Raw genomic sequence first — 109,570 nt, forward strand, 5'->3', positions numbered from 1 at the left:
AAAAGTGATCAGAGGAACACAAAAACAGAAAATCATGTAAGGCCATGTAAAATTGATTACATGTTGATCGTCCGGATTTTTTGAAAAAGAGGAGGAGGGTGTACCATGTTATTTGATATTTGATATTTCAAAATGGCCGCTCAAAATGGCCGCTCGGTACATTTTCCCCGACAGTCGAGACTATTTTTTTTCAAGATGGCCGCCGACAATTTTTTTTTTTTTTAAATCAGAAATAGAGCCATTTTAGCAGTGTTTTTCATGTTTTTTTTCTTTCAAAAAAAAAAAAATCAAAAAAAAAAAAAAAAAAAAAAAAAAAAAAAAAAAAAAATAACAAATAACAAATAACAAAAAATAGGAGGCGGCCCCCAAAAAGGAAGCGGGCGGGGACGATCAACATGAAATCAATTTTACATGGCCTAATACAGCAACATTAATTTTTTTGTAAATCATTGGTATCGAATTAGAAATAAGCCACGTTTGAACTTTATTTGGGGGTCAATTGCAACCCCCCCCCCCCCCCTCCCTCCCAAGGCCCCAATCAGTACGCAAGTGCCTCTAATAAATGGCAAGCCACAATGAATGAAATACGTGCGTTGGGCCTGGGGCGTTACTACCACCATAGACCTACCACTAATCGCCAATAACTCAAAACACAACAACAGACCTCTACCAGTAGTAGAGGTCAGTGGTTACTACTCATACGCTGCGTGCTAAGTGCAACTGACAAGCCCTCCCTACATTTATCGCCCTTTCAGTGTGTGTGTGATGATGATATGTTGCAATTTTGATTTATGAGCGCCAGCTGTGAGGAGATATTGCATTGAAGAATTTGAGAATCCTAGTTGAGAGATTTTCCTCCCTGACGTGACTGACAAGAGGAGAAGAGTATTGATTTTATTAGGTGAGTGCATAGCCTTTTTGGTAATTTAATTGTGTGAATACCTGCCACGAGTTGAAGTGAAAACTTACAAAAGAAGAAAGAAGAGTAGATGAATTTGCCTTGGAAGTTGGATGTTGATGATAATGAATGGCACTAGACTGATACGGTAACTCCTGCGCGGCCACTTGCGCGGCGTGCATGTGCACACCGAGGCCGAGTGAATGATAAATGTCGTGAAAGAGCTAGAGAGGTGCGCGGCGCGGTGCCAGGCCTGGTGTATTTCGAAAGACTACAAGTACAAGTACAATATACAATCTTTCTTGAACTGTTATTAATTCCTAAAATTTTGATTTTTTTTGTAAATGAGAAAAGTTTGCCAGCCCAGTGCTGCAGTGCACATGTGTATTATCCAGATGCGAACGTTGCATGTCCAGAAGGCCGAAGGGTCATGAGACTAGGTTGCTATAATCTGGACAGGACAGCGATTTGAAATTGAAGAAGTTTTCATAAATATTTTATGACTTATGTTAGGCAATATTATGAAGGATGAATATGCTTGATGCCTTGATGGTATAGTGCTATCAATTAACTTACTATCAATGCATATAGTTTTAGGTAAATCCAAAGGCAAAAGTGATGGCTTTATTTTTGTTGAGTGTCAAGACCACAACCTTCTTCATTACAAGTTTCTGTTCATTGTATAGGCCGCATATGCATATTTCACAGCCAAAAGTTACCACATTTAAAAACAATCCTGATTCAGTATAAATTTATTGAATTTGTGTGTATGAATAAGAATTTTAATCGGTTGATTTCCTTTTCCTTACCTGGGCCCTGTCATCTTAGTTCTTACAAGGAGTTGCGATTGATCCAAATCAATTGCAAGTTTGTAATCTCCCATCTCTTATTTCAATCACAAATAAGTTAAGATTAACATCATCTCTTTGTAAGACAGGCCCCAGAACCCCAGATGATATATTTGTGTCTGCAAATGCACACTAAGATGATATGAACATGCAGTTAGTTTTGTTACACCAAGGCACAAACTATGTCTATGCTCTATTAGTTATAAATCAATTTATTTGATTGATATGTAGGTCTACACTGTTTATTTTTTTCAGAGTTGACTCTGTTTGTCTTCTTTTGAGACTGAAATCGCTGAACCAGCCACCATGAGTAACCTGAGAGGAGTAAACTATCAATATGCCAATCAGCAGGCTAGCAAGAGCCACAGCAAGATCAACGTTTTTAATGAAAAGGTAAGAGACAGATCCGGGGTGACCAGCAAAAATAGAAAATTGAAATAAATAACAATAAGGATATGACCTAACTATAACAAAACAATAAAAAAAGGGATGGCACAATAATATTGGACTTGCATACTTAAAGAAAATCTCACCCCCAAAAGTAATTTACTTATTCCGAGAGATTTAGTATTCATGTTCAACTTCAACTGGTATGTTAATGTCACATTTTCAAGAAAATTGCTGCGCCCATGTCATGCTAAAAGGCATCAAATCATGCCAAGAATATCTGCATTTATACTTCTCTTCATTTATATATATCTCTTGTACATTTTCTTAAGGAATATTGTACATCGAAGGGCAGGAATACTTCTCATTTTTCAGAGTACCTACACTTATTCTTTGGGGTAAGGCTTCCTTTCATGTAGATGCTACTTGGGCTTCAAAAGGGGTGTGGGCATGGCCCATATGGGCTGGATGTGCCCCTTTCCCTACCCCGCGGCTTGCAGTCATTTGTGAAGCAAAATTCCCTTGTTTCCTGTACATCTTACCCAGGGGGTTAATAGTCCAATATCCAGAGGATTCGCCTATTGAGATGTTGTATTAAAAGCTAATCCCTGATTTCAGAGATTTGGTATTTACTTGATACCATACGTTTCCTCAGCTTGCAGTCATTTGTAAAGCGGTATCTCCCGTTTCCCCCCTTTCTCTTGCTCAGGATCTATTAGCCAAACAGCCAGAGGCCACTCCAGACGACGGGGATGTGCGCCCCGTCATAGCCAAGGCCGAGACCCTGGATGTGCCTAAGGAACTCATTCGTGGATTCATCTCTGGCAAGAAGAACCCTGTCATGGCATTCAACGAGTTCTGCCAGTTGCAACGCCTGACCCTGGCGTTCGAGGAGGTGGTACCAGAGGGAACTAGGGGAATGATCACTTGCAACTTTGCCATGGTGGCCAAAGTGGATGGCAAAAGGTTTCCACAAGGTAAGAAGGATTTGCAAATAGTATTCAGTATTTCTTAGTTTTTCGGCTTAGACATTAATATTTGGTAATATTCCTCGACTAAATATTTTACCCAGCCTGGCAGAGGGTCCCATATATACGGTGAATTTAGCTGTACGCAAGCAATACAATGGTTTTAATAAACAACCTAAGTTGTCAAGGAAGTTTGTAGCTGTGCTGAGGCTAAGGAAACAATGAAACTAAGGTACAGGCCTTTGACATCGTGATAAGATCTTAGTTTGGCTTGCTGGAGTACAAAACTTAAATTCATGGTGAAGCCAACTTCGTTGCTGAAATGCTATGGAATATGTTGATTTAATCTCAGTATTACGTTGAATACCTGCTCTGTGAGGTAGCCAACCAAATTAAATTTTCAAATGACAAACCTAAGCTGATTTATGTCCTTGTCATTGGTAATAGGACAGGGCAGAACAAAGAAAGAGTGCTTAAAGGGATAGTTTAACAATGTAAAATCTGAGATACACGGCCCTACGTGTTATCAGTGTCTGTGATATGGTGTAATATTGAAGCCCTAAAAAAAATTGCGCTTCAAAATGATCAAGAAGTGCCTCAAAAAAGTAAAAATCTTTGAGTGACCGGTTTTACCATACTCGTATTCCCCAATAGACTGTAGTGTTATGAAAACCGTCAGGCGAACGGTTTTCAAAATTAGTTGATTCCAATCATAAATATCTTGATAATCAGACAGGCAATCGGCTTGTAAAAGTCATGGGGTTCCTGACTGACCTAAAGGTTTATAATTATCACTGCATCATGAACTAAATCCAGAATTTTCTTTCAGAATCTGAGACAAAGTTACCGGATCCCTTTAAAGGGATCCGGTAACTTTGTCTCAAATTCTGAAATAAAATTCTGGATTAAGCTCATGATGCAATGATAATTATAAACCTTTAGGTCAGTCAGGAACCCCATGACTTTTACAAGCCGATCGCCTGTCTAATTATGAAGATATTTATGATTGGAATTACAAATTTTGAAAACCGTTCGCCTGACGGTTTTCATAACACTACAGTCAATTGGGGAAAACGAGTATGGTAAAACCGGTCACTCAAAGATTTTTTACTTTTTTGAGGCACTTCTTGATCATTTTGAAGCACAATTTTTTAAGGCTTCCATATTACACCATATCACAGACACTGATAACATGTAGGGCCGTGTATCTCCGATTTAACATTGTTAAACGATCCCTTTAAGCAGTGGATTCTCGAATAGCCATATGAAGCCGAATGTGAAGCCGTTTCTGTTTTCTATTAAAGCCAAATTCTGTATAAGATGTTGACTTAATCCCAGTATTTCATTGAGAAACCTGCTGTAGAATCCAACTTGTGCGGTACTGTCCAATTTACATTCTTGAATTACATACCTAAAATGTTTTACCTAAAACATATTCAGAACACAGCAGCGCGCCTCATCACACGTACAAGAAAACATGAACACATCACACCGATCATTCGTTCTCTACACTGGCTCCCCCTCCAACAACGTATCAAATTCAAGATTCTCATGCTGACATACAAGGCCTTTCACAAACTTGCTCCCTCATATCTCTCGGCACTCATCACTCCTAAAACTCGTACTTCATCTATGCGTCTCAGATCATCATCCACAGCACATCTTCATCTTGCCCCAGGCCCTCGCACCCACACCCGCTATGGAAATCGTGCCTTTTCTGTCTGTGCCCCCCAACTTTGGAACAATCTTCCCCATGAAATACGCGAGTCCCCAACCTTAGAGACATTCAAAAGTAAACTTAAGACTTATCTGTTTAATATGTAATGTAATGTAATCATATTTTGTTTGTTTAACTATAAAGTGTTATGTAAATATTAACTATATTATTGTATGATTGTTATTAGGAATTTGTTATTATAATTATGTATCATGTATTATATTCTTGTAATTTGTAGGTTAACATTACTTTAATTTAATTTTTTGTTAAGCACTTAGAAACTTTGTATTAAGCGCTATATAAATGTAATTTATTATATTATTATTATTTTATGTCCCTTGTCATTTGTGAAAAGGAAAGGGGAGAACAAAGAAAGATGCTAAATCAGCGGCATCTCGCATTGCGATGAGAGCCTTCCTAGGAATGGACGATGAAGATGCTGATAGACGTGATGCTAAGGGAGCAAGGGAATCGAATGCTGTTATGGTAAGAATTTGGTTTTAGTGCGTTTTCGCACCAGGTGCCTACAATGTGATTCTGTTAAAGAAAAATGCAAAGGAAATAATTATTTTAATGTGTCTCTGCTACGTCTGATTTAGAGGTTCTCCAAAATCGAGATTAATAGGTCTTTCCTTTGCAGTTTATTTAATGGAATCGACAGAATCTGATTTTAGGCGCCCGATGAAAAAGTGCATTAGCGCCAAGATTTGTCCAGATTATGTTCAGGTATGCTCTTAGCCTCATTTAGATATGGTGTGTATACTGGGTCATAAATTGCTGCGGCAAAATAATAACTATAAATTATGTATGAATGAATGACAAGTGGGGATGGAAAAAGAAGCTAAGGGCAACAAATGGCCTTATATGTTCTCACTAATCAAAGTAGTATAGGATACAGAAATAAGTAGCAAACAGTGCATCTCATTTTAGCATGTTTTTTTTTGTAAATTTGTACTTTATACTTATGTGAAATTTGAACATTTTCATTCCCTTTTTAAATTCAGATAAAGTAAAATATGAATTTAGATTATGAAATTCATGATTAAATTATGAAAATGGGAGTAATTTTCTATGCACCTTCCTGCAAGTGCAAGTCATGTAATCAGATAAATGACACATTTTTAACCAGAATGCTATATTTCTTACCTTTCCTTACCTTATGACGTCTTGTGAGAAGTATTTTTGTTACTCTTGTGCACCATGGGGCACTCTGCTTGTATCTAAAATTATTTTATGAGAAAGAAATCAATTGCAATTGTTGAAATTGTGCCACCATGGGACACTCATCTTGTTAACAAAATTATTTATGAGAGAAACAAAAATCACAATTGATGAAACTATGCCTTCGATACAGTTTGAAGATGAACCGATCGCTCCAGCCCCAAGGGTAACGTTTGGTGCCTCTGCAACGAGCAATGAGCCTCTGGTTCATGGAGGCTCCGGGGGACACTACCAGATGAACTATGAGTCGGCCAGGCTTCCATCAAAAGACATGTGGAAGATCCCAGAGAAGCAGGAAACATTCATGGAGTATCAGCTCAGGAAACAGGCACAGCCAAATCAACAAATGGGTAAATTAATTTATGTTTCTTATGTGTATGATTCAGAATGAGGAGCAACAGGATATGAAACGCTGAAATGGATGGCTCAAGACCGAGAAACTTGGAGAGACACTTGATATAAAATTTTGATTGGGTCACTGAACCTGTCATAAACTGACAGATCACTATTGATGATGATGAATTCAAATCCAACAGAACATAGGGGAGAAGTTATTTGTTTGGGAAGAGGTTATTATAGAGACAGATTCTCCGGAAATTAGTTGTCTGTTGCAGGAAAAAAAATATTTAAACACTTTTGGGGGCTACTTTTCAAGCTTGCTTGCATAAAAATAACACTCTTTAATTTGTTTTGCATTGAACTTTATGCAAGTTTTTTATGACTTTTGGGAGCTCTTTTTTGGCATTTAGGGGGCTAATTTGCCCCGAGCCCCCATGTATTTTTTCCTCTGGTTTGTTGGATTATTGTTTTGGCTGGTAATTGGAGAGGTGATGGTCCAGAGGATAGTCATCTTGATACAGGTACTTGTATGAGGTGAATGATTGTATATAATGCAAGTGTAATGATTGGATGCAACGTTGCAAGGTGATGGTTATACAGTGTAAATGCATGTTGTAGGTAGCACAGTATGGCATGACATCACCTGAGAGCCAGAAGAGTTAATGACTTCTGGCTCTCGACAATCAATAATAATGTTGGGGGAAATAGTCTTAAATTGTTTCCATGTTTATTTTTTTAATCTCTTAAATTTTGTATTCATTGCAGCTGCAAGTGGTTCAGGTGACAGTGTAAGACCAGCTTCGAGGCCTGCACCCCAGCCGCAAACCCCTTCCTCTCAACGGAACGGCTCTGCTCCTGAAACCATGAGGTTTCCACAGAGTGTCCCTATGGCAGCCAGGGCTTGGTCCACACAGCCTGGTCAGGGTCCACAGCCCCGCATGCCCAGCCAACCAGGACCTCGTCTACCACAGACCAGCGGTGTCCCTATCACACAGCAGCAGCAGATGCGGCCTTCTGCACCCACTCAACAGCAGATACGACCTTCTGCACCTACACAACAACGGGTACCACAGAGCCAAGTGCAGCAACAGCAACAGCAGCAGCAGAGTGGAGGATTTGGAAGCACTCAGTTTAGTGCAGATGGAACAAGCACAGATGCTGATGCTCTTGCTTCGATCGCAAGGAACATTCCGAGAGTGGGACCTCCGTTTCCAGGATCTGGAACTACTGCCGCTTCTCCCTCATATGCTGCATTCATCATGAAGTTAGGTATGTATCTCCTGCTTGCTCTTCCTCTTTGTCACTGTGTGGAAAAGATGTTTTACTGTTAAATCCTTCCATTTTTGTAATTTCTTACAAATACATTTGGCTTGTTATATGTCAGGGACCTATACCACTTCGGAAATAGACACCCTTAAAGGGATCCGGTAACTTTGTCTCAGATTCTGAAAGAATATTCTGGATTTAGTTCATGATGCAATGATAATTATAAACCTTTAGGTCAGTCAAGAACCCCATGACTTTTACAAGCCGATCGCCTGTCTGATTATCAAGATATTTATGATTGGAATGACTAATTTTGAAAACCGTTCGCCTGACGGTTTTCATAACACTACAGTCTATTGGGGAATACGAGTATGGTAAAACCGGTCACTCAAAGATTTTTACTTTTTTGAGGCACTTCTTGATCATTTTGAAGCGCAATTTTTTTAGGGCTTCAATATTACACCATATCACAGACACTGATAACACATAGAGCCGTGTATCTCAGATTTAACATTGTTAAACAATCCCTTTAAGGATATACCTTAATGGCATGTGCAAATTGAGCAGATATGAAGTACTGATGCTGTGTTGTCTTCATAGGAAAAATACAGCCTTCTAAAATCAAATCAAATAAAAATATAAAAACATTAAAAATCTTTTTCAAATAAAAAGCTATTGTCTAATACCAAATAACAATTCCTTTTAGTTCACTGTCGGCATTTCCAAAGTTTCATGTTTTTAAGGGCCCTCTGATAGAGAGCAACTAAGCAACTTAAAGCAAGCCACTCAATGTTTGTCTTATCCCCCATTTATCCATCCATAAGAGTCTTTGTCTTATATCTTATGTTGCTATTGCAGGGCCTTCGGATAAAGGAAAACTTGTAGCCTTGGGAACGGGGAATGGCGTGGCCTCTGGAGCAACCGTCACTCAAGATGGTAGAACAGTTCTCGACTGTCATGGAGTCGCTATCGCAAGACGAGGCCTTCAAAGGCAAGTCTCAAACACTTTTCAAGGAGGGAAAATGGAATAGATAGGAGTGGCTAGTTATGTTGCTAAGTAGAAACTATAACATTTCTCTGTTTCAATACTGTGTAGATTTACTTTCCCATCAAGCATGCTAAGAATGGATCAAATCTTTGTTGAGGTCAAAGGATGAATAATAATCTCACACACATTGTCCTTAAGTTTGTAAATATGCTAACATTTTTAATTCTATTGGGTAAAGTAAAATCATAGAGAGTTTGATATGTTGATAAGGCATTTGTTGAACAAAATGATTGATTTGATAGAACAACAATGAAGACAACATTGTCGAAATAATTATAATGAAGTATGATGTTAAAATGTTGTTTCCCTTTGCATTATATTTATTGAGAATGAGCATCCTGCTTAGCCTGAAGGCTGAAGGTACTAGCTTCGTTGAGAAACCAAAATTAAATCTTGTGAAAATAGATTAATTTATGCTTGTCATCTCTGCTTATAATTCAGATAATTTCACGTTTTTAATTGAATAGGTTTTGATTGGATTGCAGATATTTGTACCAGCAACTGAAGCCCTTTTTTGAAGGTGATTACCAGAAGACGATATTCACCAACCAACAGGGAGGCCCTCTAGTGTCCTTGAGAGAAGGTGTCACGTTCCATCTCTACCTAAACCAAGCACCTCCTGGAGATGCAGCAAACTATTTAAATGAGTGAGTAAGCCTTGCCATATTCATTCATCCATTCATTCATTCATTTGAGACACGTTTTAAAGGCCCACTGCACTACTTGTAGCTACTTGCGCCCTCTATATAACAAACAATGCCTAATCGGTGACCATTGGTCTCCCATGATGCCTTTTTCATTGTTTATTGAGAGCTGATATGATGAGATAACCACTTTTCAGTGATCTTGCAGGGAGGTCTAATCCCTCCTGGCCAAACTAGTGCAGCTGGTCTGTAAAGCCCATGTATTATTTTGGTTGCCCCTCAAAAACACGTTCCTTCGCATTATTGTGATTTAGTTGATAAGCACTTTACTAGCTTTTCTAATCTGCTGTGATTTGTTTGCTTCTCAAGTTGAATATTACACGAAAGATAATTTTAAAAGTGAGTCATTTCCCTGCCCGAGATGCAATGTCAAATATGACTGACACTCTGTATAAACCTATGGACCGTCGTTTGCATGCAATTTTAACTAGTTTCTGTGAGTTGCTTTGTGGAGAGCCATCAGCAAGTTCAGATTTTGGTGATAACCTCAATTTGCGTTCCTTTCAGTTACATCGCTTCAGAAATAGTGATGATTATATGTATCTTGTGCAAGAAGTTACCCCCCAAACCAACCCTTAGGTTAGTTTAATATGCTAACTTCAATTCTTTGAAAATGATATTTTGTGTTTCAGACCGAGCGATGATCCACCTCTGAGCGACGTTGATATGTATCTTAAGCAAGGAGGTGCTCATTATCCAACTTTCAAAGTAGATGCCGGGCATGGCACTCTATCTTCTGTCAGTAAGTAATTCACCTGTAATAATAATAATAATAGCTAGTTCTTATATAGCGCTTTTCAGGACCAAAGGCCCTCTCAAACACTTTACGGATATATATATTATTATCCCGGTCACCGGATTCAGGCTTACCTGCACACAATGAATGCACATTCTCCACTCCCTGGGGAGCATTCCAGCCAGGTGTCATTTTGACAAGCGCACACTTGCTAATCTAAGCACATTAGCTTTCGCATCCTACTTTTATACACCTGTCTTCTCGGGCTCCTTAGTACGACAATGTCTTGTAATGCCCTCCCATAGCTCATCAATACACCACTGCAAAGAGTTCATCCCTTAGAAATGAAATTACAACCAAAACAATATCAAATCAAATCAATCAAGCGTATATAACGAACATCACTATAATCTTGAATATTGCAATTAAGCCCCAGTCAGATAAGCAGTGATAAACTGTGGCTGTTATTTTAATGATGACATAAATGGTACCACAATTCTGTATCATAAGCTAAAGTGTAGGAACTTTGTTGCATGTATTTTCTTGTTCTTATTCTTGTGGCAGTTGTTATATTTTGTATGTGGTATTGAATGTTCAGTCTTCGTTTGGCTTTGAATATATGTTAATTTCATGTTCTATCGTTAACCAAAACTCCAGATAACTTCTAAAGAGAAGTTTGGGCAAAGAAGATTTTCTTCATTGTTATCTCCTTCCAATTGATAATAATTATTAAAAAACTCTTTCATTGTATATTAAGATAGCATGATGCATGTGCCTCTCTGAGATTTTCTGTTCTAAATAGTCTTGTTATAAGGATTTGCTTTCTTGTGGTGTAAGCTTTTCACTCTTGCTATGCTCTATGACAGTTTTGCCATTTTGAAAATGCACAAATTTTCTACTCTTATTCACAGATTCTCACATTGGGTTAGATGGTATAAAGACAGAGGTGAGTTATGTGTTGAAGTTGTGTTTTTTTTCTCAATTTTCTTTTGTGTATGTGCTTTTGGGGTTGTAATTGCATAATTTTAACTTTCAGCCATGCTGATATTTGTATTTACAGTTTAGAACCTTTCCACACAATAACAAATTCAGGGGAAAAAAACTTTCGGGGGGAAGGCCAACATAATGGATTGATCATAACTCTCAATTAAAGGCCAAGATCAGTTTATTGGAAGGAAACTTTATGAATACATTTTTTCTTCCATATCAATGAAAACACTGATGTGATATTGTCGGGTTTGGGATCGGTGTGTTTGTAGTTATTGCAATATTGAGAGGTACATAAATAAAGAGGTGCTGAGACTTTTTTTGAAGTGTAATTTACAACAGTATATTTTATTAACTCTAAAAAAAACATGAGTCACATAGTCCAGATTCAATATATATTCACAAGATGTAAAGCAGCCAAAGTATAGGTGCTAGCTTGGTGATGGTCTGAACTCTTCTCCTCCTCTCATGAGGGGTGTACACTCATTATATTCCCACAGTCATCTAGCTATTAAACATGTGTAATCTGTTCTGGGAAAGTTGGGAGGGAGACAGGAAGTCTTTTGTTTGGAGGTTTGGGGGTTCTTATCAGATGTATACAATTTGAGGTTTATTTGGTTTGGATTAAGTTATTAAACAAGTGTTCTGAAAGGGGGAGTCTGGTATATCACTGGGTGGGTCTTATCTGTATTTGGGCATACTAGGCGTGTCTGCACTATCTCGAGATTGCCAAATATCCAGCTATTTGAACTATCCCGATCGCAAACTATCCAGCTAATTTGCGTCTTCATTAGAACGAAGTAGCAAATTAGCTGGATAGTTGGTCGGGATAATATCCCAAGATATCTCAGTCTAGTTTGCGGTTTTCCGTGCTTACTCGAGGTCAGTGGTTGTACTAGCGCGCTGAGCGGTATAGATCGCATGTGCGAACCGGAAATCGTTGTGCATGATGGGATCGGGATATTTGACTCCGGACTTCGGTCTAATGAAGACGGTCGCAAACTATCCCGCTAGTTCGGAAATAGTGAGATATTTTGCAAACTAGACCGAGATATCTTGGGATATTATCCCGACCAACTATCCAGCTAATTTGCTACTTCGTTCTAATGAAGACGCAAATAGCTGGATAGTTTGCGATCGGGATAGTTCAAATAGCTGGATATTTGGCAATCTCGAGATAGTGAAGACGGGCCTACTGAGTGATATTGAGGGGGGTGTAGACTTGTACAACCATTACATAACAATAGATAGGTTTACATAATTTCCAGATAGTGTCTGGCTTTTGAGCAATTGAATGTTAGTTTGAGTCTTGCAACCATTTGTCTATGTTAGCTGAGCCAAGACATGCGATTAACACCCCACAACGCTCACCAGCACACTGGTATGTTTGCAGTGATTTGAATCTTTCCATGCAAACACGAATTCAAGTAGCACAACATTAGACCAAAGTTTCTGAAACCTTAGATTGTATTTTATTTGTTACGGAAGATCTAGATTTGTTTAAGGCCTACCGAACACATAACATGATAACAAATGATGTGGAATGATGAATTTCTTTTTGATCGCTTTATTCATATTCTAATAGTACTTAGATATGTAATGTCTCCTTAGAATGTGACATATTACTCCCAAAATGAATCTGGATTTAACCCGTTCAACTCGGGAACCGAGATTTCTCGGGTCCCGAGGTACGTACTCACAAACGGGAACCGAGATTTCTCGGGTCCGAGCAAGGGCTTCGTTTATTGCAGAAAAGTACATCTATTCACCTTCTAAATACAATATAAACTACCTGTATACAAACCTTGAACCTTTGGCTACATGCATCTCATTTTTTACCGACTGTAGATGCGTAATTTTTGTTTTATTACAAGTTTAGCATGAGAATGCACGAGTCCTCTTTCAGGATATTCGTATAGAACACATGCAAGTCAGTTTACGTTATTTTCATAGATTTTCGGATTCGCTGCTGCTAGCTAGCTGGGTCTACTATGCCTAGGCTAGGACTGTGTAAGCCGGACGTAATGATTTTGCAAGCAGCGAATTCCACACTCGCTCTGGATACCTTTGTACTCGGCACGCGCGGATACACCGTTCAATGCATGAGCCTTGGCCTTATATGGTCATTGACGCCTATTCATGGTAACGGGCCGATTATTGAAAAGCTAATATAGTATATTACAGTCTCGTTCGACCTAGCGCTCTCAGTTCAGTTTACTCATGCGTACGTATACAGGGTACCGGGCCGACCTATTATTGGGGAGATTAGCTAGTCTCGATATACTAGTAGTCCATCCCACTGTTTCGTTTCAAGGTTGTCGACTATTATTTACTTATCGTGCTATAAAGTGTCGGAGTTTTACTATTTAGTTCAGCTTTTTGATTTTCATGATAGTTGGTTGCACAAATTAGTTCTCAATTATTTGCTTATAACTGCTCTTTATCTATGTAAGATAGTTTCTCAAAATGTCTCGTCATCGGAGAAAGCCTATTTTTAGCGTTGAAGATGCTCGAGAAGCGATCCTTGACTCGGACTCAGAAAATGAATATGATACAAATGGACTTATCAAGCGAAGAAGAGTATTCATCGGACGTAGAAAATGAAGAATATGAAACAACGACATTCGATGATATTTCCATAAGTTATCTATAAAGCCTGTCGTCTCAAAAGTTTTGACTCCACAGCTATCTTTTACGTCATTGTATTTACATGACAATACGCTTTTCATGTTATCAACTTGACCAATTTAGCGAATCATTCATGTATGGACCTCCTCTTTTATGAAAGGCTTATCCAGGCTCCCTCAGCTGCCCCACGCTAAGGGGGAACAAAAGAATGTAAAGAAGTAACTACTCTGGAAGATTGCCGTTTTGAAAGAAGAGGATGTATAGGCGTAAATAGGTCAATTTACATTACAATACAAACAACCACTCTAACTTATACACCTTTACGAGGGCATGTAACAGTTTTAGAGCAGGTTGAAGTAAAATATCTTGATCAACCTAAAGCCGGTCTTGGCTTGAGCGGGCATATGAAATGTTCAAAAGTTATGTTCTGAAAAACGACCCCTTACTCTTCCTCTCTCTCCCTACGGAATATTACTCTTGTCTTGAGCAACTCCGGCGGTAAAGCCACGAATATGAAACTTTTCCCGGGCAAAGATGCTACCATTGTTGAAAAAAATGCAAGGCAACATAAAACAAGTTTTCTGGCAATGAAGAAAAGCGAGTGCAAGATGAAGAAAATAATTGTTATTATTATTATTACTATATTATTACAATATTGTAAGCATCATCTTCATCATCTTCATCATCATCATCATTATCATTATCATGTATGCATGTACATGCCATCTACAGAACTGATCATGAAACGAGGATTATCTAAGTTTTATTGACACGATAGGTTGAACAAGGACACAGATGGAGACGAAGACAAATAAAGTGAACTATCACGTTGTTTGCACTTCTTTCTTTATTGTTCCGTAATATAATGAATTACTATATTTTCAATATCATTTATTTTCGAATAAATAAAAGACTACCAATACTACTGCGATTAACTCCTTATTAGCCGCACCCTTTCAAAAAACAAAAAACAAACACAACAACGCGATACGGAAATAAAATACACTGAAGCACAATTCCAATTTCACGAAATTCCTGACGTATTCAGAGAGGGAAGGGGGAGGATAGAGACAGACAGACAGAGACAGACAGAGAAAGATAGATAAATAGATAGAAAGAGAGAGAGAGAGAGAGATGATTGTGATGAATTATGATTTTGTTCTAATCTCTGTCATTTATTTATCTCTTTCCATTACATACAAAACAAATAAAATATGCGTACAATGATATTTAATGATATTTGTCTCTCCGGTCACCCCCCCCCCCTAACTCTGATTTGTTTTTCTTCTTTATTTTGTCTCCTTTTTGTTTGATTATATCTTTTTGCTAAAGTATAATGTCCGACGTATAACATCAAGGATATGTTATAATAATTAATCTCAAGCAGTGGCGTAGACAGGTTCGTACACCTGGGGGGGATGACTCAGGGGCGGATCTAGCTTTTTGCTAAGGGGGGGGGTTGACCAAAATAATGACGATGCGGAGCATCGTCCACGAGCCGCGAAGCGGCGAGCCGATTTTTTTGGGGGTGTTTATTTGAACCCCGTAAGTGATGTTTTCCTGGCATCTATTAACACAATGGAGACCATAAAAAGCAGTGCATGATAACGTCTTTTTAAATCAAGTAACAGTTAAATACACAGTTATATCCAGAGTTATCATGTGTTTGGTTAAGTTACCAGATGAGTTGAATATCTTCTCACAATATTTGCACTTGAAAGGGTTTCTCTCCAGCGTGCGTTCTTTTTTCTTTCTTTTTTTTCTTTTTTCCCCTTTTTTTTTCCCTTTTTTTTTGTTTGTTTGTTTTTTGGGCCGCCCAAGGGAGGGTTTAAACCCCCTAACCCCCCCCCCCCCCGTAGATCCGCGCCTGTTTAATCTTGTGTTTATCTTGTGGTTTCCAAACCACAAGATAACCACAAAATAGATTTTCTTTTTTTTTACCGTCTGAATTGGCTTTCACCGTGTGAATGCGGCAAATAACAATAAACACAATTACAATAATGATGAGGATTATTATTATCATCATCATAATTATTATTATTATTATTATTAATATTATAATTGTTATCATTATTATTATTACTATTATTATCATCATTATGACTTATTAAGTAAGCAAATATCATTCCCCAAAACCTGGGGGGGATGATTGTACATGCCATCCCCCCACCTTGTGAGGTGGGGGGGATGCATCCCCCTCATCCCCCCCGTTGTCTACGCCCCTGATCTCAAGGAAGGGATGATGTCGGCATACATGCAAATGGCGGAATAGACAACATTATAAAGATGAAGATGGAAAACGACATAGACAGAGAGACAGACGGACAGGAGAGAGAGAGAGAGGGGGGGGGGGGGGGGGGGGAGATAGAAAGCTGGACGTAGTCTGTACTGTATTTATTACTATGATATTTTTCTCACCCACCCCCCCCCCCCCCCCCCCCCCCCCTCAAGCTCACATTTTTTCTTTCCATTTTTTTTGTTTTGTTTTGTTTATATCTTTGGGCTAAAGTGTAATATCCGACGTATAATAGTACCGTCAATATAGCATAATAAACAATTTTTGTATCAATCAGTTTGATGCAACAGGGATTTACAATCAAAAGTTTTACTTGGTATAATTGTTGTTCGGTAATGTTCTTCTCATTTCGACATTATCAGCCGCTCGTTCTCTATTTCGTTTCCTATAATAAATATAAGGTATAATGTGTACATCATCAGGGATAATTACGTTATAATAATTAATCTCAAGGAAGAGATGCTGCCGGCGTACAGGCAAATGGAGGAATAGAAAACATTATAAAAAAGATGAAGATGGAAAACGACATTGCCAGATAGACAGAAAGACAGAGAGAGAGAGAGTGAGAGAGAGGGGAAAGAGAGAGAGAGAGAGAGAACGAGGGAGAGAGAGAGAGAGAGAGAGAAAGGGGAGGGGAAAGCTAGGGGGCGGGAGAGATAGAAAGTTGGACGTAGTCCGTACTGTATTTATTTATATAATATTTGTCTCTCTGATCACCCCCCCCCCCCAGCTCCGATTTTTTTTTTACCCTTTAGTTTGCCCTTTTTTTTCTTCATCATAATATCTTTTCACTGAAGTATAATGTCCGACGTATAATAGTATTGTAAATATAGCATTTTAAACATTTTTTATATCAATAAATTTGATGCAACAGAAATTTTCATTCAAAAGTTTTACTTTGGAAATATAATTATTGTTCAGTAATATTCTTCGCATTTCGACATTATCAGCCGCTCGTTCTCTATTTCGTTTCCTATAATAAATATAAGGTATAATGTGTACATCATCAGGGATAATTACGTTATAATAATTAATCTCAAGGAAGAGATGATGTCGGCATACAAGCAAACGGAGGAATAGAAAACATTTAATAAAAAAAGATGAAGATGGAAAACGACATTGCCAGATAAACAGAGAGACATATAGAGGGAGAGAGAGAGAGAGGGGAGGAAATAGAAAGAGAAAGAGAGAACGAGCGAGAGAGAGAGAGAGAGAGAGAGAGAAAGGGGAGGGGGAAGGGGGCGAGAGAGATAGAAAGTTGGACGTAGTCCGTACTGTATTTATTTATATGATATTTGTCTCTCCGATCATCCTGTACTGTATTTATTACTATGATATTTTTCTCACCGACCCCCCCCCCCCCCCCCCTCAAGCTCACATTTTTTCTTTCCATTTTTTTGTTTTGTTTTGTTTATATCTTTGGGCTAAAGTGTAATATCCGACGTATAATAGTACCGACAACATTGCCAGATAAACAGAGAGACATATAGAGGGAGAGAGAGAGAGAGGGGAGGAAATAGAAAGCTCCGATTTTTGTCGCCTTTAGTCTGTCCTTTTTGTTATCATATAGATATCTTTTCGCTGAAGTATAATGTCCGACGTATAATAGTATAGTCAATATAGCATAATAAACAGTGTTTATATCAATTTGTTGCAACAGAGATTTTCATTCAAAAGTTTTACTTTGGAAATATAATTATTCGCATTTAGACATTATCAGCCGCTCGTTTTTCACTTCGCTCGCTATAATAAATATAAGGTATAATAAAGTGTGTACATCATCATTATTTTATAATAATCTATCTCAAAAAAGGAATGTTGCCGGCATACAAGCAAACGGCGGAACAAAATTGGCAGATAGACAGAGAAAGCGACCGAGTGAGAGATAGAGGGAGAGAGAGAGACACACATAAGCAGAGAGAAAGAGAGAGAGAAACAATCATTTCTTATAATTATCTATTTGTCTGTGACATTTTATCTTTATCACATATTCTTGTCCATTCCTTTATCGTGCATGATTGTTGTCTTTGAATGAGTGTTTCAGATAGGGTAAAGTCTGGCTTTACGTTATATGATTTTTATTTATGAGAATGTCGGAACGTGATCCCATTTAAAAATTTAAAAAACAGCAACGACAACTGCAATAACAGCAAGACCCTTCCCTCCCCCAAAACAACATAAAGCAGGGTTATACATGACTACAAAGTCAGTTCATTGTTGTTGTTGTTGTTGTTTGGTATTATCGGCGTTTCATTCTTTTTTAGAATGTTTACGCCTTTCACTTTATTTATTTTTTCTTCTATTTTTTGGTACTATTTGTAAATTCATACTCTTCTCTTTTTTTTTGGATAATATAATCTCAGATCTGTCATCCAATTATTCAATTATACCCTTACCTTACTTCCGCTCTTTAGAGTTTATAGCCATGACAACGACCCGTACCCTCAGCAACGTTCATTGTTCCTCTTACGTAACTCAGCTGTGGGAACATGCATGGGCCAAAGACAAAGACAAAGCTCTTTTCGCACATTCTATATAGGTCCCAAATACTTGCAGACATTTCTGTGTCGGTTTTATTTGTATTTATACTTTGTCAATACATATACTTACAAACTACAATTGTCAAAAATTTGGCAATATATTTATACATATTGATATTTATATGGCATAAACATGCTCAAAGCGCTTTACATTAGTAAATAAAACAAACTAATTATTTTGCTCTCCAAATGGCACATCGGTATAGTCTGTACTGTATTTATTTATTATTATTCTATTTTGTCTCTCCTTTCACTCCAATCCTCCCCCATTCTGGGTTCTTCTTTAGTTTCATTTTATCATGTCTATATCTTTTCGCTATAGTATAATGTCCGACAAAATAATATTATAACCGTCAATTTAGGCTGGTAAATTATTTCATATGAATATGATGCAACAGAGATTTACATTCAAATCCTTAATTTCTTATAAATTGTGTATTTTTCTCATAAAATTGAGTATCTAAATAAAAAGAGAAAGAAGAAGAACAAAATAAGAATGAGGCGAAGAAGAAGAAGAAAAGATAACGAAGAAGAAAACCCTACGAAAGAGCTGAAAGAACTGAGAGGCTTGGAGCACAGCAGAGAACGGCCGTGCAACGTGTTCTCGACATGACAAGACCAGATTGGCAAATGATCTGCGCATGCGCTAGGTTCCCGTTAGTCGAAGCCTCTGGCCGCTTGAACGCACACGCATTGTGGCGCGCGCTGAGCGGTCTCACGGTACGGCGTGTTCGATTTTTAATCTCGTTTGTGGGGTGGCTATCAGGCTGAATAATGCCGAGCTGAACGGGTTAAACAAGTATATATCTTGGGGTCAATTTTTTGAATGAGCATTTAATTACAATTACATAGAGATATAATCTTGTTTTCTTTCTTATTTTTATTTGAAGGGTGCAATACATTTCATGTCATCCAGTGACAAGCTACTAAGATGGAATGTGCTTGGTCTACAGGGTGCCTTACTTAGCCATTTTATACATCCAGTCTACTTGGAGTCCATTACCCTAGGTACGTTTGCACTCAAACTACAACCCCTTAAAAAAAAAAAAAAAAAATAATGATAATTATCTCCCCAATCCTAATTTACAGCTCTTCTTGACCCTTTTATCTAAAATGTGTTTTTTTCCAGCCATAAAAGCATTCCCTCTCTATAAAACCCTTGATCCTGTCGTTATTATTTTAAGAGGCATAAAATGTTAATTCAAATCATTCATATTTTCTATTATCAAGGAGATTTCATGTTCTTGATGTGGAATTTATGAAAAGTCTAAAATACTTGAATTTTTGCTTTTGAACATATTTCATTACAAGACTACAAATGGCTCTCCATAATATTTAAGTCCAACTTAAAGTTAAGTTCAACTTATGATCTTTGTGAAACACCCCCAGGACTTTCTTTCACTATATCTCACTATCTTAATATTCAATCTCTATACAGGAAGCATGTATGACCATGGTCACCTAACGAGGGCGCTGTGCTGCCGAGTGGACAACAGCATCACAGGAACGCTTCCTTCAGGCTTCTCTCTTCACCATCCTCTCATCGCTCGGGTTTCTCAACCTCTTAGAATCCAAAATGGCCTCCAGCCGGGCATCAGCGTGAACTTCTCCAACGACGACAGCATGTATGAAGTCTTGGACTGCGGGAAAGGACGTGCACATCAAGTGTAAGAATGAAAACCCACTGCATGATATACAATCCGACTGCTTTCTGATTTTTAAAGAAATTGCATTAATTGCATTATTGGAATGGATTGGGGTTCAAATCCAACCCATGCCGTTGACTGAAACCTGCTTTGTGTGTTAAGATGGCCCTCCCCTGTTTCGTAGATGCAGGCTACAATACAGTGGTAAACTCCTTGTTCCTCGGATAGGATGTTAATTGGAGCCCTGCGTAGAGGAGAGTCACCACCTTTGCCAATTAAGAACCCACTCCACTATAAGAGTAGGGGGAACCCCAGTGTATTGGTCCACCTGCACACCCCAATCAGTTTTACCGCAAGGAGAGATCTGAGGGTTACAGTGATATAGTTTGCTTTTTGCCTCCAGGCACAGGTGACACCAAATATTCAATAATAATAGTAATGAAATACGATGATGACATTAGGTCAATGTTGCTTGCAAGAGATCGTTGGCTAAGATTTTTTTCTCATTTAATCTCATACTTGTTCGTCCTTTTTGGTAAACATGATTTTCAGTAAGTGAATATTCCTTTCCATTTTGCTTGACCGATGTAACATTTCCTGTATGGTTATTAAACAATGCAGAGGAACTTTTAAATAGTGTGTTTAAATGCTGTTCCATTTCTACTATGAGTATTGGAGGTCATCTGTTATAGTACAACTACCTTGAGTTACCAGTCTCTTTTTCTCTCTTACTACATAGATCTCCATTCAAGAGTGGCACTCTAGCAGCCAGTCGGCTCTGTAAGGCAGCGTTCTTCTTCCGATTCCGCAGCACCGCTACCCTTGCCAAGAGAGATGATTTGATGTTTGCCTCCAACTTCCAAGAGGCTAAAGTAAGTTGAGCTTTTTCTCTCTCTCTCTTGTAATGTCATTAGTATTATTTAGTAGTATGCATATAAAAGGGAAATGCATTTAAGATGAGGTTTAAGCCATGGAGAATGGAAAGAGGTACCAGTAGTCAACTAATATAGAGCATCAAAGTGTCTTCCTCTTAATTACACTTTGACTTAATTTATTAAATTTATTTAATTTTATTACATATCATCAATAATTTTTAGAAGTTGATACTTCGCACTCTAGTAGTCAGTGGACAAAGTAAAGCAAAGTTTTGTCTTCTGCTTAAAAGAAATGCAAACATGAAGATATTGTAGATAAATTAAATATATACAATTTTGTGCAAGATAATCTCAAATTCAGGGAAATGTTCGATAATTATACAAAAAAATTTAACCAAATCTTAAAATTTCATATAATTCCTATCTGAAAACCACCAAAATAATTTCAGTATTTTAAGCTTTGTTTTTGGTATACCAGAAAAAGTTTCTTTTGCCCAATTTTATCACGCAAAAAAATATATTGTGAGATGCAAGTATAATTATTTGTGGATATATTTATGTTGCAACTTTCCTCTTCCTTTTTCCTCAGGATTTGTGTGCTTGTTACCAGCAAGCCAAGCGGCTTTTCAAAATGCATGTGGAGGGCAAAGGTTATGGACACTGGTTCACTGCACCCAAGGACGTCAATCACTTTGTCAAGTAGATTATTGTGAGATGCTTCACACCAACATGCTAGAGTCTGAAGAGAAAGAGAGAGAGAGAAACAGACAGTGTCTAGCATCATGCAACTTCAACTCATAATAGCTGACTTTCATTTAAGGACTGACTTGCTGGAAAGTACCAGGAGATATCATGTTCATGACAAAACTAAACGTCTTTAAAAGAAAATGTTGGGAAACTCAAGTTTAATTGATTACGCCTTTCTCTTTATGGCATAATCATCGTTATGTTTAGTATCATTAGAGTTGTGTTTATTCCTCTTTAAAATGATACCCCATTTGTTCTGATTTTCAGTCATGGAATGGGCATTACATCAAAATTGGGGCAAAGTGAAAAGTGAAAGTTACAAAATGTACTGCTCTTGTTGGGCTGTGCATTCTTCTTTCCTTGATTAATGTAGTGCACTGCATAACAATACCATTGCTTACCACTGCATTTTACAACTTTTAATTTTTGATCTGGCCCATTATTCTGATTTACTGTTCATTCCGTGACTGCAAAGTCATACAAAATATGATATCATTTTAAAGAGAAATGAACGTTCTTTCTAATGATACTAAACAAATATTATTTAATAATTATCCCATATCAAAGAGAGATGTACTGGATCGAACTTGAGTTTTCAAACTTTTTTGAGGGGTTTATATAGTTGGATGAGTTTTTGTAGTATTCTGTTGATGGGTTACGGGTTGATGGGTTGAACACAGTTTTTCAGGTGTTTTCATTTTGTAAGTGTGTAGAGTTGGAGATCATGAAGTTGATATGAGGGGAACTAGAAGCAAGAGGCTGAGTTAGTTTTTACGTGCCTTATCTAGCACTAACGTTGTCTTAAAAGTGATCAAATGCAGAAGAAAAAAATCTCAAAAGTTTAAACATTCTTTAAGAGATGCAAAGATGAAAGAGCCTGTAATTTTGTTGCTACACTACATATAGTATAAGCCTTGTTTATTGTGCAAAAGGGTTGCATGCTTACAAGGCTAAGAAAATGTACATTCCAGGGATTATAAGGAAGACTTGACTTAAAATAATAAAAAGTCTTGAATGTGAATATTTTCTGTTCAGGGCCCGCTGCACAAAACTTACCATTGATGGTAACTAGTACCATGGAAACCTTGATTTTGGTTGGCTGTTGAGCCCCGTTACCATGGTAGTTGCCATTGATGGCAAAGTTACAATCAGTGGAAAGTTTTATGCAACAGGGCCCAAAGCTAAAAGGGCATTAACGATGTGTTAGGGTATACCAGTTAACACCCTTCTGGCTCCAAACAGGAAATATATCTCAAGGTCGTTGTAGGGACAGTATTACTGTTTGACACATATGCTTTGGTACAATCAGGTACAGGAGAAAATACTAAATGTTGTTCTTTTGTGTTTGTGTTCATTGTGCATGACAAGATCCCAAGCTTGCTTTCCTTGGGGAAGGCAATTCATTGTATTTTAATTTGTTACCATTATATGAAACTTCAGGTGTGTGATCAACTATTTTTTCTATAATTATAAATCTTTGTTCATTAATTTGTACCATTAGAACACTTTGGAGAAAGAGGTATACATTTCCTTGCATTGCATTACAATGTGTTTAGAATATATTTCAATGCAACAAGAGAATATATCCCTGTTATAAACCAAAACTGAGAGACACATTACAAAGCAATTATATCAAGCTCTATATTTAACACACCTCAGTATCCTAGCAGTTTATAGCCTCATACAGTTCATGTACAATATATATTACTGCTTTCATCTATTTTTGCACCAAAGCAAAAGCAATCTTTATTTATCTTGTGATGTAGAAATACTGTGTGCTTGAGCATGTGCTCTTACATCTTGCCTTAGACAGGGGTAGCTATACACCTTTACTCCTGTCACTATTTTTGAGTGTAAGTTTTTGTGAATAAGTGCAGATGAAGATGTAGAGAGAGCAGTTAACGTTCGGGAATACTCCAACAGAGAATAAGAAAGCAATATAATATCGGAAGCTTGGCTGATCAGTCACTTCACAAAATGGCTGCACACTGCTTTCCATTTTCTGCTTCTTTCAGATCAGATAAACATGTTCCTCTTCAATGATTGTTTGTGAGGGCATGGATTGATTTGGAGAGAGAACACCTTTCAAATGACATGTCTATTCAGAAATCTTCCATAGACAATAATAGGTATGTAGGAAGTTTTGTGTCCAAAGCAAAGTAGAGAGTAATTTTTTATTTTTTATTTTATTTTTTAAAACAGTTTTTCTTGTTTTATCACTTTGAAGAAAAAAAATATATACACTCTAATTCTCTGAATTATTTAATTTTCTGCTTTTACTGAAATGAATTACTGTTGGATATACTTTCACTTCAACCATAGTTCTTTATCTTGTTCTTGGTCTTTATAAGTCAACTGAGTCTAGATATATACATTATATGGTTATGTATGCATTACCCTGAAACCAAATACTTAAATTACATGCAAATGGTAATCTATGCAAATGGTTGTTACTGTAACTATTGCTGAATCAAAAACAGTATTGGCCAAATTTATTGTATATCAGTAAATGCATGAGTAGAAAGACATACATCTATATACTAGTAATACAAACAAATATATTTATATATATTATACAGTGTATCTTCAACTAGATTTTCCTCAAGACCGTTTCTCCAAATTTATTTAAATTTTTGCTTTTATTGAAATGAATTTTTGTTGGATAGACTTTCACTTCAAACACATTTCTTTATCTTGTTCTTAGTCTCATAATGTATGTATACATCACCCTGAAACCATATACTTTAATTACATGATGATTAAAGGGATAGTTGAGTTTTGGTATGGAGGGCGTTACACAAAAAGACCTTTTTTTGTGAGATAATGAAAAACTTGAGTGTCAAATTTGAAAGATCATGCAATTTAAATGGCAAAACAATCTTTCTTGGACCAAAATTAGATCAGAACCGGCTGACATATCCTGTAATATAACCATTTCTAATATTTGTGGGGCCCCACAAATATTCTATCATTTTGAACCAGCCGTTGAAAGACAAAATAATGCTTACACTTTTCAAACAGATGTTTTTGAATAGTTGTTGATGATCTCTCTATTTAATCATTATTTAAAAGAAACACAACATGCACAATTTTATTAATAAAAATGGTTGGAACCAATGACTTCTTAGAGAATGTCCTCATGTGGTCTAATGGCTCTTTTTAATTGTTAACAGGCTTATTACTAAGTCATTTGTAATTTTTGTATACCTTCCGAGCATGGTGCAGGTTTAGGTTACTAACAATTCAATTTGACCAAAACTGTTCTCTCTATACCAATAGAGTAGAAAGTCGCACATTTTTAAAGAAAGAGATTTTATTATTGTTTATTTTGCAAAGACAGAAAAATCAGTGAATACAAAACAAGAGCCACATGGATGCAGGTAAAAGAAAAAGATTAACCTTAGAGATAAAAATAAAATAATTATGTAAAAACCTACTGTAACCATTCTTTTCCCCTTTATTTTGTTGTCGCTGATGGCCTAGATGAGGCCACTTTGCTGCATGTTAATTGTACATGTCATGTTTTTACTCTTGTTCTTTTATTAATAAAAGATTTCAAAAATATATGTATGTATCGTGCTTCTTCCTTTAGATCGTTAAAGATAAACTTTAGTACTGGTAATGCGATTGCATTGTGAAAGAAAAGGTGTGGAAAGGATCAGAAACAGTTGATCATGTAGCATGTAAGTATTGGTGTGCACTGCAAGGTTCGGGAGTCATCAAAATCATAATAAATTTGCCCGAGTCTTGGTAAAGTAACAAGCACTCACATAGAAAGCTATATATGGGACAACACACATGGTGTCGGGGCTAGTACTACCTTGATTTCCTTGTCTTTCTATGCTCATTACTCAGACAGTATACATTTTCTTCCAAAATTGTTTGGCACATGTCATTTATTTGTAATCTTGAACATTCAGTGTAAGTTTCGTTTGATTCTGTGAGAATTATTATTATTTTTTTTTACCAGTACTGGAGTTTATCTTTAAGTCTTTATGAGTACGTTTGGTGATAGTCTGCTATAATTATAATTATAATAATTAATGATATGAAAGGAATAACACATTCTTCGATCAAGTCAGCTTTTTTTTTCTTTTTTTTTAAGGGGCAAGGCTTATTATCATGAGCAGCTAGTATGGGGCAGACTCTTTCATGGAGTTTTGTTGATTGTACTGTATTTAATTTATTAATTTACTGATGGCTAGTCAGTTACAAAAAAACCCCAAACCCTGCAGTTTATAATGCATGTATGAATTAGTGTCTGAAAGTACATTCAGGCTGAAGACTTTGACCAGTGGCACTATTTTTCTAAATAAATAAAATTTTCTTCTTTGCTCCTCCTTCTTCTCCTTCCTCCTATATTCCTCTTCTACTTCTAAGCTTCTAGTCTCCTCCATCTTCTTCGTCTCCTTCTACCTCTTCATCTTTCTTTTTTCCGTCCTACATTCCTCTTCTTCTTCTTCTTCTTTTTCAATTACTTGCATCTTGAACGATAATTTTTCAAATCCGTTTTTTTTCTTAGAAATCTACAGAGGGCTTGTTTTTCAGGAGGTGTTTAAAACTCAGTTGTATGGGACGCACGAGGTCGCCATTGCATTTGGCAAGCGCGGAAAACACAAGGCGTGCGTGCATGGGGATTCCCCCGTACTATTGGCCACGAATTCACACTCACGGAGCACGGGCCTAGCCTAGCTGATCTCCAATCAAGCGGGCAATCAAGTTGAAGAAGTCCTCATCCGAAGTCGAGTCATGGAATTAGAAAGTCCTGAACCAGTTACGGCTAAACGCGCCGAATACGATGATGCTGATGACTTTGAAACAGTAAGTATCAAAAATAATCATGAAAAAGAGTTTGTTTTCAAGTTATGAAACCACTTGCACTGATTTGTGAGCATGCACACGTAGGTCTGCGGGTAACTCCGATCCAGGGAGCTCCGCCGCCCACACATTCGCGAATGTGTGGGCGGCGGAGCTCCCTGGAGTTAACGTACGGGTATCTCGGAGCCTTCGCTCGCTCCAATATGATCCAGCGATTTTGGCTGCTTAATTGGAGCGCCATTTTTTGCAATCGGAGGTGAGGAGCACATTGGTTTTGTTATTGGATCATAACAAAAACTCTCACAAAAACAAAAGTCAAAAGGAGTAATGTTGCATGAGAAATCTGCTTAGAATTAGAGTGTAATAGTATAGTATTAATGACTGCTTTGAGAGAAATAGTTGTTTTATTACGCTCAAGGGAAGGTTAGAATTGTGCTATTCCCCGAGGCTTGCCGAGGGGAATAGCCCAATTGTAACCTTCCCGAGAGCGTATGAAAACAACTATTTCTCGAATATTAAAGCAGTCATTAATACTTTTATATGCCGAAAAAAAATAGACTAAAAAATAAAAAATAAAAAATCCTTTTTTTTTTGTCGAAGGTGAGAGTCGAACTCTTGCGTATAATGAGTGATGAATCTTACACCAACGCCTTACACCACTCGGCCATCGCGCGCTGTTCACATGCTTGGCAGTTTTGTACAATATATACATTAAAATGGATTGAAACCGGCTTCGGCGTGATGAATGCTTCGCAAAAGCACCCTTCTTTTACTTTTGCAATGCATATTGGCACGAACTTAGATCAAGATCTATCGGCAGATGTTGTTTTTTTGTTTTTGGAAGTTTATTTTCGTCTTCATGTCAACAATGCAAGATAAAATTGTCGGTAAGATCGATCGAGATTCAATTGTATTGAAATTACCGACCAATCCTTCGCACACATACGGTATCCTCGATCGCTCAAACCATTTTTTAACATGTAAACCTATGGGGTAACCATGGAGGCTGACCTATTTTTTTAATAACCATGGTTATTAAAAATATTAAATGTTTTATGCATGCATACCGGGAATTTTACAGGAACAGTTGAAGTTTATGAATGCAATTCGACCAATCAGATGGCTGGATTTCTTAAGTGAGGTATATAATATAGTATTAATGACTGCTTTGAGAGAAATAGTTGTTTTACGCTCAAGGGAAGGTTAGAATTGTGCTATTCCCCGAGGCTTGCCGAGGGGAATAGCCCAATTGTAACCTTCCCGAGAGCGTATGAAAACAACTATTTCTCGAATATTAAAGCAGTCATTAATACTTTTATATGCCGAAAAAAAAATAGACTAAAAAATAAAAAATAAAAAATAATTTACATTTTTGTCGAAGACGGGATTCGAACTCTTGCGTACAACAAGAGGTGTATCGAAAACCAACGCTTAGACCACTCGGCTATCGCGCGCCGTTAACATGCTTGGCAGTTTTCTCCAATATATACATTAAAATGGATTGAAAACGGCTCCGCGTGAGGGATGCTTCGCAAAAGCTCCATGAAACGGACCCTTCTTTTACTTTTGCAATGCATATTGGCACGAACTTAGATCAAGATCTATCGGCAGATGTTGTTTTTTTGTTTTTGAGAGTTTATTTTCGTCTTCATGTCAACAATGCAAGATAAAATTGTCGGTAAGATCGATCGAGATTCAATTGTATTGAAATTGCCGACCAATTTTTCGCACACGTATGGTATCCTCCATCGCTCAAACCATTTTTTAACATGTAAACCTATGGGGTAACCATGGAGACTGACCTATTTTTTTAATAACCATGGTTATTAAAAATATTGAAATGTTTTAAGCATGGTTACCGGGAATTTTACAGGAACAGTTGAAGTTTATGAATGCAATTCGACCAATCAGATGGCTGGATTTCTTAAGTGAGGTATATAATCTAGTCTATGTTTATAATTATATTTTGATGTGAGCTAATCCCTTTGCAGAAAATGTAACTCAAGGAAATGGGTGTACAAATGGCCATGGGAGACTCTCCTAACTAGACTAGACCTACCAAGGTTAAAACATTTTGACTCTGCGTATGCACACCCATGATTGAATGACCAGTGGCTTATATCACAAAAATTCCACGTGATCTACATCGACAAGTTCAATGATTATGACCACTGACATTTCATTTATTTTCCAAATTCTGGTTCAAAAATACAAAACTTGCAAATACAAAATAATGTACATTATAAAATACAAAGGAATACATTAAGCAGGGAAAAAAATACACGAGGGCTCGGGGCGATTAGCCCCCGAAATGCCAAAAAGAGCCCCGAAAGTCATTAAAAGAGCCAAAAAAAAAGTTCAATGCAAAACAAAATAAAGAGTGTTATTTTCATGCAAGCAAGCTTGAAAGTAGACCAAAAGCTTCAGTCTCTATATCGTCGGTTGTTCCACTGAGACTACGTCTGGCTCCACTAGACCTCCGGATATAGAGACTAAACGATCGCCTATGCCATCGTACGTTGAAGATACACTCTACGGTATACGATAAGACGATACTGCCCTGATGCTAAGTTAAATTCTTTTTTTGTAAGAATCGCATGCACTAACATATACAATTGGCATTTAGAATTAAACCACACATGATAAACATTAAGAAAATATGTACTTTGGACCTCTGCATATGAAATCTTCTTCAAAACGGTGTTATTATCTCTTCCACTTGACTGTCTTCAGACGTCAGCCATCTTGAATCAAAGAAATGAATATTCATGACAAAGTTTTTTAGTCTCCACCCCATTGACCTCATTCATAGATGTGCGCGTACGTGCACGTACATGTATGTTTGAGTTCTCGTGTTGTCTGCTTCACGTGCGCGTGCTATCCTCGACGTGACGCGCGGAGGAGCTAGCCGAGGCGAGGTCAACCATCCCCATTATCTTATTTGAATATTCATTAGCCGCCATTTTGATTTCTGTCGGTCAGAATGCTTGACGTGGGTCATCGAGAAGCAGCCAAAAGCTCGGTAAGTCCTTTTATTTCTTTTATATTTCTATTTCGTGGGGAAGGGGGGTAAAAAGGGAACTTTTAGGGACTGACAATTGCCTAGAAAATTACTGCAATTGAAGATAAATTATGTATTTCTCCTCAAGTTTGTCATGTTTGTGGGAGGGGCCTAACAGCTAAAATCTAGCCGTGATATCTTCAACATACGATGGCATAGGCGATCGTTCAGTCTCTATATCCGGAGGTCTAGTGGAGCCAGACGTAGTCTCAGTGGAACAACCGACGATATAGAGACTGAAGCTTTCGGTCTAGCTTGAAAGTAGCCCCCAAAATTTTTAAAGTATTTTTTTCCTGATAACAAGAAAAACAAGAAAAGCAAGTAAGTGACAAAGGGGGAATAAGATGATAAACCAGTATGGCAGTAGTATGCAGAGGGGAAAACAAAGTTGCTTGTCAGCTAGGGTTAATCCATGATCAAATCCCCATGACATGACCCAAAAGATAAGGAACAAAAGCTATACAGATCTGACATCCTCTTTTTTTTCTTCATTTCTTCCATAAATTTCTCAGTATGACCAGGTGACAGTGGAGCTGAATAAAGGACTTGTGTTGAATGATTTACAGAGTGAAAGCGGCGCTCAATTTGAAGTCAAGACTCCAAAAGAATTAACAGGTATGAACTGATTTGATTATGTTTAATGCACACTTTCTATGAAAATTTGCACTGAATTAGTAAATAGAATACTGATTTTGGTAATGAACTAAATCGTCATTGTTTTCACGAAGTGACGGTAGTGAGGAAAATTGTCACGCAAAGTGAATGCAATGTTTTTTCACTACCGTCACTTCGTGAAAACAGCGACGAAATATTTCAAAGTGTTTCTGGTTTTTCTGAAAAAATCTTGGCGTAAATGTCTAAACTGTCCCCTAAAATACTATGCCCCAAACTCAGTGCATTTTCTTTCAATTACATACCGGTATGTAGGACTGATTTATAAGTATTGGGAGGAATTATGATGATGGTGATGGTGATCAAGTGATGAATATGATTCTGATTAAGATAATAGTGATGATGATGAAGATGATTCTGATTAAGATGATTGGAGGATGAGTATAATGATTGTACTTTTCTAAGCAACTTTTTTTTCTTTGACAGATCCAGACACAGATGCCTACTTTGAAACGGAAGAAGTTTTCAAGCAGCTAAACAGAGAATGTCTGGGAGAAGATGACGACGGTGAAGATGAGGGTCTGGTAAGCCACTAATTTTATCAAAAATATCATGAGACATGTTTCCTATCATAGTGCGGCTTAGTGGTTCCTTTTTGTTATTAATAATACAAATATTACTCCATGACCCCTTTTTGTTATTAATGATACAAATATTAATCCATGACATTGACCTTTAAGCAACATAAATTTAGATTTTAGATTTTAAAAAGACAGCTTTGATTATCAATTTTCAAATTCATATTCATTGTATTTATTAAGATCCCTCATGTAGGATCATTGTAAATTGTCAGTTCACAGAGGATAACAAAAATTGAAGTTATAATGTAAAAAAATGCAGTGCACACAAATATCTAAGTGAAAGTGGGTGGGTTGGCAGTTTCCATGTGCAGAAGGTCAAGCTGACACCAGACTTGGTGGAAATACCATTAATGGGTGTACAAGTCTTTGATGCACTACTAATGTTTTCGCATTTCAAACTGCCTACAATACAGAAAGCGTCAAGCCAGTAGCATAATTATTTTATCAATATCCCAGATCAATATTCAGGTTTTCAGGATTTGGAGGCTTGAAGCAGAAATTTTCTAATCACTTTTTATATCCTTTCATGTGAGATAAAACTCTAATACAGATGCATCATAAGCCCCAACATTTTAATTCTTTGTTTCTTTGTCTAATTCTTGAAAGTTTACTTGTACTTTTCTCATGTTTGTTTGTCTTTTTGATTGTTACGAAGGCCCCTTTTGAGAAGATCGCCAAGAAAATGGAGGATATCACTCCAGAGAAGGATAGGAAAGTTCTCAAGAGCCTCCTCAAGCAAGGCACAGGAGCCTTGCCCATCGTAGGGATGACTCTCACAGGTAAATACTATGATAATAATAATATATTCTTTTATAACGCTACATATCCGGCACTTACGATCAAGACGAGACAATATTGAATATACGGTATGCAAGTTACTTTAAAAAACAGCTCAACAGATCATCTACAGGTAGTAAAAGTAACATTTTCGATAAACAGATGCATTTTCAGCTCTGTTTAGAATTGTCCTGTGGAATCTGACTTTCTCATTTAAGAAGGAAGAGAGCAGATGCAGCTTTGGCAAATCTGAATACACCATTTTAATATGCGCGTAAATATTGCATCATCAACCATGTTTTCAGATGCGCATGTATTGTTGCGTCACTGCCTGCTCTGTGCGCTCACATGATACATGGGTACCATCTTAAATTACGAGTAAATAACTTTGTTTACTCGTAAATTAAAATGGCGCCCATGTCTGCGCATGCGCACTGTAACTGTAAAAGGGTGTATTGAGTAAAGCCTACATCACCCATATTTAACAGACTGTGGAGACTGTATTTTGTATTTTCCTTGAGAACTGTTTCTCTTAGGCAGAATTATTTTGAATTTAAATAATTGTATATGAGCGCCATTTGTAAAGTCATAACTATTGGATGTTTTGTTTGTTTCCAGTACATTATAATTGCTATGTAGAGTACAGTGATGAGCCGTACGACTCAACGCGTCTGAGGAACAGACCAGAGAGATGCAAACTAGGGGCAGGTAGGTTTACCTTCTCACTATCATCAATCCAATATTTATACTGACTCTATGCATTGTATATGCACCTTTTGTTGCATGACTATAAAAATGATTTTTAAAATGCTTAAGGTTTCCGAAAAAGGTGCAATAAATTGTATGGTGTACTTCTTCAGAAGCAAAGATTATTAAGATTTGTAAATCATGATTTTAAGATTGTAATTTTTTTTTTTGGGGGGGGGGGGAGGGGGCTAAATATGCAATAATACGAATGAATAAGTTAAGTAAATAAGTAAGTTTAGTGCTTCACAGTGAACGATGACTGCAAATGCTTTTCAACATTTATAACATTTTGTTTCAAAGTCATCAACAATTAATGGTTTCTGATGTTGTCACGAAATTTGATTAAATAAATTACAAACTACATCAACATATTTTTTCATTGTCGGCAATATGCATTTCATGTTGCAAAAGTCTTAGACCCCTTTTCTATAGTAACTCTGTTACTCTTCATGCATCTATTCTAGGGTCTGTTATTCCTGGTATGGACCTCGCCCTAAGTACGATGCGCACAGGGGAGATGTCCAAGTTTCTGATCCATCCTGACCACGCCTACGGAAAGCTCGGTGTACCTCCCAGAATCCCTGCCAATGCTTCAAGTAAGTTTGTGCATGCCATGGTTGAGTGGTTTTGATGCTTGACTTGAGTAGGTCATGGTTTCAAGCCACAGCACAGCATGGCATTGTAGTCTTTTTGGTAAGTCCTATACAGTCAACCCTGCTTAAGTGACCACCTGTCTACAAAGACCACGTTTTTTGTTTCCCTTGAAAACGGTTTCTCATTGAAACATGTACTAAAGGAACCTGTCTACAAAGACCACCTGTCTACAAAGACCCCATTTTTTGTTTCCCTGGAAAATGTTTTCTCATTGAAACGTGTTATAAAAGAACCTGTCTACAAAGACCACCTGTCTACAAAGACCACGTTTTTTGTTTCCCTTGAAAATAGTTTCTCATTGAAACATGTACTAAAGAAACCTGTCTAAAAAGACCACTTTTTGTGTTTCCCTTGGGCAGTCGCTATAGAAAGGTTTGACTGTACCGGTATTTGCTACTCTGCATGTAAGAGGGATATGATTTCCAGGACCTATTTTATCTGTAGGTTGTATGCGTAGATGTATCGACTGGATAAATGAAAGTCCATGGTTCAAACTATGGCACAGCACTGATTTACATTTGCTGCTCAGTAACTTTGTATAAAGGAGATTCCAAAGGAGACTCCAAACTTGCAATTGATTAGAGGACTGGAAATTTATTTGGATTAATCACAACTCTTTATGATATGGGGGCTGGTGTGATGATGAAAGCTATCATGAATAAATTACCCCTGAAAGAGTCATTGTTCGGTGTGCTATATTATGTTTGAATTGAAAAAGACCACCTGACGTCCAAATATGTGGATGTGATATAAGAGTGAAAAGACAGCATCTCAGAACCCCTTGAAACCGCCTGGAAATAACAATGTGAATTTGTCACCTATTGGCTCCAGGCAAATGCCCGAGTGTGTTGTACTTGAAATACACTGAAAATACTTTATATGAAAATATATTTTGGTATACAGGCGAGATCAAACGAAAGGTGATTTGTATTATGACTTTGGATCTAAATCAGTAGTAACCTTTATATTGCCATTTCTGCTCACGAGGACATAGAATTGTCCCAATTACTATTCATCAACCTCAACTAAGACTTATTTTTATTTTTAATGAAGGGGGGGGGGGCGGGGGGGGGGGGGGGGGGTTCTTACCAAAACTGTCCATTGGTTCTCATACCTAAGTACTTTCTTTAATTTCCCAGTTCTAATGGAGATTGAGCTTCAGAGCTTCACAGACCGTGCTGAGCTAGACGAGTTTAACAACATGAGTGAAGAGGAGCGCAAGGAAATCACTTTCAAGAGAAAGCTCAAAGTAGTCGACACAGAAAGACAGGTAAAAAAAGTTATAATTAAAAAAAATAAATTATTTCTTTATTTATTATTATTATTATTTTTTTTTTATTTTTTCTTAAGTATAATTATTATTATTATTTTTTTTTTTAATTATAATAATTATTATTATTATTATATATATATATATATATATATATATATATATATATATATATATATATATATATATTTTTTTTTTGGGGGGGGGAGGGGGGTTACATGATTCACATTAAAGCCCTGTTATCCCCCATTTCTAGGTGCCTTGTCAATAGATGTTGGCTGTCACCTTCTTCCACAACTCATTAAATTTTACCAGTGTTTTTTTTAATGGTTTACTGCCTAATGCCTTTCTAGACCTTTGGTAAAGGGGCCAAATGTTTGTGAACCATGTATTATTATAAAGAATAAAGATTTTCATGGTCAACAAGGATTGATTTAGTTGAATCTAGCAACATGTTTATCAATGGACCATTAGAGTTTCATAGATATTATCAGTTTGTAAATGTTGCTTTGTTAGATAGGCTTTGGTCAGTGTTCAAATTATATTTATTATTTTGACTAAAAATCTAATTTTGATGTAAATTGATGATATTTCATTGATATATATTTATTTTTTTCAGGAGGGAAATGATCTCTTCCAAGACGGGAAATATAAGTCTGCATTATCAAAATATATAAGGGTAAGTCTTATACAGCTTTTGATGACAAGATTGTCACTGTGAAACTCTACAAAATATAGCACAGCGCAATTGTTCATGGAACATAGGTCAGATCATCTATATCATTATAGTGCTACACAAAAATGGAATATTGTTATTATTATTATAGTGGAACCTCTATTTAAAGGCCGCTCAAGGCAGATCCAAATATCATTTGCCAGTATGACAATTTCGGTGTCCAAGCCCAGACTATTTTTTTTATATAATAAGCAAATAACTACCGTTGGTGATGGTGATGGGACAAACTATCCCTTCCGAGGCGATCTTGATGTAGCTATCTCTCCAAAGCGTAGCTGAGGAAAGATATCGTATACATTCTGATCGACGAGGAAGTGATAGTTTGCCATCGCCTGAAACCAACAGGTGAATATATGCTTTATATTCCACTTCAGAAACATTTCACTTCTTCAGTCATTTTAGAGCAACAAGTCGACAATTAACAGCTAGCAAACTGTGTACGATACGTACAGTGCATGTAGTATGGTGGTGTGACTATATAGTTCGTGCGTGGCCAAAATTCGCGTACTAACACTAAAAGCTCTTAAAGAGGAGAGCAATACGCAGCGTATACAATTATGTTCAGTGAAAGTGTGTTGCACTGTGTAGATAGTAGCCTATCTACACAGTGTAATGAACTTTTTGCTTCTCCCAGCAATGATGGGCGAACTATCTTTCATCATATGATTTACTTTTGACCAATCGTAGAGCAAGATTCTTAGTATGTGGAATATAGCACATTATAATCATGTTTTGTGTGGTTTTGAATAAAAGAACATGAACATACAGGTGATCTTTCTATACTGGTGGTCTTTCTATACAGGTGGTCTTTGTATACAAGTGGTCTTTCTATACAAGGTGGTCTTTCTATACAGGTGGTCTTTCTATACAGGTGGTCTTTGTATACAAGTGGTCTTCTTATACAGGTGGTCTTTCTATACAGGTGGTCTTTTTATACAAGTGGTCTTTCTATACAAGGTGGTCTTTCTATACAGGTGATCTTTCTGATCAGGTGGTCTTTATATACAGGTGGTCTTTCTTTAAGTGTGATCTTTCTATGCAGGTGGTTGGTTAATCAGGTTTCACTGTCCCTCTCTATGTAGGGTTTGAGGATCTTGGAAGGTGCACATATGAGGAACCAAGAGGAGGAGGATCAGATGAAACACGTCCATATCAAGCTCTGCCTCAACATCGCCCTCTGTAGCTCCAAGCTCAAAACACCGGAGAGGGTCATCTCATACTGCAATCGGGTGCTTGAAGTGCAACCCAAGCACCCCAAAGCTCTCTACAGGAAAGGCATGGTAAGTTATCTGAAATACAGGGCATTATTAGAGGGGGGTGGTGGGGAGGTGGCGTGATCTAATCCCCTCCCCCTTCACAAATTTGGAATTCTGTCCGCAAATTAAACTTTTAATATTTGTGTGTGTGTTTTGTTTTGCCTGTTTGCTGGAGAGTTTTCAGTTAACTCACCAGGGGGAAATTCGGTCAGACAATCCCTCCACCATCCCCCAATCTCCCTATCACAATGGTCCTAGACAATGCGATAAGAAGACGAAATGACACCCTCCTGCAACATCCCCTCACTCAATGGCCTTGTTCTGTTGCATATATTCCACCTAGTATAGTCAATCCCTTGCCCCCTCCCTTCCCACCCTTTCCTAAAAGGCTGTCTGTACTAGTTTGGCTAGGAGGGATTAGACCCCGGGTGGTCACTGACAGGTGGCTATTTCATCAACTCAGCTCTCAATTAACATAAGAAAAAGAGGATCATGGGGGACCAATGGTCACCAATTAGGCATTTTTTTCGATATAGAGGGAGCAAGTAGTACAGTGGGGCTTTAACACCATTTTAAAGACTACATCCCTGCTACGCGATTGTCTGTAAACAAATTCCTTTCAGTGTTTGCTTTGTTTTATTTGTATTTGTATTTTTTTGCCGATAGGCCCTGATGGAGCTGCAGGATTTTAAAGGTGCCCATCGATTCCTGAGCAAGGCCCAGCAGCAGCATCCCTCCGATGCGTCCATACTCAGCGGGCTCAGGGAGCTGGACACGGCATGGAAGAATTGGAATCTGATGGAACGCAGTCGCTATGACAACATGTTTCCTGACTGGAAGAAAGGTAACTTTGCCATCTATGCGGCTCGGGAGGGAAGTTATTTTCCAGACACTGTTTGATCTATTGAAATGATGTAGTTGAGCGCTTGTATGAGAAAACCTGAGGTATGAACTCGCTAGTCAGACCCATATGTCAAGTGCTTTGGGGATTCTGTGATCTTGTTTTTGTGGAAGGTCATAGGAATTCAGATTAGAGTCATAATAATAATACTCCTTATTATAATAACCCAAGTCACTCTTCTTGTAGTTTTCCTGATTATCATTTTCATCTTTATAATTGTCATCCTCATCCCCCTATCCTCATCATTACCATCATCATAGTGCGACGACTAGGAACAGTAGCGCTGTTTAATTATTAATTCTGTGGTTGTTGTTTGACCATGCAACTTTTACTTTTAACCATAGGTATGCACAAGAAAGATTATGAAAATGTTTGTACAATAATGTAGAAAATGCTCCTATAATTATAAACGTACTTGATATGAAAAGCTGTATCCTTGTTAATTGGAAAACCAAAAATTCAAAGTGATCATGAATTGTAATCATTGTGATCCTATAACTTGGTATTGGTTTCCCTCATACTTGTCATTTAAGATACCAGGCCGAAAGACGATGGAAAGACACAGGGGAAAGTACCTGAAGATGTTCAGAAAAACATCAGAGACAAGTTACGGTAAGTCGTATTCCTGAGGACAATTTACTAATTCAGTCAGTATTCCTGTATACTTTCATTGCTCTTGATAACCCAAATGATTGCCTTAGACTTGCCTGACATGTCAATCCTGTCACCTCTGTGTTTTTCAGGCTTCACACTGTAAAGAATCTACCAGGCTCCAACATGTTTTGGGCTCTAGTCAGGTCAATCAGGGAAAACCAGCTGGTATCTCTACAACATTCAAAGGCTTAGTCCACTCCAAATATAATTTGCTTTTAATAGATGCAGAAAAACAAGCCAAGCCAAAACAAATTGAGTAAAATCCGATAACTGATAAGGACGTTAGGAATTTTTGAAAAACAATGAAACAATAGAAATCACTACACAAATTGCCAATTTGGTTATCAATTCATGACGTCATTGCCTCACTATTTATAGATTGATTTATATATTTTTATCCCATTAATTTCCATTTTTATCTCCAAAACTTGATTACACTATGCTTTTGCCCAGGTTATATGATTTGTAGCATAATGCGTGCATGAAATTTCACAAATTATTTTAAGAATTTTGAGGATCAATACTATTTTCTGAATATTGTATTTCATAATCGTTGATATGTATAATTGTATATAAATAGTTTATCAAAATTCACATTTTTCATGATTTAACTGAAGAAAAAAATTACTCTAAATAGTCCATCCACACAAAAACATATTATTATCAACATTACTTGGATGCTGGTGTGAAGAAAATCGGATTCTTAGGGGGAAAATAAGAAATTCATATTATAAATATTAAGAAAACAATTAGTGGATAGTGAGGCAATGACATCACAGACTCAAGAGTGAGTTGCCAACATGTCTTATGATTTTCAAAGTTGTTCATGTCATTAAAAATTCATAACTTCTCTTATTAGTTATCCGATTTTACTCAAACTTTTTTTGATTGGTTTGTCTGATATTTCTGCTTCTATTGAAAGTAGGTTATTTTTGGAGTGGACTTGGGCTTTAATGTATTCAAGGTAGATTCTATGATAATTTATGACTACCTTGGATGTTTAATATTGTTTCTCCTCGTTCTGTGTTGAATAGGGTCTTTCAGGAAGCAAACAAGAAGAATGAGATGACCTTCCAGGCCAAGTCCATGGCACCATCTGAAATCAACTTCCTGGAGACAGCCGCTAAGGAATTAGGCATGACATTCCAAAGAAGAGAATATGTAAGTTCAAAGCAGTCTGCTCAGTTTTAAATCGGACGATATGTTAGCTCGTAAAATGGCGACTGGCTGGAATGCTCCCCAGGGAGTGGAAAATGTGCATACACTGTGTGCGGGTAAGCCTGAACCCGATGACCAGGGTAATAATATATCTGAAAAGTGCTTAGGCACATCGTTTGGATCGATGTATTGAGCGCTATATAAACACAGAATATTATTATTAGATGTGTTATCGTAGTAAATGTGACAGGTCTTATATCATGTGTGAGTGATTAAGCTCTATATAATATTCAAATGGTTGATAAATATGGCAAGTAAAAAAGAAGAATAATTTCATATCAAAGCCTGCATAGAGTATTACTTTACTTTGTTTAGTATTGCAAGTCCAAACATCTCTTTCCAAATTAATATCAATTGTCGATAGTTTAAACATAAGATACCAACATGATTCCCCAAACATAACAAAGAAACTAAATTTTTGTGTTTTGTCCCCTTGAAACTTGTAAGATTTGTCTGATTTAGTCTCTTCTCTCTCTATTTTTGTCCTTATTATTTTAAAAAGAAATCATTTGTTTACCGGTATATTCTATATTTATTTAACTATTATTTATTTATTCATTTATTTATTTATTTATGTATGTATGTATGTAAGGGTGTGTGTATGTATGTATGTATTTAAAAAAAATATATATTTATAGTTTTATTCATTTATTCATTCACTTTGATTTATTCATATATCTTTGCAGCAAGGGGAGAAGATTATCAAGATCATGAAGGACCGTCCAAGCAACACTAAGAAGTGAAAGAACTCTCCTCCTTGCCAGAACCTTATAAACATTCAAACCCACCGTGCCTGCCAAACATTACTGCTCCTGCAGTCTGGTTAGCATCTGTCTTGCTTGCTTGCTTGCGGACGCTAGAGGATTTGTGCCAATAAATACATTTGTTTTATCATCATCAGTATTATTGTTATCGTCATCATTTCATTGGCAGACGAGCCGAGGTCAGACTGCAATGAAAGACACCGAAGTTTGTTTATTCTTCAAACATCTCAGGCAGAATTCTGCAGGAGAAACGGTGAGAAAGATCTTCAACGGCTGAAAAAGTTTTGCTACTCCAGATTTGTTAACCGATTGCGTAGAGGAGTAAGGATTCTCCTGTATTAAAGCCTATGGGATTGGAAGACTTCAGTCCTCAGTGGATTATATGTTTCAACATCTCAAGTTTAGATGGAAAGACGGATAGACTGTTGTTGTGTTGAGAAATGATCATTTACATCATTCTTTGGATTTACAGAATGAAAATTCCTGTTAAAGTGACTCAGTAACATTGAGAAGGTTAATGAAAAAAACTGCGTAATTTGTGTATTAAATGTTACTTATTATATTCCTTCCATTGTACTAACCCTCTAACATGCAAAAGATCCTGAAAAAAATATCAAAGCACAAAGATATTTATGGTTTTCTTTGAAGGCCTCACTGTGCGACACCCTCTAACAGTAAATTCTCCCAACCATTTTTAAATTTTTCCAACTGTTTTTCATGAAAATAAGACATACAAATCTTTCATCACTTAAAATATGTCTGGAACGGTGCCTACAATTCATTGCTTTTTGACAATTTTCATTCACCTAAAATGTAACTAAATAGTTGGGAGAATTAAGGAATCATTCAGATCAGTTTTTCCAATTTGTATCATTAATAATGAAATGTTTTCACTCAAACTTTCAGATTATCTTTAATTGTACATCCTCATTGAATTCACTACCTAAGCCCCATCCTCTCTCATCTGAACAATGTTACAAAGTCCCATTAAGGAATGTGAAGGAAAATAAATAATCTTGCACATTGAATGTTGTGTTTATCATTTATATATATGTAAAGTTATATAACTTCCGATTGTTAACAGATTGTAATCAAAGGCAATTATTTTCTTGATGCTTCAAATTTCTAGAGCCAAAATTCTGTGATTTTTTAAAAAGGGATCTCAAGGTTATATTCTAAAGGCCCCCCCCCCCCAAAAAAAAAAAGTAAAAAATTTTTGCTACCAGCGTAAAATGAGTATGTCAGTTTGATTCTTTAAATCTCAAACTTTAAATAGTGGACAAACTGCAATTAAAGAAAGACTTTTTTCTTTTTTTGCTTCCAATTTCTGAGGTAAAATCTATGTTTTGTAATCTTAAGATAAATTTCTAGATACTACTTGTAGCCTGCTACAGTAAGGTCCAGTGTATTGGTTATATTCTCAAAAGCTCAAAAGCTCAATAAACAATATAAGGACAGATTTTAAACTGAGAAAAGATCACATCCTTTCTGCTTCAAATATGAGAGGCAGTATTTCTTTATCAGGGGCAAAAATTAAATATTTTCAAACATTTTGTTCTGCGGTAAGAACGAATGTTTAAAGGGATCATTTAACAATGTTAAATCTGAGATACACGGCCCTACGTGTTATCAGTGTCTGTGATATGGTGTAATATTGAAGCCCTAAAAAAATTGCACTTCAAAGTGATCAAGAAGTGCCTCAAAAAAGTAAAAATCTTTGAGTGACCGGTTTTACCATACTCGTTTCCCCCAATAGACTGTAGTGTTATGAAAACCGTCAGGCGTACGTTTTTCAAAATTTGTAATTCCAATCATAAATATCTTGATAATCAGACAGGCGATCGGCTTGTAAAAGTCATGGGGTTCCTGACTGACCTAAAGGTTTATAATTATCATTGCATCACGAGTTAAATCCAGAATTTTGTTTCAGAATCTGAGACAAAGTTACCGGATCACTTTAAGTTATATTCTAAAGCGCATATGAATATGAAGAAACTATGGTACCAAAGCTAAATTTCACTATCGCAAAATTTATTGTGTATAATTTGTACTGTTTTATGATGTATGCATTATAAAGAACAAGGATTTTTGCAAACAAGTATTTTGTAAGCAATGTCTGGTAACAAAAATGTAAAGTAGCTGTAACCAGAACAGAAGAGCATGAATTGTATCATTTTTACTGTTTTCTAATGTATGTTTAAGGGCATTATAAAGAACAAGGATTTTTGCAAACAAAAGATTTTAGCTATAATACATTTTCTAGCAAAACAATTTTTGCAAATGTCATGTATTTGTCATCTTGATTATTCATTTTAAGTTTCATTTGATTCTGTGATATTTTTTTTGGGTCATTACCAGAACTCAAGATATAATTATCAAAATGATCTCTTTGTTACATGTAGCCTAATGTCCGAGCCAAAATTGTTAGGTTTTTAAAATCTATTTTATTGCTCTAGAATATGTGTATTGATATACATTAAAAAGTGGAATGTAACACCATGCCATACCAGAGTGTAGTAAAAATGAAGTTGTAAATGTAATTGACTTTATAATCCTCATGTAGAATGGCTCATATGGAAATGTATGCATGTATAATCATTATCATATTGCTTAGGATCAGGTACTGTCTTTTATCATTGATCAGACTACCGGTAATCTAATGTAGAGCCTTATGTGTACAGATATTATTAAAAAAAGGTTAAACTTACACGGTTCACTCTATTGTTAAAAGAAGAAACTCTTTCATTTCATAAACCTTTACAAGTCATGTACTAGGATTGCAAGTTAGATACTAGGATTGCAAGTTAGACAGCTGTGACACTTTCTATCATTTTTATGAGAACTACAAACATGAGATATTGATATCATATTTTGTTGTTGTATATAATTATGTTGAAGTTAACACTTTTCTTGTATTAAATATGTTATTTTATCAGGAAAATGTGCCTTGAATTCTATTCTATTTTGTTCATGATTAATGCGTACTGTATTATCTTACTCTTGACCAATACCTATTGCTATTGTGAAAATAAGAATCGTGTTGAAAGTTTATTAAATCAGATTTTATTTTATTTATTTATTCATTTCCTCTCATAGGGTGGATGGCCCTTTCAGCACAGCTGATTTTCGAAGGGGTCCACAAACATAAAAATAACAATAAGTATACAATGAATTATACAATAATATGTAAAACGTTGAAAGTGCAAGAAGTAAGGCAATGAAAATGTACATGTAGTTACAACAAATAAATATCTAACAAATTAATGTACAAAACAAACAAACAATAAGACAGTTAATTACAGATATTCAACTAGAACGACAACAATAATACAAGTAAAACTGTAAAACCAATAACATAACACAAAAAACATCAAGGTAAACATAAGAGAAAAACGAGGAGAAAAAGCAAAACAAGACAGGAATAAGAGGATGGGTATAATATTTATCACGTTTAAAAGTATTTAAAAAAAAAGGGAAAAAAAAGAAAAAAAAAAAAAAAAAAAAAAAAAATATATATATATATATAACATAACTATAAATAGAATATCAAATTGAAGGTAAATATTGTAAATACACTTTATTTTTTCTCTCGTAGGCTGTCTGGGTTCCCTCTATATTCTCTTTCTTTTTAATCTTTCTCTCTCTCTCTCTCTCTCTTTTGGCCTCTCCCCCTCCCTCCCCCTCTCTCTCATTCACCCACTATCCCAGTTGTATTGCTCCCATCCGTTTTTTCTTCAGTCAATAGTTATTCTTCGAGTCTTTCTTTGAATCTCTAGCTATCAATCTCCGTCGTTTGGCTGTTTGAGCTCTCTCTCTCTCTCTCTCTCTCTCTCTTATAATTAAAATACATTTCGTGTAAAAGGTGAATGCACCGTTTCCTCACGATGCTGTTAGAGATGACGTATTCATAAATATATGTTCTGACTTGGACTGGTTATAGTATGACAGGCAGAGTTGTTTTTTGATAAGCTTATTAAAGTTTTACTGTGAAAAATTAAATGCCCCGAAATTACCCGGACGCGTTAACAATTTGAATAGTACATGTATTGGGAATATTGATAAAGGGGTCATACAGCTATAGCTACAAAATGGGCTGACAAACCAACTTTTACAAATGGCTGGGGTGGGGTGAGGGGGGGGGGGGTGGCTAGTGTCTCCCTGTTGCCCGAAAATTAATTCCCCTGTATTTCTATATTTTACCACTAAGCGAGGGAAGTGAGAAAACATTTTGACACTTTTTTAAGGCGAAAACGAAATTTCATAATTATAATAGATATGAAAAATACAAATAAACCACCTTGCTGCCCGAATATGAGATAGCAGTTGCCCGAATATAGTTAATTTTTCAATTCTCGAAGAAAGGGGGAGGGGTAATGTGGTTGGATGAGCAAGATTAGTGTGCGCTTGTAAAAATGGGGACTGGTCGCAATGCTCCTCAGGGAGTGGAGAATGTGCATACATTATGTGCGGGTAAGCCTGAATCCGATGACCGGGGTAATAATATATACTGCGCCTAGAACAAAGTATTACTATTAGGCGCGTTATATGTGATCTTTGTGATCTATTATTATCATAATTAAAGATTTATTTTGTAGAAATAATGATGAGTCTTGGTAAGCATGGACAGTAATAGTTACGCAACCACTAGTCTTACAATCACCCGTTAATTAAATGGTGAAGCGGTAGACTATTATATTCGGAATTAATTCCTTGAAATGCTGGAGCGCTGTAATGGCAGCTATATAGGCTGAAGCCGGGTTAATAACACAGAACTGTGGTTAACAATACATGCGCCTCGGAATAGAATTCTAGATAGACGGCGCTATAGAATTTTTTTTTTAATATAACGGTTTTCATTGTACACATTTCTTGCCCGTATTCGCCGGTTATTTATTTTTCACTGTAATAAGGTAAATGCGTCATGCAAGGGATTTCAATCAGTTATAGATTGCCTCATCAAAACCCAATTATGAATGAAGTACAAAAGTGCATGAACTAGAAATGATAATTTCCTTCACTGTGGGCATCTACACATTGACTAGATGGGGGAAGACAATGACCCCAAGTTCGATCTTGCGCGGCTTTAGTTCTAATTAGCAAGCTAGTTCACCACTTAATTATTATGTAAACGTACATTGTACATTGTAAAGCGCTTTGAGAGGGCTTTCGGTCATGAAATGCGCTATAAAAGAACGAATTATTATTTTTATTAGTATTAATTAAAAAGCCAAGCAGAGATCTTCTTTTGTATAGCTTCCATTAGAAATGGGTCAACGCTTTCGGGCATTATTTGGGAATATATTTCCAGAGAAGAACAGAGCTATAGTTTCAAACTTCTCTCGACTAAAATATACACAGCCTCATTTATCATAGGAACTGACTAAAAGGGAGAGTAAAATCAAGTACAGTGTATATACTAAAATGTCTACGCGCAACTTTAAGTTACTATCTCCACCAAATATCATTTTTGTTGGGTTAATGATTTTGACGATATGGACTTCCTTTCTACAGAGCGCTGATTGTGAGTATATATGTATTTTCTGTAGATACATCATGTTGCTGCAGTCTAGCCCAATTTGTTGGTGACTGCACTTCCCGTATTTATCCACCTTTTGTTCCGATCGAGTCCCGCATAATAATCGAACCTCCTGCGCGACACCATTTGTCCCTATTTTTCAGACTCTTGAACTTATATTCTCACTACAAACTTTGTGACTACTTCGCTTTCCATTGCTTATTGAGCTGATACAAAGGGAATCTACGTCAGTCATCGCTACAAAAACAAGTTAAAAATATGCAAGCCCCGTGGTAGTTCCACTAAAACGTGGATGAACTGTCTAATTTTTCTCCTCGTCGAGTTACATTTTAGATCTAGAATTTCGTCTGCTTTTTACTTGTTTGCATAGTTACACAGTGGATGATGTTATGGTCATGATGATGGCAAGGCATGTGAGTCAATTTTCGACCGTATATCTCGGGGTAAAACAAATAAACAACATACCCCCCCCTTTTTGTCCCGGAAATTTGACAATTTGGCCGACCGATATTTTGTTCAGTTGGGGGGGGGGGGGGGGGGGGGGGGGGTAAGGTCACCTTTTTTGGTTTACCCTTTAGACTTTAGTACGATTTATATGTATATAAATATATATATATATATATATATTTAGATTGAAACAAAATTGAGGGGGAGGGGGTTTCCTCCAAAACACACACATAACAAAAAATTGAGGGGGGGGGTTCGACCCCCCCCCCCCCATGCGTACGCGCCTGCTTGGGTTGAGAGTGGCAAAATAATGTAGATCCATTTTGTTTTCTTCAGGTCCATACGGGCAGGCAGGATCGAGCACAGCACAGATGAGAGAGAAGTCCGAAGACTGTCATTTCAAAATGCTTTTTTTTTCATTTTCTGTAGATACTTGTCCATCTGGTTGGTTGCTATTCTCCTCCAGCTGTTACTTCATCGACTTGGAGGACAGGACTCGGCCCGGCGCGTCGGCGGCCTGTCAAGTGTACGGAGCTTCGTTGGCCGAGATCACGTCGGCCGAAGAGAACAGTTATATCGGAGACCTAGCTGCTGCCTCGGACACGGCCTTGTGGATTGACTGCAGGGACGACATCTCGGAGGGGGACTGGTTGTGCGGGGATGATAATCATCCAATTACCTACACCGGTATGAATAATGTGTTTGTGATGATGAATAATTTAGAAAGATAAATAGGGGAGGGGTGAGGGCAGTATTATGATGACGAAAGTGGTTAAAACTTTACCCCCCCCCCCAAGAGGGGCGGATCAGGGGGGGGGGGGGGGTGTTTCGGTGGTTTCAACCCCCTTGGGCAACCAAGTGAGAAGAAAAAAAAGAAAAAAAAGTAAAACAGTAAAACGGCGTGATTTTGGGAAATTTTGTTTGTTACCCCCCCCCCCCCGCCCTTGGCAAAAAACTAGATCCGCCCCTGCCCCACATTTTTCAATTTTGCCGACGAATAATTGCCAGCCTATAGTGACGCCTCTGAGTCAGACTGTCAACGAGATAAATTGATAGGCAGACAGACAGGGATATCCAAAGATTAAAGGTAATGCACATTTTTGGTAAATGTTAAAAATTAGCTGGATAGGGATTCTTTACAATTTTGATATATTTGGATGCCCCTGTGGATGTTTATAAGCACTAGCCCCTAAAAACCTTCTGCTTTCGAGAAAAATTGAATATTAATATTTACCGGTGCTCCCGGTAAATTTTGGTAAATTTCAAAAAGCACATACGGCCGGAAAATGGTAGCTGCGACCATGACAATTTCAGAATATGTGATATAATTTCCAAAGGGGAATAGCTAATCGGTCGATTTTAGTCAAGAAACATTGTTTTAGAGCTTATGACCTTGAGAGTGAGCTATAAAACACAAAGAGTTTGTTATTTACAATTTCATAACTTTAGACTCGATTTCAACCGCGACAAAGATCACTGAATATTGTAGGATCGCATATATGCTTTCAATATGTCCATTTGAACCAAATTCATGACCCCATACCAAAACTTTGTATTATACCTTTAACGAAAACGAAGAGAACTAGGGGATCGAGAGAGAAGTGACATTATTTTATGTTCTCATCTTTAAATATTTTGTAATTCCTTATATTCAATTATTTCAAAGAGTTTTGCCGATGTTAATCATTTGTTTTTATCATACTTAATGTTTCTACGGTTCTCTCTCTCTCTCTCTCTCTCTCTCTCTCTCTTTCTCCCCTTCTCCCCCCATATACAAATTCATTCCGAACATTATTTTTGTCACTGTATTATTGACAGGTTGGGGACCAGGAGAGCCCAACAATATAGATAATGAAGACTGCGCCGTCTTGTACAGCGGTTGGTGGTACGATATTCCTTGTACAGCCACAGTTCCATCAGTCTGCAAGAAAGATGGTATTGGCAATGGTAAGATAACAAGCTCTTGCTAACTGATGTGAACGCGGGGGGGGGGGGGGGGGGTCATGTGGGAGGGGGAAGGAACTATTGCGTCATCATGTACAACGATCCTTGGTATGATAAGCCATGATTTACAAAGCGAAACAAATCTCATTTGCAAGTGGGGGGGGGGGGGGATTGCAAATTGGAAGCAGGATCGATCACTCATCTCTGAAGAATGGAAAGTTCTTAGCGCGCGGGCCATGAAAGGGGTCGGGGGGGGGGGGGGTCGTTGTGTCATCCGATCAATCTGACTTGCGTGCATAGAACAAAATAACATTTTTGCATGAAAAAGTGAAGTTTTCTAAAGAGTGCGTTTCTTTCCAGCGTTGGGATACCTGTTACTCACTTGGGTAACCTTTCATAAAGTATAACATAAAAAAATAATATAAAATTTCTCTGTACTTTTGTCGGAAAAAAACATAGTAACTCAGCACATTTAACAATTTGGAAATCTAATGACTTTTCAAATGAGGCTTGAATTTGAATGCACCATAATTGATTTTAGTGACAAAAATATGAAATTGGGCGGGAAAAAACTAATATGAAACACCGGTATACTCCCGCCTGAATCTACGGCAAAATACCCCACATGGTACCCTATAGCTACTTAATCCTTGTGGGTATAGTTGTACAAAGGTTGACTTGATTTAGGTAATTTATGAAAGGGTTAATCGTGGTGCTTGTCATGGATTATTATTTGTCCGAGGATAGTTACCAGACAGGGGTAATTACCCGAAAGTGCGTGCGTGTGTGTGTGTGTGCGTGTGTGTGTGTGTGTGTATGGTTGGGGAGGGTGGGGATAGTTGCCCCTAGATAAAATTAGAGATATTGAAATTGAATTTCACCTTGCGTTCATTTGTTCCCGGCTATTTAGCCGTTCCATCCTCGAGATCAATGACCTTCAAGAAAGACGTCTCCAATCCAGGCTGTCTCAGAAATAACGTCATCGAGCAAATTGAACAATCTACGCTGATCAGCTGCGGAGGGCGCTGTCTCCAGTCTGCGGACTGCTCCTCAATAAATTACTACCCTCATCGAGAGAGATGTGACCTTAACAGTGCCACTAAGGCGGAGGCTAACGATTCTGATTTCATCGAGTTTTTTCATTGTGAATACTATGACATTCTTTCATAATTTATTAGTCTCGTGCAGTGGAGTAGCGTGGGCTCAAACATTTGGGATGGGGGGGGGGGGGGGGGCACCAGTCTGTAGTTTCAAGTTTTACGTTTTATTTGCTCCGCAGTTTACCATAAATATATAGACACACCTATGAAATGGAAATTATATATATACAATACATTATGAGCATGTCTCAATGATTCTCAATTCATACGATAGATTAAATAGAATGTGAGGAACCTAGCTATTGAAAAAGCAGTGCTTGTAACTAGGGGCCTGGTAAAATAAACATTGTAAATGTAAAACAGTAGCAGAAGAGAGAGACGTAATTGAGGGGGGGGGGGGTTAAAACACAATGGAATAAGGAAATTTCTATTCAAAATAATGCATTAGCACCAATAACTGTCTTTTTACTACTTACAGATAACAAACTAAATTTGGTTGACTCAGAACTATGTAAATTTTGTAAAAAGTTCCCTGAAACAATGGAGCATATTTTGGGGGAGTGTGAATATGTAAGGCCGCTATGGTATGAGGTTCAAAGCTGGTGTAAAGATGTTACTAGTCCTTATGCAAGTTTGAATTTTGACTCTGTATCATTTAGATATAAAAGAAATAACCCGAATTTGTTTTTGAGCCTTTGTTTAATCTTAATGAAAAAAAATGATATATGTATATGTTAACAGATAGGAAACATAGAACATCGTTTAGATGTTTCAAACATTTGATTAAGTTTAATTTTTCTCTTGAAAAGCAAGTGGCTTTGAAAAATAATACAACGAGCGAATTCTTTACTAAATGGCATACGTTAAATGTTAATGCTTTAGACGATTAATATATAATGTAAATGAATTTGTAAGTGAATTTTATCGGGGAAGAAATAATGAATAATTCATGACTTCTCGTGTTCGGTTTAATAAACATTCAGGTGGTGCAAACATGCGGTGGAAATAGGGGATACTCTACTATTTATCGGCTCGTTACACCTCTTCCTTTTAGTGTAATTTTTTTTCTTTCTTTTTTTTCCCCTGTATTTTATTAAACTCGTATGAAATAATTTGTCAAATTACTGCCCTCTTACATTTGATTATGTACGTCTCTCTAAAGTAAACATTTTCTGTCCCGGTCATTTTTCCACGTCCCCTGGAACTTATTCTTTACAAGCTATGCTTTTCTATGTGTTCCTGCACATTGCACAGTTTTCTGCTTTTCTTGTCTGGGTTTCCTTTATACGTGATAATAGTTGTCAAACAGATTATGTAGTCTGATTAATTTATCAATTACTAAAATCATTTTGTAATTACGAAACAATATAGGATGTCTTTTATGTATATTTTGTTATCTGTATTGAATCTGCATGTGAAATGTGAAATGTGAAATGTGAAATGTGAAATGTGAAACCAATAAACTCAAACTCAAACTCAAACTGTTACGACATTTAAAAAAAAAAAAAAAAAATCTTCTCTCATTTCTGTTAGATTGTAAAATTGTATTGTTCTGTTTCTGTTTTGTTCAAAATGCAATGTATTTTATTATTTCCCGAAGTGAGGGGATATTTAAAGAAACCTCCTTTTGGCAGATTAAAATACCAAACGAATGTGTGTTTGATCGACCCTCAGAGTTATCAAGATGGTACCACTGTTTCTATACCAGCTAGGTTAGCCGAATTCTGGTAACGAATTAAAATATAGGCTTTTATCATACACGGGGAAATGAGTCGCAGATGTTTCGGATATTTTCTTTTTTAATTCGACAGACGCAATGACACAGACAATCGTTAGCTCTGACTATTTATTACCATGATTCTGACACTGCATTTACTGTAGCTACATGGTTACAAAAAATGGTCTAGGAGAATTCTTCGTCAGTCTCCACATCTTTCTCAGATAGCCTAACCAAACAAAAGCAAGTATTACCAATGGCTAAATGCATAACTATCCACAAATCGTAATCACATTTCATAATATTATGGAAAAAAACATTACCACGGAGCTTGTAAACAACGCTTCTAATTTCATTGGCCGACCTATATATTGAATCTATTATTTAGGTATGCCAACTTTACAATTTTCAATTCACAAATATCGCAAACAATAGGCCGGCTTAATAAAATGTTAATTATAGTTCTTAAACAAATTGTACTCTGGGCCACTCTAGATCATAAGCTTGCCGTTGCAGGCATGGTAACAAAATAATGCATGCTAAGTGGATTTCATCTATGCTGTTTTGAATAGCAGGTCAATCAAATAGTAACCATAGTAACTTTACAATTTTCAATTCACAAATATTGCAATTATTAAATATAATTCTTGAGCAAAATTTACTCTGGGGCACTCTAGATCTAAAGCATGACAGGTATGGTAACAAATAATGCATGCAAAGTACAATTTTCAATTTACAAATATCGCAAACAGTAGACCGGCTAGCTTACTAATACTGCTTTCTAACTGGCTTCTATCGGAATCACACCGATGAAAATACCGATTGAATTTTCCTTTTGTAAACAAAGGTGAAACCGCAGTTTTCCCCCTGTCGCTTTCTAACTGCCGGTGAAATTCACTCGCTGTGGCGAGCCCTTGCCGGAAGTGAAGAATAATTTATTGCGTAATTATTAAGCCCGCGCTCCATCTAGCTAGCATGCAGCATGTTCAACCATAAGTCAACAAACACAGCTGGTTACGATAAAGCGCGCGTATACTGCGACCTTTGACCATTTTAATCGCCTTTTTCTCCCGAACGCTTTCTAACTGGCAGTTTCATCGGTGTCACACCGATAGAATGAGAATTTCTCCTGCTCTTGAACAGGAGAATTTAATCGCCTATTTCTCTAAGTTGGAAATCGCATGTAGATGCGGTCACAAACAAGGCATCGAGGACCCTTGGATTCATTCGGAGGAATCTCGGAAGACAATGTCCAACAGAAGTGAAAAAACTGGCATACATCTCTCTCGTACGATCCCAGCTAGAGTATGCTTCGGTAGTATGGGACCCCAATAAGCGGAATCAAATAGACCAACTCGAGAAGGTCCAAAGACGTGCACTTCGTTTCATTTGTGGAAACTACCAGCGTGATGCCAGTGTAACATCCATGCGAGAACAACTTAATCTCCCAACACTTGAAGAAAGAAGAAAACGGGCACGTTTGTCAATGTTCTACAAGATAGCAAATAACAAAATTGCGATACCAATACCGGAGTACATCAAACCGAGGCAGCGCACTACAAGGAGGAGTCAACCAGAACGATATATGAGACTAGGCTCTTCAATGGACTCTTACAAATTTAGTTATTTCCCCAGGACACTTAAGGACTGGGACGAGCTACCTCAAATCATCGTTGAACTGCCCTCTTTGGAGCAGTTCAAGGTGGCTCTTGAAACAATTTAGTTCCCTTTTCAGGAACTGTACCGCATAGAGCTGTATAATTATACAACTCTATGCTTTATCCTCATCTAGATGCTGAACAGGCGTTGATGAGTATCACCATAGAAGTAGAAGTAGAAGTTCTCTTCTTCTCATCGGCTATTTAATCGCCTTTTTCTCCTCTGTTGCTTTCTAACTGGCAGTTTCATCGGATGCGTCACTTCACTTTAACCCTTTTTGTTTCTCTTCAATTCCCTGTACTTCAGCTTTGGTATATGCTCAACTTCGTATTGCAAATTTATTTTGACACAAAATTAGCTCAATTATTGAAAGAGTAACAGAGGACCTCCATTTTTTATAAAAGGCACTTAACATTATAATAACTTAATCAAACAGGCACGCATTCAACAATACCAGGCAAATCCGACAAACTTTTGATAAACATGGACAAAAAACACCAATCAATACTATTGATTGATAATGGTCTTAGCATCCCATACTAGAGTTATTTTTGTGTACCTTTTAATTTGATTAGTGGCTTACGAGAATTGATAAAAAAAGAATTGTGACAAAGAAGTCACAGTTAATGTTCATTATCATTAATTTGATACGGGGACAACCATCGATTCATCTATTTAAAAAAAACACACATATAGGTGTACTTCAAATTCAAATTACCCTGTTTGTAGGATTTGTAATATCCTTTATTATTCCTGATTATTAAAGTTGTTTCTATTGATGTTCTTAGATGATACTTTCAACTTAATCATAACGGTAGCGTTTGACAGGACTATTAATTGATTATTCTTCTCGCTCCTCTACTTAGCCTTTAAACAAGGCCACTTGTCTGATAGACGCCGAGCGACTTAAACGAGACTAATCGCGAAAACCCGAGTGAACGAAAGAGCGAGAAGCGTCACTCGGCCGGTCGCGCGTTCACCCCGGGTATCTAGACTCATCTTAGCCGCTTAGCCAGAGTCACGAGGCCTTGTCAAAAGGCTATCCTCTACTCTGAATTTAATTTTCTTTTCATTCCTTTATGTAAATGATTATATGGGTGTGTGCGTAAGGGTCAGTGCGTGTCTTGTGCGTGTGCGTATGTGTGTGTGGGGGTATGTGCAAGTGCGTACGCGAGAGTGTGTTTGGTACAACATCACTCCAATAGCACTTCATAATTTCATCCATACCAAGTATTGATATTCCTTAAGAGTTGTCAAAAAGGTGCTTCAATACCGGAGAATAATTGCAATGCGGGTAATCATAAAAGGAAAGACACATTTTTTTAGCACAAGAACCATTCCAGGTATATTTGGTCTAATCTTTTGAGTTGCCAAAAAGTTTACTTATATGCAATATCGGGTGAGATACTCCCAAATGAAAAAACAACTGCACCTCAGGATATAAGCAAGACCTAGGGCCATTTGAGTCCTAGTAACGAATTAAAACATAGCTGTTATCATACATGGGGAAATGAGTCGCAGATGTTTCGAATATTTTCTTTTTTAACTCGAAAGACGCAATGACACAGACAACCGTTATCTCTGACTATATATTATCGTAATTCTGACACTGCATTTACTGTAGCTACATGGTTACACAAGATAGTCAAGGCAAATTTCTCGTCAGTCTCCACATCTTTCTCAGATAGCCTAACCAAACGGAAGCAAGTATAATACGGAAAGCTAAATGCATAACTATCCAGAAATCGTATTCATATATCATATAACGGAGGACAACATTTTTTTCACGGAGCTTGTAAACAACGCTTCTAATTTCATTGGCCGGCCTATATATTGAATCTATTATTTAGGTATGCCACCTTTACAATTTTCAATTCACAAATATCGCAATCAATAGTCCGGCTTAATAAAATGTTAAGTATAGTTCTTTAACAAACTTTACTCTGGGCCACTCTAGTTCATTAGCTTGCCAGGCATGGTAACAAATAATGCATGCTAAGTGGATTTCATCTATGCCGTTATGAAAAGCAGATCAATAACATAGTAACCATGGTAACTTTACAATTTTCAATTCACAAATATCGCAGTTATTGAATATAATTTTTGAACAAAATTTACTCTGGGCCACTCTAAACTAAAACTTGCCAGTCATGGTAACAAATAATACATGCAAAGTGGATTACATCTATGCTGTTATGAATAGCAGATCAATAACATAGTAACCATGGGAACTTTACAATTTTCAATTCACAAATATCGCAAACAGTAGACCGGCTTACTAAGATCTAAAGCTTGCCAGGCATGGTAACAAAATAATGCATGCTAAGTGGGTTTCATCTTTGTTATGAATAGCAGCTCAATAAAATAGTAACATCAAGAATCATATCAATCATGTTACTGACAAGTTTTCATAAAAAGGAACCGGATAATTACGATTTTAATTTACTGTTGATTAGATAGACGGACACAAGATAGCACAACAATTTGTTAGGCTAAATTTCTCTGGATTATGAAAAAAAATTATAATTTGAATATGGGAGTGCCTGATTATTGTATTCATTCTTGCCATGTATTTCAATAGCGAATAAGTATAACTCGCTTAATGACGATTTGAAGCTATAAGGACCCCTATACTTCTCAAGGAGGTACATGTATTCATACGAAGATTGCCCGACACTGCAACACTATGGAAATGGAAAAGTTAATTTTATGTTTTATCTTACTTTTAGAGAGGAATTGTAGTGCAAAGTTTCTAGAAGAAATATTCAAAAATGTACCTCAGTAAACCTGAGGTACCTCAATAAACTACTGAGGAATACTATAGCTTACTTCATCTATGGCAACTTCTTTTAGTGACATTATTTTAGTCACTTCGGCAAGTACTCAAAATATTCACAGTTATCTACTCTCTTGAAGTCTGAACTTGACGTGGTCCTGTTTGAGTTGTTGAGCTGACATCTTCTTTGGCCCACGAAGACGTTCATTGATGAACAGCTAGGAAACCTGATACAGCTGGACAAGCAACGGATCAAAGAAGATGATTGGATGTCTTGGACCACGTGATTTACCAGACAAAAACCTGTATGTATGGTGTCTTTCTTCATGTATCCAGTGTTGGAAGTTATGTCCTGCGTCAGATGCGCTTTCATCGGGGCCGATGTGGAAAGAACTGGTAGCTCCATTGTTAGCGGGGTTGTTGAGGGATATGACTGCTGCGTTGTAACCGCGGCAGTGGAAGAAATCGGTTGCTCTGTTGTGACCGCGGCAGTGGACGACAATACTGTCTGCTTTGTTGTGGTCATGGCTGAAGAGGGAACCGGTTGCTTTGTTGTGACCGCGGCTGTGGACGAAACCGACTGCTTTGTTGTGGTAATAGCTGAAGAGGAAACCGGTTGCTTTGTTGTGACCGCGGCAGTGGACGAAACCGACTGCTTTGTTTCGACTGTGGGTGTAGCTGTGTGAGATTGGGAATAATACATGCAAAATTCGTTTTAAACACAAGCAGGGCCATGTAATGGGCGAATGGGACTACCTTGTTGTTAACGTCAGGATAACGGATCGAAAACGTTACAATGACTTCGCTTATATTGACAAAAATACTGTTTGAGGAAGGAGATATTAATTTTTGTTTTGAGGATGTTATATTGTGCTTACCTTTCTTCTCGCAAACGATGGAAAACCCGAGTGAGCAAGTTATATCGCTCCATACTCCTACCAGGGACATTACACAGTCTTCAAGCCCGTGTAAATTGTTTGGTTCTGAATCGCCCCAAGCTACACGCAAAATAATGAATAAATGTAAAAGATAATCAATACATTGACCCAGTCATTGACTACGTTTAGAGCGTGTTATAATTATACAAGCATATCTTTATAACATGCCCTACTACTTAACAAAACGGTATAAATTATCTTGAAAGTAATATAAATTTTGTGAATAATCATATAGTTAAGTTGCAAATATTTGATTATTATTTAACGAAAACTAAGTATCATAACATGATTGTTACCAGAGAAGTATTTTGATGTTGTGTATGTTATGAAGTATTATTTGAAAATACTAAATAAATTATATTGAATTTAAACTTGAAATTAAACTTGAATATGATATTCATAGAGAAATCGAGGGCGAGAAGACACTATAAAGAGACGCACTAACACCGATTGACGCAGACAAAGAGCAGAAGGAAAGACAGACAAACAGAGATAAACATAGAAGATAACAGAAAAGGGGGATGGGGGATATAGGGAGATGTATGAAAAGTTGAAAACATGGCAAAAATCATGACGATTGAGACGTGCCATTCATAACGATTAAAGTGGGTCTTAGCTAGATGGGTCAAATTTGCAGTAACATCGAGCCATATAGGCTACGTGCATAAATGTCCCGAATTATCATTTTTGTCCGAGATACATTTGGATGCAGGATAATGTTTTAGGGCCGATGAGGCGTATAGGACCAATAGTGCCTGCACCATGAAGCAGAACCCTACCCTGGTCTATAGGCCCATGTTCCATCCGTTGATCCCACTGAACCTTAACCCAACTCTATCCGTTATGACGTACGGTTGCCCGCGAGGCGTCATTTTGATTGCGTTATTATCTGAGCTAATCACCGTTGCAAATGCAATTAGTACATAGAACTGTATATTAACAACTCTATGCTTTACCCTCATCTAGATGCTGAACAAGCGTTGATGAGTATTACCATAGAAGTAGAAGTAGAAGTAGAACACGCGTATTCAAGTAATGTAACGCAATTATGTACATTGTTTACTGTGTGTCCTCCTTATTATGTACGATGTCGCCCTCTTATGGCGTGCCAAAGTCCGCACCAGTTGCTAACGCAGTACTGACGCAGTTCTTCGTCAGATAAACTAAGTCTCGTGTGCAAGCTAAGCCCAACTCTAAACCTAAACAATTAAAGAAATGCAGGGAACTAGGAAAAAAATGGTACAATAATTGGTCTTCATATCGTACCTGTGTAACTAATTGGATGATCATCGTCTCCACAAACAAATTGCCCTTCTACAAGATGGTCTCTGCAGTAGAGCCATATATGCCGACTATTTGCGATGCTCGTCACGAAAGTGTTCTCCTCCGCGGACGTGATCTCAACTATCGAAGCTCCTTGCCCTTGACAGGTAGAAGACGCCGTGTCCCAGCTCATGCTACCTTCCTGGAGGTAATAGCAACTGGACGAAAACTCACTCCATCCTGTCGGACATTCGGCTAGGTGAGAGAAAACGAGAAAAGGTGAAATATGATAGAAAAAAAGAGAACACTGAGTGCGTGTGTGTGTGTATGTGTGTGTGTAAGAGAGAGAGAGACAGAGAGAGAGAGAATGTAGGGTGCAACGAAGAGATTCCTTAAAAAAGCGGCATCTCAAAGTCACATTTTACCAAGTAAGTTGTTTCACATCTAACTTAGACTATTAGACCTACACCAGTCATTGTCCTTTAAAGGTACTATGTCCCATTTGCAGGCCAAAAAAATGAAAAAGTTGAATTCCAACTGCATTTGAAAGATCATACTAATTTAGAACTTCCCTAAAAAAGGTAGAGCTTGAAAATGTCTTCAAGTGGGAAAATAATGACTATTAGTTGTCAAATCGACTTTAGGGCTATAGAGCCCAAAAGTAATAGTCTTGATTTTCAGACAATTGTACCGAATGGTCATACGTTTTATGCTGCGCAAAGATTCAATCAGTTTAATCTTGGCCATCGCAAGAAGTGGGTTTGATGTAGACAAATGCTTATGTACCCTTTACAACTCTTTTCATGTATGTTATTACCAAAGAAGAAAAAAGCCCAGTCAGTCACTTAATAGTGTCTGACAGTGAAGTCTAGCAAGTAAACGGGTTTCCTTGCATAATTTGAATATGAGGACACTGCTAACGTTTAAATTTCACAGATAGGACATTTATGACATATTCATAATTCCTGCAAAGTTCTACAGAATTTGAGGTTGGCTGCAAAAGGGACATAGTACCTTTAACTTGTTTTAAATCAAATAGGATCCTATGCGTTCTTTAAAATGTAAGTTGTATTTCCATATCTAATATTGATCACTTTGTGGTTCGTTGCGCTGTCTCCTCTTCACCCTCCACACCCTATGAAGGAAGCCTTAATTGGTTAAAGAGCCTAGCCAAGGACCTTTTAATATATATATATATATATATATATATATATATAAGTCATTTTCATTAATTAAAGAAAATGTGCTTTTCAATGTTTTTTATTTATTTATTTAACATATTTATACAGGATAAAAAAGAAACAATCGAATCAGCAAAGCTGTTTTCCATCGATGTCCTGTTAACATGATTAAACATTTCCGATTCTAACCAATGGGATTCTTTTCATTACATCAGTAAAAAAATACACAAAATGCTTTTAAATGCAAGAAAAACACAATATTAGAAATTCGTTTGAAAGAAGTTAATGAATGACCAATTTTTATTTGTTAGGTGAAAAAATAAAATAGCAACAATAAAGACGGTTAAGAATCCCCATGCATGGTTAGAATTAGATAACATGTGCAAATACGAATATAATAATTCATGTTCAATGTTCAATGTTCAATTTATTTCTCCACAAATGCAAAACATAGGGAGCTACATAAAATAAAATACATACATACAATACAATAATAGAACATGTACATTATATATAAAACGACTCCAGTTGGAGCAATGTATGTTTTAAAAAGAAACAAATCAGCAAATGTGGAAGGGGTAGTCAAAAATAAAAAATGATTTGTCGAGGACTACCCCCAATAATTAAAAAAAATTATACAATTAAAACTTAAAAGTAAATATAAGGTAAAATTATGAGGTGGTACCAATAACGAGAAAGAAGAGGGAGAAAAATATCAAAGGCAGGGGGGGGGGGGGGAGTGCATCTACCTATATGTGAATGTTGTAAAGGATGGGTTGCTTAACAGGAATAATCAGGAATAACAGGAATAATCCATATAAATATTATGGAAGGGACAAGTGATTTAGACATCTAGTTGGATACTTTAAAAGGATAAGCGTCTCAGCTACCCCAGCAGATATTTTAAAGTACATGGGGGTGGCATTACAGTGCCTTTAAATGCTTGAAAACAAAACGATAAATAGGATTGCCCTCTAGTTGTGTATGTACATTATCAAGGAACTAATATAATTGCAAATAATTAACTTACATGCAACTACAGGGATAACGCAAAGCAGCACTTCAAAGAGTATCACACCAACTGAAATCAGTTTTGAAGATCGTTTCAAGAAGCTCCCACCAGTCAACATCTTGCTTGCGAGACAACTCAGTTCAGTATTCCAGGAGATGATTCAAGGAATGAAATTTGTGCTGCTCTCTTTTGAGTTACTTCTCGACGAGTAAAATGATCACCGTTCGACAACCTACCGACTTATACTATTTGCCCAGATATATAATATATAATACTTAACAGTGTTTGATTTAGTTGGTATTGCTAAGTGAAATTAACATCACACTTCAATTACTGTTCCATTAAGCTTCGTTCACACTGTTTACCGGTTTACCCCGGCATATGGGAACGAGCGTTTAATTAGGAGTGGAAAATTGAGTTGTCTGCTTCACGTACTCTGTTGCATGTTTCTATTGTGTCGTACACGAACTAGAACATTCTTTTATGTGTGTGACAATGGGCATACAATTTGGCAGATTAAAAGGGTCGATGTTATCTGGGGCTATCCTGTAAGCGTTTTTCTTTTTTTCCTACTGGTTAATTGTTGTTGTTATTGGTGAACCGTTTTCCCATTTTCATTTGCAAAAGCGTCTGGGATTATCACAAATGAGACTAAGAAAATAAGAGGTCTAAGTTTATTAAAAATGTCGTTTAATGCAAATGAAATGTAAACTCAAATTACCATGACAACCATTTTGGTCAGGAAAGCCATCTTTTGTGTACGCCTAAGTGCGTGCGTACAGTTCGCTTATTTTGACACGCCAAGAATAAGTAAAGATTATTATAACAATCACGGACTATTTATTTTTGATATGTGAAGGATAACAACACTAAAAGACTTTCTTCATTCATTGCACAGCTCTATCATGTAATTTTGTTTAAAGGTATAAGCACAGCATGGACCAATTCTACCAGTCCTGCAATCACGTGTTGGGAATTTTATGGTGACTATATAGGCCTATTGGGTGGATGAAGGGAGGGGGGCGGGGGAGGGGGGGGGGGAGTGGGTGTAGGTACAACATTATTGTCGGGTCATGCTTCCAATGTGATATTCTGTGACATTTCTTCATACAGTCCCAAGTCAAAAAGGAGGGTCGAGGATTATCAGAAGGAGGTGGGCAAAAAAATTATAAAGAAGGAAAGTCCAAGATCCCTTGGTAGCATAACATAATGTACTGGCTGTTGTGTCGAGCATGGTAATTTTTCCACTCGTGGATTCACCTATACTTTATATATCTCTCTTTACATAATAATTTCTCTCAGTCGATCTTTCTGCACCTCTCTATGTATTCTCCTACCTATATCTCCCCCTCTCTATATATATCTCTCTCATACACACACACACACACACACACGCACCCACACACACAAGCTCAAATGCGCGCACACACTATATCTCTTTATTTTTTTTTTATCCCCGTTTCTCTTTTGAATCTGTCCCTCTGTTTCTCCTTCCTTCCTTCTCTCTCTCTCTCTCTTTCTCTCTCCTTTCTCTCTCCTCTCTCTCTCTCTCTCTCTCTCTCTCTCCCTGTATACATATATCTTTTTCTCGCCTCTCTCCCTTTATTTCTCGGAATTGTCTCATCCTTCATCTCTCTCTCTCTCTCTCTCTCTCCCAATCAACTTTTACACCGTTGTACTTGTAACCCTTGTCGACCGATTTGTCGACACGTCTCAACAATTACACAACTTTATGACCACTTTTAGAGAATCTATACCGACTTAATTGTACCGTTGTCCAAACATAGGGATGAGAATATTTATCCAACACTCAGCCGTCCTTGATTTGCTACGTTCTATCATCAATACCTACACGATCATAGTCCGTTTTATTCAAGTGCAGAATGTTTAACCGTCTGCTTTACGGTATCTTTAATGGGTTATACGACAGACAGAAGCAAAACAAACTTATCTTTACCATGGAGTTACTAGCCCTCCAAGTCTTTACCAACACGGCGTTTGCGTTTGAAACAAAAAAGTCGATGCTCAGTAATAAATTTGGGCGAGCGTAAATGTCATTTATAGCTGAATAACTATTTTTAGTCACGTATAATTTTTTTCATAAATATACAGATATTTACATTTGTGCCTGAATAATAACGACAGTTTACTTTCATGCTCATATTCATTATCTACAGAACGAATATAAGAATGTATATAATTATCCATTCCGACTCCCTGGTAACTTTTTACATTGTTGGAATGTGTTAGGTCACCATAATGGTTGCTAGATTACGGGCAAACCTTTGTAAAAAAAAAGATTTTAATGATAGCCTCATCTCCGCATATTAATCTTAAATGAGAAGTGAGCTGCTCAAGCAGTTAATATAATTGTTAAAAAAAAATAATACGATGTCGCTGAAAATGATTAAAAAAAATGATGCGATAATAAAAGTAGGCCTATTGTTGACAAATCGTTCACGGATTTTATAATCTCGAAGTTATCTAAATTAGATGAAACTATATGTACCTGGTTATTATCATATCAAACAAAGTTTGAACTGAGTCCATGACATGCAAATCTGTTCTGCATGCTGACTCAATATTTAATCACTGTTCTTTTAATTTCTCGCTAGGCTACATTGTATGTACATTCTTTTTGCATTGAAATGTCTGTGATGGAATAAAAAGCAAGAAATCAGAAAGTTTCGTTGCGCCTATTCCTGTTGGCAGTTGATGCTCCTGATTGTGAAACTAGCTGACTGTCCTCTGAATGATCGTAGATTCACCCCCTACAGCCTTACGACGTCCTCCAGACGATGTGCGCCGACATTCGACCAAGACATTACTTTGTCAAAGATATAAGAAGATTGAGTTTTTAAAACTCTTATTGTACATCCTTGTTGTACAATCCTTATTCTTCATATCCGAGTCGGGGTCTTCCTGAATAAGGTGATGGTTATCCAGATGCTCCTAGCTGCAGCCAGACGACCAACAACTGTGTTCTTGATCGTCCTCATGACGACGTCTATCCTCCAGATGGTCTTATTCTTCCTACGCAGTCGAGGGTTCTCGAGATTGTCGTGGTTCTACTGAAGAAGGTGACGGTACTCAACATGGTCATGGAACTTCTCCCGCAGCCTGACCTTCATCATCCGGGTGTTCATGGCCCTCCTGAAGACGACTGTCCTCTGGCTGGTCCTACTATTCCTACCGGAGGCGGGTTTTCCAGGAAAGTCGTGGTCCTCCTAAAGAAGGCGATGGTCCTCCATGATTATAGTCTTATTCTTCCTACCGTAGTCAGGGGTTCTCTAGATGGCCATGGTCCTCCTGAAGAAGACGATGGTCCTTTAGGCACGGTCATGTGTTTTCTCCTGCAGCCAGACCTCATCCGGTTGCTCGTGGTCTTCAAAAGAAAGACGATTGTCTCCTACGACAGTCAGGAGTCCTCCAAACGGCCGTACAGCTCCTAATCGTGCCGGGTGTACTCCAGATATATAGTTGTGCTCCTCTTGCTGCAGACGGAGGTGTTTTTTTTTAGATTGCTGTCGATCTTCTAAATAAATGAAGGCGTCGGTCTCGTTGATCATCCGGCTGGTCCATCCCTTGTCCATTGCTAATCATGGAATCAATCGTTTAAGATAGGAGACGCGATGGCTCAGTAGTATAGGGCATAGGACTTCATTTCAAAGTCCCTCGGAGAGGAATCAAAGCCGTCGGTCCCCTGGTTGCATACTTATGAGCATAAACATGCTCTCTCAGAAGTCGGGTAAAGCAAAGCAAACAAACAACCAAATATGTGCACGTTGCAGATATGGTTGTCTTCTACTTACAACGAACTGAGCAAAATTAATACTCAGATATGTACAACTATTTGATCTACATTATATACAAGTATTATGCCATCAACTATAATTATGATGTAATTCTCCGTTCGAAATGGATTTTAATCCATTAAGCATGGGGGGGGGGGGGGGGGGAGGTGGGGGGGGGGGGGTAGAGAGCACTTATTTTTTTTTGCCCTATTCGTGAGAAAATTTGTAGCGGAGACTCAGGCAGCCTGCGAATAAGCGGCTGGGGGGGGGGGGGTAGTGAACACTCTCTTTTTTCTCGACACCCAACCATCCCCTTCCCCTTGAGCAACAAAAAAAGATTTAACATTTTTCTTTTGCCAGGGGGAGGCCCATTTTTATTTTTTGTTCAAAAAGTACAGTTAACGTTACCATCTTTTTTTAACCTGTTTTTTAGCCAGGGTGGGCGGGCCTGACGCCCCCCCCCCGCCCCGTGGATCTGCGCCTGATGATTTCAGTAGATCATAACAGTTTTGTCACTTGTTATTAGTGACAAGTTTTATTAAACAGGACTTAGTATCTGAATCGCGAGCACAACTTTCTTTTGGTTCTACGTTGGGGGGGGGGGGGGGTATGGTGCTCTATTTTTATTTCCAGGGGAAGGGGCCCGTCTTTCTTTTCTTTTTTTTAAAGGTAAAATTAACGATACCATCTTTTTTAACCTATGGATCCGCCACTAGAAAATATTCATAATATTTACAGCCATCAACCATCAGAAAGTCATCACTAGATATTGTTCGGTTGGAATTGTTGAGCTGGCACTTTCCTATGCTTGAGAAAACGTTGATTGATGAACAGCTAGGAAGGCTTATGCAGCCGGCTACGCAGCGGATCACAGAAGATAACATGACGTCTTCGATCACGTGACCGACTAGGCAGTTCCCTGTATGGAGTGAATATGTTTTCATGTATCCGCTGGATGCCCTCCGCTGTGCTCTGTTTGGAACTGCTGTGGATAGAACCGGTTGATCCGTTGTGACCACAGCAGTGGAGGGTACTGGTTGCTCTGTTGTGACCTCGGCAGTTGAGGGAACCGGTTGATCCGTTGTGACCGCAGCAGTGGAGGGATCTGGTTGCTCTGTTGTGACCTCGGCTGTGGAGGGACCCGATTGATCCGTTGTGACCTCGGCAGTGGAGGGAACTGGTTGCTCTGTTGTGACCTCGGCTGTGGAGAGAACCGGTTGATCCGCTGTGACCGCAGCAGTGGATAGATCTGGTTGCTCTGTTGTGACCTCGGCTGTGGAGGGAACCGGTTGATCCGCTGTGACCGCAGCAGTGGATAGATCTGGTTGCTCTGTTGTGACCTCAACAGAGGATGTGTAATCTGGTTGCTCTGTTGTGACCTCGGCAGACGAGGGATCTGTTGTGAACTCGGTTGTAGAGGGAACCGGTTGATCCGATGTGACCGCAGCAGTGGAGGGAACTGGTTGCTCTGTTGTGACCTCGGCTGTGGAGGGAACCGGTTGATCCGTTGTGACCGTAGCAGTGGAGGGAACTGGTTGCTCTGTTGTGACCTCGGTTGTGGAGGGAACTGGTTCATCCGTTGTGACCGCAGCAGTGGATGGATCTGGTTGCTCTGTTGTGACTGCGGCTACGGAGGGGAGTAGCTGATTTGAATCTGTGCGAAATCATAAAAGAACATAAAAGAACTAAAAATACATACACACACACACACACACATAAAACACACACATATATATATATATATCCACCAGGCGGCGATTTCTTTTCAGGATCGGGGGGGGGGGGGGATGTGCGAGAGACGAGGGAGCATAGTGAATAAGAGGGGCGAAGGTGGCGGAAGTGACTACTTTCTCACACGTTTTTGTTTTCATGTACAAAATCATGTAGCTCCGTTTAGTCTCATTTCACAACGCCCCCTATCGTCAGAGTAAGCAGCCATACATGTTAGCCTATGGACGTTTTTTTTTAAAAATCGTTAAAAATTCATTTTTTTGTTTAAACGAAAAGCACATCCACCCCGACGTACGTTATCACTAGCTCTTTCATTGGAGCCCTCATGTCTCATTGACTTTTGAAAGTTCACCCACCGTAATTTTTCAAAATAGGTTGCAAGCTCGCCATTGCCTATAATACAAGTCGAACTTTGAACTCAGTCTGCCAAGTGATTGTAAGATTATAGGTCAAGCACACGAAGGATAAGAAGCATGAATTATCAGTTATCACTTCTGCTATGTTCATTATGTCCATTTCATCCAACCCCCACCGTAATTTTTCCATTTAGTAAAAGCAAACATTTTGCCGAGTTTAGCAAAAACATGAATATTCATGAACGGTCAGACAATACAGCCTTTTAGTACATAACGTATAGTGAATGGGAATGGGCGATGATCCGTCCAGGAGGTAGAGGTCAGTGTTTTGTGCTGGCAATGTTCACGCGAGCGAAAATGAGACAATCGGAGCAATATGTAAATTTTTTAGCAAAACTATGGTATAAAAACAGGCAATCATGCTTTTTTCACACTTCATTTTTATGCGAGGGAGTGTATAGCGACTGAGCGAGAAGATTTTTGCATTTGTATTAGTCTATACGCTGGACTCTTTGGCCCTCCAGAGCCTAAAAGTGTGTTGCAGTCTTTAGTCAGTATTTGCTATAATCTAATTTTGCACCTTTTCTAATCTTTCGGGGGGAAGATCGGCCCCCTCAAAAATTGAGGGGGGGGGGGGGGTGGGGTGAACGTGTATTGAAGCCGACAGCCACGAAGTGACAGCCCATGGGACCGACAGTGTCTGTCTCGGTCGTGAGCCTTCTGACAGTTTTTTTTCTCAAAACTTCACTATAGACCGACGGCCCACAAAACCGACAGCTCTATTATTGAACCGGAAGCCCACTTTCTTGTGTTAGTCTCGATTATACGTGAGCTAGCTGTCCGTGACAGTCCGTCTAATGGGCTGTCGATCTACTGAAATACCCGTTAGGGTACCGTCGGCTTATATGGATAAACGAAGAATGCGATTCAAGCTTCATTGAACGACTTCATCGATCTGGTACAGTAAGAAATTTGCATTTTTTATAATATTGTATTTTTTAAGCATATTTTTTTTCTTTCTAAATGATGTCCATGCAGCTTGAGTTGTTCCCACAGAATCAAACAAAACTTACACTGAATGTTCAAGATTACAAATAAATGACATGTGTCAAACGTTTTTGGTAGAATAATGTATAGGGGCTGAGTAATGAGCATATAAAGATAAGAGAATGTAGGTTAGTAGCGAAAGTACACTTGAATAGAGGGATTTTCTGAAGAGATCTCGTTGAGATTGCATTAATGTGTTAAAAAAGAAAAAGAAGGACTGGTGGATAAAAAAATGAAAAAAAAATCGTGAAATATTTCTACGTGGTTCTAAATACCGACCATCCCGTCGATAGAAAAATTGTTATGATAATGGTGATGATGATGATGCATGGTGATTATGGTGTTGTTGATGATATATAGTAATGAGATAGATGATGATGGTGATGATGATTATGATGGTGGTAGTGAAGATTGTGGTAGTGCTGGAGGCTGTGGTTGTGTTGGTGATGCTGGTGTTGATTTTTACTCACCGCCTTTCTCGCAGACGACTATAATTGGTCTTTCATCGCAATTGTAAACGCCCCAGACACCAGCTAGGGTATACAAACAGTCCGCAGACACATTATTCGAAGGCATGATGTCATTAGCTGTATGTATAGAGAGAGAAAAGGGGGGGCGGCACTGTTAAAATGAGAGTGTGAAGGAGGGATCGTGGAGACCGAACAGACAGACAGATATAGACAGAGAGAGAGAGAGAGAGAGAGATAGAGAGAGAGAGAGATAGAGAGAGAGAGAGAGAGAGAGAGAGAGATCTGAGGTGAGGAGGTATTCCGCTTGGGGAAGGGGGGGGGGCAGGGGCGGGTACTCACATATTAAGACATACAGGGGTATTCCGAAATTTTACCTTTTTCGATCGTTCTAAAAATCTGTCATGTTGTGGGCAAAATCTCATGTATGCAATCATGCATGAGAAAGAAAAAAAGAAGAAAAAGAAAAAAGAAAAAGAAAAAGAAAAAAGAAAAAAAAAGAAAGAAAAAAAAAAAAAAAATCAGATTTAGTTGTTTTTGTTTGTGTACGTGTGATTCCATGAGGCAATACAATTTTGATAATAATGAGTTAACATAGAGGTATAATTTGTGGCGGATCGGGGGGGGGGGGGTGCCAGGTCAAGATGCAACCGATCCGATATTGTCTCTTCGAAAGTGTGGCAACCTCCATTTTTATTAAGAAACTTTCAATCATAGATCTTTTGATATTTAGAAAAATTGATAGCCAAAATGCTACCTTTAATTTTAATCACTATTATTCCAATGTATCTTCACTAAAAGGGTGTAAACAGCAAAAGCTCAACGCTGAAAAAATAAAGAAGGATATAGATGAAAAATAAATAACATGAAAAGAAGGATTTAATCGGAATATCAGCTATCTACCCGTGTAAGTTATTTGATGATCGTCAGCTCCACAAACAAATTCCCCTTCTACAATATGGTCTCTGCAGTAAAGCCATGTGTGCCATCCAGGTGCGATGCTTTTGACGAAATCGTTCTCCTCGTCGGATGTGATCTCGACTATCGAAGATTCTAGGCCTTGACAAACAGTAAACGCCGCGCTCCAAATCGAGGAAGGAGTATATACGAAGTAGCAACTGGACGAAAAATCTCTCCATCCTGATTCACATAAGGCTATGTTTTGTGAAAAGATAAACGTTAAAGGAAAAATAAAAAAGAGGTAGAAAGGTGAGGGGGGACTTGGGAGAGGATCAAGAGAAAGTGGAGAAGAAAGAGATGAAGAAAAGATAGATAGGGAGAGAGAGAGGAAGAGAGAGAGAGAGAGAGAGAAAGAGTGAGAGTAGAGAGAGAGAGAGAGAAAGAGTGAGAGTAGAGAGAGAGAGAGAGAGAGAGGGAGAGAGAGAGAGAGGGGGGAGGGGGGAGGGGAGAAACATGTTTTCACATCTCATTATGATCACTGATCAGCACTGTACTATGAACCAGGCAGTGCACTATCATTATTAATTAAAAATGGAATTTTAAATCTGATACATACAGTTAATAGGCCAATACAGCAATCTAAAAGCGCTACATAATAATATTTAGGCGCCAGCTATGACCGGGGTAATACTGCCAAACTTGTCTATAGCGACCAACCAAGGGAAACACAAGAGGTGGTCTTTGGAAACAGGTTCCTTTAGTACATGTACATGTTCAATAATAATAATAATACTAATGTTCCGTGTTTATATAGCGCTCAATACATCGATCCAACGATGTGCCTAAGCGCTTTACAGATATATAGTATTACCCCGGTCATCGGATTCAGGCTTACCCGCACACAATGTATGCACATTTTCCACTCCCTGGGGAGTATTCCAGCCAGTCGCCATTTTACAAGCGCACAATTTTCAAGGGAAACAAAACACGTGGTCTTTATAGACAGGTGGTCTTTGTAGACAGGTGGTCACTAAAGCAGGTTTGACTGTAATAACGTCTGATCGTTATGAGGTGATGGACATGCGCGTTATAAGAAGCCACCACTATTATCGTTATTATTATTATTATTAAACTTACCTTTTAAAATATCAACCATAAATAAATGCAAGTCATGAGAAGCAGAATAATATATCGCCACTAACTTTCGAAAGTAATAAACTATCAATTCCGTCTACCATTCCCTGTTTGATATTAATGTAACCAGAATGCATTGGATACATTTTTATAAAGTCACGGAATTAATTTCTGTGAATGAATAAACTTGTGTTTTGATAATTAAAAAGATTGGTAATTTCGAATCACGTTTAGGATTCACAATTACCGGACATAGATTTCTTGTAGCCTCAGATTTGAACAGTCATGAAGGGTACACTCTTTCAAGAGTTGGGCAAAATATGCAACTTTCGAACCAACAACACTGAGTAACGTACTTTCCACATTATACATTTCAGAACTTCTGCTTTACCTTCAAAATAAAAATAAGTTACAAACTTGATATCATTGCAACAAGATTTCAAAATTTTAATGTTTACTTACACGCGGCAGCTTGGATACGACAGCCTGCCAAAATCGCTACAACGAAAGTGAATTTTGAAGAAGAAAAACGGGTGAAATATTTCTCACAAATCAACATGATTGTTGTCTATGTAGCTAGATCGAGAATAAAATGTAGCTCATCTGGTACGGCTGCTTAGCTGCTCCACTATAATCATCCTCACTCTCCGTCAACCTAGGCTTATATAGTATCGTTTGAAGAAGAAAAATGATATAAAGTTCTCGACTGAATTCATATTGCAGTGTTATCATAACTCGTAATAGCTCCAAGGATACGTTGCAAATGAAAATGCTCGTGTTGCTTTTAGATTGTCATCTGATTGAGTTTTAATTAACACAATGAATATCATGAACATTGACTATACATCTTACAACAATAGTGTTTAATGAAATGAAAGAGGCTGATGATTACATCGACAATCGCTTTCTTTTATTTCTTAAGCGCGTATTATCCTCTCAGTAATGTCAATATTGATAATACAATGTTTATGACCCGCAATTACCATGGCAACCAGTTTTGGCGGGAGAGCGGCAGGGGATAATTATATCAGAGGCGATGATCGTTCATATATGATTGATATGATATTGATGCTCATGGAATCACGGCTTAATATGTATTTCTGGGCCACCTGACAATGGATCGCAAGGCCATGGCCTGTATGGCGCAGGAAATGTTCATGTACAATACTTGGTGTTATGTTTAACCACATATTAAAAAATGAATTACCTTTTCTATCTTGTTGCGATAACAATTGCTGTTCATGGTTGTAACATTGATTGTATCTACTGAGGGGCAAACTATTCAGAACTATATGACATTTGCAGAGATCCCTTCTGGCGTGTTGTTAATCATTTCTGCTCAGCATTTTGAAATACGCTTGTTTACAAAACAACAAAAGAGAATGATATTTTTATAATGAGGTACAAGGTAGTGCTCACTCGAACATAATGGTCGTATTGCTTCATCTTATTAAATAGACTCTCATTGTCATAACATATCATGTATTATGGGTTGAATAACAGTATTTAAAAAAAAAATGCACTCCGTAAATTTTCAAAGGTAACTAATTGGCAGTCAGTGATGAAGAAAAGTACAACCCTCTGGTTTTGTTGGGCAGGGTATACTGGGCAATCCCTGCGAAACACTTTTTCTCAAAGTGGATGTATTTACAAATAGGTGGAACGGGTCATAAATTGGCTTGGGGTCCAGGGGGCGGACCCCCGGAAGTTCAGGGGTTGTAGACATTTCATTACGGTAAAATAGGCATATTTTGAAACCATTTTTTTGTCGCTGGCAGGTCACTATATTTTTGTTTAATGACGTAAATCATGGTAAATCATTGATGGAAAGAGTTCTACTGCTGCAAAAGGTTATATTATTATATATAATGCCCCCATACGCTCCCATACTGATCCTTTTTTAAAATTTAAAATAACATCTTAAAAATTAAGGATTTGTTCTTATTTCAGCTCGGTCAAAATATGTTTAATTACAATAGTGGTATATTGCCCTCTGTGTTCAATGATATGTTTCTTAAAAAACATGCTGTTCATAGATACCCCACTCGACAATCCGATGAGTTTCACTTACCTCATTTGAGAACATGTTCTGCACAGAATACGTTCATTTTTGAAGGCCCTAAATTTTGGAATACTCTGCATAACGATTTGAAAACTTCCCCTTCACTAATTTGCTTTAAAAAAAAAATTCCTTATTACAATCTTACAATATTAAGAAATTTATTGTGATTGAACATCTCCTTCCCAATTGTTCTTTCTTTCCCTCTTTTCTTCTGCCCATCTCTAAAAAACAAAACTACTTGCCATCATGTTCTTGCTCCTTTTGTTTCAGCTATCCCAAGGATTTTGTGCGCTCCCTATACCGTGCTCGATCTCTACAATTTTCCTTTTCTCTCCTCTCCTTCCCTCCAAACGCAGCCCACATTTTTTCTTCTTTTTCCCCCTCCGAGTTTTTTTCCTTTCTTTTTTCTGTTCCTTCTTCGTCATGTAATTTGTTACGTCTTCTTGTTTACAGTCATTGGGGCCCAAATTCACAAAGGAGGTTTGTCGACAAACCTTGGTTTTCGTACGTCATAATTTTTTTTTTTTATGACGCGTTTCGACGCGTTTTTACATACCAGGTTTGTAAAAAACGCGTAAAAAGCGTCATATTATGACGTACGAAAACCAAGGTTTGTCGACAAACCTCCTTTGTGATTTCGGGCCTAAGTGTTGTCTCTGTCGGCCGCTATTCTTCTTTGATTGATGATGTATTCCATATTATTTTCACACTCTTTATGATCTGAGGGGTCCACAATTTACAAGCTCTGCTTTTCAGTGGACCTCTCCATTTCCTCAAAATATAAATGCAGTTAATTAAAAAAAAAATTATCTTCCGCATCAAATGTATAAATTATTATTAAGATTTGTTTATTACAAATGTAAGTATGTTTTGTATACATTTTACATTGTATTCGTTATTATGTATTGTATTTTGTTATAAAATGAGAAAATTAAAATGAAATGAAAAGAAATGGTCTAAAGCAATATAATTAAATATTCAAATGAGACACATGCTAAAAAGTAGAAAATATAACGTTGACCCTTTATTTTGTAAGTACATTTTATAGGTGATACAAATTATGTTTATAATCCAATGCAAGCGAGTTTTCCTTTATAATTCTCTTCCTCTCAGATTAAAAAAAAAGTTTGTGGCTTATTTGTTTTGTGGGGGAATAAAATAGGCCACATACACGTATACGTACATGTATATATAAAATATACAAAAAGTTTCACACTGTGAAGGAAAACATTGGAACAACTAATAAGTTTCAGGGTTTTTTCTTCTTCAAAATGAAAGGGAAAAGAACAGTACGAAAAGAGAAATGTGATTATAACTAGGATTATCAGATCAATTATAGAGGGAAAAGGGAAGAGATGATTAGATGATGAGAGATAAATATAAAAAGAGAGGAGATCGAGATTGATTGATAGAGAGAGAGAGAGAGAGAGAGAGAGAGGAGGATTTTTTTTTGGACGGCCGTATACCCGACTATAATGTCGTATGCTATAGAGGGCGCTCGCCGGACCTCAGAAATCCAGATGATCGTGCACCATAGCAACGCACAGTAAAACAACCCGAAATATTGAGGAGTAAAAAGGTATCGTTATTTGTTATTTTCATAGTTTTGTTTTGTTTTGAAATTGTTGTTATATGTATTAACTCATATTATTTTATATTTAAAGGTTGTTTTATTCTTACTTTGAAAGATTCTTCATAAATAAATAAACGTCTCGCGCGCAAGGCTCTACCTGCAACCCAACGGCGGGCTTAAGTCCCATTCGTTTGCATTTGCGTAGGTTACAATTTAGAATTGTTGTGTTGTTGTTTTAATTTTGCGCTTGTTCAGAAACCTATCCAAAATTTGCCCGTAACTCCGGCGTGGAGATACCTTAGTCCCTACTAAAAACATACCAAAATGAAGTGAATATTCATTATTAATGTCCAAATAAAGACCATGAGTAATAAAAGTCGTTTCTATGTTTATTAGACCTACCTGTTTTGTGTCAAATTTCTTGTTATGTTTGGAGTATTTTTTGGGATAAACGTATTAGACTATACACTTTTTCACAGCGTTTTGCGGCAAACCGCTGCACAATACAAGTACTTACCGATGGTGGGTTGCGGGCAGGGGGCGCGTGCTGCGCGCCTGTCAAGATAATCTACTTATCTAGATCTAGATCTAGGCCTACCCTAAATAATGTCTCGGATCCTCATTACGGTAGATAGATGATGATCCAACACGTATATAAAATGGCAGTAAAATATAACCTCTTCAACCAACCGATGTTAGAAAGAATACTTTGAAAATTCAAATCGTGAGTCTACTGTTAAACATGCCGATCAACCACTTCGTATTCATTGCGTGCATTAGTTTGCAATGTGTGCATTGTGTGCAATTGCTACCTCTCAGCAAGTATACAGCGATAGAGGTCAATATGCATTAGCATTGACTCTATGTTTTAATTGCTGGAGTGCTCGTGATTGTCCTCACTTTACTCCTACATAGTATACAAGTGCAATGCATGAAGTCTAACCGTAAATTGGATGGACCCCATACTAGCTTTAACGTGTTTGTTTTTGTTTTAAGCTTCCGGACAAACCCCGTCATACATTTGTTTGATTGTTTTGTTTATTAATGGTTTATAGTTATACCATATTAATTGTTTCTTTATATCCAGAAAAAAGTAAGATATTAAAGGATTGAGAGGTGAGACAACATGGCGGAAGTACAGGCTGTCAGTCCTGCTGGTAGCCGAAGTATGATGGAACCCCGCCCACCCTCTCAGTCAGGTTCAAGATCATCATCAAGGGTAGGATTCACCGAGAGTGCTCACAGCAGACACAGTTCCGGGAGAATCAAATATGTTCCAGCCCATCGTCCACCTTCAAATGCCAGGTCTACACCCTCATCCACAGAGAGACCCGCTTCTGTCCGATCCTTGAGGGAAAAGAAAGAACTGAACGAGTACCTAAGTCCAATCGTCAAAACGGCTGTGAGGAGATGGAAACGTTTCCACGAGCAGAAGGTGATCGAGCGCTTCAAGGAGAGGCGGGAATCCAAGAAGCAGCGTGTCAAGGATATCAAGGAAGAAAAGAAAAAGCTGGCTCGTCGCATTCCCATCGATGCCTTAGCCGTTGAATGGCTCAACAGAAATGAATTGACTGTGGATGCTAGGGCTTATTTACTGGAAAAACTGCTCCCCACCCTCATCTTAGGCACTGAAAAGCTGCTCATAGAGGCCGAGAGGCGGGACCTGACGGAGAAGAATGAGGCAGATCCAAATTTCAATCCTCTGAACTATTTGGCACAATACCTGATGAGAAATAACCCTCGTTATAGCAACTTCCCAGAAGCTTCACCATACATCAGGGGAATGCAAGAAGTCACAGATGAATTGAAGCAGTATGTCTTTTCTTTTGAAGACAATAGGTGAGAGGTTATTTGTCTGTAAGATTTTTTATACATTGCAATGAGTAGAAAATGGGAATAACTTACCCTTCTTTATTACAATTTACAAGGCTTATAAAAGAAAGTCATTGATAAAGTGAAATTTAAAATTCTGTATTGTGTTTTCTCAACCATAATTGAAACAGATGTTGGTGTAGGATTAAGGAATTGATATGGTTGAATATTGGCCATTTACATTAAAAAAATGACATAAAGGGACTTGGAGATGAAAGAGACCATTCATGAACCATCATTTGGAAACTGTTCAAGATGAATTTAAAATCAATCTTTTACATTATGATTAAAAAGATGTTACATTTATTCCTCATTTAAATGGTTTTCTTCTTCCCTTCAAGAATCCATGTTGCTCTAATTCTATATACTTGGTAAAAATGTACCTGAATTCATAGGTATCATCATAATTCAAGGAATTCTATTTTACCATCACCACTCAAATAAATGTGCTTGCTATCAACCTATATTCTAATAGTAGTTGGATATTACCTTAAAATCTTATTTCATCTTTATTTGCCTAGACTTGCCCGGGTCAAAGCAGAAACCAGGAGGAAACGTGAGCAGATGGAGCGTACAGAAGCATTGCAGACCCAGGAGAAGAGTCGTAGATCTGCTCACATCCGCAGGCAGTACAAGGATTGGCTGCTGGACCCTGAAGGCATGGTAGAGCAGAGGGCTATTCAGAATTCACTCACATCCTTCAGAGAGGTCCTAGAAAACTTGCCAGAAGAATTCAAGAAAGGTAAACAAAATGTTCAGATCAAAACAGTTGCCTATGAAATCAAAATCTTCATGTAAACATACATTTAGGTGTATTAATCATGGTCTCTTATATTCTGGGTCAGCTAATTATGTTTTGGATAGTTCACTATTCTTTTTCAATGTTCACAGTGCTTGAATAGTGCATGATTCTGTAAAAACTTTACAGATCTCTCAAAGAATTTAGAATGCCAATTGGAAAGCCTTTAGGCAAATTTTAAAAGGAATATATAATGTATTTTGTCCCAAATTTTGAATATATATTTCATGTGAAAAATACTTCTTCGACAAAAGAAGTTATCTGTCTAGTTACCAAACTTAGAATTGAGAAACTGACACACTAATGCTCACTTTTACCCTAAATGTGACAGGAATCTTGAATCTAATAGTCTTGTATAGTATTATTCTCTTACACAATTTAAACCAAACTATAATTGCTACAACGTTTTCTAGCTACCCTTCATTTGGGTACATTCAGGCTATTAGAGAATTGATAATTTTTTGTCATTCTTCCTTTATGTAGCATCCGACTTCCTTGCAGAATTGGATAAATTAGATGCTAACGAAGAACAGTTTCATGAGGAAGAGTTTGCACAGGTAAGAGACCATGTACTGTTCTAAGTGTGCTTTTCTCCACGTATCTTACACTTGTGACTACTTGCTTTAAAACTCTGAGAGTTTAAGTAACTTTTATATTTGGTGTATGAATAAATGCTCTGTATAAAAGCGTGTTATCAGAGGTAGATATAGATTCGGAATATAATGTATCTATGTAATTAAAGAAAAAAAAACAGGGTCTGCTAACCTTGTCCAGGTAATATGATGATTTGTCGCATTCATTAAAAAATGTGTAACAACTCAAAATAGGATGTTTGGAAGTATTTTATCAAAGTCTCTCAAGCATTTAAAATTTGTAAGTTTCATAAAAGTTCTGAAGTTTGTACAGTATTGTTATTTGTAGAATTTGATGCAGGCATGGATGATGAAAAATAAAAAAGAGCAAAGGAAAAAATAAATACAACCCCTCCCTCCTGATAGTAGCATCATTTTATTCTTGATTTTTGCTTTTACCGTTCAAACTTGACTTTCCAGTATCTCAAGAAGTACGTCCTGAAGTTGGCTCCTGAACTTTATGATTCACTCATGAGCCACATGGCGCAGTGTGCTGTTGCTTATCGACATGCTGCCGTGCTGGAGGCACGAAGGGATATTCTTCTGTCTCTCTTCACTGGTATCGACAATGCCGATGTGGGCATCCTCAACAGGCATAGGGTGCTGGGACTCTTCGAGAACTTCTGGGAAAACGTGCCCTGGTCTATCAAGCGTCATTTGAGAAATCCAAGGAAATGTAAGAAGATTATCACTATAGTATCATTAGTTTTTCAGTCTTTTATACTACAGTGGTATAATACAGCTAGATGCATTTCTAATGAGCTTTTGAAATGATCTCTCTGGCTTTACTTAGTACAAAGGCAATTCCACAATGAAATGAATTATGTCCTACATGTAATGGAGGATGCTGGAGTGATAAAACAAAATGATAAACATTAATGTGTCATTATACTTGATATGTGCATGGGCATGTGTGTTCACACTAGCTGGGCTGTTAATCATTATGTAACATATGTATATAGTTTGGGTTTTGATATTTTGGGTAGAACTATAAAGTTAGCAAGTGCTTATAATATAAAAATTCAAAGTTTACTGCATAACTAGACAAATAACCAGACGAGAATGCTCTTCAGGAATGTGGACATATCATGTGTCAATGACAACAAATAAATTTCTTCTCCCCCTCCCCTCCCCAATATTTTTCCAGGGCCTGTAATAGAGCTCAATGAGACAGATGAAACAGAGAGCATTTTTTCTGTAGGGAGTTCCATCTCCTCTGTGAAGACAAGCAGCATAAAGGAGCTGGAGCCTGAGCCTGACGTACCCTCAGAGGGCGCTATCCAGACGGAGGGTGAGGAGACGGTGACAGGAGAGGATGGGGCAGCTCCAGCAGTGGTGGAAGGGGGAGAAGCTTCAGAAGAGGGGGCAAAGGATGAGGTAAAACAAGATGGAGATGGTCCTGCTGTTGGTGAAGGGGAAGGTTCTAAGGATGAGGGTGTGGCACCTGGTAAGGAGGGTGTGGTACCTGGTGAGGAGGGTGTGGCACCTGGGGATGAGGGTGTGGCACCTGGTAATGGTAGTGGGGAGAGTGCTGTGGAAGAGGGAGGGAATGAAGTAGAGGGTGGGGCTACACCTGGAGATGAAAGCAGTGCCAAAGAAGCGACGGTTGAGAACAAGGAGGCGACTGGAGATGAAAAGGAAACTGTGGTGGAGGTAAAGAAAGATACAGAAACACAGGACACAGATGAACAGCAGGTAGAGTCAGAACCAGCCAAGGAGAAGAGTGGAGATGGAGCTGGAATAGGCAGTGATGACAACCCCTCTGGAGTAACTGCTGAAGCAGGCAGTGAGGACAAACCCCCTGGAGAAACAGCTGAAGCAGGCAGTGATGACAAACCCCCTGGAGTAAATGCTGAAGCAGGCTGTGATGAAAACCCCCCTGGAGAAACAGCTGAAGCAGGCAGTGATGACAAGCCCCCTGGAGTAACTGCTGAAGCAGGCAGTGATGACAAGCCCCCTGGAGAAACAGCTGAAGCAGGCAGTGATGACAACCCCCCTGGAGAAACAGCTGAAGCAGGCAGTGATGACAAGCCCCCTGGAGTAACTGCTGAAGCAGGCAGTGATGACAAACCCCCTGGAGAAACAGCTGAAGCAGGCAGTGATGACAAACCCCCTGGAGAAACGGCTGAAACCGGAGAAACAGCAAAAGCCGAAGACACAACAGGAACAGCAGCTAATGGGGATGCCCCTCCAGCAGAAGAGGCACCACCAGATGGTGCTCCCCAAGAGGAAGCCAAGACAAAGGCCGGGGGAGATGAAAGTGTCGTCCCAGAGATTGTGGTGTCGGATGATGCACAGAAACCGGTGGAGGTGAATGCACTTTAGAATGTCAAGAGTGCTGTGCAAATCTTACGCTTTCTACTTCTTGACTTTGCTGTGTGGCACCTCTTTTAATGATTACTGCTTTGATGTATGGTAACACCTGGGGGGCGTTTCACAAAACTTGTCATCAGTGAAAAATGACAGTTTTTGTTATAAGCTACTGAAATCCTTGCTTCTGATTGGTTATCAACAGATTTGTCACAGATATTTTTCATTTGTTATTGAAAAAAGGCTTTGTGAAACGGGTCCCAGCTCTTTGTTCTTTGTTCACTTTATGAATTGGTTCTGTTACTGCACTGTCGTAAAACAACAATTCTTCAACTATTTCAGTCTAATGGAGCTGTAATCGCTCTTGCATAATCTATCTGCAGTGTGTTGTCTGTAGAAATACAGTGGTCCTGCTGTGATACGTGTACATGAACATATAACATACCTTTCTCCCCTCCCCCCTCTCTCCTTTTTGTTAACTTATGAAAGCTTACTAGGTATTAACAGCATTTTTGTGGTATTTTTCCCGCTTTTAATGAAAAGAGTCCCTGCTATTAATATTCTTTCACCTTTTTGTTGAAAAACTCCACAGTTCACAACTCTTTTAATTAAAGACCTACATGACAGAGAGATACCACCAATACTTATTCAGAACTTCAACAAACTTTACTTTAGCAAAATCCTGAAAACGTTGTCATTTTTTAAAGCCTGTCCATACTAGTTTGGCCAGGAGGTATTAGACCACCCAGCAAGGTGACTGACAGGTGGCTATCTCATCAACTCAGCTCTGAATTAACATAAGAAAAAAAGGATCATGGGGGACCCACGGGCAACTCTTAGGCATTGTTTTCTATATAGAGGGAGCAAGTAGCTACAAGTAGCAGGGTTGGGCGGTAAATACCGGCGGTAAATACCGGTAAATACCGTCCGATAAATAAGATGCGCGTCCGGTAAATATGTAAAAAACAGGAAATATGATTTTAATTCTCTATTTATTAATAATTTTACTTGTTTTTAGCCTCATAACTGAAAATACTGTTCTGAAATAATTAGCAGCACAATACTCATAGTAGGAACACACAAACAGATTTATAAAATCCTCACTGCATACATGTATACACCCAAACAAATGGCATTTTGTTCATATAGTATTAATGAATATGGTAATTAGTGACTAGTCATTCTAAAAAGCTTTAAATTCCTTATTCCTTGCCCGATTTTGCTCAATTTTTTACTGATTTTATTCAAATACCTTAAACTTTACAATAAAAGTAACTTAGTATGAAGGTTTTGGTTCCCTTTAATGAAGAACATCATAATTAGATGCCATTACATGTATGAGTCATATTTATATGATTACCCCCAAATAGCAAATATATTTGATTACATATAGCTCAATGCAGATTTAATGCTTTTAATCTAATTTAATTACTATTGAAGTTCTAATTTTCACTTTTGCTATATGTTTCTCTTTCCTATTAGCTTCCCCCTAACACATAACAGTATATTAATGATGTCACTTATTTTGTCAACCTGAAATTTCTTTTATCAGCCTATTCTGAAATGTGCATGTGTATGCACAGGTTTCAAATGTTTCTTCATAAAAAAAAGAGCATAATTATTAGCCACTTAATTTTGTAAGTACATAAATTGTAGAGTTGCATTTTTTATGCTTGCACCCCCCCCCCCCCCATCACAACATAACACTAGCATTAATTCTTTGTACACTTTATTCTGCGATGAAATTTGTACATCCATACATTAATTGCAACCTGCTTTGCTTATTTTGTTTTTGGGGAAAGTCCAAGCTATTTAGTTCCATTTGTTACTGCCAACATCTAAGATAGTGATTGTATCTATTAGCAAGCCGAGCTAGAGCTTGGAGCAGACCAATTATCAAAGTGAAATGATACTTATAATTTCATAATACCATAATACTTCACCAGGAACCTTTGTTTTGCCCTTTTCTTAACTTATAGTTCATTGGAGTTGGGTAATTTTTATTTTTTGAAAATTAAGATGTTAAATCTTACTGAATGTAGAGTTAATTGTCATGGTATAGTGGTTTATTCAACAGATTTGCAATCATAAGGTTTCAATCCTAGGCACAATGTCCTTTTGCAAGACAGTAATATACATTTGCCACTCTCCGCTTAAGTGGACCTGATATGCTTGCTACTATTTACTTTGATTGCTTCGTTTAATTTCTAAGCGCCATTCGCATCAAAGCTTGACAGATATGAATGCCATATACGAAGCCTTCATCAATTTCTTGTGTGAAACTTCTATCCTATCAGGAATCAGAACAACCTCAGGAGACTGCAGAGTCCGTCCAACCAGAAGAACCTGCACCTGCAGCAGAGACTGCAGAGGGTGCTGCAACAGAGCCGCAGCCCCAGGAGCAGGAGCCGCCTGCAGCAGGTGCAGCAGATGCAGAGGCCGCTCCTACAGAGGCCGCTCCTGCAGAGGCCACACCTGGAGAGGCAGCTCCTGCAGATAGTGCTCCAGTAGAGGCTGTACCTGCAGAAGGAGAGAAGAAAGAGGCTGAAGATGTGGCAAGTGGTGATCAGGCTGCTAACAGTGCCGAGGAGGCTAAAGCTGGGGGTAGGTTGGACTATTTAATGGAAAACAAAACTTGTAAGAAAATTTACAAGTCGTTCAGATTTTCTTAATGGTTTTTGTATCACTCACACTCAGTTAATAAAGATAGAAGAATCTCAAGTCCTTAATTTGTTAGTAGCAAATAAGCAAACTTTTTGATATATCCACTGTTGCCAATTTGTAAAGTTTTACATTCTAATGACATTTTGATGCATTATCATTTTTTCCTGATGATGATAATCTGTTGGTGCAGAACAAAGAACAGGCAGAGGAAGATGTTGAAGGGGTAACAGTAAAAGAAAGAGTTCTCGATCTTCTAACTTTTGGATGAACTAATGAAGATAGCACTCAACATTTTAACAAGGAGGCAGATTGATCCCTGTACAATAAATTTAAACAAAAATCATTTGTTTATTTACTAACTTACATTTGTATCTGTAATAAATCTATTAGTTAAGTAAATATTTCCATGACCACATGTCTTCCTTTCTACAGAAGACAAATCGCAAGAGCTAACATCCTCAGCCAAAGAGAGAGGTAATTTACTACCCACAACAGCCAATACCCAAACGGGCCGTTCTACCAGTGTGTCTTTCCGTGAGGATGCTATCAAACTCAAAGAAGAGAAAGCTGATAGTGAAGGTGAGTTGAAGTGTGTAAATAATAATAATAATGATAATAGGCATTTATATAGCACCATCTATCTAGACAATGCTATTCCGAGGCGCACAAGAAACATAGAAAGAACGAAAGAGTTTGGATGAGTGTCATAGTGCCAAGTACAGGTATTGTTAAAAAAGATAAGATTTCAGCTTGGATTTAAAGGTCTCTTATTAACAAAATAGAATATTTAACTGGATTGTTCATTTTCCTTTACTCTCTCCTTGGTTTTTTTTTCTCTCTCTCTCTCTCTGGAGTATGTAATTTGTCACGGCCTGACCTTCACCCTCATAAACATATCACTTTTCACCCCATTCAACCTGTATGGCCCTGTTTCGTAAAACTTGATATCAATAAAAAGTTACAAGCTACTGTTATTAGCTACTGAAATCATGGCATCTGATTGGCTGAGAGCAAATTTGTCATAGAAATTTTAGCAGTTGTTATAGATAACAAGTTTTATGAAACGGGCCCCTGTACATGAGGGCCCGAATTCACAAAGGAGGTTTGTCGACAAACCTTGGTCTGAGCTCAAACCTTGCTTTGTGAATTCGGGCCCTAGTGAACAAAGGTCTTTCCACTTCAGTCACTTTTATGAAATTTTTTGTCCAGAGAGGCGTAACCTCAGGGTTTCAAGAAGTTTTCTCTTTTGCTGCCGTACACTGGTCAATGACCCAAAATTGATAATTGATACAGTCAAACCTGTCTATAGGGACCGCCCAAGGGAAACACAAAAAGTGGTCTTTGAAGACAGGTTCCTTTAAAATGTTTTAATGAGAAAACATTTTCAAGGGAAATAGAAAATGTGGTCCTTGTAGACAGGTGGTCATGTTTGTCCCATCTCTTTTCCCTTATCCCCAATTTTACAGATGGACCCAAGAGTCCTGTGAAGACGCCCACTGTCCGTAGCGGCTCAAGGACGGGTAGTGTCTTTGACGAGAGCGCTCTCAACTCTTCCCAGTTTGTGCAGCTTGTGGAGCTGTTCCTGGGCGAGGATTCCCCTCAGTACGCCGTCGACGCCCTGGTCAAGTTCATCACCGAGGGTTACGTGGAGACGGAGCAGGAGAAATTCCTTCGATTACAGCAGGTTTGCCAATCAATTATTCTATCTCGTGAGAAAACAATGCAATTTAAGCCTATCCGTACTAGTTTGGCTAGGAGGGATGAGACCACCAATTAGGCATTGTTTTCTATATAGAGGGAGCAAGTAGCTACAAGTAGTACAGTGGGCCTTTAAAAGTACTATGTCCCTTTTGCAGGCCAACTGCATTTGAAAGATAATACTAATTTAGAACTTCCCTAAAAAAGGTGGGGCTTGAAAATGTCTTCAAGTAGGAAAATAACGACTATTCGTTGTCAAATCGACTTTAAGGCTATAGAGCCCAAAAGTAATAGTCTTGAGTCTTGATTTTCAGACAATTGTACCGAATGGTCATACGTTTTATGCTGTGCAAAGATTCAATCAGTTTAATCTTGGCCATTACAAGAAGTGGGTTATTGATGTAGACAAATGCTCATGTACCCTTTACAACTCTTTTCATGTATGTTATTACCAAAGAAGAAAACAAGCCAGTCAGTCCCTCAATATTGTCTGACAGTGAAGTCTAGCAAGTAAACAGGTTTCCTTGCATAATTTGAATATGAGGACACTGCTAAGGTTTAGATTTCACAGATAGGACATACATGACATATTCATAAGTCCTGCAAAGTTCTACAGCATTTGAGGTTGGCTGCAAAAGGGACATAGTACCTTTAAGGTTTTGTGATATTCATATCCCTTGCTTTGTAACAGAAAAAAAGAAGTCTTTACACTGATCCTCTGCAAACATGTGTGTGAGTGACCTAGGTGTGATACTGTCAGAAACTTTCACCTGCCAGAAATGTTTGTTGATTTTGTGAGTGAATGAAATTCTTGAAAGTTTCATGCTGCAGTATAAGCAAAGCCCAATTTGACACCACACTGACTTTTGTCAGTTTGCAATAGTTTCTTAACTTAAAAATGTTTTTTAATTCTCTATCGCAAAATTTTCATATCAGAGAAGTTTACAGTCTTACAGTAAAAGTATTGAAAGTTTATGATTTCTCGACTATGAATCCCTTGTGTTTTGTTCGTAGGCGAGGCGGGAGGCAGAGTCTGTCAAACGACGTCAGATGGTGGATCAACTCTTTGACAAGTGGGACAATGATGGATCCGGCTACCTGGATCTTGAGGAGTTCCATTCCATCATGGCTAAGTTCAAAGACAACATGGAGTCTAGAATCATGGCCAAAGGTAGGTCCAGTGCAGGATCTTATAAGGCCTGTCCTCATCAGCTCGAGATTGCCAAATATCCCGCCATTTGAACTATCCCGATCGCAAATTATCCAGTTAATTTGCGTCTGCATCAGCCCGAAGTTGCAATTAGCGGGATATTTGGTCGAGATGATCATCCTAAGATATCTTAGGCTAGTTTGCAAAATATCCTGCTATTTGTCTGGTGCGTCTTCACCAGCCCAAAGACTAGCACTATGCGCGAACACTGAGCAAAATATCTCGGGCTAATTTCTCGAGCTAGAGTTTCAAGTTTCAAGGTTAAGTCTCGAGCTGATGAAGACGCGATTTGTAACTTCGGGATTATTTCCCAAATTTGAAATAGCGGGTCATTTGGCAATCTCGAGCTGATGAGGACAGGCCTTATAGTGAGCTTTAATTGATGATTTGTTCTACTTGACTACTCAGCAAGCAAACAAATTGGGGATGATAATACCAGAGGGCACTAGCCTATTCAATTGGTTTCAAACCTAAGACCTGTAACCTACAAGACCACTGCAATCTCCACACCGCGTCTTCTACATCCATTTCAGTCATTGAATGATATCTGTGCAGAGTACAAACTCCGCTCTTTTATTAAATAACAAACAAGTGTGTATGATTTACATATATGGCTGTTACCATGGTGATTGAACACAAATGTTTTCCCTTGTTTTACAGCCAAGCAGAAGCTGGAGAAGGAGGAGCTGGACAACCGTTTAAGCAAGCAGGAATTCAAAGCTTACGTGGAAGCAGTGTGCTCTCTTCTACCAGGTGGTCCAGACAACTTTGATCCACTCATTGATTTCCTAATGACAAGTGTGGAAGTAAGTTGAATTCATCCTTGTCTTCTCCATATCTAACCCATATTTTCTCCATCACACCTCGTACCATGGTCACAACCAAAGATATCAATGGTAGACTGACAGTAGACCCAAGAAAATGGATCAAGTTTCACTTTGACAAGAACCAATTAATGCACTCTGCATTGTGCCAGAATAGTCCCTTAATGATCCCTGATTGGTCCTTGACCCCAAATGGAACAGATTTATTGATTATTGGTTGGTTCAAGATCAGTTTGGTTAGATCAGGATATCACCATCATTACCATTTCTCTTTCTCCTCCCCCCCCCCCCTCTGCCTCTCTCTCTCTCTCTCTCTCTCTCAGAGTGTTCTTGCTCATTGTCTCTCCCCCCCCCATTCCTCAGATGGTCATACCGTAAACATATACTGCAGAGCATTAATGTCTTGTCTTTACAATGAAAGATAATTTTAGAAACTATGTAGAGCTGTGTAGTATAAACTTGCAATAACTGCCAAAAATTATTAAATCACAAAAAAAATCTTTTTACAATAAATTTAGTATCCTTTTTGAAAAATTTAAAGCATTGCAGGTTTGTTGATTCTGTTGATTAATTGAAGAAAAGTAATTAGAAAAAGTGTATCAAGTAGAACGCATGAGAAACATCAATAGTATCTTTAAAAATCCTTTAATCCTCATTTTTGTGTTTATCTCATGACAGAGGTCATACGAGGAGAGAATCAGGGGTCAAGCAAGGAAGAAGTGGTTAGCCTCTATCATCCAGGCAGCTGAGACGAGCGCTGGTGGCATGCAACCTGTCTATAAGGGTGTCTTCAACTCACTCTACAAGGTTTGTATAAAATACAGCATTATATTTATGGTGAAGGAATTATATATCAAGTAGTGGAGCTTATATGACATTTGAAGCAAGACGATTGAAGGCCAATCTTTGTATTCAATTCAATTCATTTACTTTTCATCTCTTTAAAAATGATAATGTTCTTGTTGTATTGTTTATCCCTGATTGTTGTAAATTATTGTTATTTTTTCAAGAAATTTAAATCATGAATGTTTACAGTGAAATTTCATTTTAAGGATTATAATGAATTATGCATGGGGTACAAGTTTTCACATTCTGTGGTATATGAAGATCAGCAAAATATAAAGGAAGCAAAAAAACAAACAAACTAACGATTAGATGAGTAAAAATTGCTTAAAGTCTTTTTCTTTCTCTCTCTGTATGTCTCTCTCTCTCTGTGTCTGTCTGTCTCTCTTTCTCTTTGTCTCTCTATATAGATATACATATGTATACACACATACTTATTTTGAACTATTAAAGCTCTGAGTAATTTTTTTTTTCAACAATGACTTTTCTCTCACTAGGACGCTGATCAGCATGGTCGAGGAAAGCGCATCAGTGCTAACATCGGTCTGCTTGAGAGGAACGATGTCAGTCCAGCTCGTGGCCCGACCTGTCTCCGTTACGTGGCCGCCACGCCCGACGATGCTGGCTTCATGCTCAATAAGATCTTACACAGAGATATGAAGGGGATCAGGTAAACCAATGACACATATTCCACTGCAAAGCTGCCTTCTCCTTCTCCCTCTTGCTGCCCCCCCCCCCCCCCCCCAAAAAAAAAAAAAAAAAAAAAAAAAAAAAATTGATAAAAACCACAACTCCGATTTGCACATAGAGCACATGGTGTCGGACCTACTTATCTGGATTTCCTTATATCTTTCTATGCTCATTACTTGGGCACTATACCTTTCTAATAAAAATGTTTGGCACATATCATTTACTTGTAATCTTGAACATTCAGTGTAAGTTTCGTTGGATTCTGTGAGAATATATTTTCTATATTTACCAGAACTCAAGTTCAACTGTAAAGATGCAATAAATTGACCTGAACTTGTTTGATGATTGTTTCACCTGTGTGCTAATAAAGCATGTGTGTGCTTGTAAGTAATCATACTTTATGTTCATACATGTACTGTTACCAAGTTTGTAATAAGTCCTTGTACATTTAGGTTCATACTCCAATTACCAAATGCTTCCTCCAAATTGGAGATCACAAGATAAATGTGAAGTGCGCCTCTTGATGGTTAATCCATGTTTGTGTTTCTAATTTCATTATCTCTCCCTCTATCCCTTTTCCCCCTCCTCCATCTCTTCCTTATGCAGTTTCTCATCAATAGACAGTGGCAAACCCATCCACGTCCCTCGAGTTCAGAACCACGGTAGCATCATGTTCTGGAACCCTGAACGTGCTGATGAAGTAAGTCAATTAAATCTTTCTTTTCTCGTCAAACCCTTGATTTGCTGTTGTGCTTTGATGTATATGGGAAATAATTATTTTGGAATATGGTCAAATACGAATTGAGCTATTCATTGTATCTGATGATCGATGCAGAGTTATAGTACCGGTAATGGCAATATACCGAGTACAACGCAATACTATTCAATCTTTCTTGGTGACATGTTTAATGTCATTGCAAAGAGAGGTATATGAAGAATAGAAGAGAGGAGGGAGAGAAAGAAAAGATTTGTTGATTGTCGATTCATTCATATTTTTACTCCACAAATATCCACAAGCTAATTTTGAATTTCAGGATTTAGCTTCCTCCTTACTTGTATGTAGTAAAGATGCAATTTATATGTAATTTCTAGTTTAAATTCTTGTTTTTTAAGCAATTTTGAATTCATGTCACTTTTGAAACACTTGAATAAAAAAATAGAGTCTTGAAAATATTACTACATTAATCCTTTAAAGGAAATTCAAGTTTATCTACTTTTTTGTATCTTCTACAATATCCAGCTAGTGTCTAGGAATGACTATGCCAAAGATACTATTTTAAGCTTGAGGGAGTATCCAGTTTTCATGCATAATCTTCGTTATCCCTAGATCAAAAATTGAATGTTTCATCCATTAATTCACACTGTTATAAAGTGATGAACATCCATGACTTTTGTATCATAATCATTGATATTCTTTTTTCATGATTTATAGTAAAATCCATCCATTTTTACGTCAAACTCAGTGGTAAAGAATGTATTCTAAAGTTGATTTGGTACGTAGCTTAGAGTCATGAACTTACTCTTGAATTCATCCAATGATCATTCTAGAAATGGGATGATGAAGACTTTCGGCCATCTGTCCTTGAGGAGGTAACAAGAAGGATGAAAATGAAACATTTTCTGCCATCCCATTTATTTTCTAAATCTTGTCTCATTTGTCATGATTTTCCTCTTGTCTTAAAACAGCATAACTCTTAATTATATCCGAAAGCATGACATCAACTTTCTTGTCTTTCATTGAATGCATGACTGTTTATACTTTCTTCATTTGTTATCATTTATGTTTATCACAAAATTAGAGACCAGGAGTAAGTTCTCCTTTTCTGATTGGAATGCAATGTTTCTATCTTCCCTATCTCACTTTCTTTCTTGGCATGCGATTGATAGTTTCTTTGGGGGTTGGTATAGTGGTACTAAGTGTTTAATATTTCTTGGTTTCATTGCATTGTTTTACACACATTTGTTGGAGGTTGACAATGATCTGTGTTATACGTGCATGTATGTGTTTCATATCTGTTCCTTCTGTAGTATTTCAAACCTGTTTAAATTTTATTTAGTCTTTTACATTAATCTATCCTTAGTTCTTTACAGCCATTTTTTCTTTTCTTTTTACATACCATATAATTACATATAATGTCAACTTTGGGAGTCATTTTGCTCAATTGCTTTCTTAATCATTTAAGAAAATAAACGTATGCAATATTACAATACCTATTTCATCATCATCACTATCATGTAAACCCATTATTTTCTTAAGGTAATTATATGTACAACCCTACATAACTTTAGAATCAACTCTAAACTCTATAAAACAACATTAATACATCTCATTGCAATCTTATGATATATATTAAAGGACTTTATATAGATCTAAAGACTAATAAACTATCATATCAGAAGGTCCAGATAATAATCTAAGTGTCTTGTCTATTTTTCACACCTTTGTGATTCCCTGGTATCAACTTTAGCACAAAACACTTCGGAATCCGGCACTCTATAAAAAGAACTACTGCTGGTTGGCTTTTGGTTGAATACACCTTTGGTCTATACTAGAAATGTGTTATCTTTAACACAAAGACATTTTGGGATACAGTTATGAATTTTCTGGTCTTTAGCTTTTGGTGATAGTCTTGGTATACGCTAGGAAGGTCTTTATACTTTAGGAAAGTAACACAATGAATGGGTTTTTCCTGCATGGTTTCATGGGATGGTGAAAACTGGATGCTCTACCTAGATGACACGTTGCTCATACACTGAGCCGTTGAATAAGTCACGGTGTATTAGAGTCACTTGTACTTGTACTTGTATTAAGCTTATGTATACATTGTACATTGTGGTGATATTTTGCAGTTTAGAGCCTTTTATCTTGTGGTAGAAGTTTTGCCTCGCAACTGTTTTGGATACTAGTTTTTTGTCTTTGTTGTTTTTAATGGATGCCTGTTATCGAGCACTGGTGTATCATATGTCATGATACTATTGATTTTTTTGTGGGGGGGGGGGGGGGGGGGGGTTGGGGGTTAATTTCAAATATGTACCAAGATTATGTATGAAGTAATTATCAGAGAATATCATGTTTATGTATTAATGTCAAGTATGCTTTTGAATGTCAACTTAAAAGTACCAGTTCTTAACAGGTCAATTCGTCTTTAATGTTTATTTTGTAAGCGAGGCAAATCTGTTTTTGTTTTATTAATAGTCTGCATTGCTTTGTAGTCTGTGTTTCTTATTATTGTAAACTTTGCACTTTTGCACGCGTTCAGAAATACAAGAAGATATCCATAGATGATTATGACCCTGCCAGAGTAAGTGTTCAATGTGCTAATATATAACCCTTAGTTTGCAGTGCAGTCCGACCTTTGAACTTTTTTGTTGTATGATTGTTTTGTGCCCGTAACCCATATATAGTGATTATGTAGGACGGTATTTTCAAGTCTGGGATCCGGTGCCTAGAGTTCATTTGCCACTGATGATTGGCCTGAATTCACAAAGGAGGTTTACATCCCATGGTTTAAACCTTCATTTACATAACCCATGGTTTAAAAATAAGCATACCTTGCCTTGCGCGCGTCTAATATTGGACCTCTCCACTGCATGTGTTGCGCTTATTTTGCGCTAATTTTAAACCATGGGTTATGTAAATGAAGGTTTTAACCATGGGTTAAATTTAAACCTCCTTTGTGAATTCGGGCCATAGGGTCTAGATTTAGATGAAACAGGCAGATTTTGGATAAATTTGATATAGGGGGGGGGGGGGATAGAGGGCTGCTGCTAGAATGTTGATTACAATATTATTTTCAATCATAGGTAATAATTAATGTATGTGTACCATATGTTTTTGTGAAAATAGTATCTCATTTGTTTTAGTGTTTTTTGTTTCTTAAAGGTAATACAAAGTTTTGGGAAATTTTGAAAATTGGGTGGATAGTGAATCTTTACAATTTTGATATATTTGGTTGCCCCTGTGGATGTATTATAAGCACTAAAGAAATTACCCCCTAAAACACTTCTGTTTTCGAGAAAAATTGAATATAAAAATTTAACGGTGCTCCCGGTAAATTTTGATAAATTTCAAATAGCCCCTACGGCCGTACAATGCTAGCTGCGACCATGAAAATCTCAGAATATGTAGTTGTGATATGTTATTTCCAAACGGGAATAGCTAATTGGTCGATTTTAGTCAAGAAACATTGTTTCATAGCTAAATTAATATCTTGACCTTGAGAGGGAGCTATACAACATAAAGAGTGTATTATTTATAATTTCATAACTTTAGACTCGATTTCAACCGGGACAACGATCAATGAATATTGTAGGAACGCATATTCCTCCAATATTTTAATTTGAACCAAATTCATGACCCCATACCAAAACTTTGTAATACCTTTAAAATTCTGAATTTAATAAAAAAATTGATAAATAAGAATTTCCCCAACATTGAGCTTTCTTAAGAAAAATTGGTCAATTTAACTTATTTCGCCCGTTTTATTTGAATTTATGACAAATTCTACCACTGTTTTTACAACAAACTTAGATTCTCTTTTCTGTCAGCATATAGTTTAATGGGGTACAAAGATTGATTCTGCCATTTGCATTCACTAGCACATTTTCAGTTTTTGTGTGTGTATGTGTTTAATTATCTTTGTAACATGATACAAGGTATGGATGTCATGGTTCTAGGACAATTACCCCCTGGACAATCACCCCCCTCTCCCTGGAAAATTAGCCCCCGGAAAACTACCCCCAAGGACTAACCCCCCCCCCCTCAAAAAAAAAGTCACCCCTCAGAAAATTACCCCCCAAGGACAACCATCTCCAGAGGAATTACAGCCCAGAAAATCACCCTCATATTACCCCCTGACAGTTATCCCCCTCCCCCTGAAAATTGCACCCTTGCTTTTATTAAAAACAACTTATTATCAGGGTGGACTTCCTCTTTAATGAACAGGAGGGAATAATTTTTTTTTAAATCCTAGGGGGAAATTTTAAAGGGTGGGGGGTAATTGTCCACTGAGAGTAATTGTCTACTGGGGATAATTTTTCCGGGGAGTCATGCATTTTAGATATAAATTTCACTGGCCTTGTTCCTGCAGTCATGTATACGAAGCTTAAAGGCACTAACTGCTATCACAACATAAACGTTAACATTTAGATGATTAATTTTCGAATGGGGTGCTGTACATGTTATATATACCGCATATGAAGATTCTAGGCCTCTGATTGGTCAAAAGTGCTGTCTTGAAATACGCTACTGGCTGCTGGTCAGTATATAGCGAAAAATATTCAGAATAGCATTAGTTCTGCTTCCATGTACAATGCAAGGGCGCATAGGTGGCACATGAAGTTAACAGCGGATACATGCATGTAATTGCACAATTCTCTTATGCAAGTAATTTTCCCTACAAATAGAAATACATTTTGACAGCCATTGTAAAAATGTCTTTTTTGAGAGTTGACATGCAGGATGGGGTATTTAAAACAAATATTGATTGCAGATTATTTTTGGGGTCACAGTTATCTCCTCTGTGATCTTGAGACAAAGTCGAGGGGCACGTTACAGTTTTGAGATCACCTTGGGCAATAGTTTTGACCGTGCTCCTCAAAGCGGTCAGTATCGGTATAATATGGCACAGTCATTGATTTGACTTTCTACTAGGAAGTTTGGTAATTGAATCTGTGCCTGCATGGTGCTTATATATACTCAGACAAGGCATTTCATGTCCTAACCTCAGTGTGGTTCAAGGGTACCTGGTAGAATCCCTATGCCCCATGATAGTAGCTTAGCTAAATTCTGGGCTATATTAGAGTTCGACTTCCAGGATATGAGTGCTACCAGTGAGAAGCAGGTTTTGTTTAAGATCCTCAACTCTGTAAAGCTCTGTAGCGCTCCAAAACTATGTTAAATCAGGAATTTCTGATGTGTTTTTGTCAATATTTCATCAGTGTATTAATTGACAGTCTAAATTTTAATTTCATACAAAAAACTCACTCACTGTTAAGTAACAATTATCTCCATTTTCATTTTCATATCATCTACACTACACTATCACAAGCAATTCAATTTCCAATTTCTCATACAATTAATTCACTTAATGCCATATTTTGTAACCTGTTAAACATGGTGTTTGACTTACTTGACTTATGCCGTGTCGTCTTTTCATGTGTGTTTTGTTGTTATGGTTTTTCTTTATCCCTCTTTCTCCCTGTTTAATGTTTCTGTTTTACTTACCATTTTCTCTCATTTGGAATTATATTCACTTTCAAGCAATTCTCTTTTCTATTATATTTTGTAGATAGAAAGAAAAAATGTTCTTAGATCTTTTCATATTCTCCATTTCATATTCATCCACTAGAATCATTTTCATCTGAATCTGCTTTAAAGACTTTGTCTGTTTAATGACTATTTAGCTCCATAAATGCTGCCTCTTACCTAAGTATAGAACTGCTGTTTAATAGAAATATAGTCAAATATTTACGAATGGCGCATGAAGATCCATGTTTGATGAAACATATAATTCTTTGTATTCTTTATGTTCAAACTAATGTCCTACTTTGCAAGGCATGATAGGCAAACAAAATTAAGGGAAGGATAAGATTTGTACTTCATATTTTGTTCAGATGGAATTTGATAAACCATTCCAATCATTTTCAATAACATTTAAGCATATAATATGTGAAAGGATGTACTCTCATTCAGTTAGCACATTCCACATCACAAGGCAAGACTAGGCTGTTTTGTTTATAGATTTGAGGGTAAATTTTAGAAGCATTTAAAACCAACTTTCCTAAAACTATTCTAACATTTTTGTCATAGATCTTTCTAGATCTTTCATAGATTCTTTCACGGAGCTATGTATTGTTTTTTGTTTTTCAACACTCAAATAAGTTTTGTTTTTCATTTTTGGTAGGACCGCCAAGGATCGTTCCTGGTGATACCGCTCAAGGACTTCAGGAAGCGTGTGTTTGGTTTGATGGGGATTGATACCTTGAATGACCCTCATGATAAGAGTATCTTCATCACCCATGAAATCAGCTTCTTCCAGGTAAGCTAGTCCATCCTTCAAAACACAATTCCTTACACACAAAGCAAAATATTCTGATAATTACCCAATTTAATTTGGTTTCCTGATTTTTAAAAACAATGTCCCATTTTTTTTCTTCCCGAGTTTATCCCTTTTTTCTCTATTTTTCCAGATTTCCCCCCAATTTTCTTATTCTTATGGGGGGAATGTTGTTAAATGCCATCCCCCCCAAATCCTCTTCTTTTTTTTTTTACTCAACGGGGACGTGGTTGAGGGGGGGGGAACCCTTTTTTTTTAGTGCTCACTATCACCCCTGGATATTCCAAGAGAGAGAAATATGTAACGTCTGATGAAGATACTGCCCAAGAGCTGTTGGTTTGTTGATGATAATCTTGATTGATAAGAGTATCTTCATCACTCATGAAATCGGCTTCGTCCAGGTAATTCCTCCATTCGACTTGAAGATGATGTTACCGGTAAGTTAAAAAATTGATAGGAGATTGATAGAAGATTGATAAGAGAGTGACATAAAATAGATGAAGACTTATACCCACATGAGGCACTAAATGACCTAGATGACCTCATTAAACATCCACTGTTTTAAAAAGAAGTACCTCGCATGAGCTTACATAGAAATTGTGCTGCTGACAAATTATGAGGTGAAAAATATTATCAAAGGCTCTCTACTTTGATCCCTCATTCTATCATCTAAATCTCAATTTTCAGCATGCTTCTGGTTAATGATAATGGATTGATAGTTTCACTAGCATTAGTTTGACTAGTAATGTCATGACTATCATTTGTAAATACTAAAGCTATCATCACAGAGGTGATTGCAAGTGATTTGTAAACTATCCAGAAAAGTGTTTTGAATATATAATTAATATACACTTATTTAAAACTCTGGTTTCATTTTGCCCCTCAATATAGGGTGTGGCCAAATCCTTCTCGACAGCCTACCAGTACGTAGAAGTGAGACGCAAGACGCTGCGCATCGCAGAGAGTGCCGTCTCGTGGATCCACAGACGCAGTCCTCATGTCCAGGAGATCAATGTCTTCCTGGTTGAACCAGATGATAAGGTATTGACACTTTCATGACATCCTATCTATCTATCTAAGTATCTTCTTGCGGTTCGGAGGTTGATTGCAACATCTCTCCATTTCACTCTATCTTAACCATTTTGGTGCACTAGCTCTTGCAGTTTTAGTCCACTCCCGTTCTTGACATTCTCTTCCCAGTTGATTCTGGGTCTCCCTCTCGGTCTAGTTACTTCCACACTTCCCTCCAATACATTGAGGCTTTGGTGCCTTTTAACATGACCAAAGTATTTGACTTTTCTCTCCCTAACTAATCCTACCAGTGCAATTTGTTTACGCCCTGCCATGTGCAATATCTCTTTGTTGGTTTTCAATTCTCAAATTTCAGTTGTCTTAAATTCCCCTCTAAATATGCTACCCTTGCTTCTATCACCCTGTTTTGCTTCAACTTTGCATTTCAGTAGATAAATCATTTAAAGGTACTAGCATTTTATAGGGTCTATAAAACTGAAAACTAAAAAGGAAAAAAAAAATATACCGGTACTAGTAATGCTGGGTGTAATATTCATCTAGGAAACACACTTTTGGACAATTATAGAATTCCCCCAGAATTTATTTTTGATCAGAAATGTATTCGGAAAACATGGAAATAAAAAAAGGGATAAAAATGTCATTGTAAATTTAGGAAACATGATCTTTGATTGCCTGAAACTTTTTTCTTGCTTTGTTATGGAATGATTACACATTCAGCCACTTTCATTTTTCCTCAGTCAAGTTTTGATGAGTACCTTTTATCTGATTACCCCTCCCATCATAGGTCATTCCACTTCTTCTTTCATTCTTTAGTGTTCTGATCCTCCTAAAAGGTTAATACATTACAGTCACCAGTTTTCTTATATGTTATATTAAACAATCACATTGATTGCCTATTATTTGTCTAGCCACTTTTTCATTAAAATAAAAATTCATCCAGAACCACTGCTCTTGTCTATTTTATTACATGTTTAATAATATAATTACACAATTTTGTTATACATGCGTTCTTGTTTTCATAACATCTTTTCTATGAAGGTTGTATTAACATTTTCTTTATTTCCAAATACAATCTTTGTATTAATATTTCCTTTCTATGTCTCATATTTAATAATTCACTTTTGTTTTTACTAGCCTCAATTCTGCATTCTAATATTCATGATGTAAGCTATATGACTTTCATCCTTTTAGCATGCCTTGTTTGTGTCATGTAAAGATTTATTTTACTGTTTCTTTTAGTGTCTCTTAGACAAAGATATTAATTTAAATCTTGGTATGGGGATGTTGATAATGTGCATGGCATCAAGTAAAATCACATAAATCATTATGTGCAGGGTTTTTAGTAGTAAGAGCAATTCAAATTTCAAGGGATCTTGCCTCTTGGGGAGGGGGAGGATTTTTGAAATAATTTATGTGTTTATATCAAAACATACTTTGACTTGACTTGTCACCTCTGTTTACAGATTACTTGACATTTTATGTAAATTAATACTATTATTTTTAATCAAAAGTAGAAGTGCATGTAGAAGTGCACTGTGTTACTATATTGACCTCTCAGTGCACCACCATGTATGCACCTGCACGTTTGTTTAATACTCTTGCCATCACAGCAGTACTAGATGTTGATGGCTTTGAATATATGTGTCAGTTTTATAATGTGATTCTGACAAGGTTATGTGTAGTACATGTCACTATGTTCATGCCTTCAGTCTCATACACATGTAAACTTTCCTTATTACAATGTACCTCTTATTGTGTTCATTTTCACCCAAACTACCATGTAGTTTTACAGAAAACTTTTCACTTTGAACTCTCACTGCATGTTAACTCATAGCCACTTTCCCTACCTTTGCACTGATAACACTGTCTATTTTCTGTCATAATATCTACTCTCTTCATTGTGTGCATGTCTGTTCTGTTTGTTCTTCTCCTATTCTGCATGGTTTTACTAATTAAGGAGTATGAATTGCCTAGACCTCCCATGCTAAGTAAGACAAAGAAAACTGTTTTCCACTTCGTAGAGATTGAATCAAGAAAGGTAAGGGGTAATCCATATATTAGGTGTTAGTGTAACTATAAACTTCATTATTTTTTTAAACACATTCTTCTTTGCTGCAGATAATTGTAATGGTACTTATGTCATTTTCGTTTTCACTAACTTTAAAAGATGTTTAAAAGCTTATCATAGCTAATAAAAATTGATTTAAAGATTTTCAATTATCCTTTTCTTCACATAATTGCTCACTACTTCTTTGTTTTGTACCCCCCTCTCTCTCTCTCTCATCCTTTGATAATGATGAAATATTCTCTGTCACTTCTCCTTCTTCTTTTCTCTCTCTTTCTTTATTTCTCTCTCTCTCTCCCTCTCTCTCCCTCTCCTTTTTCGCTTTCTAGCTTTTCCTTTTATTAGATTTGTATTCCATGCCTAATTCTGTTTCTCTCTTCCCATCACACTCACCTTTAATTTTATCATTTCTAATAATGTAATGCCAGAGCAGAAACTGATTATTTCAGTAGAATAGTTAATGATTAATTTGTACCTCATTGGTCAATAATGATCATTACCTTGCTTTATTTGGATTTGATCGATTTTTATTTTATTTTTGTTTTAGATTGATGACTTTGTGCTGCGTAGGATGATAACTACGGATAAGAAAGGAACTATCACTGTTCATGAACGTCCCTCACGCTTGGAGCGCAAAGAAAACCTCTTCAGGTAACACAATTCACAGCTACTTAATTGATAACAGCTAGTTTCAAACTCGTTTTTTCTTCCTGTTTCACTAAGATGTCAATAAAATTGAGATCACAGGTTTCTTTTGTTTGAGAGGGGAAGCTTCCTTCCATCAACTTGTTTCTGTGTTGCTATTTTCCCATCAAATCGGAGTTGCTAGAAGTTGATATATATTGTCTTCTCTGCAGAGTTTGAGTCAGAAAAGTAGTTACTGTCAACATGAAGTTGATGCTCACTGTCCCTCATTAGATGATATCATTAATGACAGCATTACTTACATCATTGCTAGATTTGTTTTTAAAAATCTACCCCTGTACAAGTTTTTATTAAAGCCAGTCTGTACTAGTATGGCTAGGAGGGATTAGAGCATCCAGGAAGGTCACTGACAGGTGGCCATCTCATCTACTCAGCTCTCAATTAACATAAGAAAAAGAGGATCATGGGGATCAATGCATGGTCATTGATTAGGCATTATTTTCTATATAGAGGGAACAGTAAGCTATAAGTAGTACAGTGGGCCTTTAAGAGATAACAATCTAACTCCAAAGCTCTGTCCTATTTCCCCCCCAGGGATTACCTGTTCAAGACCGTGGACAACTCTGAGACGGTGACGGCCGATGCTTACGGTCAGCGCCATCTTGCCTTCCCTTTGCGAGACGTGGACGGGCGCTGTTTGGCTCTGGTTGATCTGAGTATTGGTGACCTGAAGCAACTCCCAGGTCATGAGAACAAGGAGGTCCAGAGGATGCTCAAACTCCTGCAGGCTGCTCACAAGGAAGTGTCCCAGGAGTCTACAGGAGGCGACAGGAAGATTGTACTGGGTGAGTGACTAGAGGAACATGGTCTAAAGCACACCTCGTTTACAGATTGATTGATCGATTGATTGATTGATTGATTGATCGATTGGTTTATTATCGTGTTGATTGGTGTTTATTTTCCCTTTGAATTGCTGAGAGAGTACATGTACCGTAATTAACGGTGTATAAACCGCACCTTTTTGCCGCCGAACAAAATTCAAAGTCGGGGGTGCGTTTTATACACGGTACACCAAAAAAAATATAGATATATATATATATATATATATATATTTTTTTTTTTTTTGGGGGGGGCGACAAAAGAGGGGTGCGGTTATTAATACACGAGGGCGGTTTATACAACGTTAATTACGGTAGATGGAAGTACCTGTAGATAAGCAAGAAGAGGACCTGGGAACTCCTCATGTACACGAAATGACCCATTCAAAATCTAGGACCAATTGGTTTTCAGACCATTGTTCTAATGCATTGAGCTTTTGCAGGTGTTATATGGACTCATCAGATTTTTCCAATGTGTTGCTCATGCATATGAAATCATTTAGAGATTTGCTAAGGACTTGAAAATAAGCATGCTCCAAAATAAGTAACTATCATTCTTTATTGTTGTTGCTGTATTCTTTATGACAGAAGTCATAAGTTATTCTACAAGAGAACTTTATGTTACCACAAGAAGATTATCTACTGTGAGTTCTTGATCAGTTTTCATGTGTTGCTTGCTTCAAATTAATTAAACAATAAATCTTACATGCCTTCTTTTTGTCTATGCACAATCCAGAGGCGGAGAAGGGGAGCGAGGAATCGCGTATCGACATCATGTTTGACCGTATCATGCTGACCGACCTGCGTAACACGGTCAGCAAGCTCAACGCTCAGGCCTTTGCTGAGCTCAAGAGCTACAAGGATCCTCCTAAGGTCATTCATAGCATTCTGGTCTCTGTCCTTGCTCTCTTCTATAGAGACAAGTATGAGGAAGGTGAGCTGGATGCATGGAATACTTGTAAGCAGGTAAGCATACATCTCCTCAGGCAACTTGATACTTGATGAGGTAATCCCTGAAGCAGCTTTTCCAAGCTATACTGGGATGGGATGTGTTGTGACAGTAGTCGAAGGTGCAGACAACAGAAAAATGTTCAATTTTTATATACAATAATTTTTTTTTATACAACCCTACTAATTTAATTTCACTTTTTTTATGTAAAAGTAAGTCAACATTCCATCTGCCGAGAGACAGTTAACTCCTATCCTTTAACACCCTTGTGGTTCTCCAAATTTACTTTACAAAATAAAAAACATATATGTGTATCTATTTCAAAGGTTTTATCCTCAAATAATGCATTAAGCTTTTAAAAAGTTTGGTTTTAATGCTTTACAGCTCACAATGAGACCTGAAAGTTCATTTGTACTGGTTGCTTGGTTTAATGATTTATGCATACAGTCAGAATTTTACACAATGTCGTTGCAAAGTATATGTATGTAAAAACAATCTATACTGTGAAATTTTTGCACCACTTTTGTATGCAAGATATCAAGATATTCTTGATTGGAAATGGAGATGGTGGAGATAGGTATGTAAATGGCAGGAGATGTGAGATTTAAAAAATGGAAATTTGAATTAGTCTTCTTTCCATCATGTTTGAATTGCAGTTTGTTGGTCCTGAGCTGATCAAGAAGATCGAGGAGTTTGATCCCACGGCTCAACACATTCCTGGAATCGTTGAAATGATTTCTAAGCATCTTAAAGGTGAGTGTAAACACATTCATTAATTTATGCCTCTGTTAGTAGCCAGAGGCATTATGTTTTCGGGTTGTCTGTCCCTCCCGTTCTCGCGTTATCTCTAGAACTGATTGATGGATTCCTGCCAAACTTAGGTCATCTATGTATCTTGCAGAGCCAATGGATTAGATTTGGGTTAGGGCATGACTTGTTAGAGCTTTAGATGATGGTTATGAGTGACAAGATGATTTTAAAGACCCTGCTTGACTATACTGCTGTAGATTGCTGTGCTTGACTGAGTCTCTTAATTTATTAAGGAAATGTCTTTTATATCCATTGTTCTCTGTTTTTTCCCACCACATTATGATTTCAATTTTTAATGTTTGCTATTGTATATCTGCATATAAATTGTATTTGTGTTTTTTTAAAATCAGATGAGGAAATAAAACTTGAACTTGATATCCTCCTTTGCTGATCACCAACATAGAGATTTGCAATTCGCAAATTTCTTTTGCGGCGAAAGTGGCCTCTGTGAGCAATTTACAATAGTTTTGGGTTTTGTATTCATATATTAACCATTATCAGCAGCTTTCTATAATAATTCTTTAAGTTCTCAGCATCTCATTCAGTGCAGAGCCATCTATACACAGAGTTTGGCCAACCCGGTTCGAGTTGGACACAATATGGCGACTACTGATTTGTTGGGCCAAACTCTGTATATAGATGGCTCTGATTCAGTGCTGGTAATATCAGTCAATTGATTTTAAATCAATACACATATTAAAGCCATGTTTAATTTCATTGATTACACCTACAGATGTGCCCCATGGTGCAGTAGCAAAGCATGGGTCGCTGCCGGCCCAGAATCTCTACAACTGGGCCTTTGTGTGTCTCTCCCTCCTGGAGCACACCAGCAAGATGACCAAGAACAAACCACCTGGTATGCCTGCACCCCCTGGTACAGCAGCCTCGGGGGAGGTCCGCACCATCGAGCAGTAGATCTTACGTCTGCTTATGACGTATACGCAAAGCTCAGCCAACTATTATGAGGAAATATGTAATGAAACTTGACAATAGTATAGAATGGATTGGATCTGTCTTATGGCCATATTAGTGATTGCGGGAGTTTGGCAGCTTTTGTTACTCAGAGAGAGAAAAAGAATATTTTGAAAAATTATAAGTCTTTATTGAGAACATTTTGATCAAATCCATGATTTTTACATTTCAAGCAGTGAGGTAGCCTTATATACCCATTCAAAGGGAAAACTTTTTTTTTTAAATTGGAAATTATGACAAAAAAGTTTTCTAGTTACAAGAAATGTTGGAGAAAATTGGCAATAATGAAAATTAACAACTACAGGTACATGGAGGGGTAAAATTTTCAGAAACTTGGTTTGGGTCGGCTGTAGAACAAAAGCAGTCAGTGAAAAAACTCAAGTAGGTTTCTAGACCTTCAAAAACAGGAAGTCCTTTGCATATGATATCAAAATATTTTTCACTACATATTTGCAGGACTAACTTAAATATGAATTTGGTTACAGTCCTGCTTAATCTTTTTTTAATAAAGAGATCAGTTCAGTCAATATAGAATGGAACAGGGTATCCTGTAAATACTTTAGTATTTTCATTTTTTTGTTGAAAGTATATTATAAAGACATCACTACTGAAATCCTTTTATGCTCTATTGTACTAATTCTGTACTTTTTGTATTATTTATGCATGATCTAGTACAGACTTGCATAATTACATTTATTTGGAAGTTGATGAGCGTATATATATACCTTTCTCATGAAGTGAGTATATAACAAGTGTGAATATCCCATACAATCAGAAAGAAGAAAGAGAAGAAGAATAAGAGAAACAAACTTATGTGAACGGGAATTCTTTCTAGTTCTGGAATGTTTCTGAAATTATAGCTTCCAGCTACCGGTACTTATCTTTATCCATCGAAACTGTAGCTGTATTTATTCCTTTTCACGACACCACCACTGCCGTTTTGTTTATTGTGCATTTTATTTTATTTCTGTTCTTCCAGTCACTTCAATTATATTTCTTAGGTGCTCTTATTTCTGAACCACCATTAAAACATTTGAATACCTACCAAGTGTTTACTTTTTAAATCAAATGTATATAGGAATGGAGAAGAAATATTGTTTGTAGATTGACATGGTCATGTTTTCTGTAATATTATTTACGAGCTCTGTATAGCCAGCAAAGTGAGTACGAGACGTTTATTTGAAACTAGTATTTGGGTGAATTTCCTGATGCTGCCCTCAAACTCTGCTTCCTTCATGATTCTGCTGATGTATTATTCAATGTATGTACCTGTGTTTTCATTACTTAAACTACCATTTCCTCTGTAAGGGATGGATACTGCACTGCTTACGTCACTTAGCTTAAGATTTTGAAGCATTTCACTGCAATCTTGTAGAACAGACATGTTTGAGATCTAAGGTATGTGGTCTATTAACGTAGAAATATTTAATACTACATAAGAGCACTTGTATGAGAGCCCAGGTGCAATGAGAATTCAAGTTTTCCTTCTTTATTACTTGTTTTAGAATACATAAATTATTAACCTGGTTCCTATCCATATATTATGACTAAAAAGTTTTGTTTTGTATCAAATCTGTATATATTGTATAGAAATAATATGCTCTGTATGAGAATTACTTATTATAACCAATTCAATAGAGCCGTCCATACTATACCGTCCTTCCATAAAATGTATCGTCGGTTTGGAGCCAGAAAGGGCATTATTATTAACTTATATATTTAAACACAGAGTTACATGTAATGCCCTTCTGGCCTTGAACAGACGGTATCTATTGTAATATACTATCTATATAAGCTATATGAATCAAACTTTGATATTTTAAGGATGTTTATTTAGGATGTTTATTTGTGATCATGATTTGTGATCAGGCAGCTATCCTTAAACATTTCTTTGTCAGTGAATGTAAATTAAACTTTCTTTCAGGCTATACATTTTTCTTTACAAAATGTTGTATACTTATGTATGTAAATTTGTATATAAACCGTGTACATTTACTAATTCTAGAATGAACTTTATTGTACAAAGCTCATGTAATGGGGTGAATTATATTAAAGGTTTAAAAGTATATATTTGTACAATATTTAATCTATTGTATATTGAATAAATCGATTGCATTTCCACCTACTTTTTCCCCCTCCGCTTCTTTATTTCAACTGTTATCCAGAGACATTTTAATGATACAGGATTAAACGTGAATTATAGGCTGTTCAGGGAAGTCCAAGTTAATGTCCATCTGTCTATGAAGACCACATTTTTCATTTCCCTTGGAAATGGTTCCTAATTTAGAACATGTTCAAAGGAACCTATACATAATGGACACCTTTTCCATCAAACAGTCTTTATATATATGTTTAATTTGTGAATTAACAGTAAAATACTTTGATGACAGCAAAATGCTATTAAATTGATAAACTTGACATAGTTCAAGTGTTTAATTGAATACAGGTGCAGGTGTTTCAATAAGTTCAAATCTAGGAATGTTTCCTACCAGAAATTCTGGTGATAACTGGGCCCCTTCAAACTCTCCATTCATAAGATCATGTTTAATTGTGAACACATCCTGTAAAGTGGTATGTTGACAATTTGATTAGATTAATCAATTAAACAAAAATACCATCAGAGGCACTGAACTCAAAAGTAAATCCAACAAATACAATCTGAAAATTCACAAGATCTTTTACTTTGTATTCATTTATTTGTGTATAAAATATATGATATATGCAATACATCTGTATACACATTACAAATATTATCATCAGTCAGTGTAGTAGACATGTAACTTCGATATCTTTTCATTTTTATATATATATACAATGCATGCACAAAATGCTTGATTTCATTTTCATCCTCTTGAGACATGAAGTAAAGGACCATTGGGGAAAATACAAAGTTTAAGCACATTATCCTGAAGAAAAAAGGGTTTGCCTCAAGATCGACCCCCAACTCAAAATAAACAATGTCCGAATTCACAAAGGAGGTTTGTCGACAAACCAAGGTTTATGTACGTCATATGACGCGTTTTGACGTGTTTTTTACAAACCTAGTTTGTGAAAACGCGTCATATGACGCTTATGACGCACGAAAAAACAAGGTTTGTCAACAAACCTCCTTTGTGAATTCGGGCCAATAACTCTGAAGCACAGATGATTAAGTTTGAGGTAGCATTTTACAGTCATTTAACATCTCCTATAACATTCAACATTCACAAAATAAATTATAACTATCAATAGGCTATTTCAAGTCCTCAAAAACAACTTTTTCTACAACAAACAAGTCCATTTTAAATTACAAGAAGGACATTATATGTCTATAATAATAAAACAAAATGAAAATTTTGTAGTTTTTAAACGGCTAATGGCTTTGTACATACACGTATAAGACAACCAATTATTTTACTATACATACCAATCATTAAAATGAGCAAAGAACAGGTGAATGAAATAGCTCAGAAGCAGCCTTTGCAAAAAAAGATAGCTCTGATCCTCTTTTTCATAAAGATTAAACGGTATGAAAACAGAACGCTGAACTGTAGTGACAAACTTAAATGGGATTTTTAAGTAAACATGTACATGCAAAAAAAAAAATCCGTTTACATGAACAATAGATTTATGAAGTCATGGAAAGTATCTCCAATTTCTCCATATATTTTTTTTCTGACCAGGTTACACAATTCTATTAAAACAAGAGTTTCTACAACATGTCGTAATCACTGTTACAGTTAAAAAAAAAAGGGCCAAGATTGAGGAAGAGGCATCAAATTTTTGAGACATTAATCTATAACCAACATTAACAAAAATAAAAGTGAAAAAAAGAAAAGTTGTGGGAGGAAGCTAATGGGATAGATAATCACCTAACAAACATTGACATACATGTAGCCTACACGTCTTATGTCAGGATCTTATCTCACTTAACATACCAGGGAATTACAGGCCGATGAGCTTAAAGGTAAAGACCAGTATTGGAAATGCCCCAATTTCAAAAAATGAAATGGAAGCTCTCATTACCAATCATGTGAAAGAATATGTTTTGACTAATACATGATGATAAAAAATTTGCCGGGAAAAGGCCAACTAATTCATATATTTGGTAAATTTGTTTCTCTCATGGTCTGTGAGAGATATAGGGTAGTCCCATATACATCTTTCTGTGTATAGTGCTTGTAACTTTACGAAGAATGGGCCAAATTTCTTATCATTTTGATGATTCCAGAACCTTGCAGATGCTAGATGCTAGATGATCAACCTTTTCTGATCGATTCCACAACGTTTCTTTCACAATGCAATCGCATGACCATAACTGGTCTTTACCTTTAACCCTTACTGTACTGGGCTATTTTGAGCACCCACTGACTGGGGGGGGGGGGGGGGGGGCCTGGGAGGCCCCCCTATGATCTCGGCCGTCGATTGTCCGATGAACACGAAAATTTGCATGATTGTAGATATTTACGTAAGGAACAAGATGGTATAATTAGTTTTTTCCGAATATGCAAATTTTTGTCGTTAGCCTAATTAATTATGCAATATGCGCTAATTTTATGCATTTTACTGAAAACGTGTCAAACTCCACTTTTTGAATGTTGAAACTCATTATTCATATGAAACTTCTTTTTTAACACAAAAAAGTTATTTTAATGTAATTAATAAAGATAATTTATGCAAATTTTGATGCGATTTTCATTTTTTTTTTTTTTTTGACGACATGCGCATACTAATTGTTATGTAACGCCTTATAGGTATATCCGATTTCGACGAAAATGGTATCAAAATGTGCGTAAGACTTGAGGGAAAATAGTCATGAAACAACAATTCAAAATACCAAGCGGTTGCGGCGCAATCTCTGAAAATGTACAGTAAGGGTTAACATCAATAATCTGTAAAACAATCATTGTATTTGTATTTGAATTTGCCTATGGGATCTCTCTATTGATCTCCCTCTGTCTATGTAAGGAAGAAAACCAAGTGGTACAAGGTCATTTTGTTTGACTGGATTCAAAACTGAAACACTACAGATTACAGAACAAGGATTGCGATGTCAAGGCGTTGCATTCATATCAATTATAAATAGATGTAATTCTTTGAATGTTTCCTGGCTCTAATTAAAAATGAAAATCAAAACATCTCTATCTTGCACAGTCTTAGAGGCACATTTTCTGTTCTCCATGTTCCGTTGTTGCCAGCTCCTGTATTCATCATGCTCCGTTAGTTTGAAGAGCTTGAGAGTTTGAATACAGTCGCCCAGCTCAGCAATATATTTTCTTTGACATGTTTTGATCATAAATTTTGATGAATAAAGAACTCTCCTTTGACACATATTTAATTAGTCATGGACTTTAATTTTATTCATTGACTGTGTTAATGATATATTTCTGGAGCAGTGTGTGGCAGAGTGGCGGTGTCCACCGGCCATTACACCGGGGCCTGCCTTTATACTTGTGCGGCTGCAAACTTGAAATTAATATATCACGCAGAAGGCTACAAGACATGATTATGGAATACACAAGTAGGACCTATTATACTATCAAGATCATCTTGCGAGTAATAAACCAAAGAGCTTCAACCAAAGTGACTTCTTTCTCTCATTCCTTGTGCTGAGCCCTGTAACAGGCCACAGGATGGAGCAACTATCTTACAAAATAATAAGTTATTTCTTTGTTAATCTGAATGAAACCTTGCTTGACAATGATAGTATATCATATTTTCAGTGTTGTTCCTTTTGTTTTGATAGCTTTTTATATGTTCACTTGTCTGCAATAATACAATTGATGCAATTATTTTTTGTCTAATAATTTCTTTGATCCCACCATATCACGATGGTACGTTCATGTTTGTTTTGAGCAGTATTTTCAGTGTTGTGGCAAATTTAACATGTTCATTAGTTACATTATGTGTGAAGATTAAATTGTATTCTTTGATAAATGTATCGTGTGTTTTCAAGGGATGTGGAATGACTTGTGTGGAAATGCAAGTTGTTGTTGTATAAAGACAAAGAATTTGTACCCCCAAAAGAGAGAAACCAAGGCAAAAAAAACCTTCATATTCACTCGATTCCTGTGAGAGGGGTGCTGGTGTGGACACTACAAAGGAAGAGGGGGGAGGGGGGACTGGAGCTTAGAGTGCTCAAGGTCAGGTCAGTTGACCTTCTGCCTATGCAGGACAAAACCAGCGAGTTCCTTTCACTGACATGCTCAAATGCATATTGTCCTAATGGCCAAAAATTCCACAAATCCTGTGTGAGATGGACAGGAAAGCCATCTGGTATAAGCTAGGACAAACCGGAAGAAATGATCAAGTGTACCAATTTGGCGTGTGAGAAGGCCGCTGGTTTCACAAGTCGTGTGTAAACACAACAAAGGTTGGAAGAGAAACCTGCTTTTCTCAATACAAGCAAGATGTGACCAGAACGTTCCTCATGGAATTCAAGGAGGGCAACATGTTGAAGAGGCACGCAGGTCAGGTCACTGAATTCCATCCCGACACGACCTACCGGTATAACAAAGCTAGAGAACTTTAGAAAACGTAGATGGGCTCTTTCGGAGATGCAACGCTATCTCGCATCCATACAAACTAAAGGGGGAACCTTGTTTCAGTCCAAGGAACAAGAGGCTTCTGCCCCTGGTAATGTCTGGCTTGGACCCACTGCTCAAGTTACTTTCATCCTTCTCCTCGATCTAGACTATTCACATACATTGTACATGTATATCAAAGTACGGTAGACTTGAAATGGAGGTTTTTAGTTGGAATATTTGTTATTGTTAATCTAAAAAATTAGAAGTATAATGTAAATTTTGAAATGTGATGTAAATGTTTAATGTGTACAGAATGTGTTTTTCATAAATTAATTATACAATAGTTATATATTCAGTTTAATTTTTTCTTGTTTGTACCCATCAGTAAGGTAGGATCAACCCTACAAAATTTTATTAAAAATAATTTAATCTAGCATAAAATCATAATCCGAGACAACTAAAAAAAAAAAAAGTTCTTGAAAGTCACATAGGAGAGTCTAAATTTACAAATAAATAGAACGAGTAGAAATTGTACACCATAATGCTAGAGAGTAGAATACGTCACTAATCACTGGCCAATATATGGGAAGGCACTACAGACCTTGTGCAAAAAGATGGCGATCAAGTACTCAAATTTCTGGAGAATAGATATGTCCCAATACCGGGGGGGGGGGGGGGGGGGGGGGGGGCTATTTTCTTGCTAAAGTAATAGTCGAGACTAAGCAAAGTAAAGTCTCAAGAAGTGAAGTGTTCAAATCCCGAGCCGCATTCTTGTTAAAAATCGAAATTGGAGCAGAGACAGTGGATACTCCAACACCTTTATGAGCACCATGAAACAAGTGGCAGTATAGTAAGCTACATGTTCATCATTAGTGCAACACCCCTTTGTCAAAGAGGTTGGAGGGTTGGCTCTTGGTATGAAAAGGATGTGGCAAGCCCAACATGCCCTTTACCCTCCTCTTGTTTTTATTTTCATGCTTTCAATACTACGACATTTAATTTGAATATCATTAAGATGATTTATGAGGGATGGACTCTTGCATAAGAAATATACTCCTTTTTAGTTTATCCCTTCACTCTCATTATGTTTCTTGTTTGGATGTTATGTTTATCATGTATTTGTAAATGTGACTATTGTATATATTGTTGTAAAATGGCATTTGTTATGCCAATTCTCTCATTGTGTATTCGTGAACGCGTAGGTACATATGTGTGACCAGGTGCAGGTTATTTCACCGGAGCGCAGGTATTTTATATACATACACATATGTATGCATCTTGGATGCTCTTACGTATCCGTTTATCGTCCCTTACGGGCGCGCGACTCGCGGCAATGATCCGATATTCAAAGCACTGGTTCAGTCGAGAACTTGACAGCTGAAGAGAAGGAACCAACCACTCAAAGCCTAAAGTGCCGGAGCCCTACTCACCCTCCGACTTGAGAGTTTTTACTATACAACTAAGCTGAGCGTCTAGCTTCTAGCTGAGCTTCATCTAGAATATAGCTGAGCCGTTATAACTACAACTACCTAGCTGAGCATCTAGTACATATCATATAAGGTTAGTTTATGTTCAGTCAGTGTCTCGCGTTTCCTTCTGCATTTCACCCCTTTTAAGTAAAACAGGGTTTAACTTCGCCATCATTCATATAAGCTATAATATATGGGCATGAAAATGTATTGTAAAGTTCGTGGGGTGATTGATGTTGACAGTTTAGATCAGTAGTAGAGATCAGCATTGTGTGAAGTGCAACTAGAATATTCTTGATTTCACTTAGATTTGTACTGTACACAAGAAGCGCTTATTATTGTACTGTAATGTTCCATCCTCTCCAATTTTCAATCAGAACAGAGCAGCACAAATATTATTCCGGGGAAGTAAACTTACAAAACTCCTCCAGCGTTTCTTAGTCAAAGAGGGCAAAGTGTCCATGGTCTGCATGCAAATAACAATGAAACCAAGCAAGTCCTACAGTTAGCTCCTCTCCGAGTGATACAGACACAAGCCCCTTCCCGAATGATACTGACACAAGCCCCTTCCCGAGTGATACCGACGCAAGCCCCTTCCCGAGTGATACCGACACAAGCTCCTCTCCAAGTGATACGGACACAAGCTCCTCTCCGAGTGATACCGACTCAAGCCCCTTCCCGAGTGATACCGACACAAGCTCCTCTCCAAGTGATACTGACACAAGCCCCTTCCCGAGTGATACCGACGCAAGCCCCTTCCCGAGTGATACCGACACAAGCTCCTCTCCGAGTGTTACCGACACAAGCCCCTTCCCGAGTGATACCGACACAAGCCCCTTCCCGAGTGATACCGACACAAGCTCCTCTCCGAGTGATACCGACACAAGCCCCTTCCCGAGTGATGCCGACACAAGCTCCTCTCCGAGTGATACCGACAAAAGCTCCTCTCTGAGTGATGCCGACACAAGCCCCTTCCCGAGTGATACCGACACAAGCCCCTTCTCAAGTGATGCCGACACAAGCTCCTCTCTGAACGAAACTCCTCCA

At 37.4% G+C, this 109,570-nt stretch overlaps 5 protein-coding genes and 1 long non-coding RNA gene across 10 annotated transcripts; 5 read left to right on the forward strand and 1 right to left on the reverse strand.

Annotated features, from left to right (window-relative positions):
* Positions 1 to 670: 670 nt before the first annotated feature.
* On the forward strand, positions 671 to 21,849 carry LOC764750. Its single transcript, XM_030991509.1, has 14 exons — positions 671 to 901; positions 2,002 to 2,139; positions 2,843 to 3,110; positions 5,174 to 5,304; positions 6,173 to 6,389; positions 7,144 to 7,647; positions 8,503 to 8,635; positions 9,178 to 9,339; positions 10,029 to 10,138; positions 11,044 to 11,078; positions 19,474 to 19,591; positions 20,022 to 20,250; positions 20,969 to 21,101; positions 21,694 to 21,849. The coding sequence occupies exons 2-14, from the start codon at positions 2,053 to 2,055 to the stop codon at positions 21,805 to 21,807; spliced, it is 2,241 nt and encodes a 746-aa protein (XP_030847369.1). The 5' UTR covers positions 671 to 901; positions 2,002 to 2,052; the 3' UTR covers positions 21,808 to 21,849.
* A 4,720-nt stretch (positions 21,850 to 26,569) lies between these two features.
* On the forward strand, positions 26,570 to 40,434 carry LOC764741 (inactive peptidyl-prolyl cis-trans isomerase FKBP6). Its single transcript, XM_030991510.1, has 13 exons — positions 26,570 to 26,672; positions 30,243 to 30,345; positions 30,829 to 30,926; positions 31,639 to 31,762; positions 32,379 to 32,468; positions 32,972 to 33,103; positions 34,301 to 34,431; positions 35,051 to 35,110; positions 36,250 to 36,447; positions 37,090 to 37,267; positions 37,858 to 37,936; positions 39,013 to 39,139; positions 39,883 to 40,434. The coding sequence occupies exons 1-13, from the start codon at positions 26,601 to 26,603 to the stop codon at positions 39,937 to 39,939; spliced, it is 1,449 nt and encodes a 482-aa protein (XP_030847370.1). The 5' UTR covers positions 26,570 to 26,600; the 3' UTR covers positions 39,940 to 40,434.
* A 717-nt stretch (positions 40,435 to 41,151) lies between these two features.
* On the forward strand, positions 41,152 to 42,901 carry LOC115926625. Its single transcript, XR_004065175.1, has 2 exons — positions 41,152 to 41,522; positions 41,923 to 42,901. It is a non-coding gene; the product is annotated as an uncharacterized LOC115926625 (long non-coding RNA).
* Positions 42,902 to 45,281: 2,380 nt separating this feature from the next.
* LOC105437441 (perlucin-like protein) lies at positions 45,282 to 49,087 on the forward strand. The gene is made up of 4 exons (XM_030991031.1): positions 45,282 to 45,481; positions 46,373 to 46,630; positions 47,762 to 47,890; positions 48,798 to 49,087. Exons 1-4 carry the CDS (start codon positions 45,382 to 45,384, stop codon positions 49,055 to 49,057), a joined length of 747 nt encoding a protein of 248 aa, XP_030846891.1. The 5' UTR covers positions 45,282 to 45,381; the 3' UTR covers positions 49,058 to 49,087.
* Positions 49,088 to 55,197: 6,110 nt separating this feature from the next.
* On the reverse strand, positions 55,198 to 56,131 carry LOC115926371. Its single transcript, XM_030991032.1, has 2 exons — positions 56,018 to 56,131; positions 55,198 to 55,817 (listed from the first exon to the last, which is right to left on the reverse strand). Exons 1-2 carry the CDS (start codon positions 56,068 to 56,070, stop codon positions 55,358 to 55,360), a joined length of 513 nt encoding a protein of 170 aa, XP_030846892.1. The 5' UTR covers positions 56,071 to 56,131; the 3' UTR covers positions 55,198 to 55,357.
* A 16,366-nt stretch (positions 56,132 to 72,497) lies between these two features.
* Positions 72,498 to 102,673, forward strand: LOC588946 (EF-hand calcium-binding domain-containing protein 5). 5 transcript variants are annotated; one of them, XM_030991511.1, is made up of 23 exons: positions 72,498 to 72,603; positions 73,685 to 74,436; positions 74,991 to 75,211; positions 75,752 to 75,825; positions 76,321 to 76,576; positions 77,048 to 78,210; positions 80,508 to 80,814; positions 81,307 to 81,453; positions 82,341 to 82,558; positions 83,587 to 83,743; positions 84,443 to 84,588; positions 85,285 to 85,413; positions 85,947 to 86,119; positions 86,746 to 86,839; positions 87,688 to 87,729; positions 89,400 to 89,441; positions 93,045 to 93,179; positions 94,089 to 94,238; positions 96,842 to 96,945; positions 97,534 to 97,784; positions 98,554 to 98,783; positions 99,423 to 99,519; positions 100,310 to 102,673. In XM_030991511.1, the coding sequence occupies exons 2-23, from the start codon at positions 73,724 to 73,726 to the stop codon at positions 100,489 to 100,491; spliced, it is 5,031 nt and encodes a 1,676-aa protein (XP_030847371.1). In that variant the 5' UTR covers positions 72,498 to 72,603; positions 73,685 to 73,723; the 3' UTR covers positions 100,492 to 102,673. The 5 variants fall into 5 exon arrangements, with proteins under 5 accessions (XP_030847371.1, XP_030847375.1, XP_030847372.1 ...); XM_030991515.1 differs by having other exon boundaries at positions 77,048 to 77,277; XM_030991512.1 differs by lacking the exon at positions 89,400 to 89,441.
* Positions 102,674 to 109,570: the final 6,897 nt, after the last annotated feature.

The sequence above is a fragment of the Strongylocentrotus purpuratus genome, unplaced genomic scaffold (genome assembly GCF_000002235.5).
Source record: "Strongylocentrotus purpuratus isolate Spur 01 unplaced genomic scaffold, Spur_5.0 spur5_scaffold_2, whole genome shotgun sequence".
NCBI lineage: Eukaryota > Metazoa > Echinodermata > Echinoidea > Camarodonta > Strongylocentrotidae > Strongylocentrotus > Strongylocentrotus purpuratus.

Bases quoted from the DNA above. Each gene is read 5' to 3' on its own strand.
- LOC105437441 (XM_030991031.1), top strand. From the start codon at position 45,382: ATGTCTACGCGCAACTTTAAGTTACTATCTCCACCAAATATCATTTTT. The intron at 45,482-46,372 runs GTGAGTATATAT...CATTTTCTGTAG, and splicing joins CTTTCTACAGAGCGCTGATT to ATACTTGTCCATCTGGTTGG. The intron at 46,631-47,761 runs GTATGAATAATG...TATTATTGACAG, and splicing joins TCATCCAATTACCTACACCG to GTTGGGGACCAGGAGAGCCC.
- LOC115926371 (XM_030991032.1), bottom strand. From the start codon at position 56,070: ATGGAGCGATATAACTTGCTCACTCGGGTTTTCCATCGTTTGCGAGAA. The intron at 55,818-56,017 runs GTAAGCACAATA...AATCTCACACAG, and splicing joins CATCGTTTGCGAGAAGAAAG to CTACACCCACAGTCGAAACA.
- LOC764741 (XM_030991510.1), top strand. From the start codon at position 26,601: ATGGAATTAGAAAGTCCTGAACCAGTTACGGCTAAACGCGCCGAATAC. The intron at 30,927-31,638 runs GTAAGCCACTAA...ATTGTTACGAAG, and splicing joins ACGGTGAAGATGAGGGTCTG to GCCCCTTTTGAGAAGATCGC. The intron at 32,469-32,971 runs GTAGGTTTACCT...CATCTATTCTAG, and splicing joins GAGATGCAAACTAGGGGCAG to GGTCTGTTATTCCTGGTATG.
- LOC588946 (XM_030991511.1), top strand. From the start codon at position 73,724: ATGGCGGAAGTACAGGCTGTCAGTCCTGCTGGTAGCCGAAGTATGATG. The intron at 86,120-86,745 runs GTAAACCAATGA...TTCCTTATGCAG, and splicing joins AGAGATATGAAGGGGATCAG to TTTCTCATCAATAGACAGTG. The intron at 86,840-87,687 runs GTAAGTCAATTA...TGATCATTCTAG, and splicing joins ACCCTGAACGTGCTGATGAA to AAATGGGATGATGAAGACTT.
- LOC764750 (XM_030991509.1), top strand. From the start codon at position 2,053: ATGAGTAACCTGAGAGGAGTAAACTATCAATATGCCAATCAGCAGGCT. The intron at 8,636-9,177 runs GCAAGTCTCAAA...ATTGGATTGCAG, and splicing joins GCAAGACGAGGCCTTCAAAG to ATATTTGTACCAGCAACTGA. The intron at 9,340-10,028 runs GTGAGTAAGCCT...TTTGTGTTTCAG, and splicing joins GCAGCAAACTATTTAAATGA to ACCGAGCGATGATCCACCTC.